General features: G+C 47.8%; 5 protein-coding genes across 8 annotated transcripts; 1 reads left to right on the top strand and 4 right to left on the bottom strand.

Moving 5' to 3' along the window:
* Positions 1–6,542: 6,542 nt before the first annotated feature.
* On the bottom strand, positions 6,543–43,246 carry ARHGAP21 (Rho GTPase activating protein 21). The gene is given in 26 exon segments (XM_061554766.1): positions 6,543–8,316; positions 8,318–9,742; positions 9,744–9,905; positions 11,034–11,068; positions 14,588–14,693; positions 15,279–15,320; positions 16,253–16,378; positions 16,764–16,853; positions 18,020–18,093; positions 18,725–18,803; positions 19,560–19,715; positions 21,187–21,335; positions 21,940–22,079; positions 23,701–23,762; positions 24,536–24,838; positions 25,553–25,702; positions 27,337–27,394; positions 29,329–29,443; positions 29,792–29,920; positions 30,715–32,542; positions 33,135–33,189; positions 34,206–34,284; positions 35,664–35,756; positions 36,702–36,747; positions 37,477–37,650; positions 42,732–43,246. Coding segments are annotated over 26 exon segments (5,907 nt in total). The 5' UTR covers positions 42,798–43,246; the 3' UTR covers positions 6,543–8,151.
* Positions 43,247–58,597: 15,351 nt separating this feature from the next.
* Positions 58,598–70,090, bottom strand: LOC133344698 (vimentin-like). Of its 2 annotated transcripts, XM_061554765.1 has the most exons (9): positions 69,505–70,090; positions 68,306–68,366; positions 67,589–67,684; positions 65,798–65,962; positions 64,859–64,984; positions 64,149–64,369; positions 63,466–63,509; positions 62,236–62,309; positions 58,598–60,618 (listed from the first exon to the last, which is right to left on the bottom strand). In XM_061554765.1, the coding sequence occupies exons 1-9, from the start codon at positions 70,020–70,022 to the stop codon at positions 60,583–60,585; spliced, it is 1,341 nt and encodes a 446-aa protein (XP_061410749.1). In that variant the 5' UTR covers positions 70,023–70,090; the 3' UTR covers positions 58,598–60,582. The 2 variants fall into 2 exon arrangements, 1 of the variants encoding a protein (XP_061410749.1); XR_009755366.1 differs by lacking the exon at positions 63,466–63,509.
* A 14,782-nt stretch (positions 70,091–84,872) lies between these two features.
* Positions 84,873–91,625, bottom strand: PTER (phosphotriesterase related). Its single transcript, XM_061554763.1, has 5 exons — positions 91,309–91,625; positions 89,810–89,995; positions 88,520–88,785; positions 87,054–87,194; positions 84,873–85,933 (listed from the first exon to the last, which is right to left on the bottom strand). The coding sequence occupies exons 1-5, from the start codon at positions 91,555–91,557 to the stop codon at positions 85,717–85,719; spliced, it is 1,059 nt and encodes a 352-aa protein (XP_061410747.1). The 5' UTR covers positions 91,558–91,625; the 3' UTR covers positions 84,873–85,716.
* A 2,642-nt stretch (positions 91,626–94,267) lies between these two features.
* On the top strand, positions 94,268–126,770 carry LOC133344697 (voltage-dependent L-type calcium channel subunit beta-2-like). Its single transcript, XM_061554764.1, is given in 15 exon segments — positions 94,268–95,548; positions 97,389–97,505; positions 98,212–98,334; positions 100,562–100,677; positions 102,811–102,878; positions 106,202–106,221; positions 107,334–107,414; positions 108,087–108,145; positions 113,673–113,782; positions 122,420–122,428; positions 123,255–123,406; positions 123,552–123,647; positions 124,307–124,483; positions 125,153–125,315; positions 125,318–126,770. Coding segments are annotated over 15 exon segments (1,512 nt in total). The 5' UTR covers positions 94,268–95,497; the 3' UTR covers positions 125,488–126,770.
* NSUN6 (NOP2/Sun RNA methyltransferase 6) lies at positions 126,768–138,043 on the bottom strand. 3 transcript variants are annotated; one of them, XM_061554759.1, is made up of 12 exons: positions 137,943–138,043; positions 137,182–137,283; positions 136,190–136,345; positions 134,900–134,985; positions 133,672–133,781; positions 131,821–131,977; positions 130,933–131,014; positions 130,320–130,439; positions 128,738–128,879; positions 128,044–128,192; positions 127,546–127,671; positions 126,768–127,391 (listed from the first exon to the last, which is right to left on the bottom strand). In XM_061554759.1, the coding sequence occupies exons 1-12, from the start codon at positions 137,961–137,963 to the stop codon at positions 127,167–127,169; spliced, it is 1,476 nt and encodes a 491-aa protein (XP_061410743.1). In that variant the 5' UTR covers positions 137,964–138,043; the 3' UTR covers positions 126,768–127,166. The 3 variants fall into 3 exon arrangements, with proteins under 3 accessions (XP_061410743.1, XP_061410744.1, XP_061410745.1); XM_061554760.1 differs by having other exon boundaries at positions 137,576–137,958; XM_061554761.1 differs by having other exon boundaries at positions 137,816–137,953.
* Between the last annotated feature and the right edge of the window lie 6,136 nt (positions 138,044–144,179).

The following is a 144,179-nucleotide window of genomic DNA, read 5'->3' as shown; positions in this document are numbered from 1 at the left end:
ACAGTGACACCCACACACAGTGACCCCCACACACAGTGACCCTCACACACAGTGACACCCACACACAGTGACACCCACATACAGTGACCCCCACACACAGTGACCCCCACACACAGCGACACACACACACAGTGACCCTCACACACAGTGACCCCCACACACAGTGACCCCCACACACAGCGACACACACACACAGTGACCCTCACACACAGTGACCCTCACACACAGTGACACCCACACACAGTGACACCCACACACAGTGACACCCACACACAGCGACACACACACACAGTGACCCCCACACACAGTGACCCCACACACAGTGACCCCCACACACAGTGACCCCCACACACAGTGACCCCCACACACAGTGACACACACACACAGTGACCCCCACACACAGTGACCCCCACACACAGTGACCCCACACACAGTGACCCCCACACACAGTGACCCCCACATACAGTGACACCCACACACAGTGACACCCACACACAGTGACCCTCACACACAGCGACACCCACACACAGTGACCCCCACACACAGTGACACCCACACACAGTGACACCCACACACAGTGACACCCACACACAGTGACACCCTCACACAGTGACACCCACACACAGTGACCCCACACACAGTGACCCCCACACACAGTGACCCTCACACACAGTGACACCCACACACAGTGACACCCACACACAGTGACACCCACACACAGTGACACCCACACACAGTGACACCCACACACAGTGACACCCACACACAGTGACCCCACACACAGTGACCCCCACACACAGTGACCCTCACACACAGTGACACCCACACACAGTGACACCCACACACAGTGACACCCACACACAGTGACACCCTCACACAGTGACCCCCACACACAGCGACACCCACACACAGTGACCCCACACACAGTGACCCCCACACACAGTGACCCTCACACACAGTGACACCCACACACAGTGACCCCCACACACAGTGACCCTCACACACAGTGACACCCACACACAGTGACACCCACACACAGTGACCCCACACACAGTGACCCCCACACACAGTGACCCCCACACACAGTGACCCCCACACACAGTGACCCTCACACACAGTGACTCCCACATACAGTGACACCCACACACAGTGACACCCACACACAGTGACACCCTCACACAGTGACCCTCACACACCGTGACCCCCATACACGGTGACCCCCACACACAGTGACACCCACACACAGTGACACCCACACACAGTGACCCCCACACACAGTGACACCCACACACAGTGACACCCACACACAGTGACCCTCACACACAGTGACACCCACACACAGTGACACCCACACACAGTGACACCCACACACAGTGACCCCCACACACAGTGACACCCACACACAGTGACACCCACACACAGTGACCCTCACACACAGTGACACCCACACACAGTGACCCCCACACACAGTGACACCCACACACAGTGACACCCACACACAGTGACCCCCACACACAGTGACACCCACACACAGTGACCCCCACACACAGTGACACCCACACACAGTGACACCCACACACAGTGACCCCCACACACAGTGACACCCACACACAGTGACACCCACACACAGTGACCCTCACACACCGTGACCCCCCCCACACAGTGACACCCACACAGTGACCCTCACACACCGTGACCCCCACACACAGTGACCCCCACACACGGTGACCCCCACAAACTGTGACCCCGCACAAAAATATCCCCCGTATAACCTTGTCAGACTGTCGGGACAAGTGCTGTTAGCGAACATCTACGAAGGGCGGCACGGCACACGAGTGGGTGGGTGGCCAACACCACGCCTGGCCGCCTTTGTTTCCCCAGTGACGATGTTTACACATCGCCCCAGGTACTGATTTGAGGCTGAGTCGACCTACGGGAGGCCCTCGGCTGGCTTGATAATCGTCGCTGGCGTTGGCCGTGAGCGGGAATCGAACTCGGGCCGACGGGTTCGTAGCGCAGCGTAGCGCGAACCACTGCGCCACCGCTCCCCACAACGCGGAGTCGAACTGGAGCCGGACGCTGGCGCGGAAGGCAACTCGCGGCGTCCGCTCATATTTTGTCCCCCTTTGTCGAGTGTTTTGATCGAGGGAGGGAGGAGGACATTGTCCTCCCGCCTCAAAGGCCCCACGCACGGCGCAGATAAAGTTGCCATCTGTTGGTGGCTCTTGCCGCGGTTGACATCAGCGCAGCTGAAGCAGCAAAGTCAATGGCAGCGCGGCGAGGCGGCGGCGGCGGCGGCGGCCCCACGTCCCGCGGGCCCGAGCCTGCGACCCCGCGCACAGACAAAGGGGCGAGTGGCCCGGTGGCCCGGTGGTGGCGACTCGGGCCCAACAGGCCGGCTGCCCCCCCCCCCCCCACCACCCCTCCCCCAACCCTCGCCTGGCCCCCCCATCCCCCCCGATGGGAGCGTCACCCCCAGGCCACCGCCAAACACTCCCAGCCGCGGGCGGCCCGAGCCCCCCTACCCGCGGCGCCAGCAGTCAGCGCGCACCCCCAACCCCGACCCCTTCGGCGGGGACACAGGGACCCACGCGGAGCGCATTCGCGCCGGGGCAGCTCTCTCTCTCTCTCTCTTCTTCTTCTCCTCCTCCTCTCGCTCCTTCTCTCTCTCGCTCTGTCTTCTCGGTGCGCGGTCGCAGCCGCGTGTCATACGCGGCGCGGAGCTCGCGAATAATGGATGCGAGTCGGAGCCCAGACCGCACTCCGCTGCGTGCTTGCAGTGTCGACGCGCATCATCCTCGCGCGAGTGAGGAAGATGGATCGCGCCTCTCTCCCCTCTCCCTCCGCAACATTAATAAAGCGCCGGGGCCGAGCGAGAGAGGGCGCGCGTTGTTTTGTCCCCAAGTGTCATCGTACTGCTGGCCATTGTGCGCCGCGCCTGTGTGGAGAATTTCTGAGGAATTCATATGCATATGCGTGCGCATGATGACAGCCCCCTCCCGCTCCCTGTCTGCCCAGGGCCTCTCTCGCCTGCTCTGCAGATGGTTTTGAGCGACCGCGACTACAAAACCTGTCACTCGCCAAAGCGAGAGTGGGGGGCCGCGGGTCTCCGAGCAGAGAGGGGGGGGGGCAGGGGGGTTGTCCGGCCGAATGGGACCTGCCTTTGTCTGGATGTTTAAAGTTGTGGTGGCTTTCATCTCCAGCGCCAGAGTCAAGGGACAGAGTGGATGGATCGCCCCCGGAGACGCCGCGACTCGGGGCTTTACCTCTGCCATTCAAACTGCGTTCTCGCCGAGCGCGGATATGAAAGATAGATTCTACAACGCGAAACAATGACCAGCGTCGCTGTGTAAGAACTTCGTCAACACAATAGACAGGCAGAAGATTCGCCCACACATCTCCTTCGCACGCTGAAGAGAAACACTCGCAGAGTGGCTGATGAGAGGAGTGAAACGATTTTATTTTACGTGGAGGGCCGGATATGTGGTGGCGCATAGTCTCTTATTTATCCTGTATATATATGTATGAAGAGTTATAACAAGTTCGAACAAGATTGCCAGACTGACTGCTCTGGTAGTTGTGCACAAGCGCAAATGAATTGTCCCTGGCTGCCACCGTCTGGGCTCCGTGTCCGTGGGTTTGTGCATCAGCCCCAAAAGCGGACAAGCAACAATGCGGAGCCGATGCTGCTCCAGTGACCGCACACAGCAGGGTTGTGGAGACCAGCGGGTTCATTCTGTTGCTCACATGGACAAAGGGAACGTTGTTTCGGACGGATGTCCTAAATCAACAAGCGAATATATGCACACGGATACGGAGCGTTTTGCATGGAACTCGGAACCACATCCTATACATCGGGCCCTTGCCGATAAACAACTGGCAGTTCACAAGCATTGGTTAAAGGCGAGACCAACTCTGCTGATGAGATACTAAATGTCAAAACCGGTCCGGTTTGCGCGTGTGGAACCAATGCTGCTGAGATGCACTCCCAGAAGGCCGTGTGGCTGATGCGGTGTGTAAAAAGTTATTTGTGTGGAGAGGTCGGCGACTTGTGTGCTTATTTATTTGACTGACAGTGGTCCAGATCAGACTCGGCACGTTCTGCTCTCGTCTGCTGCTGCAGTGGCCGGGAATTGCACGGATGAGCGCAGCTCGCGTGATGGCCGAGGAGCACTTGCAGCGTCCTCCCCGTATCCACTCGACCCACAACACAACCTCCTCCTCCTGCCACGTTGACTCTGTTCCATCTCATCCTCCACCGTGTAACAACCACCGTGAGCCCACTGCAGGCAACGACACTTCTCTCTGCTTCGTCCCTCTCCCATCGTCTTTTCTCAAGCTCTTAAAATCACATTGCTCAATGCAAGGTTATTTTAAGAGCTACGCTTCTGAACGTTTGTAGGACGTCCTGAGACGAAGACAATTAGGTGAATTACATTAAATTCAGTCATGTTCGCGAGTTTATTTGAAAGGGCCGGACAAGTTGAAAGCTACATTTTTATTTCACGTTTACATAAACATACCACACAAGTGTATGGAATTTTACACGACAGGGCCCAGCACGGTCGTCGTTGTCAAGGGATGCAGTTCGAGGTAGCAGACCACCCTGGTTAATACTTGGGTATTAATTTGGGTATTAACTTGAGTATTAACCATAAGAACGTGCCGTCTGCCGCGCAGTGGATGCGAGTGAAGCAAATGAATCGATTGCGAAACACAGCAATCATCGCCCCCTGCTGCGGAAACTCAATAGGACTCAAGTCAGAAGAGCCTCCTCAGCGAGGCTTTCCCGGGTAAACAAGCGGAATACAGCAAATAATAATAAAAAACATTCTGTATCCTTCATTCCCAGTCCCCTACTTCGTGTACAGGAATCTGCTTTAAAACTTAGCAACTTTAACGGCTCCCAATCCTGTAAGAAAATAAATGTCACCGTCTGTATAAAACGCGGCGCTCGTCACACGGTGCGACGTTAGAACCTTAGCAAGCTGAACGATACAGCTGTCTCTGGAGGGGGTGTTGCACGGATGATTTTCTGGAGTGAAACGACTGGAAAACCGCACCTATCGCAGAAGCGCTGCTCTTGTAAATCACGTCTGGAATGATTTACTTTTGTTAACAGCTCAACTATTGGTGGAAACGAGAAGGAAGCAGTTTTGGGTCGTTAACCGATAACTGGTGAACGTTTTCAGAATCGGTTACCGATTCCAGAAGTCAGGCACCAACGAGCTGGAAAGGTATTTGATATACTCTTCCAGGCTTACCAGATGTGTTTTGAAAGATGTGGGCATAACCACACTTTACCCCGCCACATGTGACCTGCCGATCGACAGTTAATTTTACAAGTAAAAATGTTACGTTTACTGCTCTGTAAGTTTCCTTGTGTGGCGTACCGGTGACCGAGTTTCCCACGAGGCGGCTGGTAACACAAGAAACTCCCTTCAAGTGTCCTGGTGTAACCCTACCCACCTCGATCAGCCCTGGCACATTTTCAAAAATAGCAAGCATCTCTGCAGGAAGCGTGGATGCATAATAAAGGAAAGCACGCGCATTACAACAAAGTGTTACTTTGCAAAACAACACAAAGTTACAATTAAAGTGCAAATAAAAATAAGACAAGAGGGTGAGGAGTAGGGGCACGTGGAATGGCAGTCAATTTATTTCCAGTGTAGATAGCGTCTCCCGTTTGAAAGTCGATCGTTGTGATACAGCATTACGTAGCATATATTAATTTTACATGCAGCTTGTTATTATAGTGTCAGGTTACAGCTCTTTTCCTTCTGACAATCATGAACTATATACATGCTTACATTTACAAACCCTATTGCAATTATATGACGGCGAAGTGTAACAATGTACAAAGTTAGTAGTTTTTGTTCGGTTTAAATACGGAATTTACTTTACATCTGCAGTTCTAGCGTTGCCATCTCATGGCCAAACTTAACACTGTTCAACAAATAAATACGCAACTATACATTAAAGCAAACAGGGCCAGCAGCCGAGGCCGTGGCGTGGGCTCGCTCCATCAACTTCAGCATCGGAAATGGCACTTTTAAAATCTTAATGCAAGGTGCTGGGGATTGCCACCCTCGCCGTGAAACCACGGCACAGGCGGGGGACCACTCCCCGACGGCACAGAAGGGCTCCCCACGGCACAGAAGGGCTCCCCACGGCACAGAGAAGGGACCCCCACGGCACAGAAGGGCCAGCCCCCCTCCCCAAAAGCCCCGCAAGCCCAGCGCCACTCAGCCACGCCTCGACCTCACGAATTTTGCATAGTAACCTCGTACAAAAATATATCCGGCCATTCTAGCAACAGCTGCTAAATAGTAACCTTTTAACCGCTGCGCAAAATGTCGTGGTGTTATTTACACGGCAGCCGGTGCTTGTAATTGGCGCTATACATGGCATGGTACGTGTATACATTTCCCCGCGACTTAACATCAAAATATAAGACAATAGAGCAGTGAAACTAGAGACAACGCCAGCAGCAGACTACTTTCCCTTATTGTGAGTCAAGATCACTTTGGCAATTTTGTACATATCCACACTCGCTGGCACTCATTTGGTTGGGCTTGCTCCAATTAAATTGCCAACTGGGGCCACCAATCCCATCAGGAGGGCATTTGTTAAAATGTTAAGTTGATGCCCGGAGCTTAAAACACCTGTAGCCCATTTCTCCCGTGCCCCACACTTTCAACAAAACCTTGCGCATCTCACGCTTCCTCTTGCCTGGGAATTGTGTATGTGGACACACGGGTTAAAACTTTTTGATTTGCTCGGCATGTAATATAAAAATCCCTTACCCACACGCTAAGTGAAGTTAAAAGCTAGCTATAAATATGAATGCACATAATGCTTTGATCCCTAATAATATATACTATTGGCAGAGCAGCACTGGTGGCCACATGCACGGTGCCAGCCAAAAGCCTGGCCCATACTCAGGGTCACACAGGCCATGCCATCCACGCCCCTGGCCCTGAAGCGATGTGTGCTCAAGGTTAGGGTTGTTAAACGCCAACTGGTTCAGAATCAGTTACCGGTTCCTGACAAGTAGAACCGGTAACCGATTCTTGTGGAATTTGGCAGGCGTGAACGGCGGCCTACGCCGCTGCGTGGTGTATTGCTGCTCGTTTCTCAGTTAAAAGATGAAGGCGGGGCTCTGGAATTGCTGGCTTACCCCCCCCCCCCCCCCGCTGGTGGAAGAGCCCCCAATGTAGGGGGCTCTAGGGGTTATTTGGTCGATTCTTACACGCTGTCCAGACGTGTTTGAAGAGGTTGGAGGATACCCACACTTTACCCCACCACACTACCTGCCCAATGACTAACTGCGGTGTAACTCATTTATACCACTGGGTGGACAGTGGCGGGGGATTTGAGAAACGTTGCACCATTGCTTCAATAGATGTGCCGGGAGATAGAATCGTACTGGCAACGACTGGATTGCAAGTCCAGCGTACTAACCGTAACACCACTGTGGTAGCTCTCATCGTTTCCTCAGTTTAGAAGCTAAATCTGTTATGTTTATTGCCAGACATTATGTTTATAGGGGAGGCAAACCGGTAATGTTTTGACTGTATAACAACCCGACCACAGCTTCATGTGCCCAATTCAGATGAGACAGAAGTCTACTTGATTAAGACTACTTGTGTCTGTCATCCAGCTGTGTGGACAGAGAACATGCGCGCGCATACAGAGCGTGGCCCAGGAGTGAGCGAGCTTGAGCGAGGCCTCCAAACACGAACACGCGCCACCATGCTCGCGGCAATTGGTCCACACGTCACTTGTAACTATGTGTTCAACTGCTAAAACAATTAAAACTTCGGTATGCTGTTAGGTTTGTTTTAAAAGTACAATGTAAAAATAAAACGCAGTTTTTTTCGTTAGAGTAAGAAAATAAGGTCTGAAGTGTTTTCACGCCACTTAGAAAAATGTTAGCCAACCAATTTGCTCAGTCGAATGTAGCGTACGAAATGCACCGCGCATAATTAGTGTAGGAAACCACCAAGCTAAAACATCGCAGCGTCCACTATATACTTGTGCTGTAGTTTCTAAAAATACCACAATGATAGAAAAAACTAATAATGTAAATTAAAAAAGTTGTTTTTAATGAATGATTGATGCAAATGTGCCCCAGGTAGGTAAATGCTTTCACAAGTACTGGTAGAAGCGCGAGGTTAACACCTGCTGCTGCTGCTGCGTGAGTTTATGAGGGCGGGGGTCCCCGGGCCGGGGTTCGGCCTTGTACACGTTAGCATTGTCATCGCCGTGTGAGCCAGGAGGCCCTGGGGCAAAGGGGGCCTCTTCAGAAAGAACTGCCAGCACGCCTGAGAGGCAGGGCCGAACTTGTGGCTGCCTCTTCGGGCCTCTCTACCAAGATGCCCACCGCCCCGCCGTCCAGATCGGTGCTGCTGCCCCGCAGCCGCTCCCTCTCAATCCAGCCCGAGATGCAGAAATCCTGCGAGCGACATTTTGGCTTCAGGCGGTCGACGGCAGAGAGATTCTTCTCTTTCCTGGGCTGCAGCAGCGGCGGCGGCGATTTTGGGCGCCCCCCCGCGTGGCTCTCCCCACCCTCCCGCCAGCCCTCCAGGTCCCTGTGGCCTCCGAGCGTGTGTCGCCGCTTGATGTCGGCCTTCTTCGATTCCGCCGGTTTTTTTCTGGTCCCAAACATGTCGTCGGCCGAGATTTTCAGGCGGCTCTTCAGACGGTCAGTGATCTGCGGCCTCCAGTGCAGGGCCGGCTCGCTGTGGCCCGCCACCGGCAGAGTCTCGCTGCTCGCGGATCGTACTGACGTCAAACTGGAGCTCGACTGCTCCGCAGCGGACTTGGCATCGCAATCTTGTTCCGAAATCTTAAAGGGATTCTGCGCAACGTCTTGCTTCTTCGCGGGACCTGCGCGTTTGCGGCCGCTGTGCTTTCGCGCCAGGGTGTCGCACTCGATCAGGCGGTAGGAGTTGAATGTTTTCTGCCGGGACGAGCCGCCGCCGATCCCTCTGTCAGTGCCGGCCATGCTCTCGCGCGAGCTCACAGGGGAGCCGTCCAGACGGGATCCGCGGCCGCTCCCACTCACGAGGCGTTCGTCGTCCGAGTCGTGCGTGCCGCCAACCTCACTCACCAGCTCACTCTGCTCGTCGTCCGCCTCCTCGTCGCGGGACTCGCTCAAGCTGCGCGCGTCCTCCGTCGCAGCAGCCGCCTCCCAGCATGGGAAGTTGCTCGAGGAAGTTGTGGAATAGTCGGACGTCACCGAGTTTGCATCGGTTATCGTCGTATTCTCGTACAGCTTCAAATCGGAGAACCTGGGCACCGCTGCAGCTGTTTTTGGGTACCGGTGTCGAGGATAGGAGAGCGGTCCACCGTCGCCTCCACCAGGCCGCTCGTCGGCCAAGCAGGGGCCAACAACAAAGTCCTTATGGGCCTTCGGCTGCCTTGGCTGGCTGGAGAGAAAGGCCTGGCTTGACATGCCATGATTTGGGCCAGCGTGGGAAGAAAAGCTGCCACCCAACGTGGGGCTGGAAGTCGATTTGCACGTCAGGCCAGACGCTCTGCTCAGGGGCTCCCTGTGTCCGAGCGCAAGTGCGGCATCGCTCAACCCGGCGGCCCGCGGAAGCTCTGCGCACCGGTTGGCATGGGGATTGTAAACTGCAGTGATCGCGACGGTGGCAACGTCGGAGCCGGAGTCTTTCTTGAGTTGCCTCTCGCTGGTCTCGGGCTCGTGTGTGGGCTTCACGGCACGGGCGGAAGGGCAGCTGGGCGTTGTTGTTTCTGGAGAAGCCAGACTCGAGCTCCTCGTCTGAACTGCCAGGAGCGGCCTTCCCTCTCAGCTTACGCCGTTTGCGATGTGCGGCAGCCAGGATGGAGGGGATCAGCTCTCTGCTGTAAAGGTCACGGCTAGACCCCAGGGAAACCTGCACACACACACACACATAATTGCATAATTTTTTATACTGGCAAAATGGTCCTATAGATACAACAGCTCGACCCGAGTTATAAGTGCTGATACTTGCATTGTCTTTGTACTGCTCGCCTGTGGTCTAACACTGGTGAAACAAGGCCAATCCATTTCAAAGACGATGCTTAAATTATAGAAACATGTTTCTTTGCATGTTTTGCTACAAGCATGCGTAGTTAATGCAGAATTGACGCCTTGCAAAAGGTCTCTATTTGGTGTTCGAAAATCTTAACGCCTCCTGTTTAATTGCCAAAAAGGGTAAAACCATTCTTATTTTTTTTTTTTGACACCGCTCGACACGAGCTATTCGTGCTCCAACACTTTTATCCATAGGCTGTGTCGGGTGGAGGAGGGGTTTGCGACACATATTTTTACACGACCTAACCCAAAATAAAGCAATGATGAATCTCATACACACACGTTCGCAGTTCAATAGGAAAAAACAAACGTCACATCATTCACACAGCCAGTGTAACCGGTCTCATCTCTCATAGGTATCAAAGGACCAAAACCATAAACATCTTAGATGTTCCACAGCACCGCACCTCCGATTAGCACGGTTGGCTACGTATGGTGTGAATGAAGTTCTAAAAATTGCATTGTAATTAGGAAAGAAACCTCACGGTTCTCACTCAAGTCTCTGTTAATGCTCAACACCTGGAATGCATCGCTGGGTCACTCTTCTATCTGAACCACAGTCTGATGCCCAGCTATCGATTCTGTGAGATAACGTCACTTGTACTTGCACCCGACACAACACTGTCTGTTTACACACTGCTGCAACAATCAATCCCATTGTGATGCTTTGGAAACTTCAATTCACAAATAATGCGTATTAAAAGTGATTTGGCCCAGTAAATATTTCTTATGGGAAATGTATATTGTTTAATATTGTCTATGTTTGTGCACTCTTTTTAATTTATTTTGAAATGGTTGCGTTTGCTCTGATTTCTATTTGATTGTTTTTGATCCGATTACTATTTTCTTCATTGTTATACTTAGTTTTTATGTTACTGCTTGTCAATCTGGTGAACTACACACTCATAAAGCGATGTGTTTAGCTGTAAACTTGCAGGTATCCTACCTTTGACTTGGCAGAGTCGCTTGTGGCAGAAGTGTCTGCAACAACAAACAGAATTCAGGATTAAGCATCCTACGGGCTCCAACACCGTCAGGTCTATAACTCAGGCAGTGTTTTGTGAATGAGATGACCGTGCACACAGAATGCACACGCAGTAGATGATTATAAGAACTGTAGACAATGACAGCAAATGAAGTAAATCACACATCCCATATGCAACACAAGCTGAAAAGTTAAAGGCCTCTATAGCTGCATACAATTATTACAGCTGCTGCCATACAAAGCACAAATTCTGCTGAAGCTGGAGTCCTGCTGCTATCACACCTGGAGTGCAGCACCCAGTTCCTGCCTCGCTGCACTTGGACAGAGTTTAGAATAAAGCAGCAGTCAGTGTGATTGATGACGCAGCACTCGCTGATCTTTCCAGTGACTCGCTCATCAGCGTCCGGTCACTTCCTTGTCATTCTTCTATCGCTACTACCATGGTTACTATTCCTGTGAACTTCACTCATTGATTCCTCCATCCATGTGAGGACTCAGTCTAGCAGACTGTTCTGTCGTATCTGCACTGTTCAACCTCCCCACTGCAGGTCACAAACACTCACCCACGCAGTCATCCACTCCTCTACTAACCCACTCAACCACCACACTGCAGGTCACAACACTTCTCTTCCTGCTGTTTCCCTTGCATTGCTCCACTTTGGAATTCCCTTTCACCATCTCTCTTCCCAAACTTTTAATATAACTTTGCTCAATTCAACAAATAAGTTAACTCTGTATATATCTATTACAACTTTGAAGGTGCTGTTTGGCAATTTGGGCCTATGGGCTCTATGCTCATCAACTGTATTTAAAGCAAGCCAGCGAGGCTTTGATGCAGTAACTCATCTACGCGAGAATATTACAAAGCTATCAGAGCACCTGTTACCAATCCAATTACATTTCTGAACACGAACGGGCATTCATAAATTTACAAAAAAAAATAGGGCAAAAAATAATTCCAGGAAGCCAAGATACTTAGCAAAGCTACAGCCAAATTAGCGATAAAAACATCCAGTTTATTCTAGATGTTACTGATGTCTAACTTAACAGTTTTTCACAGCCAATGTTAAGATTCATTCTTGATTTTTGCATTTGGTAAGGTGGCCACATACCTGTCAAAAGACCCTCCACTATCCAATAGCCAAACAAATGAAATTGTCACATGTACAAGCATTTCATGATCCAATTATTGTTTCATAATGATACTAACTGGCATGTTAAACGCTAGTACTCATGATAATTTGGCCAGATCATTATTACGTTGCCAAGTCCAATAAAATTATGACTCATTACTTATTTCCGTTTCAGAAACATAAAATTCAGGAACACGTCTGCGTGAGACAGAACCTTGAGGTTTATTTGATGCTGGAAATCTGAGAGCATGGGCGCAGTGCGGTGAAGTGACATGACAGTTACACGTCACAAGCGAATGGACCCCACTGGCAAGAGGCAGGGTAACAGTGGATAGAGCATGGCATATAAAGAAAAAAATCCATTCAACAATCACAGGATAGGACAATTAAGATTTGAGCAAGCCATTATCCAATTATCATTGCCCAATACAAGACAATAATTTGATGGGGTTATGGGTGAATATTTTTCAAGGCAGAGATATAATTTGAACATTTATTTTTAAAGCTTAACACTATATTTTTGAAACCAAATAAATACACAGACAAAAGTAAACCTCCACAAATCTGTCCCTCCGGACAATTTTTTAATAAAAATTCTCTTTACACACCCCATTGGTCACATGGCTTTCTGGGAGTGCATACTTTGAGAAGCAATGGTTAAATAGAAGGTCCAAACACTGGACCTGTTTTGAAATGCTTGTCTCATCAGCAGTTAGGCTTTTCTTGATCCAATGCCACAAATCTTATAGCGAAGGACACACTCTCTTAGATATGGGTCCTACCTTTGCACACAATATATACACAACTATATGGTACATGTAAAACGTACTTCTTTCTTTTTTTAGGTGGAGGGACAAATATATGGAGGATGTATTGTCTGCTTCTTCATTTTAGTACTTATCTGCTCCACAACAACGTTCATTATTCTTTAGTATCATAGTTTTAGATATGTTAGTCCACGACGTGCTGACTTAAGAGCGTCTCTTCCTCCAGACAGAACACGACACAACACGGAACATGTATCGTACCCGCTCACAAATCCTCAGTGTCTGCTTTGAGAATTACAAAACATATTCAAATTGAGCGTGTAAAAAAACAAGAATGCTGGCCGAACCTCAACTCGGTATTAAACACTCAAACACATGGCAAGAGTCCCCCACATCGCCACCAGCAGGAGCTGCAGCAGCTAATGCCGACACAGTTTCTGACACGTCAAACAGGTGCACGCGGGGCAGCACGTCTCCTTTTTGCCGCAGTTCCATCCGTCCATTAGGCCTAAAAGGGCATTGCCTAAGGAGGGTCCGGGGATTGGGAGGGGGGGCCCCGTGCCAGGGGGAGGGGGAGCCCCCACCGACGCCTCAATGGCAAAGTGAGGCCCCCCTTCGGAGCGGCAGCCAAGGGCACAGCCCTCTGCGGTCACAGTGCGCGCAAGGTAAAGCGTCACGACTCTTCACGCCGTGCGCGAGGTACAGCCATCACTTCTTCTCCAGTTAGGTCAGTTTCATACAAAGATGAGTTACAATTCCAAGATAAGCTTATTCACCGGAGCACACTACATGTAAATGTATGCTTTTGCAGCCAAAGAGGATTTCTAACTTACTTTTCATATGCCATGCAATGGATCCGGCCATTGTTTTTGTTTTACATGCCACACTCTGACTGGCTAGTTTGATGCCCCAAGCATAGTTGATGCAGTTTCAAGTGAAATGACCGATCTAATATGCCAAATTTGTTCTCGAGAAATGTTCTTCAACTTACCGGCGAGCTGGAATAATAATTATTGGTGTATTAAACGCTTGTACACGAGACAATTTGATTGTCAGTTGGTGCAGGGTTACACAACAAATAATTGGCCAGATCATTACATGGCCTAACCCAAAAATCTATTATAAACGAAGTATGTTTGCACTTGGTCAGTAGACAAGGGAGTTAAGCCCTGTAGACCTCTCCCCGCATGACATTTACAGTTGGAATATTGCGATGTGCGATACCCTGAGAGCTGAACCCTGTGGTATGCTACTGCTGCACCTTGTGTTACAAGCTGCACCCTCAGACCAACCACATATTATATGCAGCACAAAAAGGGACAGCAGTCTCCTAGGTGACAAGACCGCACACGATGGAATACCATTAGCACGCAACACACCTTCACACTGGGGAAGGCGAAGGCAAGTCGTGTGTGGCTAATTCTTTCGTAGAGTCGAATGCAAGGTTAATCATATGAGCAGAGTTAAGTAGGTCGGAAGTGACGGTTAGTAACCGGTAAAACCTGAAATACATCAACACGGAGCCCTGTAAACACACGCGTCACGTCAGGTGGCATGGTACCGGTTTTGGCAAGCATCGGACCGTCACTGACCGGTCCAACTGCAAACAGCTTACCGGACACATCGCCTGGGCTGGAGGCAGTGCGGCCGATGTTGGTGAGAAGGTGGTTGATATTGGGCATGGGTTGGGCCTCCACAGCAGTAGAGTCCTGCATGGGGGTCTGCAGGAGGCACACAGGTGCTGTACACTCACCGCGCCATGCCGCTGTATGCTGCCACCACACCCTCGTCAGCGTTCAGAACCGCAGCCATTCGAGAGCCAACATGCGGTCTCCACGCAGCGTGTGGGTACGTCTAACCCCCTGTTTCTAGCGCTCATCATCTCCAATTCGAGTTAGTTCTTGTCGCTAGTTGCAGAGCTACGCAATTCGATCTGGGAGGCCAGCCTGGTCAACACTATGGTGTGTATTCAAATACTACGCGCCCATCTGCTTTCATTCACAGCTGACGTTCTAAATCCAGTCACATAATTCGTAGAAAAATAGGCCATTATGTGTCGGCGTCATGGCCCAAATTACAAAAATTACACAACATTTTACTAAATTAGGATCGCTCCGACTTTGAAACCCTATCAGGACCCTCCTGAAAAGGTCTTGAGACTGGGGGAGGCTTTGCAGGGTAAACAAGAGTAAAATAAAACCTTTCAGGGCTGTGTATGTGCGCTTGGGTATTTTATGTTCAGTAAGTCTACGTGAACTTGATGTGTATCCCTCCCTCCCACCAGCAGCACAACAGTAATTACTCACAGTTGCGTCGTTTTCACTGTCATCCGTAAAAAACCAGTCGTACTGAAAGAGAAAACATACGTGACAGTGAGGACCACAGAAAGCAAACCAATCACTACAATGAGCAAAATTACATTTCCAGGTATTATTCTGTGATAGCACGGCAATCGATAAGCATTATTCTGGAAATATAACGGTAAAGCAATCCAGAGTACGCAGCTCTATCGATGACCCCGATTCCTGTACGATGACAAGCAGATACTCGATCTGTTTTGGACATTCTGGAGCCATTAAATTATGCTGGGAAGAAACGATGTTACACAACACAATCATTAGCGACATCATGGAGAATATAAGTAACAAAAAATAAGCGGACAGCATGCCACCTTTACATGTTGGGTATTTTATGCATAAAACATACGTTTTTACACATCCCATCAGCCACATGGCCATCTCGGAGTACATCATATCATCAGCATTGGTTCAAAATAAGCAATAAGTTCAAAATCATTTGTTCAAGCAAGCTCTGACTGCTGAGACAATGATTGATGAAATTGGTCCAGCATTTACTTATATTGAACCAATGCTTCTGATAACATGCACTCCCAGTAACCTGTGTGATTGAAAGCATGTGTTAAAGAAATGTTATTTTTGATGTGGAGACATAAGTATGTTAATGTGTGCTGTCTGATGTTTAATTGTTGTTCAGTAGGTACCACTGTGTCAGCCTTGTAAGGGTACACTGTCATATAAAGAAAGCAACGCATTTTATCATTTACAGGTACACTGATTGATGGTTTTAATTGGGCAAATACACAAATGAATTTGTTTGGCCATGTCAGGGGTGGTGGAGGGTTCCATGATCATTACGTGGCGCAACTCAAAAAAAAATTCGGAATCATATTGGCTCTGAAAACCTACGTATCTTGAGACATAAAATTAACACCAGAGCAGGGTACAGGCAGAAATTACATTCAGAAATATGTTAAACATACGTGTTGTATCAGTGTCTCCACAATCTTGTACTGGTCTGGCATGTGAGTAACCATGTCGGTCATGTTGTCCTCAGAAGTACGAACCAACGTGGGTCCGAACACAATGGCCAGGTTCCTGGGCTCCATCTGAAAAGGCACCATCCCACTACTCAGCATGCACACACAAACACACACCATAGCCTACACGCTGCCACATCACACACCCTACATAGACCAATGGGATTAAGACGTCACCATGGCCACAGTTGGAAGAGCTCACTGATGGGACTGTGTCCAGATCTTTTAAGGATCAGTGAGCTCCACCTCGATGCTAAGGACTAATCACACATGCAAAACCTGACCCATACATTTTCACAAACACACCCCATGGGGCATCCACACACACATACAATCCACCGTGAACAATGCATAGCAAACCAGTCGAAGCATTCATATCACACAGCTAATCACCGTCTTGTCCTGCTATACACTACACACAGCGTCCCACCCTCAGATAGCAGCCTGGCTCTACCTTGTTCTTGGGTGAGTTCTCTGCTATGGTCTTCAGATGCATTGAAAGGAACTTCAATGTGTGGAAGTGATGCTCTGGGAGCTCATGGATCTATAGAAATACAACAAATGTTATTATTATTTACTGTAAACACATATCTTGCATATTTTTCTACATAAATGAAAAGCATATCACCCAGTACAAGAGTGCATATCGGGTAAACGTGAATATATATATATATAACACACCGAAGTGTAGTGTAACTCTCTTAACTGCAACAGTTAGGGAAAAGTGTCAGTAAGCAGGTCTTTTTATTAAAAACTTTTAACACAGTTGCTGAACACAGGCCCAAATGGTCACCTCACACATGTCCTTGGTTATTCTTCCGTCTAACTCACACTGCAATGCCGAGCTGTCGGATCTGTATGATAGCTTCACTTGCAGTTGTATTTTGTCGCATGTTTTTCTCTGTTTATATTCGAATGTAATAATCACCCTACATCCAAACACATGGCAATCGTCACCCCCTACTGCAAAAACATGGTAGGGTCCTTTTGAAAAAGAGTTCCGATACTCTGTGAGCCTTTCTTGGGTAAACAAGTGTAATAATATTCTTTGGGTCTTACGGTAAAGTCACGCTAATAGGTTCAAATTAATAAATAAAAACTACGACGTTTCGATCACAACACAAGTGATCGTCATTAGGAGGAAAACAGAGGTGTAAAGCTGCTAAAAGCAGACTGTTATAGTCAAGTGGAAACCCTCCCTATAGAGGCGGTTCTCAATATTGACTTAAAGCTTTTGTGACTGCAGGAATTCATATTCTTTGGGTCTTTCGGTAAAGTCACGTAAATAGGGTTTCCGCTTAACTATAACAGTCTGCTTTAAGCAGCTTTCCCCCACTGTTTTCCTCCTGATGACGATCGTTTGTGTTGTGATCGAAACGTCGTAGTTTTTTGTTATTTTTATAATTTTTAACCTATCTACGCGACTTTACCGAAATACCCAAAGAATATGAATTCCTGCAGTCATGAAAGCTTTAAGTCAAGTTTGAAGTGCAATAATAATGACCATCAGTCGCAGATGCAGGCTGTTTAGAATCCACACTAACCCAGATGCCCAATTTTGTTTGACCTCTGAATTACTCCTGCATAATACATATTTCTATTTGTCCTATTGTAAGACAGTTTTAATGACAAATGCGGTGAATATTCCATGTGAATTTCATTTATGCTAGTGTCCAATACTTGCAGTACACCTTAGAGTAAATTGCTTACCAGTTTTTTAAGTGCTTTCAATCTTTCCACACCATTCTCCATCCGATTAGCATCAATAAATTCATAGTATTTTTCTGGAAAGGTAAACAGTTTATTTGAATTGCAGGATTCCGCAGTGCACAGCAGGAGTCACTTCCCTGAACGTTAAAAAACGCACGATAAAATATAAACATCCTGCTGCGTCACAAAAAATATAATCATAAGCCTCATTGTGAAAATAAGAACATAAATAAGCAGAAAATGTCCTCCTCCACATATCTGTGCATACATTTTTTTTTACAAATCTCATCAGCCACACAGCCTTCTTTATGGGAGTGCACAATTTCAGAAACATTCGTTCAACGCAAGCAAACTCTGGACCAGTTTCAACATTCAGTGTTCTCGTGATCAGTCAGGTTTACTTCAACCATTGTTGGATGTTTATAGGCAAGGACCCTCTCTGTTAAACATGGGTCGTAATTCAACACAAAACTATACAATACATAACACAAGATAATCATGAGTGTAATTGTGGAGAATACTGGATATGTGTGAAAAAGAGCTTCATAGATCATCGGATTCTGAATACAAGCAATGAAATAAATAATGACATTATACACCTCCATCCTAGAACTGTCCCGTGTAGCTATTGGCAAGCACTTGGTCCATCATGTACTCTACACACCAGGGAAGTCGCACAGGGACAGACGCTGGTTGCTGAGTTACCGTCAGTGAAGAGTGGCTCTGGAAGCTTTCTGAAGAACGACTTCAGTAGACTGCTAATGACATTCAGGTCACGCCATTTCTGAAAATTTAAATGACGAGCAGAGAAGAGTTGTAGGAAAACACATCCTAAAAATGTCGTCACATTTACTTTTTACCTGTGGTTACTGTGGGTGCTGTTGTCGCCCCATTATCCAAATAGAACAGTGACCAATTCTCCAAGGCCAGTGTGCTAACCATTGAGTGTAAATGTTGTGGCTTGGCTCTCCAACACACCGGTGTGCTGTACTCGTGACGAATTGGCATGTTCTGTTTATGTGACAACACTTACTAGTTGGCTGTTGTTGGATGGTGGCGGGTTTTAACGACACATTTATATATTTACGCGATCTAACCCAAAAAAAACCTCTATCATTATGCCCTTGTCTGCTTCCTTCTTTTCCCAAGTTAAAAAAGCTAAAATAATGAAGATAAGAATGGGATTTAAAACTTTCGTGACTGCAAGAATAAATATTCTTGGTTCTTTCGGTAAAGTCACGTAGATAGAAAACAAAAGTCTAAATTTAAAGCAAAAAACCCACGACGTTTCGATTGCAACACAAGCGGTCTTCTTCAGGTGGAGAGAAAAGAAACCTCCACGATCAGCGGCACCTGAAGAAAACCGCTTGTGTTGCGATCGAAACGTCGTGGGTTTTTTTGCTTTTAATTTACATTTTTGTTTTCTATCTACGTGACTTTACCGAAAGAACCACGAATATAATAAGAATGGGTTTTACCCTCTGGTAAACAAAGCGACATGGCAACATCTCGATGTGAATGCAGGCGACCCCTCACGTACATCATCGTTGGTGTCAATCTCCGTTACGCCGCGGTTGAGCTCCTCCTGCAGGCTGCACACGGCAGCATTGTTGCCGGGGACACGATAGATCCCCGTAGACTCCAGCCCACGCTCCTCTACCAGCCCACAGCACACCTCCACGATCAGCGGCAAAAACTGCATCCACACCAACACGCACACAGCAGCCACCAAAGCACGTTCCCATATACGTTATAATTCAAAATAAATCTTAAGCTTCATTGTGAAGCTTAACGCACAAAATATATAAAAAGACAATGTGCCCTTTTTCATATATCCTTCTCTCCATTAAAATTGTTATTTATACTCTCCATGATACCGAAAGACCCAAGAATATGAATTCCTGCAGTCACGAAAGCTTTAAGTCAAGATTTACTCTCCATGATGCTCATGATTATTTTAAGTTATGTATTACACAGCTTTCACAAAACTACGACCCATATTGTAAACAGAGAGGGTCTTGTCTGCAAGATCAGCGGTTCACCAGCATTAATTCAAGCAAGCCTGACTGCCGATGAGAAAATGAATGTCGAAACCAGTCCAGGCTTGCTTGGAGAAATGCCGAACTGCCAGTTGTTTATAGGCAAGGACCCTATCTGTTAGATATAAGTCCTAGTTTGACAAAGCCAATGTAGTACATGACTAAAACAATCACGTTTATATTCATATTGGGGAGATGTAAAGAGGGAATTTTGAACGTCGCTAGAATGTTTCTAATTATTACACACTACAATACAAGTGACAGTCATTCAAAGTCAGACAATTTGTGAAACTAGATATGCAAATTGGTCGAGATATATGACAGGAGCAAGCCAGGTGGATCAGCGGGAGCATGAGCGGCTTGCAATCGAAAGGTTGCAAGTTTAAATCCTGGTTGGGGGTTGACTCGCTATCGATCTAGGGTCGATAAAATGACTACCACTTTGTGGGGAAGTCAACAGTAGTTTTCTATGTATGAGACTTGCCCCCACCATAGGAATGAGGAATTTCCACCACTGGCTCAGGGCTGTAAACAGGAGATGAGAACCGCCTCAGTGCTCATTTGAGCAGCAACACACTTGGCCTTGAGCGTAGCAAAAGTGACAGTTGCTGTTTTTGTTTTATTAGAGGCACTACACTGTTCCAAATCCACACACCGACAAAGTTGAGAGAACCTCTTCCAAAAACAGAGAATGGTTAAAATCAGGGTGACGATTACCACATTGGACAAAAGTACAATTCATAATTGAGTTTTAGGCTGAACCACGTAATGATCCGGCCATATTTGTGCTGAACCTTTCCACCACCCAACACGGGCAATCAAATGTAATAGTTAAGTGGTGCACAATTATAAAAGCACCAATTGTAATCGCTTCGGCACCTTCAGGAAAATCCAGAAGTCAGAATAACTGTGTCAATTCAAGAGTTGTAATGCGGCATATTCAGCAAAAAGCAGAGACGGACATTAACCATCACAAATTAGTTATTCTATATTTGTTTCTAATTTATTTTGGCCAATGATTAACATTGTGTTTTTTTAATTATAATTGCTCGTGAATATACTATAATCGGGCGCAGCATGGTGTTGGATGGCAAGTTAGCCCATTCACATGGCAAACATTTCACGTGCCTTGTTGTGGAGGCCTGGAGGGCAGTCCTCAAGTCGCACTCCGAACATGGCCATTGCGTCTGTGTTTGATCTTCCACTAAACGGATTTTTCATGATGCTCTGGATGCCTTTACGCCACAGTGCCTTGTCCTTAGGGGGGCTCAGGTCCTCTGCGAAACGGCATTCACCACAAGAGGACACGCAAATGTGAGGCATTGAGGACATCATTGCAAACAAGGTCTTCCATCTCAAGGGATTTTCCAGGTGAAATATTTAAAAAAATAGATGCGCTGCAGGCCTCGAGTGTAAATACACAAACACAGCAGCACTGTGCAATTACAATTTGTTTTTAAAGCTATTAAAACACGAGCATATCTAAGCTCTGCAAAATGAAAGGCGTTAAGATATTTCTTGAATGGAGAAAGGTGATTATAGGAGCTTGATAAAAAAGAGACAATGTGGAAGAAATTCCCAAGTGGAACAGTGCGTGTAAAAGGAGAAAGAGAACTGCTGTGACCAGCAGTGTGTTGGTTGAATGAGTGGGTGTGATTGAGAGGGTAGGTTGGTGGGTGAGTGGGTGTGTGAATGGTTGAGTAAGCGAGCGAGTGGGTGAGTTGTTAGGGCCTGCAGTGTGGTGGTTGAACAAGGTATAGAGGAGATGAAGCAGTCTGTCTGGTCAATATAGGAGGAATGAAAGAGTCAAGTTCACAGGAACAGTAACCAAAGTAGCACCAGTTGTAGAGTGAATACAGATTGAAGGTAGGGCACACTCACCCTTGGAGCCAGCCTTGCGATCCGAGTCCTGTTTTGGAGATCGTGGGACCCTTTGCTCAGACTTGGGCCCCAGCAGTGTTGATTTTCCCAGTGTTTGTCGGAGCATGCGAGGAGATGGCTCCACCTTGTTACTTAGTGCACTGTACAAAATACAAACACACACCATCATCATCACCAGCAATAATCAATTCACTGCTGGAAGAATGCCTTCCAAAGTCATCGCCATCTCTCACAATCCTGCGATGCAACAATCCATCCAGTACCTAAAAATGGAACTGAACTTATCTCTCCATGTCTTTGGTGGACATCCTCTCAGATGCATTCCACTCCTTGGCTGCCACTCTTGACCATCATTCCTTCTCGTAGTGTACTCTGCCCAAGCCCACTTTCTTAACAGTTTGGAAGCTCTCATTAACCTTCCGACAGATTTATTGTTCAAAGAAATGTCAAAGTTGGGCTCAGGATAAATGAGTGAAACAAATATCAAGAACACACACGCACAAGGAAAACACACACGCATCTACGGAAATGCTCGACAACATAATATGCACAATTCAGTCACCGTCAGAAATAAGGAATAAACCACAAGGTAAAATGTATGCAAATGCCCAACGAGCATATCCAGAAAGATTAATTTAAATGTAACAGCACATAACGTACCAAGAATAAAATATACAAAAATCTGTAAAATAATGGAGTTTGCCAGACATTCTGGTATGGGACCAGAGCTTGGGCAATTGTTGGCAGCACCAGGTTCTAGCTGACTTCCAACTTGCCTGTGGTTTTCCGTACCTCTGTGGGAAATGTATGCATTACGAATCCTGCTACTGCGTTTTGAGATGCAATTTGCATGAACGGTGGTCTCGACAAGCATTTTTTAATATACAGTGGAACCTCTGGTCACGAACGCTTCTGACCACGACCAAATCGGGTTCCGACCAAAAAATTGACAACATTTTTGAATCTGGTCACGAACACAAACTCGGGTGGCGATCAAACACGGCCACGGCCGATTTCCCCTTCCGCGCCATTTTTTTGTAAGCGCCAAATTTCCTGTTGTTTGTTTACAAACAACATAAAGCGTAACTGTTATGTACATAACTTTTGTTATATAAAATTCCTAGTAAGATATTAATTTTGTGAGTGTAGACATACCCCTCCCCCCTCATTCAAGCCGTAATTTAGAGAGCGAAAGCGCTGAGTACGTAAATCGCTAACATAAGAACCCGTTAATCTCTTCTCGCATCATTCATACGATGATGCGGTGAAGTAAAAGTTCACATGATATTACGGTGAATGCTTCCAAAAACAATACTGTACCCAAATATTACTGTAAACTTACTTTCAATAGAAACATGAATTGCTCATACGAATATTCTCTCTCTCAGAATCGACCGACTGATGTAGCAGACGAAACAATCATCTTGTTGAACGATTCTAAACCTTGACGCGGCAATGTTAGTTTTCTTTGTTGTTCAAGGTCTTCTCAGTGTTATTCAATGTTTTAACATTTAGTTTACTATTACGCTATGAATTATATGGCATAATTAACTATTTTTGTGCTTAAAAATCTTTAAGAAACAATATTTATATACAGTTCGTAAGAGTCTGGAACAGATTAATCGTATTTACATACAATCCAATGGGGAAATTAGGTTCGAGTCACGACCAAATCGGGTTGCGACCAAAGTTATGGAACGAATTATGGTCGTGACCAGAGGTTCTACTGAATCTCAAAGCATCAATTCCAGGACAACTTACTTGACATTGCTGTATTCTTTTATCTTCCTGCTTATCAGATCCCGGCTCAGAGCCCCAGAGTCCTAAAAACAAAATAGTTATTTATAACAATCGAGAGTAAGGTGTGGACGAACAGGAAGACGTGTAAAATAACCCCTGGTCGGAGACCCGCTCCGAAGTGCAGCACTCCACCACATTCACATCCTGCGTCTGGCCACGAGGCTCGGTGATTTTTTTCACCTAGAAAAAAAAATCACTTAAACTTCAATCATTGATTCCTCCGCACATGTCGACGACTCGAATATTTCATGTCATCGACAGTGTTCAACCACCACACTTGCAGGTGGGCAGCACAATTCCTTTCCTGCTTCTTCAATCACCGCTCCACTTTGAAATTCCCTACAAATGTCTTTTGGATAAGCTCTTATAATCACCTGGCTGGCTCAATTCAACACACGTGTTAAAGCTTATCCATTTAAACTTTAAAAATGCTGTTTATTGCTAGAAACGTTACGTTTTAGGCTATTGCTAGAAACTTTACATTTTAGGCCGTTGGACTTGAGCTCAGCAACTGTGTACAAATGTTGTTTACAGCCCTGAGCCAGTGACAAGGTGAGTCTGTCCGCAGGACAACCACTGTTGACTTCCCTATGAAGTGGTGCTAATTTAATCGATTCAGGAGGGTTTATGGGCCAAGTCAATCCCTGCCCCCGAACCAGGATTTCAACTCGCATGCTCTACAATGGAGCCACCTGGTTGGTTGGTTTTCATCTCAGGAACCTTTGGGCCTGTGCTCCACAACTGTGCAATCAATGTTCATGACATTTAGAGCGTTTCGTTTTGCATCGCCACCCACCTCGCCATCTGGGTTGCTACCTTCCTGTATCGCGTGAATCCAGCCCAGCATTTCATCCCGGCTTTCCGCCTGGAACAGGTACTCGCTGCAGTCGGACGTGGTGAGACGGAACACGTTCTTGCGCCGCGTGTCACTGTAAGAGATGTCCACCAGGCTGTTTTTGATGCTCACGGGGTGGTCATCCTCGGGGACGCTAGGTTCGCCGGCTCCGCCGCCCTCGCGCTTGTCTTTATGCAGCAGCAGTGTGTGGCCTCGCAGGAGGCAGTACACCTGCTTCCACAATCGTGTGCTGCCGCTTAATCGCTACAGGGCGGCATATTGGGGTGAGAGGTCGGGGGCAGGACACGAGAGATATTCACAATCGATTTCTGGGTTAGGCAACGCAATGATCTGACCAAATCTCATCTACATCATGAGGAAATGTGTACATTTCATTGTGAGTATTGTTCTTCAACCTACCAGTGAGCCAAAGTGTAAATGATTGACGTGTTAAACGCCCGTATGTGTGACGATTTGTTTTGTTTGACTGTGTCGGTTGGTGGAGGGTTCCTCGGATTTGCTGACAAGTCATCATAATGCACAATGGGAAAGACTGCAGGAATGTGAGAAGAACTTAACCTGTAAAGTTGGGCTCAGGATAAATGTCCACCCAGCCGCTGACCAACCAGCAGTTGGGTACAACAGATATACGATTGGCAGGTCACATGTGGTGGGTTCAAGCGTGGGTATTTCCACCTCTTCCAACAAGTATGGTCAGCGTGGACAAGAAGACCAAGGACCCTTTAGATCTCCCTCTAGTGGAGACTCTTCTGCCAGCGGTGTTATGAGTGAGACATTGCAGGGCTACACTTTTACCTATTAACTGAGGAATGAGGGCAATGCACCACAGGGTGACTTAGGCCACCATGCCATTTGTACATTCGCGTGTACCAATCACTGCATTCGTTCCTGACTTTCAGAACCAATAATCGATTCTGCAAATGGTTACAGTTTACCGGTTATTGTCTAACAACTCACCTTGGCCTTCTCCCCATGAAAGCGGAAGTGCAGCCAGCCCTGCTTGGTGACGTCACCTCCCAGGCCCAAGTGAGTGATGTCTGATGTAGAGCGTCGCCTCCGGTACGGTCCTGCTCCTGCATCCTCCGTGAACTCAGGGTCTTCCACAATCTGAATATCGCAATCACATAGGCTCCTTCAATGCTCTTGATACATGATACTCAAGTAAAGCACAAGCTGAAAATAATAGGCATTTAGCTGTCCAACAGGCAAATACGTAACCGTCAATCACCACTGAGTCGAACACAATTCTCGATTAGGGTGACATAAACATGGTCAAGTTAAACTAAAAGAAAAATCCCATGACAATATAATGCAAGACTGACAATAGCAAAGTTTCTCCAAATATTTTGAACAATATTATTCTTATCCATAGAAAAAAAACATTCATCTGCTTAGCACAGCAATCTCCTCCAAGCTGTCATGGAACATTTATAATACTCATCTAGCTAAGGAGGCATCGCAAAAGCTTGCTTTCTTTTCCGTGACAAAGCATCTTCAACGCGCAACAATTATTACTCCTGCTACACAAAAAAAAATTTGGCTGAAACTGGAATCCTGCTGCTGTCATACTTGGGGTGAAGCACCCAGTTCCTACCTCGCTTCACTTGGACAGAATTCAGAGTGAAGCAGCAGTCAGGGTGATTGACAATCCAGCACTATCACTGGCGATCAGTCGCCTCCGTTTGAACCATTATATTGCTACTACCATAGTAACTATTCCTGTACTTCACCGATAAAGTTTCCTACACCCATGTTGAAGACTGTTCATCAGTGACTATTTCGTCTAATACACGTGTAGTAGGTTCCAGGAGACTTGGACGACGTAGTTGGAGGCACACTTATTTATTAACCACAATGTACATAACAGGCCGAGATGTACAACACTCGAAGGGGTATCGGCCCCTTCACCCGTCTAACAGGGAGATCACACAATCTATGTCACGGCTAGCCTACTCCTAGGTCCTCCACTACAGGGCTAGGGGAGGCAAGCTGACCCAGCTCTGGTTAATGCTGGGATTATGGCACCCCGAGTCCCCAGACCGGCTCTTACAAGAGCATCGGCTCTGAGCTCTTGGGGCCACGCCACTGGCTTGCCCTGGTCGGTCCTGAGAAGGACAGCGATCCAGGGGAGTCCCAGGGCCTATCTAGCCGGTCTTCTTGCTTCGCTGGTTAAGGCTGAACACTGAACCCCGAGCCCTCCGGCTCACCGCCTTATATAGCAACTCCCCCACTGAGGGGTGGGGCCGTGGGGAATCCCAGCGCCGTGTTAGCCCCCCAGGCTAAACTGTGCGGACGTGGATGTAAGCACCTCTTGGCGTACGGGCATAACCACGCCCAGTGTGGTTGTTTGCCCTCCGTAACACCTCTACACATGCTCTGTTAAATCACCGCACTGAAGGTCAGAACACGTGTCTTTCTGCTTCTTCCCTCGAAATGTTCCACTTAGGAATTCCCTCCCATCGTCTCTCGTCCCAAGCTCTTATACCATTGTCCAATTGGAGAAACTTGAAAACCTAATTTGGACCGTGGCACTGGCACACAGTGGCCTACTGTTTTCAAAAGATGTCACAGGATCTTCAACATCCAGTGCGAGTGAAAATAGATGGGGTGTAATATTTTACGGTTCACACACACTGCGTTATTAACCAGGGTGGCCTGCCTGGTCTGAACACGCAGTCACTGAGCCGTGTCACCAGCCAATCAGTAAATCCTTTATAATATTAAAATTGTACAACACATACCCCTTCAGAAAAGAAGTTCTTGAGTTTCTTGATGCTTGGCACTCGCTTTGGCTGTTTCCTGTGAGACAACGCTATTATCAGTAGTGAACACGGACTTCTTTACAGCCAATGTTATCATTCAGAATTTACTGTTGTGTTAGGTCACGTAATGATCCGGCCAAAGCTCTGTCACATGACCCTCCACCATTCGACACCGCCAAAGAAATAAAACGGTCATGTGTATAAGCATTTAACATGATAATTGGTTTTTTACCCTTCTATCTGGCAACAAAACTGACACCTTTTTTTACAAGGAGTCATGTTTACATAGACCACAATACCTGTTGCCAGATAGAAGGGTAAAAAACCAATTATAATATTTTTACTGGCAAATGAGGTTCCAATGGTGTAAATGCTTATCCCCGAGCTCTCATACTCTGATGGTGCATTGTCTTTGAGTTGTGCGCCTTTTGGCGTCATCTGGTCCAACCCATGTGAGACTAGGCTCTAAGGAAAGCTGTCTCGGGTGTGGACCAATCAACTTCAAGGACAGTGCACATTATCAGAGTTATGTTTTTTGTTTGCATTATGACTGCAGGTATTGTGGTCTATGTAAACATGACTCCTTGTAAAAAAAGGTGTCAGTTTTGTTGCCAGATAGAAGGGTAAAAAACCAATTATCATATTTTTACTGGCAAATGAGGTTCCAATGGAGCATTTAACATGTCAATTATTGTTTCAGCTCAATTCTCACAACCAAATTAGGTAATAAATATGCAGAACATCGCAGTAACACAGCTAATTATTATCGATCTGAAACACTACTAATTGGTGCGTCGTTAAAACACTTGTATGTGACAATTGTATTTGTTTGGCTGTGTCCGGTGTTGGAGGGTCTTATGACAGAAATTTGGCCAAACCACTACGTGGCCTAACACAAAAATGAACTACGAATTTCCAGGGGGAAACCATCATCATATTTACTATACTCCAGAAGATTTAATTCTGCACTTCACTGCACAATATGTTTTAAACAAATTATGCAAGCTGGCTATTCTTAATATGCAACAGTAACAGCTAACAGCAACAATCTTACGTTGTGTATTACAAAATAAATCATTAGCATCAGTGAGAGTATAAGTAACAAAATAAATAATCAGCCAATACACCTCATCTTTGTATTGTGTATTTAAAGTTTTGCATGGAACTAGGACCCACGTATAACAGAAACGGCCCTTGCCTATTCACATTTGACAGTTCATTATCATTGGTTCAAGCCAGCCGGGCTGTGCTATAAGACAATGAATGTCGAAATTAGTTCAGTTTGTTTCTGTTGAATCAACGCTGCTGATATTATGCACCCCGAAGACTGTGTTGTTAGTGGGATGTGTGAAATAATACTTTAGTAAAGTGCATTGTCTGCCTATTTATGAAGCTGCTTATCAATAAGCGAATGAGTACAAAGACTAGAGGCAGATCATGTCGCAGGGATGTGCTAGGCCATTTGTGTTATGGGTCACACGCATGCACTGTAAATACAAAGTCAAGGCATGTATCTTGCCTGCACATCAGATTACAAATGCTGTTAGGTCAAGGTAGTGTTGTTGGTCAGGTGCCTCAGTGGCAGAGAGGGAGACACGCAATCGGAAGGTTGCGAGTTATAATCCTGAGTACCACTTTTCGGGTAAGTCAATAGTGGTTTACTACCCGATGGAGACTCGTCCCTTTTCGTTGACTGGTGGTATTTCCTCAACTGGCTCTGCAGGGTCGTAAACAGGCGATGAGCACAGACATAATGCTCAGTTGAGGAGGATATAACTCCTCAACCGAGCATTTTTTTTACAAGATTAAATAATGCAGGGTTATCGGTGACTGGTAAACTGGTAACCCTTTTCAGAATCAATTAAAGTAAGGAACCGGTAATGGATTGCAATGGAATTTTTTGCAGGAAATTACTTTGACACGAATTACTATAGCGAGCACTGGTGTCATCTCGGTAGGTGCAACACTCACAGAAGAGTCTTTCCCTCCTCACGTATCTCATCCAAACCCTCATCGTACGACTTGGAGCGCTCCGTTCCCATCGCAAGCAGATAGGACGACCTGCGACTGCCCTTTACGGCGTCTTCTAAAAAGAGAACCAGAAATGCATCAATAATATCAAGAGAGATTTCAAGTTTGTTTTGTGCAACCCGGTGTTGAGAAGTCTATGGACAAGGATAATCTCATTCACAGGCGTGACCTGGGCCACCAAAGAGACATAAGAACATAAAAACAACAATTGAGCGGAAAAAAAATCAGAGCTACAGCACTCATATCGATATCACTCCTGCAAATTATCCTATCTTGGTCTCACTCAAGTTCTCGCGGTGATAAACAAAATAAATGTGAAACTTGACTGTAATTTGCCACTTGTGACAGATCTGTGTTAAGTGAGAAGTTGCGCCAACGCCGGGCACATGTTAAAATGTCTCACCGGGATCATTAGACCACTGGCGTCGTACAACGCCAGAAGTGCCCACAGTGGGCGGGCCCCTCTGTGAGGAGACGACGGCCGAGGCAGAAATGTCTTCACTATCCTGTTCCCCAGGGCTCCCAGGCTCATCTACAGAACACAGGCAAAGAAAGCAGAGAAATTAGCAGGTGTATAACATCGTGTGAATTGTAGAATATTTAAGTCTAATTAATAATCACAAGCGTCATTCTGGAGAAAATGAATAACAAAATAAACAACATTAAAAAAACTGTGTATTTCAGTAGCATCGGTTCAACACATGCAAACTCAGGACCAGTTTTGACATTCAGTCTCATCAGCAGCCGGGCTTGCTCGAGCCAATGTTGGTGAGCTGCCAGATGTTTATAGGCTGCCAGATGTTAGATATGAGTCCTAGTTTGACACAAAACTATTTAATACACAACACAAAATAATTATTCGCGTCATTGTGGAGAGTTTAAATAACATAAATAATTAGCCAATACGTCTCTTTTACGTCTGTATCACCACAAAACATTTTATATAGCCCATCAGCCACATGGCCTTCAGCGTTGCTTGTTTAAATACATCAACATGTTGTCGGTAAAAACACTCACAAACAAATGTACCAAATTATTCCCATGAAATTACGTCCTACATCTTCATAAAAATCTACAGTCAGAATACAATTCAGGAATTCAAAATAACCGTGTCACTTGACCCAACGTCTTAAATGCACTTCCTTATCTCTATCAGAAGTGAAACGTGAGAATTGTTCAACTTACCAGCAAACGGAAACAACAATTGGCGCATTAAACAACTTTTCTAAGTGACAATTAATATTTGTGTGGCTATGTTGGGTGGTGGAGGGTTTTAGGACACAAAAACATCAGTGATGAATAGAAGTTTCACTGCCTCGTACTCACCTATGAAGGGAATTGCAGCTAATGAGCTGCTTGCAGGAGTCTCGCTGACCTTGTTGACAGCCTCTTGCTCAACCTCCCTGTGGAAGCCCTTCCTGCGGTCAGTCGGCAGCCAGCCAGGGTGTAGGCCTGCTTCCTGCGCATCGACCGCAAGGATGTATGAAGGGTGGCGTAGCGGCGGTGCAGGCCGGCCTAAAGGAGGCTTTTCCCGCAGCACTACGCCAGATGTAGCGGCAAGCTCTATAACACCCGGTGATCTCTGCTGCTGCTGCTGCCTGCCAGCGGTCAAATTGCTGTGAAGTGCAGGGTACGAGCCGGTCCTATCCTTGGTCTCCTGGAGGACTGAGCAGCCCTGGCGCACACGAGTGGGCGCGCTCTGACTGTCCGATTCCGAAACGGTGCGTTCGGCCCTTACAAGCTGCGGCGGCGGGGCCACTTGTAGGCCGCTGTTGAGCAAATCTCGAGATTCCAGGGACTTTGACCTGCAGTGGTAGGCGTCGACGCTGTTTCGAGCATCGTCTGTTTTCCTCGAGTCTGGAGGCTGCGATTTTACTGATGTCGAGGAATAATCCGGCTTAAACTTCCCGGAGCGAGATTTTACGTCGTAGCGTTTGCCAAACACGGGCGGTTCGAAGCGTGCCGGTGCCATGCCCGAGCTGCCTGTGTTCTCACCACGGCACCTCTCAGAACCTCGCGGCCATGCCCTGTCCGATGAATCCCGGCATTCCTGGCTCGAGTACGTGCCCCTTTCTGTAGGAAACCTGACCGACTCTGTCGCTGTGCACACGTTGCTCTGGGAAGGTGCGTCCCCCATCGCATTCATTAAACCGCCTGAGAAATTACGTGCGGCTGAATCCTTCTGCTGCAAGAACTCATACTTGCCGGACCTGGCGATATTGTCGTTGGAGTGGGTCCGGCAATTCGGAAAGCTTGCCGGGGGGGATTCCATCGCGAGAGCGTCTTGAGACACGCTCCGCCCCCACTCCTTGGTCTGCACGTTCTCCCCAAGTCGGTCTTGAGACGCGCTGCGGCAGCGGTTGCTGCCGGCCCCCTGCTGGCCCCTGTCCTGCGACGAGCTCCTTGTGCGATAGTGCGTCGCGCTGTCGGGCGGTGCGGGCAGTGGATAGTGTGGCGCAGCGTGAGAAGTGCCGCGCAGAACGTCCAGCCGCTCCTGCAGAGTACGCGTCCCGAACGTCCGCCGGTAATCCTTGTACGTCGGGTACTGATCCCAACCTCCCTCTCTCACGTTTGCACCTGCGCGCGGCAGGTTACTGCCCTGGTCAGTGCCGCCACAGGGTAGGTAGTAGTTCCCACCGGGCGGTGCGTACGTGGCTCCCGCGGAATAGGGCTGGTTCGCGTCATGAGGTTGTGACATGTACTTCCGGACGAGGGCTTCGCCGATCCGGCTGCTCGCTTCCTGCAGCGCACTCCGAGACGTAACGCTAACCGGCATCGCCGCGGGCACCGCGGGAAGAGATGCCTTGCGCAAGACCTGCTGCGAGTCTGCTGTCTGTGGCTGGCAAGCGTGGCTCATGCTTGTGAGATCTACAACTTTTCCTGGTGGTACTATGAATGTCTTCATGCCACCCTTCTCCTGTGCGTAGAGAACTGGGCTGGACTTTGTGAGACTGTCTGAACGAGGGGGAATTGGCATGTCGAAAGAAGAGGATGCTGGTCCCATGCCGCATGTGGATGCGACATTGGAGCCTGGTTGAGAGATGCCAGAAGTGCTTGGGAAAGGATAGCTCGACATGGGTGGAGGTTCTGGGATGTTGTGGGCCTTCCCCTTGTAAGAGTCATTTCCTTTTAAATAAGCATCTTGGGAGTAAGCCTGAAAACATAAATATTTACACCGTTAATACATCAACGTTACCTACAGAATTCACAGTGCACAATATTTTTTATCTTAATGATGTAATTGATTAAATTAGTTCCAAAAATGCTTAAGTGTTATGGTTGAATAACCACTTAAACCTACAGGCATGTGGAGGCCTTCATCCAGCATTGGATTGACAAACAGTTGCACATGTACATATTTATAATGTGCGGCTGCTGTGAGAATTTGATCAAAAGCCAAAGTGATTTCCTGCTAAAATGAGGATTGAGGCCGTGTTCATCTCCTGTTTAAAGCTATGTGCCAGTGGTGGAATTTCTACATTCAAAAAGCAGGGGAAGGTCTATCCATAGGACCACCACTGTTGACTTCCCTACAAAGTGGTTGTCATTTTATTGGCCCTCGAGGGATGATGGACTGAGTCAAACATAAACACAGGATTTTAATTTGCAACCTTTAATAATAATTTACATGTATAAGGTGCATTTCATTCATAGATCCCAATATGATTACGAGCTGCTCGCTCTACCGCAGAGCCACCTGGTATTTAGAACTGTCATAAGTAAATAATGATTATACATTTTCTTACCAACTGTAAAATATCCTCATCCTTGGGCATCACAGAGAGCCGCAGTAGCAGATCACTGCAACACACACAAAGTGTATACACACACATCATACAATATGGCACCTTCACATATCTTCTTCCACAGAAAAAAATGGACACATCCCGTCAGCCACACAGCCATGTGGGAATGCATAATTTCAGTTGCATTGGTTTAATACAAGAGCTATGGACCGATTTCTACTTTCTGTGTCTCAAGAGTAGTCAGGCTTGCTCGAATCAATGCTGGTGAACTGCAAGATATCTATAAGCAAGGAGCATTTCTCTTAGACATGGGTTATAGGTCAACAAATATAATACAAACACCAAATAATAATTAGCATTGTTGTGGAGAACCACTATGCTATATATTGTTAATCATTCTCCACAATGAAGCTAAACATGATTTTACGTATTACACACAAACGTAGCTTAACGGCAAAGCAGTGTGCATGTGTTAGACACGGTTCCCCATACTATCATGTGCACTGCCAACATACTGCGACAGACCACAAAAATACATAACTCCATTTATATTACTACTACTATGGTTACTGTTCCCATGAACTTCACTCGTTGATTCCTCCACCCATGTTGAGGACTGTCTACCACATTGTTTCGTCTCACACCACTGTAGGTCACAAAAACACTCACTCACTTAACCATTCCATCACCCAATCACTCATCACAATGCAGATCATGACCATTCTCTTCCTCCTTCTTACCTCTCACTGCTCCACTTTGGAATTCCCTCCCATAGTCTCTTTTCCCAGAATAGTAACACATTTCTGAATTGATCGAGGTTATTATACAATTCTGGGAAATGGGACGATGGGTGGGAATTCCCAAGTTGAGCAGTGCGAGGGAAGAGGAGAAACTAGTGTTGTGATCTGCAGTGTGGTGTCAATGGGAGGGCACGTTTTCGAGTGAGTGCCGTTTGTTGCTGGACGCTTGACATTTTGTGCCTTTGCCTTTCAGCCTGTGCTCAGCAGCAACTGTGTTTAAGAATACATGTGTACATTCTGAAACAACACGAGAGAGAAACAACAAACTCACCAGTTTTGAATGAGAGAGATGACTTGAGAGTAGCTTTTACCAATGATGCTCTCACCATTAACTTGCACAATTCTGTCTCCTAGAAAAATCACAAAGGAACGTGTTTTACACTGTTTCTTAAATAATACTGCACTTATGCACATACACGATGACGCAAAGCATGTGCATATGCGATGTGGATGTTTAACACAATGCAAAAGTCCAAACGTCAAAGTAATTTCCTGTTCAAGTGAGCTATGAGGTGGTGTTCAAATCCTATTTACAGCTCTGGTATAGTGGTGGACGGACATTCCACAATCTTATGGTAGGGTTGAGTTAATTAATAGGACTACCGTTACCCAGAATGATCTCGGCTGGCCAGCCTGAAAATTTGTATATGGCCACCCCAATTGTTTGCATGTGTGCCATGTGTGTAGATGTGCAAGTGTATTTATCTGTGAATATAGCACACTGATAAGAGTGTGAGGCTGATAGATGCTCAGGTGCAGTCTTGGGGTGGCTCCCGACTGGTCAATTATGTTATGTATGCTGATATGGTAATTTCTGCTCACTGAGGACAGAGGAGCGACACTCACAATGAGTGTTGCCCTGGGCGGCTAAAACGCAGCAAGTTGGCAAAGTGGGGAGAACATGTGGTGCATCTGACAGTCATTTCAGTCAGTCATCCCATTATAGATCTGGGTCTGTCCTGTGACCTCCTGCCAGGGAGCCTTCCACATTCACCTTACCTCAAAGTGCACCAATCCTGGTGGTGCAAGAACTATGGTAACATCACTGCTACTGAATGGTGGCTGTTGTGTGTATACTTGTATATGTGTTGTTATTTGTACGTGCGATTATATATGTGTATGTATGCTTGCATACGTGTAAATTCATGCTAGTCATGTATGTTTAATATTTTTAGGTTTTTTCGGTAAAGTCACGTAGGTAAAAAAAAATTAATTTAAATTAATAAAAGTAAAACAAAAATAAAATAAAAAATCACGACGTTTCGGAGGCAACACAAGCTTCCGTCTTCAGGTGGAACCGTCACAGCTATCGTGCTTCCGTCTTCAGGTGGAACCGTCACAGCTATCGTGCTGTGACGGTTCCACCTGAAGACGGAAGCTTGTGTTGCCTCCGAAACGTAGTGATTTTTAATTTTTTTTTATTTTACTTTTAATAATTTTAATTTTTTACCTACGTGACTTTACCGAAAAAACCTAAGAATATGAATCCTTGCAGTCACGAAAGCTTCAAATCTAGAATGTATGTTTCAACTGACACACTGGACACTTGCATACAAGATGTTCAATCCAAAGTGACTCTTCTGGTGAAAAATGTCAACGAAAAATGTTGTAACCAATAAAAACAAACTTTAAATTGTAACCGTCTGAGTGCGTGCCGCTCACTCTGCCACTGAGCCACATGGCGGAACACTGTATGTGACATTGGTATAAAGGCAATGCAAGATGGCACCTGTTTGCAGGCCAGCCTCACTCGCTGGGCTTCCCTCCTTCACCTGCTTCACAAAGATGGTGTCCATGGGCTCCTGCCGAGTCCTGCCAGCTTCTGTGCAGCACAGCAGAGCAAGCAGAGCACAATGCGAATGACCTACATCTCTCTCTCTCCCTCTCTTACTGAACTGGTGATACAAACTAGGGTAGTGAAATGCACCAGCGGCAGCATGTTTGCTGCTTGTTGCAGTGGTTCATGGTTCAACACCGACAGGCTACCCTGGTTAATACGGTGTATTTATTGTAAGTACTTCATGCCGTCTGATTCACAGTGGATATTTAAGGTCCCGTGACCTTATTTAAAACGAGTAGGCCATTATGTGCCGGTGTCAGTCTAAATTTTCCAAACTAAAAATATTACACCACAAAATGATAAATTAGGAAACATAGCAATCATCGTCCCTAATGGCTGGTGCCGATTCACCTTGTTGCTGCACAGAGACAAACGTACTGGGGGTACTGCTAAAACGTGTGAGACAAGACGCAAGGCCCTTTAGCATTTAAGTACCATATACATACAAAATGTTATGAATTAATTATTACAAAGGGAACATTCATAATATTACTAACTTCTGCACACTGGACTTGCAATCCAGAATTAGCAAATCTGATTCCATCTCTTGGTGTGGCAGATGAATGGTGTAAGTTTATTAAATCCCGCCCACCCCCTCTGTCCACCCAGAAGTATGAATGGGTGCACTACCGCGAGAATTAGATTGGGGTAGAGTGTGACTATGCCCACCTCTTGCAGCAACGTGTCCGATCAACGTAGAGCAGCAGACAAAATGCCCTCTAGTGGTGGCCCTTTCACCATTAGTGGCTTGAGCTAACAACTGCAGGGCTGTACCTATATTTTTTTACTATCTGCTGATTAACACTTTATTATTGAGTTTCAGAGGTAAACATGCAACAAAAAATGAATGGAACGTTATACAGAGCGTGTAATCTCATATCCCTGTACTCATGCCAGAAAGGTGAGTGCGACCAGGTGACCACACACCTGCAGTGAGCTGACAGGGGTCCCCCCCCCTTTCTGCCTCCTCCTCCTGCAAAAAAAAAAGTAAAAAAATTTACTGAGCACTGGCCCAAAATATGTGGCCAGAGACAAACAGTATACAACCACAAATATCTGCTTTGACAGTATCCCACTATTTGGCCTTAGGTCTTCTCTTCCTATTGGTTGCCAGACTCTTGGAGACCATTCCAATGTCTGTCTTAGCAATCGTCTCTCCCCCATCCTGCCTAATCACATTTACAACACTTACCTGCCATGTTCTCTTCTGGACTTCTGCATTGATTATCCTGTATTGCCATGACATTGTGATATATTTTAGGATAATTATCATTGACACTCTGTGAAGGTTGTGTGGGAAAACAAGTGTTATAGCAGGATATGTGTATTCTATAGACAGCAGAGAGGTGCATGTCGGGAATTACAATGAGACATCAGGGTGGAAGATATGGATTACAGACCATACGCAGGTTGAAGATATCCAAAGCGTTAAAAAAAATAGTCGGCTTGGGCAGGATGCGTCACTAAGGGACAATGAAAAATAATAACGGAGTGGCAGCCAAGGAATGAAATGGATCCATGTGGCAGCCAAGGATTGGACGTCGAGCTCGGAGAAGGAGTGATGAGATCTATTCGTGTGCAGGTGCTGGATAGATTGTTGCATCTCAGGATCATGAGAGGTGGCAGCAGCTTGGGGAGTCATTCATCCAGCAGTGGATTAATCATGGCTGATGATGATAATAAGACTGTACAGGGCTTGTACCTTCTGGTAGGACGTGGACTCTGGTGGGTAGACAATGAAGTGGCGCAGAGTAAAGCCAAACCCTTGGAGCCCTTTGTGGAGTATGACCGTGCGGGGACCAGACCAGGAAAAGATGTCTTCATCCACTACCCGTTCCGTCTCTCCCACCACACTGCCATTGCCAGAGAACCGCGTCTGCAGCCAATCAACAAAACAATTAACACGTCATTAAATTCACACAAATAATCAAGCACTCAAGTCAGCAGTCCCAGTTGCTCACCACAGATCCAAGCCCCAAAGTGTAAAGTGGTAGCAACAATCAGCACTATAAACACACTGTACATCAGTCACAATAGACAAACGCTAACAGGTTTCTTGAATTAAGAACGTGTATTGTAAGAGCTTAGTGAAAATATACGACAGGAGAGCATTCCACAGTGCAGCAGTGCAAGGGAAGAAGCAGAAAGAGAAGTGTCGTGACCTGCAGTGTGGAGATTGAACACAGCATGGATGAGATAGAACAGTCGGTCTGGTGGGTGATTGGATGAATGAGCGACCGAGTGTGTTATTGTGACCTGCACTATGGTGTTCAACCACCCTCCTGCAGGTAGCAACAACACACTCACTTACCTACTCACCCGCCTACTCATTTGCACACCCACTCCCTCACCAGACTGACTTATGTCTTATCCATAGTGTGTTGAAGTACCATGCTGCAGGTGACGACGCTTCTCTTTCGACCTTTCCTCGCACTGCTCTACTTTGGAATTCTCTCTCAACGTCTCTATTCCCCAAGCTCTTATAATAAGTAGCTCAATTCAAGAAATGCGTTCAGTCTGAAGTATTGCAACTTTAATGGTGCTGTTTGTTGCTGGCTGCTTACCGTTTTGGGCCTGTGCTCAGCAACGGCGTACAAAGCTAAACACAACCACGCCTGATATACACTACCAACCAAACGCACTGTAGTAGTGTGCACTAGGCAAATAGCATCCATACAATCGCATGGTTATTAAAACAGGACATGCGTAGGTCACTGCTTGGCTCAATGTCTGCAGTGGCAATAATAATCATGCGAATAATAAGCCTATGTGAAGGTAATGGTGCTGAGCCATCAGAAGGCACAGCAGCGCTCCGATTGACTCCGTGATGCAGGCAAAGTCATGTGGATGTTTCCAAGAGAGGCATACCAGTTGTGTATATCTGTTGGATTAATTACAATAAATGCACAAAAAATGCATCCGACCATGCGGTAGCGCAAGCAGCTCACAATCGGGAAGGTTGCGAGTACAGATCCTGGTTGGTGGTTGACTCAGTCGATTATCCCTTCTTCCAAGGCTGATGAAGCGAGTACCACTTTGCGGAGAAGTCAATGCTGGCTGTCCTATAGATAGACTCCCCCCCCCTACCATAGGAATGTGCGATGTACATCATTGGTTGTGCAGGGCTGTAAACAGGAGATGAACACTGCCTCAATGTGCATTTGGGCAGGAAATCACTTGGACTGTTGTCCAAATTCTTACTGTCGCATCAGTACGTTATAAATATGTACACATGCAGCCGTTTATTAATCCACTGCTGGATGAAGACTTCCGCATGCCTCGAGTCTTAGGGGTTATTTGACTATACTTTACCACACTGACCAATGCGGGCTGAAGTTGGGTGGGGGGGCACAGATGTGGGAGCACAGAAGCAAAATAAATGCAATGTATTGTTTCTGCACTGTCATTGCTGCGCATCAACGTTTATCAACCTATACCACCTATTATGCATTTTTATCACGTATCCAAGCATTATTCAGGCTCATCCCTGTGTAACTTCTGAAATGTAGTGTAATGGTCCTTTAATATACAAAATGACACTTCAGCATGAACGCTACTTGTAACAGGGTGGTCAGAAAACAATCCATGACCACTTCCCCATCAGCCAAGCGCGAGTAGATTAAAACAATCATGTGTAAAACAAAATCAATTTCACCATCATCAACCATCTTCAATTCACTGGCGGATGAAGCCTCCTCAAGCCACCGCCACCTCTCATAACCCTGCGATGGAACAATCCACCCAGCCCCTGCACATAAACTTATTTAATCATTCCATCTCCTCGATGGATGTCTGCTCGGATGCGTTACAACCCTTGGCTGCCACTCCGTTATTATTCTCGACTGTCATTCATCGTCCCTTCTAGCCGTGATGTGGCCTGCCCACGCCCACTTCAAATGTCTTGAGAATATGGATGTTGTTCTATAGATAGACTCCCCCTACCATATGTTCCTTTGTATCTCAGTTTAATTCCAAGCATGTGTCTCTCCATGCTTCTTTGCGCACTTTTTCAGTTTTCCTAAAAAAAATTGTGAATGACCATGAACCGTATACATCATCATATCAGGTCATACAGTCATTGAAAATGTTCTTCTTTAGGCAAATTTAAATGTTGTTAATTTAACTCTTGATAAAAATATTTAAAGTTAACATTGCCGATATATGTCTAGGCCATACAAAATAATCATGAGCATCATCATTGGGAATATAAGTAGAAACAAAAAATTCAACTAGGACCCATGTTCCACAGAAAAGGGGCCTTGCTGATAAAAATCTGGCAGCCCATCAGTATTGGTTGAAGAAAATCTGACTGCTGATGAGACACCACATTCATGTTGAAATTGGTCCAGAGTTTGGTGTGTTGAACCAATCCTGCTGATATTGTGCACTCCCAAATAGGTGATGGGATGTGTAAAAAAGTAATTAATTAATTAATTCAAGTGGAGGGATACGTGTGAAGGTGTTGTCTTCTTGCTTATCATCATGTCTCTCAAGTTTACGTGTGTAATGACTTATACTTGCATTAATAATGTAAGCGCATTCGAATATGCAATCGATCGTTACAACTTATCTGTGTGCAATAAGGATGTCTATAAGTGCATTGCTTAGTGCTCGGGGACTGACATTTCACAAAAATATATACCACGTAGTGGACGCTAGGGAATTCAAATGGAGGTACATGGGTGGTAGAATGCAATCAGTGAAATAACTGACAACTCTGCGGTTTGTAAAAAGCCACTCACTCCCTCGACCAAGAAACTACTGATCAGGCACAGTGACGTACAGGCACATTCCGGCAGCGTTCAGCTGGGATCGTCATCAGTTAAGAGCCCCAATTAAACAGTCCCGAGTGTTGACGCAGGAACATTGGTGTGTAATATTAAAGAAAAAGGATATTCCGACACAAATGCTTGTTTTTAGATGTGTACCTCACAACTAATTAGTAAATGACATCAGCAGTTGGCATGTGATCTCAGAATTCGGTTTAAAAGGCACATTTTACAAATGTTTGGGGGTGTTTACGTTATTTGTGTGCATTATGAAATGAGCCCTACATTGCTCGAGCGTTGCGAATGCGCCAGGCTGAATGTGGCTCATTGGAAGCTATCACTGATGCCCATGATCAAGGGGGTCCTTGTTAAGGCCGGATGTCGACCCATAATCGCGTTGTGGATGGCTTGCTAGAGCAGCTTGCACTCAAACATTCCAACGCTACTGGCAGCATTCGAGCGCAGAACGCCGGAATCTCTATCAGAATATAACCCGTGATTGTTAACCGATATCCGGTAAACCAGTTATACCGTTTTGAGAATCGATTACCGGTTCTGAAAGTCAGGAACAGGCAACAGTTTCCTGTAAACAATGAATGCACTGATTTAATAAATGCATGTGCCCCATTGTTGAAAATACCACGCCAGGAGTTCAAATCGAACCAGTACCCTCTGGATTGTAATTCCAGTCCACCTACCACAACAGTCCCTTCGATCACACCCCGAGACGCTGTCCCTTTCCCCCCGCAGTCACTGTCCCTACTCCTCGTTCCACGGAATCCCTCTCAATCCGGTAACTCCCCTCTACACCCCCCTCACGAGGACCCCCCGATCCCTCTTACTGGGGGACCCCTCTGCTCCCCCAAGAACTCCCGGCTCCCCGCGCTTGCCTCCACGCCCCTCCCGTCTCTCTCACCCCGGGGCCCAGATCCCTCTCACCCAGGACCCACACCCCTCTCACCCAGGACCCACATCCCTCTCACTCAGGACCCACATCCCTCTCACCAGGACCCACACCCCTCTCACCCAGGACCCACATCCCTCTCGCCCAGGACCCACACCCCTCTCACCAGGACCCACACCCCTCTCACCAGGACCTACATCCCTCTCACCAGGACCTACATCCCTCTCACCAGGACCCACACCCCTCTCACCAGGACCCACATCCCTCTCACCCAGGACCCACATCCCTCTCACCCAGGACCCACATCCCTCTCACCCAGGACCCACATCCCTCTCGCCCAGGACCCACATCCCTCTCGCCCAGGACCCACACCCCTCTCACCAGGACCCACACCCCTCTCACCAGGACCCACATCCCTCTCGCCCAGGACCCACACCCCTCTCACCAGGACCCACACCCCTCTCACCAGGACCTACATCCCTCTCACCCAGGACCCACACCCCTCTCACCAGGACCCACACGCCTCTCACCCAGGACCCACACCCCTCTCACCAGGACCCACACCCCTCTCACCAGGACCCACACCCCTCTCACCAGGACCCACACCCCTCTCACCAGGACCCACACCCCTCTCACCAGGACCCACACCCCTCTCACCAGGACCTACATCCCTCTCACCCAGGACCCACACCCCTCTCACCAGGACCCACACGCCTCTCACCCAGGACCCACACCCCTCTCACCAGGACCCACACCCCTCTCACCAGGACCCACACGCCTCTCACCCAGGACCCACACCCCTCTCACCAGGACCCACACCCCTCTCACCAGGACCCACATCCCTCTCACCCAGGACCCACACCCCTCTCACCAGGACCCACACCCCTCTCACCAGGACCTACATCCCTCTCACCCAGGACCCACACCCCTCTCACCAGGACCCACACGCCTCTCACCCAGGACCCACACCCCTCTCACCAGGACCCACACCCCTCTCACCAGGACCCACACGCCTCTCACCCAGGACCCACACCCCTCTCACCAGGACCCACACCCCTCTCACCAGGACCCACATCCCTCTCACCCAGGACCCACACCCCTCTCACCAGGACCCACACCCCTCTCACCAGGACCCACATCCCCTCGCCCATCCCTCACCCCATGTCCGCCACGGCACACAGTGCCCCCCCTGCTGCTGCCCCGAGGTCCCCCCCCGCCCCACCGCCACGCGCTCCCGAGTCCCCTCGCACTCAGAGACCGCGCGGCGCCCCCCGCGCGTCTCACCCGCGGGGGCGCCGGGCCGCTCGCCTCCCCGTCCCGCCCGTCCGCCTCCCTGGGCCGCGTCGCCATCTTTGTTGGCTGGGGCCGCCGCTGCTGTCGCTGCTGCTTCCCCGCGCTCGTCGCCGTCCCCGCTCTCCTCGCCTCTCCTCTTCACTCCTCTTCCTCGCTCTCGCGCCTCCTCTCACTGCTCCTTCATTTCGCGGCCCTCTCTTCCACCTCGTCTCGCCACTCCTCCTGCGCTCGTCGTGCTGCTTGCTGGTGATGGTGGGGAGGCCGCACCCTTCTCCCCCCGGGGTGAGGAGGAGGGTGAGGGACCACTCCTCCTCCTCCTCGTCTGCCTCCTGCGCCTCTTCTTGTCCTCCTCCACCTCCCGCTCCTCCTCGTTCCTCTACGCGCCGCGCCGCGCGGCCATGCTCCGCCGCGGTGCGGTGAGAGGCGGAGAGGCGGTGGCGAGAGGGAGGAGAGGAGGAGGCGGCGGCGGCTCACGGCGCAGACGACGAGAGACGCGGCGATGGCGCGGGCCGCCCGCCAGGGGGCGCTCCACCCACCCCCCAAGTCAACCCCCCCCCAAATTCACCCCCCCCCCCCAAATTCACCCCCCCCCCCAATTAACCCCCCCCCCCCAAATTCACCCCCCCCCCAAATTAACCCCCCCCCCAAATTCACCCCCCCCCCCCCCAAAAAATTAACCCCCCCCAATTCAGCCACTCCCCCATCCCCCTCACCCCGCCCCGCCTCCTTCCCCCTGTGACTCCTCCTCTGGCTCCTGGAGCAGTCAGGCTGATGACAAAACCTCAACACTTTGCTAAATTACGCTGCGTGGCCTGAACATAAACACGCATAACAGGCGATGTTTCGGGCAGTGGCCCTTCATAATACATCATATTTTTTTTAAGTCACCGATGCGACCGACGAATTTGTTGAGTTTGTTGTATTGTTAACTAGCGGAAGTACCCGGCTTTGCCCGGGTGAAAAATATATTTCTTGAAAACCTTACATATATATATGTCGAGGTCGCTAGCCCCCGAGATCCCTCCCTCGATAATGTTAACGGCCGGGCTAGCATCATCAATCGCCCCCCCGCTGCTAAGCGAACCGCTGCTAAGTTCCTCACCCCTGGTGTGGGAGCCGTCGCCCGAGGATTCCCCTCCACCGCGGGTCCGCGTAATGGGCATGGTTAATTACCGATTAGTATTCTTCCCCTCTCTACTACGATACTTCCCTTTCCTAATCGCGCGCCTGCAACCCACACGGAGCGAACGCACGCACGCCCACACACACGCCGCTCCGCGCACTCCAACTCAACTCACGTTATACTCGCGCACCTGTATCACACACGGAGTGAACACACGCGACACCCACTCTCGCACCGCTCTGCGCAGCGCTCCCCCGAGGCGAGCCGCAGCACTACAGAATCACTGCGTACCCACGCGCAACCCGCGCGCTCAGCTCCGCGCAGCGCTCACTCACGTGGCGAACCACTGTGCACACAGCGCACCCACACGCTCACACTGCACGACAAGATCACGCGAGACCACGCTTCGCTATTAATGATTTATTATAGGCCACCTGCGAATTGATGTTGAATCAGTGAGTCGACGAGGCTGGCCTATTCCACTAAACCTGTACCTATTCCCTATTTATCGGCTTACGATACCCTACTTTACCTCCCCACTCACTGTTTGGTGCCCGCGGAGGTTCGCTGCTCTCTGCGCTAACAGCGTACCTCGATGCGTCGCACGGACGTCCGGGTCGCTGGCTGGAACTCCTGCTGGTCCGCTGGCCTGGAGAGAAGGGGCGATTTCCCCTCTCCGCTCCTCTATTTATCCTCCCTACCTCAAAGGGGATGCTGCGCTGAACAATGGGCTCGTGCACCCCAAGCCCGTGCACGGCGGTTCCCCGGGCGCTGTTGATATGCTAATCAGTGAGCGACGTTGGCGGCGTACCTCCTAATTACTCCCTTACCCTTCCTAACAATGGGGCCTGCGCGCTCCAGCGCAATTATCCCAACCCCCCATGACTATGCGCAACAGCCCCTGTGACCCCGCTATTCATGCTGTCCCGTGCCTCCCCTGCTTGCCCCGTCGACCCGTGGGGGTGTGTGTGGGGGGAAATGCGCCTCAACCGCGGTGGCCGAATGCCCCACGCCGCGACCACACCATATTAAGGCCGGCCGCGGCGCCGCGGTGCCACGTAGCACGGGGGGGGGGGTCATCCAATTCCCTGATCGCCGGAAACCGTGAGAATTAATCCCGATAAGGGTCTCTCGGATAAAAACCGGTCGATCAGGTGACCTTCCCTTCCAGCTCTATGGGGGGGGGGGGGGGGAATGCGTGCGGGTGTGTGCTTATGTGGGGCGGGTGATGGGGGGCAGTGCGGTGGGGGAAGCCGGGCGGCTCCCTGGTTCGGCAGAGCGGCCCCGTCGTTGTGGCACCACATATACACAGATACTAAGGTATTGTCAAAGCCCGGTGGGCTGTTTGTACATTTCTCCACCAACAAATATATAAGAGGCTTTCACAAGTCCAAAAAGTTTTAGAAAGTGTGGGGTAAATAGTTGATGTCAAAAGGTTTCCGAAAATTGTGGTCTCCCCCCCCCCCCTCAAAAAATATCTTTACCCCTCGTAGGTATATATACTAACAACACCTTACATACAACAGAGGAAGTGGTATCTATTGACTCTGTAGTAGTATCTACTGACTGTACCGTAGTATCTACTGAGCCAGTAGTAGCTACTGACTGTGTAGTAGTATTTAGTGACTGTAATAACTACTGACCATAGTAGTATTTACTGGGCCTACAGTAGTATCTACCGACTATATACTCGTAACGACTAACTGTATAGTATCTGCTGACTCTATAGTTGTATCCACTGACTATAGTAGTAACTACAAAATCTATAGCAGTATCTACTCACTCAATAATAGTATCTACTGACTCTAGTAGCTACTCACCGTGGTAGTATGTACTGACTGTATAGTAGTATATACTGACTGTAGCAGTATTGACTGACTGTAGCGGTATATACTGACTGTTTTAGTATTTACTATAGCGGTATCTACCAACTCGATAGCAGTATCTACTATTGCTACAGCAGTGTATACCGACTGAGGTCGTACCTGCTATCACTACAGCAGTGCATACTGCTGTGTTGGTACCTGTTATGATGAGAGGAGTACATATTGTGGTGGTGGTACCTGGTATGATAACAGCAGTACATACCGAGTGTGGTGGCACCTGCTATGACGACAGCAGTACATACTGTGGTGGTGGTACCTGCTATGATTACAGCAGTGCATATTGACTGTACTCATCATTCACCCTCACCATTCACCACTCACAACTCACCCTTACCACTCATCCTCACCACTCACCACTCCCACTCACTATTCACCATTCACCCTCACAACTCACCACTCACCAATCTCCCTCACCAATCTCCCTCACCAATCTCCCTCACCACTAACCCTCACCACTAACCCTCACCACTCTCCCTCACCACTCTCCCTCACCACTCACTCTCACCATTCACCCTCACCATTCAGCCTCACCACTCACGCTCACCACTCACCATCACAACCACCACTCACCCTCACCACACAACCTCACCCTCACTACTCACCTATGACGACAGCAGTACATACTGTGGTGGTGGTACCTGCTATGATTACAGCAGTGCATATTGACTGTACTCATCATTCACCCTGACCATTCACCACTCACCACTCACCCTCACCACTCACCACTCATCCTCACCAATCACACCCTCAACAATCACCACTCACCCTCACCACTCACGCTCACCACTCACCCTCACCACTCACTCTCACCACTCACCCTCACAACAACCACTCACCCTCACTGCTCACCACTCACCCTCACTACTCACCCTCACCACTCACCACTCATCCTCACCAATCACACCCTCACCAATCACCACTCACCCTCACCACTTGCCATTCACCCTCACCACTCACCACTCACCCTCACCATTCACCCTCACCACTCTCCCTCACCACTCTCCCTCACCACTCACCAGTCATGCTCACCACTCACCATCACTACTCACCACTCACCCTCAACACTCACCCTCACCGCTCACCACTCACCCTCACCACTCACCCTGACCACTCACCACTCATCCTCACCAATCACACCCTCACCAATCACCACTCACCCTCACTGCTCACCCTCACTGCTCACCCTCACCACTCACCCTCACCACTTATCCTCACCAATCACCACTCACCCTCACCACTCACCCTCACCAATCACCACTCACCCTCACCACTCACCCTCACCATTCACCCTCACCACTCTCCCTCACCACTCTCCCTCACCACTCTCTCTCACCACTCACCCTCACCACTAACCAGTCACGCTCACCCTCACTACTAACCACTCACCCTCAACACTCACCCTCACCACTCACCCTCACCACTCACCACTCACCACTCATTCTCACCAATCACACCCTCAACAATCACCACTCACCCTCACCACTCACCCTCACCACTCACGCTCATCCTCACCACTCACCCCTCACTAATCACCACTCACAACCGCCACTCACCCTCACCACTCACTCTTACCACCCACCCTCACCACTCACCCTCACAACAACCACTCACCCTCACTACTCACCCTCACCACTTATCCTCACCAATCACCACTCACCCTCACCACTCACCCTCACCACTCACCCTCACCATTCACCCTCACCACTCTCCCTCACCACTCTCCCTCACCACTCTCCCTCACCACTCTCCCTCACCACTCACCCTCACCACTAACCAGTCACGCTCACCACTCACCCTCACTACTCACCACTCACCCTCAACACTCACCCTCACAGCTCACCACTCACCCTCACCACTCACCCTCACCACTCACCACTCATTCTCACCAATCACACCCTCAACAATCACCACTCACCTTCACCCTCACCACTCACCACTCACGCTCATCCTCACCACTCACCCCTCACTAATCACCACTCACAACCGCCACTCACCCTCACCACTCACTCTTACCACTCACCCTCACCACTCACCCTCACAACAACCACTCACCCTCACTACTCACCCTCACCACTTATCCTCACCAATCACCACTCACCCTCACCACTCACCCTCACCAATCACCACTCACCCTCACCACTCACCCTCACCATTCACCCTCACCACTCTCCCTCACCACTCTCCCTCACCACTCTCCCTCACCACTCACCCTCACCACTCACCACTCATTCTCACCAATCACACCCTCAACAATCACCACTCACCCTCACCACTCACTAATCACCTCTCACAACCGTCACTCACCCTCACCACTCACTCTTACCACTCACCCTCACCACTCACCCTCACAACAACCACTCACCCTCACAACAACCACTCACCCTCACTACTCACCCTCACCACTCATCCTCACCAATCACACCCTCACCACTCACCCTCACCAATCACCACTCTCCCTCACCACTCTCCCTCACCACTCTCCCTCACCACTCTTCCTCACCACTCACCTTCACCAGTCACGCTCACCACTAACGCTCACCACTCATCCTCACTACTCACCCTAACCACTCACCACTCACCCTCAACACTCACCCTCACCACCACCACTCACCCTATTCCCGTTTTAAAAACTTACTTACGTGTCGCCAAGTATCCTTGAGGGTGATTGGTGATTGGTGAGGGAGAGTGGTGAGGGTAAGTAGTGAGGAATAGTGGTGAGGGTGAGTTGTGAGGGTAAGTGGTGAGGGTGAGTGGTGAGTGGTCAGTGATAGTGAGTGTTGAGGGTGAGTGGTGATGGTGAGTGAGGGAGAGTAGTGAGGGAGAGTGGTGAAGGTGTATATATAGATTGCCCACCCGGCTGACGCTGGGTACTGGGGCCGTTACCCCCCCCCCCCCCCGCGCTACAATAATACTGTCTAATCGCTATAATTTTATTATCTACCGACCCTATAATAGTAATTGCACACATTGGGGTGGGGGGGGGAGTGAAGAGGATGTGAAACTTTGATGAATTTACCTCAGCGTCGCGTGTTAATGCGTGTGCATATTTTTAACGGGAATTCAAAATGGCGTCCACCCCACAGCGAAGGCGTTGCTACCCGTTGCCAGGGGCAACCGCCGTGGTCCGCGACGATCGGCAATCTAACCTATATAATTCATTTTTTGTCTGTCTGTCTGTCTGTCCGTCCGTCTGCGTACGCTCCCTTGCGGGGGATGTAGCTCTCGGACCGTGGGGTTCGCCGAGATTAAATTTTGCAGGTGGGCACGCCCCCGGCCCCGCGGTAAACTTAGGCATTTCCGATTTTTCGTCTCTAAACTTTAAATCGGCCCGATTATCGATTTAGTGCGATTTCTCTTTATATATTTATTTAAATATTTATTTTTTTATTTAATATTGCCGGCCGGCGCGGACCACGGCGGTTGCCCCTGGCAACGGGTAGCAACAACTTCGCTGCGGGGTGGACGCCATTTTTAATTCCCGTTAAAAATATGTGCACGCATTAACACGCGACTCTGAGGTAAATTAATCAAAGTTTCACGTCCTCTTCACTCCCCCCCCACCCCAATGTGTGCAATTACTATTATAGGGTCGGTAGATAATAAAATTATAGCGATTAGACAGTATTATTGTAGCGCGGGGGGGGGGAGTGTTAACGGCCCCAGTACCCAGCCTCAGCCGGGTGGGCAATCTAGGCGAGGCCGGAGGCTCTGCACAGTACTAGGCCTCGACACGCAACTCTGTCAGGCGACGACTTTGTGGTATAAACTCGATATACCCAGCGTTGCCCTGAGGAAAAATACATTTCAAATCTTCTGAAAACTTTAAAACATAACATCCCAATGAAAATACAACTGTGTAATTAAAACTCTAAACCCGACCGCGCCAAGAATCGATTCTCTGAATCGCGAAAATGAATCGAAGGTTGTAGATTCATTTTGAATCGCCCTATTCCTGCGACGTTTGCTTAACATTTCCCACACACACATTCACACATTTAGCTTTTACATTTATCATACAAAACGTCAGCATGTACTGCTGTCATCATAGGTAAAAATATATACACCTTCACCACTCTCCCTCACCACTCTCCCTCACTCACCATCACCACTCACCCTCAACACTCACTATCACTCACTATCACTCACCACTCACTATCACTGACCACTCACCACTCACCCTCACCACTTACCCTCACAACTCACCCTCACCACTATTCCTCACTACTTACCCTCACCACTCTCCCTCACCAATCACCAATCACCCTCAAGGATACTTGGCAACACGTAAGTAAGTTTTTAAAACGGGAATAGGGTGAGTGGTGGTGGTGAGGGTGAGTGTTGAGGGTGAGTGGTGAGTGGTTAGGGTGAGTAGTGAGGATAAGTGGTGAGCGTGAGTGGTGAGCGTGACTGGTGAGGGTGAGTGGTGAGGGAGAGTGGTGAGGGTGAGTGGTTGTTGTGAGGGTGAGTGGTTGTTGTGAGGGTGAGTGGTGAGGGTGAGTGGTAAGAGTGAGTGGTGAGGGTGAGTGACGGTTGTGAGAGGTGATTAGTGAGTGGTGAGGGTGAGTGGTGATTGTTGAGGGTGTGATTGGTGAGAATGAGTGGTGAGTGGTGAGGGTGAGTGGTGAGGGTGAGTGGCGGTTGTGAGTGGTGATTAGTGAGGGGTGAGTGGTGAGGGTGAGCGTGAGTGGTGAGGGTGAGCAGTGAGGGTGAGCAGTGAGGGTGAGTGGTAATTGGTGAGGGTGTGATTGGTGAGGATGAGTGGTGAGTGGTCAGGGTGAGTGGTGAGGGTGAGTGGTGAGCGGTGAGGGTGAGTGTTGAGGGTGAGTGGTGAGTAGTGAGGGTGAGTGGTGAGCGTGACTGGTTAGTGGTGAGGGTGAGTGGTGAGGGAGAGTGGTGAGGGACACTGGTGAGGGAGAGTGGTGAGGGTGAATGGTCAGGGTGAGTGGTGAGGGTGAAGGGTGAGGGTGAGTGGTGAGGGTGAGTAGTGAGTGGTGAGGGTGAGTGGTGAGGGTGAGTGGTGAGGGTGAGTGGTGATTGGTGAGGGTGAGTGGTGAGGGTGAGTGGTGATTGGTGAGGATAAGTGGTGAGGGTGAGTAGTGAGGGTGAGTGGTTGTTGTGAGGGTGAGTGGTGAGGGTGAGTGGTAAGAGTGAGTGGTGAGGGTGAGTGGCGGTTGTGAGTGGTGATTACTGATTAGTGAGGGGTGAGTGGTGAGGGTGAGCGTGAGTGATGAGGGTGGGTGGTGAGGGTGAGCAGTGAGGGTGAGTGGTGATTGGTGAGGGTGTGATTGGTGAGGATGAGTGGTGAGTGGTCAGGGTGAGTGGTGAGGGTGAGTGGTGAGCGGTGAGGGTGAGTGTTGAGGGTGAGTGGTGAGTAGTGATGGTGAGTGGTGAGCATGACTGGTGAGTGGTGAGGGAGAGTGGTGAGGGAGAGTGGTGAGGGTGAATGGTGAGGGTGAGTGGTGAGTGGTGAGGGTGAGTGGCAAGTGGTGAGGGTGAGTGGTGATTGGTGAGGGTGTGATTGGTGAGGATGAGTGGTGAGTAGTGAGGGTGAGTGGGGAGGGTGAGTGGTGAGGGTGAGTGGTGAGGGTGAGTGGTGATTGGTGAGGGTGAGTGGTGAGGGTGAGTGGTGATTGGTGAGGATAAGTGGTGAGGGTGAGTAGTGAGGGTGAGTGGTTGTTGTGAGGGTGAGTGGTGAGGGTGAGTGGTAAGAGTGAGTGGTGAGGGTGAGTGGCGGTTGTGAGTGGTGATTAGTGAGGGGTGAGTGGTGAGGGTGAGCGTGAGTGGTGAGGTTGAGCAGTGAGGGTGAGTGGTGATTGGTGAGGGTGTGATTGGTGAGGATGAGTGGTGAGTGGTCAGGGTGAGTGGTGAGGGTGAGTGGTGAGCGGTGAGGGTGAGTGTTGAGGGTGAGTGGTGAGTAGTGATGGTGAGTGGTGAGCATGACTGGTGAGTGGTGAGGGAGAGTGGTGAGGGAGAGTGGTGAGGGTGAATGGTGAGGGTGAGTGGTGAGGGTGAGTGGCAAGTGGTGAGGGTGAGTGGTGATTGGTGAGGGTGTGATTGGTGAGGATGAGTGGTCAGTAGTGAGGGTGAGTGGGGAGGGTGAGTGGCGGTTGTGAGTGGTGATTAGTGAGGGGTGAGTGGTGAGGGTGAGGTTGAGTGGTGAGGGGAGGTTGATTGGTGAGGGTGAGTGGTGATTGTTGAGGGTGTGATTGGTGAGGATGAGTGGTGAGTAGTGAGGGTGAGTGGTGAGGGTGAGTGGTGAGGGTGAGCAGTGAGTGGTGAGGGTGAGCAGTGCGGGTGAGTGGTGATTGTTGAGGGTGTGATTGGTGAGGATGAGTGGTGAGTGGTCAGGGTGAGTGGTGAGCGGTGATGGTGAGTGGTTGTTGTGAGGGTGAGTGGTGAGGGTGAGTGGTGAGGGTGAGTGGCGGTTGTGAGTGGTGATGGGTGAGTGGTGAGGAGTGAGTGGTGAGCGTGAGTGGTGAGGGTCAGTGCTGAGGGTGAGTGCTGAGTGGTGAGGGTGAGTGGTGAGAGAGTGGTTAGTTTTAAGGGTGAGTGGTGAGGTTGAGTGGTGAGGGTTAGTGGAGAGTGGTGAGTGGGGATTGGTCAGTGGTGATTGGTGAGGATGAATGGTGAGTAGTGAGGGTGAGGTTGTGTGGTGAGGGTGAGTGGTGGTTGTGATGGTGAGTGGTGAGGGTGAGTGGTGAGGCTGAATGGTGAGGGTGAATGGTGAGAGTGAGTGGTGAGGGAGAGTGGTGAGGGAGAGTGGTGAGGGTTAGTGGTGAGGGTTAGTGGTGAGGGAGATTGGTGAGGGAGATTGGTGAGGGAGATTGGTGAGTGGTGAGTTGTGAGGGTGAATGGTGAATAGTGAGTGGTGAGTGGTGAGGATGAGTGGTAAGGGTGAGTTGTGAGTGGTGAATGGTGAGGGTGAATGATGAGTACAGTCAATATGCACTGCTGTAATCATAGCAGGTACCACCATCACAGAATGTACTGCTGTTATCATACCAGGTACCACCACCACAATATGTACTCCTCTCATCATAGCAGATACCACCACAGCAGTATGCACTGCTGTAATCAAAGCAGGTTCCACCACAATATGCACTGCTGTCATCATAACAGGTACCAACACAGCAGTATGCACTGCTGTAGTGATAGCAGGTACGACCTCAGTCGGTATACACTGCTGTAGTGATAGTAGATACTGCTATCGAGTTGGTAGATACCGCTATAGTAAATACTAAAACAGTCAGTATATACCGCTACAGTCAGTCAATACTGCTACAGTCAGTATATACTACTATACAGTCAGTACATACTACCACGGTGAGTAGCTACTAGAGTCAGTAGATACTATTATAGAGTGAGTAGATACTGCTATAGATTTTGTAGTTACTACTATAGTCAGTGGATACAACTATAGAGTCAGCAGATACTATACAGTTAGTCGTTACGAGTATATAGTCGGTAGATACTACTGTAGGCCCAGTAAATACTACTATGGTCAGTAGTTATTACAGTCACTAAATACTACTACACAGTCAGTAGCTACTACTGGCTCAGTAGATACTACGGTACAGTCAGTAGATACTACTACAGAGTCAATAGATACCACTTCATCTGTTGTATGTAAGGTGTTGTTAGTATATATACCTACGAGGGGTAAAGATATTTTTGAGGGGGGGGGGAGATCACAATTTTCGGAAACCTTTTGACATCAACTATTTACCCCACACTTTCTAAAACTTTTTGGACTTGTGAAAGCCTCTTATATATTTGTTGGTGGAGAAATGTACAAACAGCCCACCGGGCTTTGACAATACCTTAGTATCTGTGTATATATATGTAAGGTTTTTAAGAAATATATTTTTCACCCGGGCAAAGCCGGGTACTTCCGCTAGTATTAAATAAATAAATAAAGAATTTTTTAATAAATAACTAAAGAGAAATCGCACTAAATCGATAATCGGTCCGATTTAAAGTTTAGAGACGAAAAATCGGAAATGCCTAAGTTTACCGCGGGCCGGGGGCGTGCCCACCTGCAAAATTTTATCTCGCCGAACCCCACGGTCCGAGAGCTAAATCCCCCGGTAGGGAGCGTACGCAGACGGACGGACAGACAGACAAAAATGAATTATATAGGTTAGGTTGTTCTTGTGCCAACGCCGCACAATCACCAATATACGTTGGTGAAGGTTCATTCACAGACATTAACAATATCCCCCATGAGCTATGAACCTCTTTCTACTATGTCCAGCTCAAGGTGGGGTCGTCATGTCGTAAACTCAATCGTACGTAAAATCGATCAAAACAACAATAGGGGCCGTCCATGAATGACGTCATGCGATTTCGAACGATTTTTGACCCCCCCCTCATCACACGGCGTCACAAAAAGTTATACTCCCCCCCCCCCCAAAATAAAACATGCTTCAAATCGCTTTAAACTATTGTCATTGTAGTGCTTATTTAATGTGGCGCTGCACTCTGATGTTGTAGGAGAAAACATTTATTAAAAAGTCTATTTAATTAAGTAGAACGTGTTGTCAATATTTATTTAAAGTTGCGCATTTTTATCTGACGTCACATTTCTCAACCCCCCCCCCCGCCCTCGTCACACATCGTCACAAATGTCTGACCCCCCCCCCACCTAGGTGCGTGACGTCATTGGACGGCTCCATACAGAAGCACAGCGATTAACATATATTATACTCATGATAAATGACACATTCACAGTTCGCAAATCACAGTTGCAAATGTGACCGCAGTTGACATCGACTGTGAGTTGCATGTCTCGAGGTAGAGTTCACCAAGCGGGAGGGAGGCACCGGCGCGAGCCTCGAGACAGACTCTGGTTGGCGGGACACTCAACAGACAAGCTGACGGCCGTCTGAGACACCTCCTCGAGTTTGCCAGCAGTGTTCAAGTGTGATTCCTGATTCAGCACTCGCTAATTCACTCCGAATTCAACTATTTATCTTGTGATGCTGCGTTGGCAGTAGTGCACAAGCACTATTAATCCACACTATTTTTTATTTTACCAGGTTAGGCCCACTGAACAATATATCTTGTTTTTCAGAAGCGACCTGGCCACAAATGATAGCTCAACGAAGTGGCTTATCATGTGGAGATTTTATAGCAGCCAAAGCGTGTTTCTAAACGTGGAGGGGAAAACCCCCGCAGATAACTCCACCACGGGGAGAAAATGCAGACTTCAAATATATACAGGCGTCAGGGTAGAGATCGAACCCACGACCTGCATATCAGGTGAGGTAGTTAACATCTCGCCATCGTGGCGCCCCGCATAATAGTACAAAAACAGAGATGGTAAAGAGGTGGAGTCAATAAGATTTGGACATTTTACGCCATGGAGATTGATTAGAATGACATGTTTTAAATGTTTTCTGATGCCCAGTTTAAAATGGAATGTGAATCGTCACTTAATAGCTATTGAGTAATAGACAACCCCTTCGATAATCACAAAGTAATACTCCTAAAGAGACTCAGGATACAGGACTGGGTTCCAGTTGTCCTGAAAATATCACCCTTCAAAGCATGGCTATAAAAAGATAGTCCTTAATGGCCATGTCTTAAGGAGCAACACAAGCAATGGCAAATGTTTTGTAAAAAAATGTGCCTTCGGTGTGCGTTCCAATAAAACACAAAACGTCAGGGAGCTAGAGTACACCTGTGAGTTCACAACTCGGTCGACCAGACACGGACTGTATCGTCTCACCCATACTGTGTTCAACCACCACACTGCAGGCCCCCACAACACACTCATCCACCACACTACAGGCCCCCACAACACACTCATCCACCCACCCACTCATTCCCCCACCCACTCATCAACTCTCCCACCACACTCCAGGCCCCCACAACACACTCATCCACCCACCCACTCATTCCCCCACCCACTCATCAACTCTCCCACCACACTCCAGGCCCCCACAACACACTCATCCACTCACCCACTCATCCACCTACCCACTCATCAACTCACCCACCACACAGCAGCCCCCAACAACACACTCACCCACTCATCCACTCAACCACCACTCAACCACCACACTCCAGGCCCCAACAACGCCCTCATCCACTCACCTACCCACCACTCAACAGTTATATTTCTGCTTTATTCCTCCCATCATTTATTTTTCTAAATCGCTAATAATGATTTTGCTTCATTAAAAAAACGAGTTAACTAGGTTTATTACAACTGTGATGGTGTTTGGCGGTTGGACCCTGTGCTCGGCAGCTACGTTTAAATCAAACTACCTTTCTCTAAACACGTTCCTTCGGAGTGGGCAGGTAGGAACTTGGTTGGACAGCGCATTTGTGCACGACAGACAGACAAATAATCCCTGGTGGGCAGTGTGGAACCTGTTGTTCCTACCTGTATAAATGTAGTGTATCGTGTCGTGTATAGTGTAGTGTGTAGGTTAAACGTTGAGTTTTATAAGGGTGTAGAGGTGTTACGGGAGGGCGAACAAACACACCAGGGGTGGTTATGCCCGCACGCGGAAGGATGCTTACATCCACGTCTGCACCGTTTAGCCTGGGGGGCTAAAACGGCGCTGTGATCCCCCACGGCCCCACCCCTCGGTGGGGGAGTTGCTATATAAGGCGGTGAGCCGGTGGGCTCGGGGTTCAGTGTTTAGCTTAAACCAGCGAAGAAGGAAGACCGGCTAGATAGGCCCTGGGACTCCCCTGGATCGCCGTTCTTCTAAGGACCGACCAGGGCAAGCCAGTGGCGTGGCCCCGAGTGCCCAGAACCGATGCTCTTGTAAGAGCCGGTCTGGGGACTCAGGGTGCCGTAATCCCAGCTTGGCCAGAGCTGGGTCAGCTAGCCTCCCCTAGCTCTGTAGTGGAGGACCTGGGAGTAGGCTAGCCGGGATAGAGATTGTGGGGTTCCCTGTTAGACGGGTGAAGGGGCCGGATACCCCTTCGAGTGTTGTATATCTTGGCCTGTATATAGTGGAACGTTCAATAAATAAGTGTGCCTCCGACTACGTCGTCCAAGTCTCCTTGAACCTACTACAAGGGCATCACGGAGTGACCAGCGCCTCCCCACCCAGCCCCATCCCTCTCACCCCCCATCAGCCCCACCCCCCCACCCAGCCCTTCCCCACCCTCCCCTCCCTATCCAGCCCCACCCTCCCCACCCAGCCCCTCCCCACCCTCCCCTGCCCACCGAGCCCCTCCCCACCCTCCCCTCTCCACCCAGCCCCACCCCTCCCACCCCCACCCTCTCCATATGCACGACAGACAACTAATCCCTGGTGGGCAGTGTGGTACCTGTTGTTCCTACCTGTAATAATTAATTACTTAATCAATGCCTCGAGTTTCCTGGCTGATTGCTGGCTGGGCTCCTCTCGACGTGAACAGTAACTATTGTTAGAGGCTGCGGGCCATTGCTGGATAACTGACACGGGACTATCCGTGTAACAAATAAACGTTGATTTGCATTAAAACAACGAAAAAAGTTCGGAAGACATAATAGATAGCGACACCGAAGAGGAGGGATTCACAAATAATTTAAAATTGCTCTCCGCTTTCAGATTGTGTTCCTATTCATTTCATTCTTTCTCCAGATAATATTTTCAATTTATTTCAGAGAACTTTAAACAAACTTTGCAATAAATGTTATCTTAGTATATTATTATTTCATTAAAAGGCAGATTATTTTTAGTGCTCCGAGTACAGGGGGGAGTAGTGTTTCCGCTGCAGAGTCACGGGGTCGCCCCTTGGCCCCGAGGCGCTCGCTCGCTCTCGTTGCTCGGGTTGCTCACCTGCACGTGGAAGCCGCCAGAGGGCGCCTGGACACCGGCTCTGGGGGATCGAGCAGGCGACAGCCAAGACGGTCCACGGCACGTACACACCCAGGAAAGCTTTACCGAGTCTCAATACTCTTTTTTTAGGAGGGTCATGCTGCATTCGGATCTTGGGCCAATTCTAATAATAGGTGATGGCTTTCGTGTGAGTTTATGGGTCTGTGTGAGTCTAGGGGTCTCAACGTGAATCTGTGTGAGCCAATGTGAGTCTATGGGTCTCTGTGTGAGTATGGGTCTCTGAGTTTAGAGTCTTTGGGCTTTTATGCGAGTCTATGGGTATCTATGTGAGTCTGTGGGTAACTATGTGAGTCTGTGAGTCTCTATATTATGAGTCTGTGTTTCTCTGTGTGAGTATATATGTATATGTGAGTCTCGGGTCTTTATGTAAGTCTGTAGGTTTCTATGTAAGTCGTTGGGGTCAATACATGACTGTATGTTGCTATGTGTGAGTCTATATATCTCTCTGTGAGCCTATGGGTTTCTGTGTGAGTCTAGGGTCTCTGAGATTACTGTATATGGGTCTCGATGTGAGTCAATGGGTCTCTATGTGAGTCTGTGAGTCTCTATATGAGTCCATGGATTTCTATGTGAGTCCATGGGTCTCTATTTGAGTCCATGAGTCTCTATGCGAGTCAATGGGTCTCTGTGAGTATGTGGATATTTATGTGTTATCAATCATCTGGTTTGAACCCCTTCAATGACTGAAGCGCAACGTTCAAAATGTTTGCTCAAAATATTTTGGAGGCCAAAACATAGAATTAGTTTAAATAGGTGAAGAGTTAAAATAATGGACTTCACTTTATGTATCAAATGTCAGCTCTCTACCCTTTCTAGAACATAATAATAATTACTTCAGATGATAAGTTGCATCGTTGTGGAGAATGTAACAAGACGCAGAGGATTCGCCTCCTTCTCAAATCTGCATCTCTACAATGACAGCTCCACACTCGCACTGCACCAACTGGTTACAATCAACCAGCGGCTGTCATTAATGTAAATGAATATCTCGTGCATCCTGGGTAAAGTTATCACTTTATTAATAGTAACGACACCTATAATATTATAAAGTATGTTATCACAAAATGGCTCTCAGAGTTTAATCACGCGTCGCGTCACCACTGCGCCCCATCTACCTCTGTTCCACTGACCCTGAGCAGCCCCATGACCACTCCTCTACACCATACAGGCACCAGGCATTAGCCAACGTGTGAAGCAGCTGGCACCGAGCCCAGATGCCAGTCTACTTTGCAATCAGAATAGCCAGCCCAGTGTACGCCCTGTATGAAGTCACACTGGCTCTGTTGGTCACACTTGGATACAAATATTCAAAGTATTTATTCTAAGTGGTCGACTTCCTCTACTCGTCTAAGCTCTTCCCGTGGAGCCAGTTTAATGCTGTCGTCATACAATTATCATGACCTATACCACCGATCATTAGCGTCCTTGTGGAGAATATAACTAAACATAACATTCGCCTTCACATACATGTCTCTCCAGTCACATGGTCTTCAAGCAAGCCTCACTGCCGATGAGACAGGCTTGCCTACACGTATACTTCTGTGTCCAACGCAGTCGGGTGACCTCTATAAATATTTGGCAGTTCGCCCATATTGATTCAAGCAAGTCTGAATGCTTATGAGACACAATCTCAAAACTCGTCCGGAGTGTTGCTTGTGTTGAATCAAATCTGCAGGAATTATGCATTACCGAAATCTTGAATAGATGTGTAAAACATACCTTTAGCTCTCTGGCCCTTCTCATGTGGAGGGACAGATGTATGGAGGCATATTGTTTGATTTTTTTTTATATAAATCTAATTAAGATAACATAAGATCGTTCGGTTTCTTTACACATCATATCTCTACATATCATATCACGTGTGCATGGTGTGCATCACCATGTACACAATTCACGAGGTCACGGAAATTGCAGACAGCAGTCAAGCAAATAAGCATCGTAACAACGGTTCTGCGGAAATGGCAACACGTGATTTGTTTCCTCTCATCAACGTTATGTTCTACCACCACACTGCAAGTTACAATCCTTCTCTTCATGCATCTTCCCTCGCACCACTCCACTTTGGAATTCCCTCCCATTGTCTGTTGTCCCACGCTACTATGATAACCTTGCCCGAATCAAGACACGTGTTAACTCTTATCTATTACAATTCTGACGGGTGATGTTTGTTGCATGGCCGCTTGGTGTATTGGGCCTTTGGCGCCTTGTGCTCGGCAACTGGTCTCAAGAGTGGCTGGGTACTGGAGCAGCCACCAGGTATGTATTGACTAGAGCCCTCATATCGGATAGTGTCACCTATCTGGCTTCATCATCATCAGCCATGATCAATCCACTGCTAGGTCAAGGCCTCCCCAAGCCACTGCCAGTCTGGCCTAACAGGTTGAACTAACATATGAGCATGCTTTAAGGAAATATTACAACACCAGAACCAAAAAGCACAACATTTGCACAACCTCCACCACCAAATATAGCCAAAGAAATCCAATTGCCACGTGTATAAGCGCTTAACACACACCAAATATTCTGTGAGCTCGCCGGTCAGTTAAAGAAGAAGCCTTGCAACCACGTTCATTGAGATGCGTCGCTTTGCTTGAAATTACGCCAATCATCTATAGAAAACTGCATAAAGTCAGAATTGTTGCCTTGATTTTATTCCTGGATTTTCTTGATTATGTTGGTTGTGAGAATTCTTAAACTCACCAGTGAGCTGAAACAATTCTAATTGGTGCGTTGTTAAACGCTTGTACACGCAACAGTTTCATTTGTTTGGCCGTGTCGAATGATGGAGGATCTTAACTACACAAAAATCATTTACGAATCATAATATTGTCTGTGAAAACCTGGTACGTGTTAAATTTGCACAGGCATTACTAAAATAACGTGTGATAACTGTGGTGCATGTCAATGGTGCGGATGGAGGTTTAATAGTGGCTACGAGGTGTGGGTGTAGGGATAGGAGAATACTCGTTGGCTGGAATTTCACTTCTTTAGATGTGCTCCTTCTTGGTGGATTCGGTGATCACCTGCACAGTCGATCACACACACGCACATTTTTGTAAAAAAAATACATAGCAACACGAGTAATCTGCTTGGCACAGCATTCTGCTCTGTGCTGTCATGGAACAGCTGTGTTAATCATCTGGCTAAGGAGGCACCGCAGGAGCTTGGTTTTCTTTTTCGTGACAAAGCCTCTTTAACTCCAATTATTACTGCTGCTGCTAAACAAAGCAAATATTCGGCCGAATCTGGAGCTCAGCTGCTGTCACACCTGGGGTGGAGCACCCAGTTCATGCCTCGCTACACTCGGACAGAGTTCAGAGTGAAGCAGCAGTCAGGGTGATTGACGATCCAGCACTCGCCGATTCACTCCAGTCACTCGGTCACCAGCGATCAGCCACCTCCTTATCACTCTTCTATTACTACTGCCATGGTTACTGTTCCCGTGAACTTCACCAGTGTGGTATGTTCAACCACCACACTGGAGGTCTGTCCACTTCTCTCTGCTTCTTCCCCGCACTGCTGCACTAAGGAATTCCCTCCCATCATCGTCTCTTTTCCCAAAGCATTTCTAATAACCGTGCTCAATTCAAGATGCGTGTTAACTCTGTATCTAGTATGCTGTGTGTTGCTAGTCACTTGACGTTTAGGGCATTTGGGCCTGTGCATCGGCAAAACGTCCATAATTCAGTCCAGGGGTGCAACTATGGCGGTGTCACGTGGCAGCGTTATGCGACGCATAGGGGCCCAGTCGGCCACAACGGGGCCCCGAATCGACAGATAAGCAAGTAAAACATGTTAAGACAAATAATTTTTTTTAAATCATGAAAAATTACCAGCGGTCTACCATGGGCCAAGCCAGATTAACGCATCTGGGCTATCGTATCAATAGAGCAGCAAAAAGTTGCACGATTCACCCCCTTTGACGAAATCCTAGACCGATGGGTCCAGCATGAAATCAAGACGCACAATAACTTAATTGTCAGTATTGTACCTTGACATATTTTTATTTATTAATACTGTCATTGTGAGACTGTCTTCCTCCACACCCAATACACGGTGAAACTTAAATGATATATCGTTATAGCCTGACATATAACTATATAAGTATACGGGTTAAAAACATCCGTAGCTATTTCAGTAAAAGTGAGTCGGGAGAAAGGAGGGGGGCCCACAGTCGTAGCTTGCATAGCCCCCCTAATGAAATTGGTAGCTGCACACCTAAGTCCCACACCACGGCCTGCACAGGACAGCGCTTTGTTATCAGCGTCTGTGGCCAACATTAAGCTATTAAAAAAAAAAACTCAAACACGTTCGGTAATAACGCTGCAGGCTTCAAAGGAAACAAAACATAGACATATTTTGGGCAATGGCCCGAACATGTAAACCTCTGTAATCCTAATCAAAGAATGCAACAAATAAACATCTGACAGTTCATCAGCATTGGTTCAAATCAGCCCAACTCTAATGATGAGACACTGAATGTCAAAATCGGTCCAGAGTTTGCTTGTATTGAACCAATGTTGCTTCTATTATGCACTCTCATAAGGCCATTTGGTTGATCGGATGTATAGAAATATCCTATTTTTTATGCTGAGGGACAAATATTTGTGCTTTGTCTGCTTAAGTACAGAGCTACTCACCTCCCCATCGCGCGTCTCAATCGTCTTGATGAGCACAGTCTTCTTGCTGTACACGTCATGGGATGGGCTGCACTCTGAGAAAGGAGATCGCGAGTCAGTCTCGTCAACAACACCAAAGGCAGCCGATTCCACCCTCCAGAAGCTCGCAATCGGAAGGTTGCGAGTTCAAATCCTGGATAGGGGTCGACTCAGTCCATCGTTATCCCCCCTCTGGGGTCCATACCACGAGTACCAAGTGGCGAGGAAGACAACAGTCATTGCCCGATGGGTAGGCTCACTACTGTCACAGGAATGTGGAATTTCCACAACTGGCCCATTAGTGCTGTAAACGGGACATGTGCAGGAGATCACTCTGGTAAGTAGCCTGGTGTGACTCTTCACCAGTGCAGAAGCCTGGCTCACCAGGCCTCCCCTATCCACATATCGTCAACGTGCCATCCTGCTCGGATGAGTACATATTGAGGTGGTGCTTATCTCCTGTTTATAGACATGATGAGCTGTTGGTGGAAATTCCACATTCCTATAAAAGGGATTATTCTTTATAGGTCAACCACTGTTGACTTTCCTACAGAGTGGAAATAATTTGATCACCCACAGAGGGAAGAAGGGCCGAGCCAACCCACAATAAATGTAAACATTTACCCCCCCCCCTCCTCCTCAACTCAACATCTCTCGTTTCACTCCAACAATAACCCTGTTCCATGGTCCGACAGGCACAACATTTTAACCGTCCCTAGAGATCAACCCCGCACAGGCACACTCAGACACAGAGCTGCTTCAGCATGGAACCATCTTCCAGACCCACCAACTCGTGCCGACAGTCCCAGCTGATTTAAATCGGTGATTAAAACTCTCTCACCACTCAACGTCTGAATTGGGAGTAAATTCTACATGAACTGGCCGTGTGCGCCATTTACTTATTTCTGTAATTAACGTGTGTGTTTGACTAGGTGAAATATACGTTGCATGAAGGCACACTGCGTAAGTTATAGATGTAGAATGTTCGCTTACGTATCATTACGTAGTTGCTATGCGCGTGTGCGTTGACACCCTGGACACCCTTCCTTACACGTGAGATGTTCCATCTCGAGGGATTTTCCACGTGCACTAGTTACCAGAAGTAGTCGAATCAAGACAACCCCTGTAAACTATTTAAAGAAATTTATTTTATACACAAACTCTATTTTTGTTGTAGTCAGAACATAAAAACTAAAATTAAGGAGACCCCACCTCTTATGTTGAAAGATCCGAGCTGCTGAATTGGTAGAGCAATCCTATGAACAGAAGAAAATACTTATAAAATTAAAATACTTATGGAAAATATACTTTTATTCTTCATGTCAAGGGGCAGATACGCGAGTGAGGCGCATTGCTTATTTATTTTGTTACTTATATTCTCCACGACGACCCTCATGGTTATTTTGTATTGTGTATTAAATAGTTTTGCATCAAGGATGCATATCTGATTGAGAGAAGCCTTGCCTATAAACAATTGTCAGCTCACCAGCATTGGTTCAAGCGAGCCTGACCGTGCTCATGAGACACTTGAGTGTTGAAACCGGTCGAGAGTTTGCTTGCGTTGAACCAATGTTGCTGAAATTATGCACTCCTATATAAAAGGCCGTGTGGCTGATGGTATTCGTATTTTATTGTATGTAGAGGGACAGATCTGGAAAAGAGGTGAATTATCTCCTTATCTAGTTACTAATTCTCCTTAATGACGTGAATAGTTATATTTTGCGATACCTCCCCCGTTAGCTCCGTGTCCCTCAAGAACCCGTTGGGCCTCTCACGCGATTTCTCATTTCCATTAATGACTCGTCATGGATGAGTGAAAAAAGTCTCTCAAACGGAAAATCGGCACGGACACCACTCCCGTGCCGCATGACATAACTCAAAACGTGGCCACTCACCGGGTCTCCTCTCCTTCCAACAGCTTGCGGTAGGTGGCGATCTCGATGTCCAGAGCCATCTTGACATGCAGCAGCTCCTGATAGTCGCGCAGGTGGCGTGCCATCTCGTCCTTGAGGTTCCCAATGTCGTCCTCTAGGCGCGTGATCGTGTCCTGGTAATTGGCCGACTCCACGCTGAAACGCTCCTCCATCTCTCGCATCTGGCGCTCCAGCGACTCATTCTGCATTGACGTGAGATCGAAATCATGAGGTCATCCTGGTCAAAGCCACTGAAGCCACCACACTTCCTCCAACGCTCTCTCTCCTCTGCCAGATTCCACATACGACATCCAATATCCGCCCTGCCAGTGTCCTACCATTTGGCCTGAGGTCTTCTCTTCCCTTTGGTCACCTGTCTCGGCAATCGGCCCTCCCCCCGTCTTGCCTGATCATATTCCACCATGTTCTCTTCCCAACTTCCAAGTTGCTTGGCTATCCTCCCTCATACTGCACACATTCCCCAACCAGCGTAGCCGTTCATGCTGAATCACATCTACAACACTCCCCTGCCACCTTCTCCTCCGGACTTCTCCCTGGGCACCTGTGCTCAAATGCCAGTTACCATTCACTCAACCAACCAGTCACCTGCTCACTCAGTCACTCACCCACACATGTTGGGGCCTTGGGCCTGTGCTCAGTGATTGTGTTAAAAAAAAACAAGGTATGCGTACGGCGCCCTTGAGGGAGTCGATGTCGCACTGCTGCGCCTGGACTTGGCGGCGGTAGTCCATCAGCTCCTGCTTGGCGGCGCGCAGAGCCTCATTGTTGCGCACGGCTGCCTCGCTCAGATCCAGAAACTGTCGCAGAAATGGGTTCAGATCATCACGTCGTCCAACCTGAAGCTGGATGAAGAATCCTCATGTTTACGCGATTTCAAGGTGAATACACGGGGACTGATCGGCCAAAGCAGTGTGCAACACCGAAGCCAATGCCATAGAGAGACTACAGCTGCGTCTTACATCGTGAGACACACTCATGGTTGAGGGTTTTGCACTGAAACGTCAGCAGTGAAATTATCCCTCCAACACTCCAACAACACAACGTAATCATTGGCGTCATTGTAGAGAATATAAGCAACAAAATACACAAGCAAATATGCCTGTATGTATCTGTTCCTCCACATACAACACACAAGTATCTTTTACACATCCCATCAGCCACACGGCCTTCGGGGAGTGCATAAGTCAACTTTAAAACAACATATTTTAGTTACATGGCTTTCCACACGAATGTTAATCAGCAACATTATTGGTCTCATCAGCAGTCAGATGTGTCAAACATTTAGAACGACTGCTTCTGATTTAACAGCCAGGTGGCTCAGAAGTAGAGTAAGTGGATCACAATCAGAAAGTTGCGAGTTAAAATCCCAGTTGGAGGAGGGTTGACTAAACTCATCATCCATCCCTTCGGGGTCGATACAATAAAGTACCGTTTTGTGGGGAGGCAAACAGTGGTTGCCTTATCGTTAGACTCGCCCCTGCCATAGGAATGCAACATTTCCACCACTGGCTCCGCAGGGTTGCAAAAAGGAGCCGAGCACTGGCTGACTCAATGCTCATAGGAGCAGCGGGACGCCATTTGGGCTCAGTGGGTGAAGACAGCGAGGGCACCTTGGACTTGTACCACTCCTCCGCCTCCGCCACGTTCTTGGCCGCGATGCCCTCGTACTCGGCGCGGATGTCGCGCAGGGCGGCGGTGAGGTCGGGTTTGGTTCCCACGTCGTACTCCACGTGCACCGTCTGCTCCTGCACCAGCACCTGCACCTCCCGCAGCTCCTGGATGCGGGACGCAGCGCGCAAATCGGGGGTTTTGTAAAAAGAAACGGTAACAAATATATAGTTAATAACAATTTGTACTTATTAGGCACCCGTCACGATATCTCAAGGGGCCATGCATGAAAATAGCAAAGGTGGTCAAGAAAGATCCGGGTGGCAAAAAGGGCCAGAGAGGAACAAAGTCGATAAGAAGAAAGCAGTTCTTAAAATATGTGTTTTTAGCCTGATCTCCAGGGAGTTACGCACCGAGGGGAACACCACAGTGAATGCCCGATCACCCCAAGAATGCTGCCAAGATCGAGGCTTATACATAAAAGGGCACCACTGGCAGATGTACTTTTAAGAACTTGAGTGGCGTGAGATTGAATCAGCTCTTGAATATAACGTGGAACTAGCCCTTGTGAGGCCTTACATATGAACAACAATGCGATCATTATTTCCCCTCTTTAACATGCACGCATCACCACCGCCTTGCAGAGACACGAAGGGAGCTGCCGCGGGTCATGGTCAGCGCACTGGATAGTCCAGAAGTCGCTGGTTCGATTCGATCTCCTGGCACAGCAGTTGAAAAAACGCCGCAAGTTTCTCAAATCTCCCTTCGTCCACCGCCTCTGTCCACCCAGTAGCATGAGCGGCGGCAGCGTAAATAGGCACAGCAGAGCAAGTCGATGGGCTGGTCGCGGGTGGTCAGCATGGAAGAGTAAACCAAATACCACGAGAGCTCCCTCTCGTGGAGACCCTTCTGCCAGCAGTGGCGTGAGCGAGCAATTGCAGGGCTGCACCTTTACCTTTGAACTGAGAAACAAGGGCGAATGTATCACGTGGAGGCAATTTTGATGTTGAGCTGCCAAGTGTGTGTACACTCTGGTGCAATGACCACCCGCAATCTATCTTGATGTTCATGTAACTTACGTTTACTATCAGTGATTTTCTAACATTTGTGACTTGAAATGTATTAATATTGTTCCATGTTTATGTATCATTTTGGATTTCTCCTGCAGTGCAGTTGTTTTTGCTATGATTTCTATTTTGTTCGTTATTGTATAGTACTTGTATTTACGGTATTCACTGGCGGAGCCAGTTGGGGGGGGTACGTACCTCCCCAATGATCTGATCGAAATCCCAAATTTCGATCGGATCATTGGGGTTTATTAGTAATAAATCGGCATTTTGCGACCCCTACTGCCACTGTGTAGCATATTATTATGTGCCAGGGACTCTATGAGATGATAGGACATAATTGGCAATAAGTAACGGCAAAGCAGTTATAAGTGACTCAGAATTGTGCGCAGTTGCGTATACAGTACACGACTTCCCTGAAGGCAAACTCCTTCAGCCAGCGCGATGCCGATCACACACGGTTCGAATTCGACCTCGATCGATGGCTGCGCGATCGCCGCACACGCGTCGAATAAAAAGCAAGGGACAAGCCCTTACTTATTAACAACTCCTATCATTTTTCATCCTGGCTCCGCCATTGACGGTATTGTTTTTGCCCTTTTATTGACCGAGGTCGGTCTCTACCGCGGTGTCTTGAGCTCACACATGGACAAACAAGACCAACGTGACAACTCAAATGAGGCGCATTGTGCTCCGAGAGTGAGCCGCCAGGTGAATGCACGTCACCTCATCGTGAATTTTTTTCAGGAACGCGATCTCCTCCTGCAGAGACTCGACCTTCCGCTCCAGGTCCACGCGTGCCAGCGTGGCATCGTCCACGTCCTGCGGTACGCGGGGACGTGGACATCATCGGCGGCAAATGCACAAGGGTACGCACGAGCGAATAACGACCTTCCCTCCTGTGAGTGCATTTTCTCAGCAGCGCTGGCTCAACGACGGCAACACTCGGGACCAGTCTCACATGCAGTGTCTCATTAGCAGATTCAGGCTTGCTTGAACCAATGCTGGTGAACTTCCAGATGTCTATTGGCAAGAACTCTCTTGTGTTAGATACGGGACCGTGACTGCGTTGAACCAATGTTGCTGAAGTTATGCAGCTGATTGGATGTGAAAAATACACTGTGCTGGAATTTATCACGTGGAGGAACAGATATGTGCAGGAGGCAGATAGTCTGCTCAGCTATTGTGTTGTAGATACTTCAGTTTTTTACACAAGACACCATATGTCTTTACTGTCCATTGCATAGCGACATATTCGTCGATATAGATCAAGTTAATACTTTTATGGATTTTGATGAATACTTCATAGCACTTTTACAGCACATGAAAATATATTATCTGGTGCACGGCGGTCCACGGAATATTGCGAACGTGGATGGTGCCGTTATTCTGCAGGTTCAGAAATTCTGGGACCTACTGATGTAAGCCGTGCACGTTACTCACTTGGCGGAAGGCCTGCAGGTTCTTCTCAGCTTCTTCGCGAGCAGCGGTCTCCTCCTGAAGCCTGACAGATGATGCAATATGAGGTTGGTGATGCATTCAATAACCAACAATTATGATATTTCGAATCCCCGACATTCAACGTCAGGCAACACAGCAATGCTATCTTGCTGCAGTCTACCACCGCGTTCATACATGTAGTAGTTATATTGGATGATGCGTGTTTGTTAATCATTGGTTGAGATACATTATGCATTCGTATTGATTTGCAAGGTTAATGTATATCTTAATTGTGATTGGTAGTTACTGTGAGGTTATGACCCGATTTAACAAGTCTGCTCAGCTGACACAGTTATTCTGGATTTCTGGCTTTTCCTGAAGTTGCTTGACGGAGTACGAAGCGGAACGTCGTGCATCCAATTACTGGATTTAGGTTGTGAGATTTACTCTGCAACTTCCCGGTGAGCTCGGCGCATTGTTCAACTTTGGCGCACGTGACCCTTTCATTACTGTGGCTGTGTCAGGTGGGGGAGGCTCCTGAGACAGAAATATGGCCCCATCATTTCGCGGCCCAACCAGAAACTCAATGAAGATTCCTCGTTTTTACGCGATTTCGAGGTGAATACACGGGGACTGCTCGGCCAGAGCAGCGTACACACCGAAGTCAATGCCAGAGAGAGAGAGAGAGACTACAGCTGCGTCTAGCATATTGAGACACGCTCATGGCTGAGGGTTCTGTACTGAAACGTCGGCACTGAAATGATCCCCCAACATTCCAACATTGTGGAGAAAATAAGCAACAAAATAGACAAACAGACAATATGCCCGTATAGCTGTTCTTCCACATCCAACACACACGTATTTCTTACACATCCATTCAGCCACACAGCCTTCCTCGTGTCAATGCGTACATTTTAGCAGCATTGGTTCAACACAAACACACTCTGGGCCGGTTTTGAGAGTCTCATCAGCAGAGTCAGGCTTGCTTGCACACACTGGGAAAATGCCAGATGTGTATGAGCTAGGGCCCTCTCTGTGGGTTCTACGTTGAACCAATGCTGTTGAAATAATGCACTCCCCCAAGGTCGTATGGTCGAGGAGATGTGTCCATAAATCCTTGTGTTTGTTACATGGACGGACGGATGGTCTGCTTGGTCATCGTGTGACTCGTAGTATTCCTCAGCAGCTCTGGTCTCGCTCACCTCTGCTGCAGTCGCTGCAGCTCGTCCAGAAGGTTGGCCCTCTCCACGTCTCCGCGGGCCTTCTCGCCCGTGAGCCGCTCCACCTGCGCTCGCAGCTCCCGCAGCTCTTGCTCGTAGAGGGGCCCGACCCGGGTTGGCTCTCGGCCCTTGAGCAGCGCCAGCTCGGCCAGCAGCGCCTTGTTCTGCTGCTCCAGGTAGCGCACCTTGTCGATGTAGTTGGCAAAGCGGTCGTTGAGCTCCTGCAGCTCCACCTTCTCGTTGGTGCGCGTCGTGCGGTAGTCGGCGTTGAGCGCCTCGGCCAGCGAGAAGTCCACGCTCTGGTTGGGCATGGCCTTAATGTAGGAACGGCCGTACAGGGAGGAGGCCACGCTGCCACTGCTGCCCAGGGCCATGGATCGCGAGGAGCGCACGACGCTGCTGCTGCTGCCCGCGTAGGAGCGCGACGACAGCGAGCGGGGGCTGTAGGCGCTGCCTGTGCCGAACGTGCGGCGGTATGACGATACGCGCTGCGAGCCCATGGCTGCGGAGGAGATGGACGAGGTGGACGAGGCGGATGAGACAAGCGAGGTGGAGCCGAGCGTCCAGAGAGCCCCCTCAGTTTGTCTGAGCTCCTCTTATAGGCACCCACAGCCCCTCCCACACCACCTCTTCGATCCGTGCCGCTCCGCCTCCTCCTCCCACCACCTCCTCCACCTCTCACCACCAGCAGCAGCTTCATGCGCCTCACAAACAGCATCGGCATCTGAGCTCCCCTCCTTGGGATGGACGCATTCCAATCCTTGGCTGCCACTACCTTATTATCATTGACTATCGTTCATCATCCTTCCTGGCCGAGGCGGGTTCCTGGCCAAGGCTCACTCCCTTCTCTTCATACCAACTCATCCCATCATCATCAGTGACGTCGTGGACAATATAAGCGATGCACGTGTGTCCCTCCACATACGTTTTTTTTTTTCCCACATCATTTTCCAGTGTTGAACAGGGGTAGCTGAAATGATTTACTCCCGGGCCGTGTGGCTAATGGGATGTGGAAAATATATATATTAACGTGGAAGGTTGGATCTGTGAAGCAGGCATTGTCTGCTTATTTATTGTGTTTGTTACTCACGTGGAAGGCTACTTGGTTGCTGCTAAACACCTGAAGAGGCGTCTGCTACAGCAGTATCTGGACAACTTGTAACTGAGTTTGGGCCACACAATGCAAGCTTTGAATTCAGGAGCCAACGCACAAATCAATGCATTGACGCCCTTTCCATCTCTTATGTAAACGCTTGGTGCCTCTGACAAGCGTGCACTTCCAACACTTAAGCAACGTATTAAACGTTGTGTATAGCATGGATTTAAGAGGAAAATCGCATCCCTGCCATCTCTTGCTCACACTACTGCTGGTGGAATGGCCTCCAGTAGACGGAGCTCCAGAGAGCCTCTCAGGGGGATATTTGGTCTGCTCGTCCATGCTCGCCAGACATCTTGGAAGAGGCGTGCGGGCATACCCACACTTGACCCCACCGCACGTGACCTGCCGATCATCGACTCAGCTGTACCCATTTACACTGCTAGGTGGACAATTGTGGGAGGTGAGAAATTGAAGAAACGTTGCACCGTTGTTTCAACTGCCGTGCTGGAAGATGGAATTAAACCTGCGACCTTTGGATTGCAAGTTCAGTGTGTTCATCGTGACACCAATGTGGCAGCTCCCGCCGTGTCTCTTCTAAGAGCTAAACGCGTTGTGTTTGCTGCCAGACATTTCTATATGTGCGGCAAACCGGTTTTTACCGGGTTTTATGTTTATGCTGATAGCAGTGACGCAAACAATCTGGATGTTAACTGCCCAACTGAAACAAATCCTGAAAGGTCCGACTCGCGGTGGCGAGATGTTAACTGCAGGAAGTCGTGGGTTTGATCCCAACCCTGATACCTACCATATATGGAGTTTGCATGTTCTCCCCGTGGGGATTTTCTCCGGGTCCTCCGGTTTTTCCCTCCATATTTAGAACAAACATCACGCGTTGAGAGTATTTGGCTGCTATACATTTCCACGTGATAAGCCACTTCGTTGAGCTATCATTTGCGGCCAAGTCACTTCTGAAAAAGAGCTACGTAGCTCAGTGGGCCTTACCTGGTAAAAGAAAAAAAATTGTTTAGTTTTGTTGTTTTGATAAACTCAGCTAGGGTTTCAGTAACGTGGACAGTGGTGGTCACCACGGTGCAAAATAAAATGCCAACCTCAGATTATACAACGTGAAAATAGACACATGCGGTTCGGTGTGACAGGAATGCGCGCAACGCTGAAAGAGCAAAACAAAATACAAGCGTGGCTTTCATCCAGCGTGGAGGCATCTGAGGAAGAGGGAGGATGGGATTGTGAATGGCTGGTGATTGTAGGCAGGTCGTGGGAACCTTCCCAGATCGTGATGAAACGTTTTCTCCATTGATATGAAAGCCACAATGAAGCGAGGTGGAGATTTATTTTACTGTGTCCAGTAAAACAAATCTCCACCTTTCTCCTCCCGTCTCACCCTGTCCCGGCATCACACGAGTTAGCGCCGGGATGCTGGCGCTCTTCTGTAACGATGCACCAGTAACTCGCAATAAACACCTCACCCGGTATCCCAGGCCCAATAGCGGAGCTGACGCGATGCAGTCATGCAGCAAGGCATGAAGACAATCAGGCCTTGTTTAGCGATAGAATGGAAGTGGAGGGCATCATGGGGCCAGTGTGGGGGTGAGGAACCGATTAATTTATTAGAGGTGCCTTCAAGCACCATACAAGAAAAGCTGCCCAGAGATGTGAGCCTCACCTACAATAAATAAGTAGAAAATTCACCTCCTATCCCTCCACGTAATTTTTTTTACACATCCTATCAGCCACACGGCCTTTAATTTCAGTAACAATAGTAAGAACACAATCTTTATTTGAAGCTTTCGTGACTGCAGGAATCCAACTCTTTGGTTCTTTCAGTAAAGTCACGTCGGTATAAAATAAAATAAATCTACCTACGTGAATTTACCGAAAGAACCAAAGAGTAAGAACACAGTCTGGATGAGGCGAAGCAGGCAGTGTGGTAGACCAGGTCCTCAAAATGGGTGGAGGCATCAACGAGTGAAGTCACAGGAACCGTAACCATGGTAGTAGCGATAGAAGAGTGATAAGGAGGCAAATTATGCCCAGTGAGTGAGTGAGTAGAGTGAATAAGTGAGTCCTGGTTCATAAGTTACTCCAACTGCTCGATGTTGAATTATATCGAATGCAGTGAAGTTGGAACTGGGTGCTCCACCCCGGAAACGGCAACGTTATAGCTACTACCGATGTTGCTGATGACATGCATACGATGTGTCTGCTGCCAGAGTTCCTTCTGCAGCGGTCACAATAACACGCTTATTAAGTGAGGCTATTTGAGGGAAACGTGAGTTCGCTTCACTGACCCCAACAGCACAGTGGTAGTCATGGCAATGAGCATTCCACCAAACCCCGCTGCCCAGGCATGAGGGCAAGAGTGCCCATGCAGATGGTCAATTTAGATTATCTCACACGGTGCGTTGGCATGGAGCACGATTGGTAACACAATAAACGTGGTGTACAAACTGAAAATAATTGCTAAACTGGCCAGATAGCCCAGCGGTAGAGTGAGCGGCTCGCAGTTGGATGGTTGAAAGTTCAAATCGTATTGCCTAAGCAATTGGAATACCACTAGCTTATGGCTGTAAACAGGAGATGAGTACCACGTCAATACTTATTTTAGCAACAAATTGCCTTTTAATTTAACAAGTAAAATAAGAAAATATCGGTCGAGAAATCCAATCGGCTGATAAGATCAGAAATTGAAAAAAAATCTTATTTGGGAAGACAAACAGAGGTCTGTTAATTTTATAACTCAAAACTACATTCTAAACACGCAATACTTTTTATATACTATTTTTATTTTACCAGGTAAGCCCCAAGTGAGCTATATAGCTCTTTAGCAGAAGCCAACCTGGCCACAAATAATAGCTCAACGAAGTGGCTTATCACGTGGAAATGTATTAAAGCAAAACACTCAAAATGCATCTTTATAAATGTGGAGGGCAAAACTGTAGGACCCAGAGAAAAATCCATGCGACCACGGGGAGAACATGTAAACTTCAAATATACAAGCCTCAGGGTCGGGATCGAACCCACAACCTTCTGTATATTAAGTGAGGTATTTAACATCTCGCAATCGTGGCAAGATGACATTCCACACATGATTGTAGCGTCCGCAAACCAGCGGCTCCCTCTCCACACGTGGCTCTCACACGAGTCACTCCACCTCCCCTCTCTGCCCTTGTCTTTCACGTTTCAAGGTTGTTTTGTTTAAACAGATGAGAATTTGCATTTGTGTTTGGTAAAGTGTGGGTACACCCACCTCTTCCAATACGTATTGTCAATGTGGAAAAGTAGACCAAATACTTTCTTAGAGTTTTCTATAGTGGAGCCCTTCCCTGAGCAGTGGCGGCGCTGCACCTTTACCTTTTGTCACAGAAAAAAATTAGCTCAAATATGGCGGATGACACATTACACCTGCACCTGATGGGAAGTTGACCACTGATGAAACTCAGTCTGATGCAGGGAGTGATCCCAGTGTAAAGTCAAAGTGATGTCATGCTAATCAAATTTTAATTTAAGCAGTCGGTGCTCATCTCCCGTTTACAGTCTTGAGCCTTGAGTGGCAATTCCACATTACTATAGTGGGGGCATGTCTATCCATCGGGTAACTACTGTTAACTCCCCGCCGCACAAAGTGGTGATTATTTCATTAACCCCGGAGGGATCATGGACCGAGTCAACACCCCAACTAGGATGTGAACTCACAACCGTCCAATTGCGAGCCACTCGCTCTACCAGTGAGCCACCTGGCTGGTTACAAAATAACACCAATACTTTTATCAACTGCAATTTACAAATGAGAACAGACATCAAAGCCGATAGACTAGCCGCAAACTCATCTGGCTCATGATGTTATCGACATGAGTTTTATACAGATGACCTGCCCTAACCATGCGCATCACCACCCACAATATCCCATACCATCAGCATGCATGCAGTCGCACAAAATCTCACCGGCTCTCTGCTGCCTGCCTCCAATCCATCTAGGCCACCCATGCGCCATCGCGATCGCCCCCGCAGGTATATTCGCCAGACTAACTAGGTCAGACATAAAATATGGATTGAAATCAACCAACATTTGATCCGTGACATTGCAAGTCGTGCCCAGCCAGTGGCTTACAAGGTCCTTTGCAACTACACTCGTGCACGCCACATTTTTAAATATCTGTTTACGTGTTAGTACATATTTGCAATGTATGTTTGTCTGGGTGAGTGCACACATGTGCAATGGGTTCACTTGAGAGACACACTAATTCAGGAGGCAACACGTTTATTCTACGGCCACAATGGGGTAACTACATAGCCAATAACCACCACGGGGTAACCATATAAACGGGTCAGGTCAGTCGGCACACTGCCTGACCCACGAGATGCCGAGCACGAAGACCGGAGACTGAGGAGAAGATGTAGGACGGCAGGTTCCATTCCAGGAGACAGCCCCGATGCGGCCCTGGGACCTCCCTTTTATGCCCCCAGCATGGCCTGGCTCCGCCCTCGGCCACACCCCCTTCTGGAACTCACCAGAAGGTTCTGGACCCTACACCCAGGGCCAGATTAAGATTTTGTAGGCCTCTGGGCTACAGGTGTAGTGTCATTGAATGAGTCACTGGAGCGCGTGGCGCTGGGAGATTGGTAGACAATGGAATTAGAGGTAGCAGCCCATTCTACCAGTTGGACCCGTGGGCCAAACACGGACCCTTCCGAGAGCGGAGCCTGGCCACACTGGGGAGAATAAAAGGCGAGATCCGACTCCCAGTCGAGGCCGCCATTGGGAATGGAACTCGTCATGCTGCTGTCGTTGTGGTCTTCATCTCTTCAAGCTGTGGGTCTGGAAGGCTGTCCCGACCCGGTATGGAGTTATCCCCTATGGCTGTGAGAGCCGGAATAAACAAGAGGGATAATGCCTCCTACTCGTGTCTCTGAATTAATACACTACATTTGGTGTCAGAAGTGTTAACGAAAATTTTTATTTTTTCTTTTCGAAATTCTTGTGGAGGGAATAGGCTATGTCAAAATCCGCGAAGAGGAGGGCCCACATCAGCATATCCTCGAGCAATGAGGGTTCCCGGGCAGCCCCGGCAACCGGGACCCCGGTGGAGTGTTGCGGAGAAGCAGTCCCAGTGGGGCAGTTGGTTAAGGACAACGATCTCGCGCCGCCGCCGGCTGGAGAAGCGCTGCGGGCACTCAGCGCACGCATCGTGGAGCTGCTCTCCATGGTGACAGTGCTGGTGGGGCAGCTGGGTAAGGAAGAGCCAGTGGAGGGGGCTGTGACTTAGGGGCAGCGAACGGGCGACTTCGCCGTCACTGCCAACCAAGGGCGGGAATCGAGTCCCACCAAATTTAACCTGCCACCGACAGCTCATTCGGGCAGTGGCTGCCGTTTATTAAGGAATTTTCGGCTGTGGGATATTATTGGGTGGCCTTCCGGTGGCATTTTGCCACCACTTGTGAGCTCACAGGATGGTCTGACCCGGAGGCGCTACGTGTTCATCCCATTGCGCTAGACAATGATGCCTTGGCGTCGTTTTTTGCTATTCCCCAGGTTGACAAGGTGACGCTGCGGCAAGCATACGCACAGTTGGTAACGATTTTTGACCCGCCGTCCAGCGCGCGGCGGAAATTCGTGATGCGGAGTCGGTGGGAGACGAAGACACCCCTCGCCTTCCGCAGTGCACTATTATCACTGGCCCAGGCTGCTTACCCAAAGATGAAACAGGCGGGACTAGATTCTCTGGTGCTGGAGAAATTGTTGGTGCTGGCTCAAGAAATTTTGATTTTTTTGCCTGCCACGGAGGAAGACAACCTGTCCTTGATTTAGGTAGCCCAATGCATCCAGGCCCATTGTAACCTGCGACAGCATGCCGGGGTGGTGGCCTGGGCTGGATTCCTACGAGAAGAGGGCAACCAGGAGCACCGAGAGTCTTCTCGGGTCTGCGCATCAGGGAATTGGAGCCTGCGTGGGAGAGTCGGCGCGGGACGACGACGGGACCAGCGGGGGGTGACCTTCCTTCCGCCATGGCGGGGCCCCGTTACCTTTCAGATGTGGTCTACCGGGGCACATCTCCAGGGGCTGCCGTGCTGCTTTGAGGCAGTTTTTCTCGGCTTTGCCGTCCTCCACCCTGCCGGCCTCCGCTCCTCTGAACCCAAAGGCAGGTCGCGATACATCACTCACTCGGCCGACACAGCCACCTCATGCATCTCTATTGCAGTCGGTGTCGGGCAGAGGTCGCAAACGGGTTTTGATTCCTTACCCGTACCCGGCCGCACCAGGGTCGCAAACAGGTACCCTACCCGTACCCTACCCGATACCCGGCCGGGTACGTGTAGCCGGATATCGGGTAGGGTACGGGTATCGGGTACCCGATTGCGACCTCTGAGATGAAGCCATGTTGCAGACGCGGGTGGGTTGATTCTAGGAACTTGAATTGTGAGAAGAGACAAGACGTTGGGAAATGAGTGACAAACGGTTACTCACCAGTGACTCACGGCCTACCCGTACCTGTACCCGGCCACACCAGGGTCGCAAACGGGTACCCGTACCCGTACCCGGCCGGGTACGGGTAGCCGGGTATCGGGTAGCGTACGGGTATCGGGTATCCGATTGCGACCTCTGGTGTCGGGTGTACACGCCATCGCCCTCATAGGGATACGGTGTGCGAAGATGGTGCTTCGGTGCGTGATTGTTGGCCACGGGGGTCCGAGCAATGGACCGCATTGGCACACCATGTTATGGCCGCGGGAGCAGGATCTTCCACAGTCAGTGGATTTGTGCAGGGTGCTGAGGTGCGGGTGTTCATAGATACGGGAGCATCCGCCACCTATTGTTTTGGGGTTTGTTTACAGGACGTTGCCATCGACGGTGGGTTGCCTTGGTCCTGTGGGTAGTCCCTGTGTTGCCGCTAATGGCGGGAGCTTAGGTATTGTGGGCCAAATTGTGGCGTCGATACGGATTGGAGATATTGAATCCACAGGCCCGGTGTTAGTTCAAGTTCATTGGCGGTGCCATGTTAATTGGGGACCGATTTTTTTAAAGAGAATGCCCCTCCGGATTTTTATTGACCAGGGTTGTGTTGAGTTACCATCGGGGCTTCGGTTGAGATATTTGGAGTCCCCTACTGGGTTGTGTATGGCTAACGCTGTGGTTCGGGCCCTGGTGCGTGAAACTGTTAGGGTTCCCCCAGGTGCACAGATGCTCGTACCCTTGAGGCTGCGGAAGTGGCTCAGCTAGGAAATCACTGGGGGTGGGGTTCTTTTAACCCCTTCGAATAAAGCAGTTCATGGTCTCACTTTGATAGGGGGAAGTCCGGGACCCCATGGACCGCTGGGGACAAGGCATGGTTGCATTGTCCCCAGGTGCACCTGGGTATGTCCCCTAAATTGCACCGGTCATGGCAGGGCCCTGTCGAAGTGGTTGAAGTCAAGTGGCTGCAGTGCGTGCGTATACAGGTCGGTCACTGGTTTGTGCACCCGTCACGGTTTAAACCCTATATTCCACCCTATGTTGACTGTTTATCTCCACCTCCTGAGTGCCGGGTGTCTGACCTGTCCGACGAGCCGGGGCGGGCGAGCCCGGAGGTTACGCCTCAGAAGGATTCCATTGTATCGCCCACAGGATCTGTGGCGTACGGCAGCCATGACATCAGCAGACCAGGATATACACCAGAGGGGGATCTAGGGGAAAGGTCACAGAAGGGGCACACCAAGAACCTACTAGTAGGTTCCAGAAAGGGGGCGTGGCCGGGGGCAGAGTGAGGCCATGCTGACAGTATAAGGGGCCCCTGTAGGGGACCTCGGGGCTGTTGTTGGAGTGGGATCCCCGTAGTGCTGCTGAAGTCTTCATCACCATTCTTCTCGTTGTCTTCACCATTCTTCTCGTCGTCTTCACCGTTCTTCTCGCCGTTTTCACCATCCTTCTTGTCGTCGTCGTCGTCTTCACCATCTCGGGGCGCCACCAGTCAGGCAGCCTACCAACTGTCCTGACTGAGTAGCGTCGCCGGCAATAGACGGACTCATTATTCAGAGTGTTAACCCCGATGGTGCTTGCTCATAGTTAGTCACTACAGTTGTGCTAGGGACATTACAGATTCTTCGAAATTGGAGTGGTAAGTACGATACAGTAAATATAATAACTTTTTGGAGTAGAATATTTATTTTTGTCTATTTGTATGCTTATATATTCCAATTTCATTTAGTAAACAAATTAAAAACGCAAAAAAGCATGTTATATAAGAATGTGCAAAAATAAGCTATTTAAAATAATTACTTAGTGATTATCTGTCGTTTTTGTAAATCCGGCCCACCTTTCACCCCCAAGCCGCTGGATAATTATCGATGATCGACTGTATGTCTATGTGAGTGTAATGTGTATCTGAGTGTACACTGGATGTGCGTATGTTAGCATAGAGGTTAGCGCGTTGCGCTACGAACTCGGCGACCCGAGTTCGATTCCCGCTCACGGCCAACACCGGTGACGATGATCTGAACCGTTATTGGGTCTCCCCTAGGTCGACTCAGCCTCAAATGAGTACCTGGTGTGGTGTGTAAACACCACCACTATGGAGACAAAGGCGGCCGGGCGTGGTGCTGGCAACCCACCCTCTCGTTTGCCGCGCCGGACTTCATTGGTGCTTGCTAATAGCAGTTGCCGCAACAGTCTGTAAAGGCTATAGGGGGATTTTTGTGTATATAAGGCTGATGCTAATCAGCTGTTTATCCTCATGGTGTGCTCACATCCATCACGGTGGCTAACCGGGTTGGGCGCACTGGACAGATACGAGGAACTCGTAATCTCTCCAACCTGTAGACCAATTTCCGAACACCAAGTTAAACTTGTGCCAGAAGCCCTTGGGGGACAGGTGTTTATGCCATCTTCCAGAAAACCACTGCTGTTGGCCATGTGGAATGTCTGATCATTCGCTGGGAAGAGGTTTGCCATTCCTCTTTTCAGGAGCTGGAACAATATCACCTGAATTTTTGTGGAATTCAGGGGGTGCGGTGGACTGGTTATGGCTCCAGTTACCACAATGGGTGGATAGTCCTCTAATCAGGACGACAACCTGTCTAACAACAAAGTGTCTCTTTTGATGAATAAAATTAAGGGTGCGTGGGAGTATGGCAATGTGTGGCAAAACGCGAGTCCCAGACTATTGTGGGATCGCTTCCCCATCAACAACTGTTCCTTCCAGTATCCGGCGTATCTACATATCATGAATGCACGACGACAGGTCAAGCAAGAATGTCTGCTGGACTATAGAGTGATGGAACAGCAAAAGCAGGTTCATGTCCTTGAAACCTATACTTACCGTGTAGATGATCTGCTAACTGATCATCGGCTTGTCATTGGTCATATGTGCCTGACATTCTTCCACCTAGGACCCCATTCAAACCCAAAGTAATCTGGTCTCATCCAGCTGATGAAAGTTGCAAGCGTGAAATTAAAATCGAATGTGTAAATAACTAGAAAAACCGTCACAACATATTCTTAGGTTTTTTTCGGTAAAGTCACGTAGGTAAAAACATTAAAAAGTAAAATAAAATAAAAATCACTACGTTTCGGAGGCACCACAAGTTTCCGTCTTCAGGTGGTACCGTCACAGCCACGACAGCTGTATTAAGTAAATGAGAGATTGCAGGAGCTACCACTCCGTTTATATAATGGTTGGAGAAGGTGGTGGGGCAAGGGCTGCATACTTTTTTTATATGGTGCGGTTTGTGACTCAACCCGTGACAGGGAGACCACCACTAAACATGGTAAAACAGAAATGGTTATCTGTCAAATAAGATTGGCAAATAAGTGTAGTTAAATCTTTTTTGCATGGTTAATCACATCTTTCCAATGATTACTCAGTTTGTAACCGTCATCACGGTTGAAATTATGTCTGTGTTTGTATATTTGTATAGCTTCGTGTACAAACCTTTGATGGTAGCCAGGTTTGCAGAGAACCTTGGTCTCGGAAAATACAATTTCATGAGAGCCCACCGAGTTGTAGCAATGATCGGCAACGGCCGAAGAATTAGTTCTGCCGTGTTTCAGATCTGACTTGTGCTCGCGGACATGATCAGAAACATGACGTTTCATTTCTCCAATGTAGCAATCACCACAAATGCAACTCAATTTGTAGACTCCAGGATACTGTAAGTCAGGAACGACATCCTTCACAGATGGAATCAAATTACGGATTTTATGCACTGTACTGAATCGGACTTTGATCTTATGTTTGTTTAGAATTTTGGAGATATTTTTGGTCACGCCTGCTATGTATGGCAACATGATAGTTTTGGTCGGAGTTTCATGTGGCTGTTTCTGTATGGTGGGAGAAACAGCTTGGCGGATAGTGCGGTCAGAGTATCCGTTCATCCTGAGGGCCCGATGTACATGTCTTAATTCACCGGCCAGGTGGTGTTGGTCAGAAATGCCATGGGCTCTGAGGTATAGCGTTTTGATGAGAGAATTCTTTTGAGATGGGTGGTGGTGGGAATCCGGTTTCAAGTAGGAATCTGTGTGGGTGGCTTTCCTGTAGACAGAATGTCCCAAGGATCCGTCAGGCCTCCTCTCAAACAGAATATCCAAGAATGGTAGTTTACTGTCTTTCTCCACTTCCATGGTGAATCTGATGGATGGGTGTCTAGAATTGATGTGGTCCAAGAAGTGGTTCAATGCTGGGAGGCCATGTGGCCAGATGACGAAAGTGTCGTCCACATACCTCTTCCACAAGGACGCAGGGTGGATGTCTGGATGGCGTCTGATTCAAACTTTTCCATGAACATGTTGGCTATAACTGGTGACAAGGGGGAGCCCATAGGGGTACCCTCATTCTGTTTGTAGAAGGTGCCATTCCAGGTAAAATAAGTGTTGGTGAGGCAATACCTAACCAGCGCAGGTACATCAGAATTCAATCCATGTTGGACTAAGTCCTGAATTATTGTTAGGGTGTCCGGTACTGGGACTTTGGTGAACAAAGATATTACATCAAAGCTGACGAGGATGTCATCAGGAGATAGTACCATGTCCTTAACCATAGAGACTAATTGGGTTGAGTTGAGTACTGCCGAAGAGGTCTTGCCTGTGAAGGGGAGCAGAGTATCTGATAGAAAACGGGCTAGTTTGTACGTAGGAGAGTTTATCGTCGACACGATGGGTCGTAGCGGGGTGCCTTCTTTATGGATTTTGGGAAGACCATAGAGTCTGGGAGGTCTCGCCGCCGATGGTTTTAGAGAGGGACGTTTGCTTGGTTCGATTAGGGAAGTCGAACTCGTGATGATACTGTTGGTTTTTGTCGTTAGGTTTTTAGTGGGATCGTTTTTAATTTTGGAGTAACTCCCATCATTACGAAGGTCCAGGATTTTGTTGTTGTATGAATCTTTATCCATGATGACCGTGGCATTGCCTTTGTCTGCCGAGAGGATGACTATATCATCTCTCTTTTTTTTTAGGTCCGCGAGTTCAGAGCGTTCGTTTTTGCTGATGTTACTAGTGCGGTGATGCCTTACCATCAGTCCCACTACATACTTTTGGTGGGGATGAGTCCGTCCATAGGATAACCACAGTTGGCTGCCCCACAAAGTGGTACTATTTTAATGATCCCGGATGAATGAAAGGGCTGTCAATTCACCAACAAGGATTTGAATTTGCAACCTACCGAATGCGAGCCGTTGACTCTATCACTAAGCCACCTGTCCAGACTGTTTATCCATATATGCATGAACATAAACATAACGCAAAACAATTGTAAGACAGCTGTAGTTGCTCAATGACGCTTAGCACCAATACTGAACAAAAATATACAAAAGCGTTTGGTAGCAGTAGCGAAGAAAAGTTATATATCATAATTAACCAAACCGTAATGACTTTATACAGCAGTTGATAGAGCATGTACAAGATCTGCTTTCTAACGTGCGTAAGTTGGGCACGGCGTGGATGAATAGGGCGATGCTTCTGTGTGCGCTTTTTGTGGCACCAAACGGCACAATCTCTTTGTAAATCAAAGCGGTTGTCTTTACAGCGCACACACTTGGCTCAGTCCTGCACACTACACAGACGCATGCCCCCTTTGCCCGGGCCTCCTAATGCTTGCTGCCTGATTACACGATGCTATGGAAACAGAAATGTTAATGTGCTGACTTCAGTGGCACATTCGTAAAATGGGCAACGAGATTGCTGAAACACTCTCACTCACCCACTAATTCACTCGTCCACTCACTCACACTCTTTTATAGTGACTACTATGGTCACTGTTCCCTTGAACTTCACTCATTGATTCCTCTACCCATGTTGAGGACTCACCGTCCACGCTGTGTTCAACCACCACACTGCAGGTCACAACACTTCTCTTTCTCCGCTTTCGAATTCCCTCCCATCGTCTCTTTTCCCAAGCACTTATATACTAACCTTGCTCAATTAAAGAAAGGCTTTAACTCTGTATCGATTCTAGCTTTCAGTGCTGTTTTTTGCTGACCGCTTGGCATTTTGGGCCTGTGCTCAGTAACCGTATTTGAAAAAAAATCATATAATTTCATTTCATATTTAGGTTTCCAAAAGCAATATTTGGGCTGTAGCGCTCATGCAGTAAGCGTAGGGAACACTGAATTGCGATCATGTAAGTGAATCACATGAGACCACAATGCTGTTTAAAATTGATCAGACGTAATTATACTTTGTGATGTATACATGCTTGTATTTTTTTACACGGAGGGACAGATATGTAATGGAGGCATATTGTCTGTTATTCTATGCAATGGTTTTGCCTTGTCCAAGTTCTCAGCCACACTCAAATGTGGTACCGCACCAGTGTGCACACCATCAGACTATCAAAGTGTTAATGCTGCGCGAGATTCCGAGCGACACGAACAAATTCACACCTGCTCACTCGTGGATTTGGTGGGGATGTGGCATATGGATAGGTAGCCTGTGTCCACCATGGAAAACACGTCACTGTGCTACCTTTGTTGTACATGCCAGGAACATAATGACATCATGGTCTTGTTTTGTATGGAGCTAGCACTAGGTAGCAGGGAACACTCGTGGAAAATTCCTGGCAGAGAGAGTTGGGTGTCGCCGTGTACACGCACGGCAGAGTAACGGTCTTGCAGCAAGAAGGGAAAAGTAACAATGCGGGCCTTGTGATGGTGAGTGAATGGGGGAGGTCTGTGACATCATTCACGAGTTTTTAATGTCTGGGTTTGGGGGGGGGTCCCACTAAGTCATTTACTCATACTGTTTTAACTTTTATGTAGGGAGATAGATATGGGAAGGAGGCGTATTGTCAGCTGATAAATTTCGATTTAAAGCTTTCGTGACTGCAAGGATTCATCTTCTTGGTTCTTTCGGTAAAGTCACGTAGAAGGGAAAAAAAACATAATAAAATAAAATAATTCTCACGACGTTTCGGCCACAACGCAAGCAGCCGTCCTCAGGTGAAGAACAGGTCTGTCGGGAAGACAGCGTCTGAATGAAACACCCCAGGCTTGGAGCGTATATTTAAGCTGGGTTGGAGGGGGAAGAGCGCCTTGACAAAATAATTTGCATATCAAGAGGAATTTAGCATATTTATGGGAAATGCAGATATGGGATTAGTCACTACAGTACTTGTGAAATGCGTAGGTGGGCGGGGGGTTTCAAAGTCATATTATGCCCGTGCATTATGCAGGATTAGCAGCATCAAAGGGAGGGGATAGGGGTAGCATTAATAAAGGGAAGGAATGTTAATAGTATGTAGCTGCAGTAACTAAACCCCCACGTAAAAAACAAAAGTATAAACTACATAGTATCATCAGTATACTAAATATACTCTCCAATAAGCTGAGCTACTAACAGTAAGTAATACATTACAATTCTATGTCGCAAAAAATATAATATGCTTCCAGCTAAACTTTTTTCTCTTACATCACACGGGTCTACCCCGTACTATTATTTCCCCTCTACGTGACTTTACCGAAAGAACCAAGATGTCAGCTGATAGTTATGGAAATCACTTTAAAAAATATACAAGTTTGAGTGTAAAGGTGAGGGAATCTGAGGCAAGGCATGTTTTGGAGTGGTCTCCACGAACCTGGCACACCATGGGAAGCCCTAATAGCAGATGGTGGTGGGATGCTGTGAGGGCAGACCTTCGAGGTCGTGTGTCTACCCTGCAGTAGCTGTGGGATCTGGCGGAGGGGAGAAAGTGCTTGTCGTGAGGTGTGGAGGCATCAACGGCATTGTCCACGCTGAGTTCTTGATGTTACTTATCAACTAAATCGGATCTTAAGAGATTATTTTTTATTTCATAAAATATTGTATAATTATTTAGCATTTTGTTAAATCCTTCATAATCACTTTGATGAAAATACATTAAATCGTCACAGTCATATATGTAACTCAACATTTTTAAATATAATCACAGTAAAGATTGCTACATAGACAACTAGTGCTCTTTCTAGAGAATATCGAAGGCTGACACAAGGGCACTGGGTACAGAAAATGCTTATAAAATATGGCAGACTGTAATTTCCGTCAGTTCCAAAAGAGTAAGAGATAACGTATGAAATTTCACTAACAGGCACGCACAACCGCACGGCAGCCCGAGTACATTTGCCCACGTTTCTTATTTGAAAGGTAATGATGCAATCCTGCAATTGCTGGCTCACGTTACTGCTGGTGGAAGAGCCTCCACTAGAGGGAGCTTCAAGATGTATTGTCTTCTCTTCCACACTGAACAGGCATCTTGGAAGAGGTGGCAGTACCCACACTTGATCCCACTGCACGTGACCTGCTGAGTGACTGTAGCATACCCATTTATGCTGCTGGGTGGACAGAACTGGGGGGCATTGAAAAAAGTTCGCCGTTGTTTAAACTGCCACACTGGGAGAGGGGATAGACCTGTGACCTCTGGAACGCGAGTCTAGTGTGCGCTGACCATTACCCCACAACAGCTCCCTCCATTTCTCAATGAAAAAACATGAATAAATGTTATTCCTATTGATAAACATTTCTAAGTGTGTGGAAAACTGGCAACACGTCTTAATATATTTTTTCATTCGGTTTCCGGGAATGCAAAAAAAAGGTTTTAGCAGCCTTTGTCTGTACCCAGGCCTCCAATCAAACGGAGTCACTGCTCAGGCCAGGCGAGCCATGTTTGCGGGTTTGTACGCAGGATGCAGTCGAGTGCGTGCTGAGACATCCCACGCCGCAGCATCTTTGGTGCGATTTTCGTGAGGATGTGCTCAAACCCATGTCCACCAAACGTGGTGAGGCGGTGTTTGGTGTGAATGTCGTGTGACACAAGTAGGCGTTTCTCCAGCCCCTCCGCCAACAGGAACTCAATCCTACAGACACGACGCACATCACAGAGTAGGGACGTCATTATTATCTTGCGTGATGTATTACTGTATTCTATAGTTTTGGGTAGAGCTAGGACCAATAGTAACACGATTTTTGTTCCTGGGTAGTAAGTGTTATTTTCGAATTGTTTATGCCTCAAAAGTATAGAAAATGGCTATTATTCCCCACAAACTTTGCTTACTGGGAGTGCATACTTTCAGCAGCATTCTTTAACACAAGCAAACCGTTGGACTCATATCTCACACAGAAGGTCATATCCTATAAACTTCTGGCAGTTCACTAGTATTGATTAAAGAAAGCCTGACTGCTGATAAGACAATGAATGCCAAAACCAGTCCAGAGTTTGCTTGTGCTGATCTAGTGTGTCTTCATGTATGCGCTATCACAGAGGGCAGGTTGATTGGCCAATGAGATGTGTAACAAAAATACAGTAGACTCTCGATTTTCCATGCTAATAACGTGGAGGACGGCCACAGATAGTAAAAAATCGCGGATAATCCAAAAATATATATTTTCCGTAGATCTCTATGTATAAATACATTAATCACTCAAAATGAAGCACAACTGACGATTTCAATGGTTACTCTTTCTATTTAGAACAAATACTAACTTTTCTGCTCCCGCGCAGAAGACTCGGCCCAAGAAGTGGATAGCAGAGCCACGCCAATCAACATCAAACTCCGCCCACTGTTCAGTGTTGTAAATATATGCAACTACTGTACTACAGAGGCGATCATGTGCATTTATAATTAACCGGAGCACATATTTGTTCGGTTTAAGCATGTGACTTGTAATAAACACCTCCAAGAATAACAATGTATAACTGTTTTTAGATTATTAATTTGGGCTTAAGGAGAAATCCATGAGTTATTAATTTATGTCAAAATGCAAGTGTGGGATTAATACGTAAATCGGATAAACCACATGCAGATACTCGAGAGCCTACTGTACATAAATGTTTTCACGTTGAGGGAAACAAGAGGTGTATAGTCTGCTTACTTTGTTATTTATAAAGACATTAAATGCAAGCATCCAAGTGCAATATTATTTCATACAGTGGTGTTGTGTGCGTGCATATGCATTACTGGTTGTGTATTCTCTAACCAGTGTATTCGTTCATTGTCGCTGGGCATGTCGATATCGAGGTTGAGCTGGTAATCGAGAACCTCTGTGCCAAACAGGTCAAACTCCAGGTAGGTTCCGAGTGTTGCAAACTCGAGCAGAGCCTCTCGCTCCAACAAGGTCCTGTGTATTTGTGCATAAACATAATAACAATACAAGATTGATCAGAATCTTTATTTATCCAGGAGAAATACGATGAGCTATGAAGCTCGTTTACACAGATGTCCAGTAGGGGCGCATCAGAAAGTTACAACAACAAACAATTCAAAAAACGATAGGAGTGCAAACTATAGGAAAGGTAAGCAAATACAAAAATATGCAAAATAGAACAAGTATATCCAGTTTTCCCTCGTCATTTGCGAAGAATACGTTCCAGAGATGCTCGTGAAAACCAAATTTCGTGGATAATGATATTGGCCTTAAATACATAAATAAGCTATTAAATACATTAAAATGATCAGAACACAAGAACATACACATCGGTTATAATGTAAATAAAAACTAATATTAAAGTATTAAATAATAGTTTATAAATTAACTTACCTTAAATTATGATGGTGCACAGTAGTAGAACCATAATTTTATTTCATCAATTAATCTCATCGCTTAACCTCATCACTTTCTCACATCACATTCTTTCTCGTCACTTTATCTCATTACTTTCTTTCTCCCTCGATGCAGTCATGTAGAGTTCCAGATGCAATTCGTGAATCGCCGAAATCACAGATAGCAAGTGGGAATACTGTAAGTTTAATGTGCATATGATGATTCAACATCGACTCACTCCAGTCACTCACTCGTAAGAGGCCAGTCACCACCTTATCACTCATCTATCACTACAACCATGGTTACTGTCTCCGTAAACTTTACTTCTTGAATTCTCCACCCGTGTTGAGGACTCGGACTACCAGGCTGACTGCTTAGTGTCATTGGACGGTTTCATCTCATCGTAATCGGAAGGTTGTGAGTTCATCCAGCCCATCGCTCCTCCAGGGCTGTTAAAACGAGTACCGTTTTGTGGGGAAGTCATCAGTGGTTGTCCTATGAATAGACTCGCCCCTGGTACAGGAATGGGGAATTAACAAGGTGTGGCATTGTAATTGCTTTCTCATGCCACTGCTGGCAGAAAGGGGTCTCCACTAGAACTCGTGGGTATATTTTATCTCCTCTTCCACATTGACCAGGCGTGTTGGAAGAGATGGTCGTACCCACACTTTACTCCACCACATATGACTGGCCGTTTGACTGCGGTGTACCCATTTATACCGCTGGGTGGTGGAAAGAGAGAGTGGGGAGGATTTAAAAAAACTTGCACCATTGATTTTACTGTGCCGAATGATGGAATAGACTGGATTTAATGTCGGGCGTGCTGCTAGCTATTTCACCATGGCAGCGTCCCTATATTGAACTAGGACGTGAATATCCGTGAATTATATTTGCCATCGTACCTGTCGAGATGAGACATAACGATCTTCGGAGCTTTCCCGCCGGCTTCAAGTAAGACGCGGGTGATGTCTGCCGGGGAGGAGATGTGACGCCCAGGGTGCACAATGACTGGGCACCCGACATCGGCCTGCAGGGTGCCAGCTGCTTGCAATACGCGTCGCTCCGTCTCATCCAGAGGCCACGAGCAGCCCAGCTCTCCAATAACACCACAGCGCACCGCGGTGCCATCTACTCCGTCCAGCAGGTCGCCACGCATCACACCAGCCAACTGTAGCCACAGGGGATTCACAAGAGTTAGTTGGCTAGACATTCACTGTTACTTTGCATCACACAATATGGTTGAGTATAGAGTCATAATAATTGATTACTGGGTTAGGACATGTAATGATTTTTCACAATTTCTGTCAAAAGATCCTCCACTACCCCAGACAGCCAAACATATAAAATTGTAATGTGTACAAGTATTTAACATGCCAATTGTTTCAGCTCGCTAGTGAGATGAAGAACAAACTCACATACAAATGTATCGTTTAGATACAACCTGCTTGAGTATTGACTGAATTTAAGTCAAGCATGTATGACTCTGCTGATAAGGCACTAAATGTTTGAACTGGTCCAGAGTTAGCTTGTAATGAACTAATGCTGCTGAAGAAATGCACTCCCAGAAGGCCGTGTGACCAATGGGCACAGAATGGCCTACTCTTCTTTGAATTACATCATGAGATCTTTAACGTCCACTATGAGTGAAGCAGATGGTGCCTAGAATTGTACGAACACCATGGCAACATCAGGTCAGGTGGCTCAGTGGTCAAGTAAGCAACCTGCAATCAGAAGGTTTTCGGTGAAAATACCAGTTGTGGTTTTACTTAATCAATCATCCCTCCTTTGGGTCAATTCCTTTAAACTAAAACTAAACTACGTTTTATTTTACCATGTAAGGCCCACTGAGCTATATAGCTGTTTTTCAGAAGCAACTTGGCCACAACTGATATCTCAACGAAGTGGCTTATCACTTGGAAATGTATAGCAGCCATTTAGTCTAAACGCATCTTGATTCCAAATGTGGAGGGAAAAACCGAAGAAACTGGAGAAAAATCCACGCGACCATGGGAAGAACATGCAAACTCCAAATATCCAGGCGTCAAGGTCAGGATCAAACCCACGCCCTCCTGTATACCAGGCGAGGTAGTTAAAATCTCGTCACCGTAATTAGGGTGGCCTGCCAGATTCGAACCGTGATCGTCTGAAACAAGAGGTGTACGCGATGCCACTCGCCCACGTCTGGTGCCTACCTGCTCAATGGTCATGGCTTGGGTTTCTGGGGTGTGGGTGCTGGCCACGTAGAACCCTGTCCCGACCACAACGTGCACGCCTGTCTGGCGCGACAGGCGCTGCAGTGCCCCCATGTCCCGGCACAACCCCGTGGTGCTGTTCTCCACCAGCGCGCCTCCTCCAGCCTCGCGGAACGCAAGCAGGTCCTGAAACATGTGAAACACAGCGAATAGGGTTGTCAAAATCGATTTTAATTTTACATTACCATTAAGGATAGATCAAAACCCTACCATCCTTGGTTTAAATCACTTTTGTACCTCATATTTCCTTTCACGTGTATGTGCAATTGATCGCTCTGCTTTGCAGACTTTTGAGTGATTTTTTTTACAATCTTACCGATCTCGGGGCTGTTTTGCACCAAATACTTTGTGTATGAGATGAGTCGAACTCGCCACGTCGTATTCTGTGTGCTGCTTGTACCGTGATGCCGATGCACGTGTTTTTGTGCTGTAGTAACGAGGATGCCATGGTATAACGAGATCCCCATCGAAAATGAGCGTTTATAGCCCAAGGGGTTTTAGCTCTGCCAACATAAAACCAAAGCAAATGAATGACAACCGGTGACCATTTTCCGACTCGATAACCGGTCCCACAAGACAAGTCTGAAGATGGGAACCGAATGTTAGGTCTGACCCTACAACATGCACGCAAATCCAAGTGCATCTGGCCTGCAATCGCTCGCTCAAGCCACTGCTGGCGCAAGCGCATCCTCTTTCGAGAGCGCTAAAGGGTGTTTGATCTGCTCTTCCACGATGACCAGGCGTCTTGGAGGAAGAGATGGACGTACTCACACTTTACCCCACCACGCCACACCAGCCCATCGACTAACGCTGCTGCTGCAGAGATTTGAGAAACTTTGCGCCGTTGTTTCAACTGGAATTGAACCGGGGCCCTCTGGGCTGTCCGGTGTTGCTGACCACGACCCCCCGACTGTGACGACATTCATTTCTCAGCCAAAACGGTGCATACGTTTTTTTAAAATTGCTATTGATGTCTTACTACACGTGCGGAAAACAGGTCAACGTTTTTGTTTTATTTGGTTATCGGTAAAGCAAAACAGCACACGGCGTTAGCCCGACCAGTGACGTGATGTATTATGTATCTAAACTGTTAACCGATGTTCCGCATACACGGACATGTAATACACAAACCGCGTGTACTCATCTGCACGACGGAGTTGGGAGTGCAGCAAGTAAGTTGCGGGCCTATCACTACAGAGACGTTCCGTGTCGGCCTCCCGTGGAGTTGTGGCCCCCCTCTCTCTCTCTGAGTGCTTTGCTTTTCACCCAAATCTAAATGTTCTACGCTCTGCGGAGAACTCCACGCCCCGCTGTACATTCTGACGACAAACGAGTCATTGGCTCGTTATTGAGACTCGGCGGAGCTGGTGGTGCTCGACTGTGCCGATAGTGGTGGTCTCGGTGCTGCTGGAGGCGGTGTGAAGGACGCATGCCTCTACCCGTCGCACGGCCTCCTCCTCCTCCTCGCCGAGGCGCAGGTTCCCCCTGTGGCTGTACGGGTGCTGCTGGATCCAGTGCAGGCCGCTCAGGTTGAACTCCATGGTGGCCCGGTGGCCATGGCCAGCGGGAGGCTCCACGAAGCAGCAGTCGAAGGTCATGCTCAGGTGCTCGTGGGGCAGTGTGACGCCCAGGGCCTTCACGGCCACGGGCCCCAGCACGGTCTGAACAAGCCCCGTGGGGTCGGCCATGACCTCAGACGAATCGGCGGAACTTCTTGCCTGGGCCTCGGGGCGAAGTCCACACGCGGTAAGGGGGGGGGGTACTCCTCTCGTGATTTATTTGTCAGGGACCACAGCGCCCTCTCATGGAGGGCAATCCCCATGCAGACATCCACGCGACGAGATAACTGCAGACAATGCTCGTCCCTCATGAACATATTTGTCCTTCCACATGCGAAATAAAAGTATTCTGTACGCGTCCCATGGGCCATAAGGCCAACTGCGAATGCATTCAAGCGACTCTGGACCTTCTTCTTGGTTCTTTCGGTAAAGTCACGTAGAATGGAAATAATAAAATAATTAAAATTAAACAGAAAATAATTCTAACGACATTCGCTGCTTGCAGTCAGACTTCCCGGAATCAATGCTGGCTGAATTGCCACTGTCTCAGTGAGGAATTGTTCTATTGTGACGCAGAATTATATAAGACAGCACAAATTAGCGTTGCTGTGGAGAATATGATTAACAATACAAATAAGACAACGAAAATATTCAATTATAGAGGTTCGGGTCGAACTAGGACCCATGTCTAACAGAGAGGTGCCCTTGCCCATAGTATCTAGCAGTTCACCAGAATGTGTGCCAGCAAGCTTGACTCCGCTCATAAGACGCTGAATGTCGAAACCAGTCCAGAGTTTGTATTGAACCAATTATCGCATCTGTGTGTTCGGAGCTTTGAGTTTGATCACCTCCAATGCGACGTGGATTTTCTCCAAACACTCACGATTGGAAGAGTCTTGAAAATCAGCGAGGATTCGCAAGGTAAAATAAAAAATTTCGAAATGTATACCACACATTATGGGAATCATGCCTATTATGTGTCCAATTATTATTTTAATTCATCTGTCAATTCAATACTCATGCAAGTGCCAGTCGTGGGGACTATTTGACCATACTTCACCACGCTGGTCAGTGCGGGTTGGTGAACACTTTTCTATGTTTTCTCCCCACTTGTAACTTGACAAATTAGTCCCTGGTAAGCAATCACCTATGCATTATAGCGCACGTCTGCATTACGCATACACATACACACATGTTTTAGTGCATGCACACATTATATAGGAGCGCTGCGGTGGTAAGATGTTAACTACCTCGCCTGGTATGCAGGAGGACGTGTGTTTGATCCCTATCCCTGACGCATATTCTTCCAGTGGTCGCATGGATTTTTTTCCGGGTCCTCCGGGTTACCCCTCCACATTTAAAATGTACACGCACTTAGAGTATGTGGCTGCTCTAAATCTCCACATGATAAGCCACTTCATTGAGATATCGTTTGCGGCCAGGTCGCTTCTGAAAAAGACCTACATAACTCGGTGGGTCTAATCTGGTAAATTTAAATAAGGAATCTTAATTTTGGAGCGTTCGTGACTGCTTTCGTGACTGCCGATACGTGTTCTCTCTCTGTGTATCTTTATGATGTATGTCTGCTTATATGTCTGTCTATAGTTTTCTGGTTAGATTTGTGTTGCTATTTCTTTTATACGTAGTATGCTATTATTTAATTTATTATTTTATCTTTATACGTGACTTTACCGAAAGAACCAAAGAATAAAATAAGGAATATATGTACATCATTACACTTAAAATACATATCACTTGGTGCTAGGGTTGCAACCTGTCTGGGAATTGGCATATGTGTTTAGCTGGCAGGAATTTATTTACACCAAGATCTGGTACCGAAATATTATATTGAACTGTATCGCAGTCGGCTGCTCAGTTTTGATAGACCGGGGCTGGCTGAGAAAATGGCTGGGTTTGTCTGTGGAAAAGACCAACTTCACAAAGTGATTGGCAGTTCGGAAGTGAGTAGCACTAATGATAGGAAAATAAAGTGCTTGTGCACTAGTTGAAACAACTGTGTGCTATGTGGCTTACACATTAGTGGATTGGAATACCTTGAGATTCAAGCGTGCAGCGTTGGCTGCACTCGTGTGCAGGTGGAACAGAAGTGCTCGTGTGACTACGCTGAAATTGAACCGAGCGTCTGTCCTTTTGCACATGTATAATTGAGAAGCCTGCCTCAGATACATGTCGGGTATCAGATTTAAATTTGCATATCTGGTTTAGTACAGTTTGTATGAGGCCTCACAAAACCACAACCTTGTCAAGTAAAACAATAATTCAGAATAATTTTGTTGAGCTAGGCCACGTAATGATCTGGTTTAAGACCCTCCACCACCCGACATTGCCAAACAAATGAAATAATCACGTGTGCAAAAAGCAATTAAAAGTCATGTTGACTGCAAACACTTACATGCTAAGTTATACAATAAAAATGTTTACATGTAGAACAGAGTGCTTTTAACATGTTTATGTAATTACAGGAATATAGCGTAATGTGTTAACAACCTACATCCATTAATAACACTGTTGCCTTCAAAGGAGAATATCTATATAATAAAACAGGTAACGTTTTGGGCAATGGCTCTTCCTCATAGCATATAGATCAGCTCCAGATACATTTATACATCAATACTATATGTTTTCCTTTTAAGGCTACGGTGTTGTTGACAAATGTGATAAATTGTTATTGTTTGTGCTTGAGCACCACTGCCAACGCAGTATCACCAAACAATGGGTGTAATCGTGAAATCAGCAACACAGTATGCTCTGAAAGTTTAAAGTGCGTTAATAATTAGTGAATGTAATTGTCTTCGTGGTGAGCTGGTGTCAGATGTCCTCAAGCAACGTGGCTTCCAAATGCTCGGTGAGGGCCGTGTAGGTTGTTCTTATATATTTCCTCAGCACAGGCTCAAAGATCAAAAACGTCCAGCGGCCAGCAGAAAACAGCACGATTAAAGTCGTAATAGATAAGAGTTAACAGGTTTTTAATTGCGCAAGGTTAGATTGGGAAAACAGACGATGAGAGGGAATTTCAAAGTGGAGCAGTCCGAAGGAAGAAGGAGAAGTCTAGAGACCTGCAGTGTCGTGGTTGAATTCAGGGTGGATGAGAAGAAGCAGTCAGTGTGGTAGACCGAGTCCTCAGCATGAATCAGTTAGTGAAGTTCACGAGAACAGTCACCGTGGTAGGAGCGGTAGAAGGAGGCAATGACCACCGGTGAGTGAGTATTTGGAGTGAACTAGTGAGTTTCTGGGTCATCACTCATCCTGACTTATTTATTCTGAATTCTATCCGGTGCAGTGCGGTCGGAACTCGGCGCTCCACCCAATATAATAACAGCGGCAGGATTCCTGCTTAGGCCGAATTCGTGTTTTGTATGTGAAGCGCCTCCAATTAGCACGGTTAGTTACGTATGGTGCGACAGAAATTTAACATACATACATACGAAGCGCTCTTTGATTCGCGCTGGTGTGGATGAAACACAAATGATTGTTATTTTATCGTTATTTATTTTTTTAAGGCAATTCTGAGAGTAAGTAGAATATACTCTGTCAGCATAATCCAGGACTGGGAGTAAATGCTGGACAAGCGCTACATGGTAGCAGCGTGAAAAAACGGTAAAAAAAATACCGGTTACCGGTTTGCTGTACCTGAAGAGGTGTCAAGCAATAAACATATTCTAATTGAGAAGCAAGGGAGTTGCTACAGCGGTGTAATCCAGAACCGGCGACAGCCGGTTCGATTCCATTTCGCAAACACTCCACCGTTCATGCAACGAGGAAAATATCGTGACAGACTGGGAATGGGTCATCTAACTCATGATGGTGGGGGTGATCGTGATTGGTGGTGATGTCAGACTTGTATTTAGGCACTCACACTCGCACACTCCACCCAGACACGGGTTGTGTTTAGCGCACGCAAGCAAGCAAACACATACACACACATGTGTCATTCAAGCCTGGAAGAATTATACGCGGAACCAGACGCAGAAGCAACGGACACAGAAGGGCACCAACGTGAGAGCGTTGGAATTGCAATTGAACCCTCTAGGCATTGCCGGAGTTTTGCATGTCCTCACCCAGGAATATGCCTCCCAACGTGACAGCACCACAGCCACAGGTGAGTCTGCAAGACACACGATGTGTTGCAGTACAGTATAATACATATTCTTTTCACATGAACATTTCCTGGAGATGGATTAACATCTGGTTTGCAATGATTTTCAGGGTTCCAATTGAAACATACATAGTAAACACGTAATGACACCACATATATACGCACACACATATTTAATCTATAACCTATTTATGAAGTTCGTGGTACGGCTTTATATTTTTTTTGGAAAAAGCGTGTTAAGACATTGGGAGTCAAGAAACGGTTCTCATTGGTGGAATCGAACCAGCGACCTCTAGAATGGAAAGTCAAGTCTGCTAACCATGACACCAGGGCAGGTCAAAATTCCCGTGACAAGAAATTTCTGTATGTGTGGCAAACCAGTAACCGGTTTATTCCTGGGGTTTGTCTCATTCAGTTAACGGTAATGTTTTTTTTCTGTGGATGTCAGACGAATGCCTTGCGATATGTTTAACCAATGCTGCTGAAATTATGCAGTCCCAGAAGGCCGCATGACCGATCTGGTGTGTATTTGTTATGTGGAGGATCACAGATTTGTGAATGGGGTGAATTTTTTGCTTATTTTATCGCTGGATTGAACTTTATTGTCAGAGAAAGTGATTTTAGTGAGCACCTATGCAGGTGGATATTGCATATGAGGGCTGGTGAAGTCATGACCTCTTCAATGGAGATGTTGACAGCACTGCGTAACCAGACTTTCATATTTGCATTAACGTATTATCTTCCAAGCGGACCACACGTTTTCAAGGAGTGGGGGTTACCCACACTTTACCCCACCACATGCAACCTGCCGATCATGGACTGTGGTGAACCCATTTATCCCGCTGTGTGGGGAGAGCTGTGAGGGGGTAGGTGGAGATTTGGGAAACTCGCCCCATTGTTTACAACGGCCGTGGCGGGAGATGGAACCTAACTGCCAACCTTTGCATTGCTAGTCGAGTGCGCTGTCCATTACCCTTCTGTTAAACACCTGAACGTGTTACATTGTTTTGTCTATACGTGCGGAAAACCGGTAACTGGATTTTACTGTTTACTTTTTCATGTGGATACCGATCATGCAAAAAGAACCTGCTTTTTAACAAAACACACTGTAGCAGTAGTGGCAGTCGGCACACAGTCTCTCCATTTCACTGGACACACACGGCCTACGTCCGGCGTTTGGCAGATGGCACAGGAAGAGTGGCATGGGTTTAAGCCGATTAGACTGCTTTTCCGGCTTTGGCAGAGCAAACATGCTTTCTCTAAACCATCACAACCCCCATCGCTCCTCATTCCCGAGCAAGCACGTTATGTTCTCACGTCCAATAAATTCGTTGTTGATTTATACATTGAATGCATTAATTTCTACGGTGCTGATGTTGTAAAGTAGCATACCAACGTGAGAGGAACGTTCACCGTCGATGGGTATTGGCTGCAGTGACACGGTTCAGAGAGGTGGATGGAAAATATTGAACAAAAAAGGAAAAATTCCACAAAGGATCATGGTGAGAGAACCGAGCTTGGCTGGAGATAAAAATCCGGGTTTGCTTTTCCAGGATGGAAAACCGCGTCCTTTGTCGCGTCAGTGTGAGCAATTATTTTCTTAAAGTTAGAGATAGCAGTGATTGTGCTCATATATGTTCCCCTTTCATAAAGCTGCGTCACCTATTGTACTATAAATAATAATTCCTAAGGCATGACAAAACGAGTTTGGTAGTTTTTTTTCATGGAGAGTTATGCATACCGACAGAGAGAACACTACACAGGGCCTTCTTACTGTGAGGCGAAAGTGTCACCAAACCACTGAGCCACGCACACCAATGCTAATGATTATTTTGTGTGTCAGAGGAGCGTGAATTCCCGTGCCAGGCCGTGCCGGGATGGCTCACAGTCCGGCAAGGAAGCCAGGCGACCAGGGGCTCGGGGAGAGAAGCAGGCACGCCTGCAGCTGCACGGCGCCAGGGTCAGCGCGATGCCACCTGCACGTGGCATCCCTCTCATTTGTGGCACATCATATCCATGACTGTATTCAACATATATCCGTGTCTGTTTAGATACTAGTACAAACATCACAATAACCCTATTTTTATAATACTGTAGCTTTTACTCAATTTTTTTGTTTTGTTTTAGTAACCCTAAAAAAGTAACGAGTAAAATGTGGTACTGGTATTGTTCATTACCATGTTCAGGTTTGCAAAAGTTTTCCAACCTGCTCTAATGTGCCTATGTATTATAAATATACACACCAGTGTCTGCCCCGAGCAGCTGTTGATTGCAGACAGACATTTATTTTTTTATAGAAACATGTTCATTATTTAATTTGTATCTCTTCTTGGTTCTTTCGGTAAAGTCACGTAGAAGGGAAGTAATAAAATAATAAAAATAAAACATAATAAAACCAGGTCTGTCGCCTCGACAGACCTGGTTTTCACCTGAGGACGGCTGCTTGCGTTGTGGCCGAAACGTCGTGAGAATTGTTTTATTTTTATTATTTTATTACTTCCCTTCTACGTGACTTTACCGAAAGAACCAAGAAGATGAATCCCTGCAGTCACGAAAGCTTTAAATTGAAATTTAATTTGTATCTGTCAATAACAGGGACATGAGCTCAACGTTGAAGTGAATGATTGCTTTTCTTGCGTGCCTGTGTCTGCGTGTGTGATGTGCAGGCCAAGCCAGTGGCATTTGCCGTGCGTACTAACGTGGCCTTCCATTGTGCCAACCAGAAGGATGTCCCCGTGCCAGGAGCAGCCCTGTCCTTTGAGGCCCACGACTTCTTGCACATCACAGAGGCCAGTGCATTCTCCATAGCACCACCAACATCAACAATTGCCATTTGCCACTAAGTGGCGGTGACGTCACCACGACGTTTGTGCCAGGCTAGGTGCACTTTGACCCCATGTGAAGTGTTGAAGGCTCGCTGTCCAAGGGTCATGGAACAAATCCAGTGCCATGGGTTGACTGAGATGACTGGTTCGATGCACCACCTGTGCTCCCCACTGTGCCGACTTGCTGTGTTTTAGCCACCTGACGCTGCACTCATCGTTGTGAGCGTCACTCCTCTGCCCTCCCCTGTTGTTGGAGGGCGACTGCCTCCAACTGCCCTGTAGCATCCTTCAGGAGGTTCCTCCATAGAGGCTGGTCTTCACATTGCTGGTAACAGTCATCGGCAATTTCAATCAGCTCCACATCATCCTAAATCACATCCGTCTATCTCTTCTCTGGCCCATGCTGCACCCGTTTAGCCCCCTCTATCCGGTCAAATAGAACTGCTTGGGCATGTGGTAGCTGAGCATGCGGGCTACATGATCCAGCAAAACGCAGCCTCGCCTGCTGAAAGAGCTCACTGATCAGAATGTGTCCAGATCTTTCATGGATTTGTGAGTTCCTCACACAACCAGCCTGGTTAAATCCAAAATGGATCGTAGGCTGGCCAGCCTGAATGTTTTAAACCGGTTCCATCGGATGGCTCCACATTTCGTAAGCATAGATATGAGAGGGCATAACTGTGGCCGAGAAGACCCAAAGATGTGTGTTTAGCGACAGACCAGGTAGCTTCCACAAAGTGTTACACAGCTGATGAAAATAATGGCACTCGACTAATTCAGTGAGACCTCTGCTGCCAAACCGGAGCTGGTCATAAGCACACTACCCAGGTATGGAAACATCTTCACTCTCTCCACAACTGTCCCATCACTCATGAGGATTCGAGGGGGTGGAGTGTTTGATGACATAAAATACATAGGCAGGTGCTTAGTTTTGGTGGGGCTGTTGGTAAGGCCCCACCTCATATAGGCACGCTTCAGGTTCAGCAGCAGAGCCTTCAATTCCATTTTAAAGTGAGCAGCAGTTACCAGACCATCAGCATACATAACATGGTTGACCAATAGGGAGCCATCCCTTGACTGCACCGGACATCGATCAGCCTCCCATTGTATCTGTACCAGATATAAATTCCTCTGGTAAGACCATGGAGAGTTTCTCGAACAACGTGGATTAAAAAGATGTTGAATAATAGAGAACCAGATGACATCCCTGTCGCACCCCAAGGTGAAGAGGAAATAGCTCTGACTCTCTCCCACGTCCATTTACCTGGGCCTGCCCACCATCATAAAGATACATAATGATTGTGAGCAGAGTCAGGGACCATGAAAGAAAAAATAACCCAGAGCCCTGGCCTATTGATGATATCATAGGCCTTGACCAGGTCAATAAAGCAGTGGTGTTGCTCCCGTTGAAATTCCCTACACCTCCGCTCTTGGTGATTTCAGAGCAAGAATTCCTTCTTCGTCCTGTCTCCAATTTAGTGAGCGGTAGAATGAACGGACTCTTTAAACGGTTGTGATCTCTCTGCCAGTGGTTCCCAACTAGTGCTCCGCAGGGCCGTGGGCAGTGCTCGGTGGAAAGGCTGTAGACGCCATGATGTCGAGTCTCTTCTTTTAACTTGTAAAATGTTTTCCTGGTGTACAGTTGTCCGAAAAAACATCTGTGAAGGTTGACAGTGGCATGAGGGGCCAGAAAAACACTTCCCTTCCTGCTTCTTCCCGCACACCACTCCACTGTGGAATTCCCACCATCTTTTCACCAAGCTCCTCTAATAACCTTGCTCAAGTCCATTAAAGTGATAACTTATAGCTTTTACAGATACAAAAGTGATGTTTGTTGTTGCCTGCTTGACGATTTAGGCCTTGGGCTCGACAACTGTGATTAAAAAACAAATGTGGGAACCGCTGCTGCTGTATCGGATGCCAATCCAATCCCGCCAGCGTCCTTCACATCAATGACAATGAGAGAGAGCGTTGCCACCAGACCGAGAATTGGCATCTATGTTAGCGTGGCAGGAATTCATTAGTACTGAGATCCGGTGGCATTGCATTGAACCGTATCAGAGTAATATACTGCACACTGTGCACAGTGTTGATAGACCGAGGCCAACTAAGTCTCTCAACACGGTCTGGTATGGTCTGTGTAGAAACTGGCCATTCTCCGGTGATACCGGTTGTGCGGGTGTCATTGTAGAAGTACAGCAGTGAATGGTGGATTGGCCGGGCTGTGATGGAAGGAGCACCACTGGGGTTCATCCCGAGCCCTGGCCGTCTGGAGCAACACGCCCGCCGTGCACTCCTCCACCCAAGGTGCCACAAGAGCAACAAGAGCCGCCATTCGCCACTTAGCGGTGGTGATGCCATCACAGTGATCGTGCCAGGCTAGGTACACTTTGAGACGATCGCGTGAAGCGTGGAAGGCTCGATGGTAGACGGTCATGAGATACACCCAGGTGGTATGCGTTAACTGACGGAGATGACTCAGGTACAGAGACAAACACAAAGATCCCCCGTATCGCCTTAACAGACTATTGGGGCAAGTGCTGTTAGCGAGCACCTATGAAGTACGGCACAGCGCACGAGTGGGATGGGTGGCCAGCACCACGCCCAGCTGCCTTTGTCTCTCTGGTGGCAATGTTTACACATCACACCAGATACTCATTTGAGGCCGAGTTGACCTAGGGGAGGCCCAGGACCGTTTCAGATATGTCACCGATATTGGCTGTGAGCGGGAATCAAACACAGGTCGCCAGGTTCATAGTGCAGCGTGATAACCGTTGCACTACCGCACCCCAAACTGGCACACGCATGCGTTAACTCCGTATCTATTACAACTTTGATGGTGCTGTTTGTTGCTGGCCGCTTGATATTTTCGGCCTTTAGGCTCTGTGCTCAACAACTTTGTTGAAATATGTAAAATATGGCCAAATTATACTTTTAAAATGACGCAAGGCATTCGCTTGCGTAGTTATGTAAGAAAATAAGTCGTCACATAACCATCCCTTGAAATTACTAATATAATGAGCCAAGAATGTCTGTGTGTAACGCGCGTGACGTCACTCCACGTCGACATGCCCCCCTCATTAATAATCATGAACAGGTGGGGTCCTCCACATGGACCCCCCCCCCGTCATTAATAATCATGAACGGGTGACGTCACTCCGCATGAAGGTGGAGCGGAAACGAAAATTTGTTTACGCAAATTAGCTTTCATTTTGACCTTTTTTTTAATGGAAAGTAAAGCTAATAAAGAAATCAACGCAGCAACTAATAATGTACCAAAAAAGGCCGTGTGTGTGTCCCGCGCGTCACGTCACTCCACTTGCACCCCCACTCATTATTATTGTGTGCCTGTATTTTTTGACTAACGTAGAAGGTCGAGCGGCTATGATATTTTTTTACGCAAATTCGCTTTAAATTTTACGTATCTTTATAGAAAGTGAAGGCAATAAATAATTCTACGCCGCATCACAGTGAATTTGGTGCCTTTATTTATTTCTTCGGCACGTCCAACAAAAGGTAAGTCTACTTTACGCTTCCATATTATGCTACAATAAACATTTCTCTGCTACTTTGCAGACATTGTATCGAATTTCAATTGTTTTCAACCCCAGCGAACGAACGCGGAAGATAAGTATCAGAGCAGTGAATTGCAAGTAATTGAAGGTCCGTTAAATACAGTGCGACTGTGACATTACGTCGGAATGCAACCGAGGCGAAATCGTTTTCATCCCGAGACTCGACCGAGCCCCAAGTGACGTCACTCTTCCTTTCGTACTGAAACGACGACAAATTCCGATAATTCCTGCGTATGCGATGACGATCAACAAGTAGCAGGGTCAGACTTTTGAAAATTTGGGTATTTATCTCAATGAACCCGTATTTTCCCATGGCCAGTTAGTTGTACGTGGCTCTGTCTTGATCTAATATCCTCAGCAGATCAAAGTGTTCATCAAGGATAGCCAACTGCAGGGAAACCTCTTGAACAGTGATAAGAGATTCACAAAATATCGTATATCGAGAAATCTTCCAAAGTCCTTAATTCCATTTAATAAGTTAAGACATTTTTATTTATATGCTACATTTCCGAATAAAATTAACAATCACACAATAAAAGATAATTTACATCTTTAATATTAAAGCTTCCGTCCTAGGACGAGCTAACAAGCTAGTAACAAATAATTGTTTACAGGCATGATTTACACGATTATATTTTGTGTATAATATAATTAGATTACCCATTAAATAACAATCAGATATTCACATCCCAGGATAAAACAACCTTACACCTTAACATCCCATTGCCAAATCTTGTGATGAAAAAAAATGGCAATTTCCTATTCACTTTTAACGAGCTTCATAACAATTCCTCCCGAATGCTGGAGATGAAAGTTGTACACCATTGCTGTGTGTCGTCCCTCTGCCTCCACACGGACCGCGCAGCAAGGCTGCAGGCGGCGCGGAGGAGAGCGGCGGCGGAGCCAAGCACACGGCGGCAGCCCCGGCCCATGGTCGGTGACAGCAGCTGTAGCCCTCTCCTTTCTCTCTGTCTGTGTGTGTGTCTGTCTAATTAATAAGATTGTGCCGGAGGCTACGGGGGGACAGGCGTCTATGACGTCTCCTGGCCAAACCCCATCTGGCGGAGCTAGGATATTGCATTTTTACCCTCGGGGCTGCTCCAGAAACAACAAAAAGCCACTACGTGTGACCACGTGGAATGTTCAAACGCTCACTGCGGAGGAAAGGCTGCCACTCCTCTGTCGCGAGCTGGACTGGTACCGCCTGGATCTCTGTGGCATACAGGAGGTCCAGTGGACCGGCTCTGGCTCCTGCCACCATGAGGGGTGGACAGTCCTCTACTCGGGGCAGGAGACTGCCAAAAAACAGGGTGTGGCTCTTCTTCTGAACAAAAGAATGAAGGGGACGTGGGAGGGTGGCGGTGAGGTGTGGGAAGCTGTAAGCCCCAGGCTACTTTGGGCTCGCCTTCCCATCGACCGGAGGCGACGAGTGGTGGTCGTGGTTACTTATGCTCCCACTGAAGACGAACATCTGTGGAGGGATGATGAGTCAGATGCCTTATATGACCTCCTGTCACAGGTGCTGGCTAAAGTGACCCCTCGGGATAGAGTCATCTTGTTGGGTTACTTCAATGCCTGAGTTGGTCATGATGCTGGCACCTGGTCTGAAGTGATTGGAAGGCATGGGCCAGATCAGCTCAATAACAACGGTAGGAGGCTGCTAGATTTTTGTGCAGCCCATGGGCTTGTAATTACCAACACGCTGTTCCGGCATCGGCGCATCCACACAACATCATGGATGCATGCCGGGTCCAAGCAAGAACATCTGCTGGACTACATAGTGACAGACCAGCGGATGCGAGCCCATATCCTTGACACCAGGACCTACCGTGGAGCTGATCTGCCCTCTGACCATCGACTTGTCATCTGTAAGATGCGCCTGCCATTCTTCCACTCCGGTGGTGGGTGTATACCCAGGACCCCATTCCAACCTAAGGTAGCTTGGTCTCAGCTGGCTGATGGAAGTTGCAAGTGAGAATTTCATCATCGCTTGCGGCTGGGGTTGGCATCGTCCCCCACTCCTGATGTGAAGGGTAAATGGGTGAGGTTTAGGACTGACTCATGCAGCTGCAATGGCTGCTTTGGGTATGCGGTCCAGACCTCCCCAGAGACCCTGGCTGACAGAGGAGATGTTCAGGATGGTTGAGAAAAAGCGACAGGCCCACTCTAATCGTCTACAGCATCCCACGTCAGAGAATGAGGAGGCTTTCCGCAGCCTTCGCTCGGAGGTTGGGAGAACCGTGAGGCGCTGTAAGGATGGGTGGTGGTCGCGAGTTGCTGAGGAGATGGAGTCTGCCTCAATGGCCCGCGATCACAAATCCATATTTAACTCCATCAAAAAAGTAACCTGCAGCACCACACCTATTACCATCATTAGGGGAAAGAACGCTGATCCAATCTCCGACCCCCAGGAACAGGTTTGCAGATTTGCTGAGCATTCCTGTGAGTTCCTGGAGGAGAGGGAATCCCTCAGCCTGGAAAACATCATGGGACAAAGTGGGAATGACCCTGTTGAGGCTGCGGTGCCTCAAATATTGGAGGAGGAAGTCACCCCCTGTGAGTGGCTGGCTGAGGTGCCATCCGTTGAGGAAGTACTAAAGACGATCCAGAGTCTGAGACCAGGAAAGGCACCGGACAGAGATGATTTCCCAAGCGAAATGCTGAGGGAGGGTGGCGTTTGTGCGCAGACTGCCCTACATGACGGGTTCCGCAGGTTCCGCAGGAATGGAAGGATGCCCTGGTGGTCCCCCTCTTTAAGAAGGGGGACCACCAGGGCATCATCGGGCACTCCACCCCACAACTCCCAATTGGTGATGGGGCAGTTGTGGAGAGAGTGGAGAGTTTCCCATACCTGGGCAGTGTGCTCATGACCGGCTCTGGTTTAACAGCAGAGGTATCACTCCGAATCAGTCAAGCGGCATTATTTTTTCATCGGTTGTGTAACGCTGTGTGGAAGCTACCTGGTCTGTCGCTCCGCACGAAGCTTCTGGTCTTCTCGGCCAGTCATTCCCTCCCTTCTCTACGCTTGCGAAACGTGGACCCCCATAATGGAACATCTCCGTCGGTTAGAAACATTTAGGCTGGCCTGCCTACGATCAATCCTGGGTTTAACCAGGCTGGATTGTGTGAGGAGCTCACAAATCCTCGAAAGATCTGGACAAAGTCCCATCGGTGAACTCCTCCGGCAGGCAAGGCTGCGTTGGCTGGGCCATGTAGCCCGCATGCCCAATCACCGCATGCCCAAACAGATTTTGTTTGGCTGGATTGAGGGGGCTAAACGGGCGCGGCACGGGCTAGAGAAGAGATGGAGTGATGTGGTACAGGAGGATGTGGAGCTGAGTGGACTTGCCAATGACTGGTGCCAGCGGTGTCAAGATCGGCCTCTGTGGAGGAGGCTCGTGAAGGACGCTATTGGGCAGTTGGAGGCAGTCGCCCTCCAACAACAACAGAGGGCAGAGGAGCGACGCTCACAACAACGAGCGGAGCGCCGGGTGCCTAAAAGCACAGCAAGTTGGCACAGTAGGGGGCACAGCCAGTCATCTCAGTCAGTCGACCCGTGGCACCTAGGTCTGCCCCGTGATCTCCTGCCGGCGGGCGTTCGACACTTCACGTAGTCTCAACGTGCACATAGCCTGGCACAAGCGTCGTGGTGACGTCCCCGCCACTTAGTGGCCAATGGCGGTTGTTGTTGTGTCTGTCTGTGTGTATTTGTGTGTGACGCGTGTCCCCCCGTCTGTTCCACGCCGCGACACAATCACCCGAATCCCACCTTGGTGATTCTTTAACTCAATTGCACGACGGTTTTTTATTACAGCAATTTGTCCTAGCCAACGTTCGTCACAGGTAATGTATTTGGTTTGATACTCTTTATGTTTTAATACTTCTGTCATGCGGTTTAAAAAATATTGCTCTATTTATTTGTTTGTGCTTTGATTTTTGTTTGCTTCATGGATGCACTTCGTCTTTATGTTATGTTTTTGTCCTTTTGGTGACCCAGATCCCTCTTGCAAATGCGAATCTACTTGTGTCTTGTGTTCTTACGCGGTTAATTAAAACAAAATTGAATCACACCACCAGCTACCACAATACCAACTACCACCATCACTACTCCTACCAGCAACCACATTTCCTACATCCACCGTAACCACGCCGCGTATCGCCATTCCGCGAAAGCTGTGCGTAAGCTCCAGTTATTTTTCATTAATCACGGTCGGTGCACGCTCTCGTTGTGTCCCTCTCACTGCTCACGCAAGCAGCCAAGCATAAACAAAAGCTGGTGAGTTCCGGGCTTGACATGCGCAAAGTAAATAATTGTTTGCTTAACATATCTATCCTTACACGTAAAAAAAATGTATTGTACGTATCTTTTACACATACCATCAGCGGTACATCCTTCTATATAAGTGCATACTTGCAGCATACTTGCAGCAGCATTGGTTCAACACGAGCAAACTCTGGACCATTTGGACTCTCTGTGTCTCATCATCAGCAGAGCCAGGCTTAGGGCCATCCATTTAGTCCGTACGCAAAAATCTGTCAAAACCTGACCCCTCCCCCCCTCCCTGTACGCATGCGGACTTATTACACCCCCCCCCCCCCACCTGCGTACGTTCGCCTGGCGCACCCCCCTGCCCAATCCTATAAAACGACCGATATTTAATCCACGCAGTAACGATCAAGGATTAAAATAATATTAAACGTGTTTAAGCAAACAGATAGTCCACCGCCGGACTATCTAACTCATTTGAAGGCCAATGTAGCCAAATTATTATCGAGGCTTCACCCCCCCCCCCGTTTCCTATGCGTACATTGTCAGTAGACCCCCCCCCCCATACTCAAGCGTACGCATTTGTGTTACCCCCCCCCCCCCTCCATGCGCACGTGCTGAGTGGATGCCCCCTGACTTGAGCCAGAGCTGGTGAACTGCCAGATGTTTTTCGGCAAAAACGCGCTCTGTTAGATATTGATTCCTGCTCGGTGGAAAACGACGAAATGCATAAAACAGTAATTTGCGTCGTGGAGAATGAAAGTTACAAAAGAAATAACATTTTATGTTATTACTCATATTCTCCATAATGACGCGAATGATTATTTTGTGTTGTGTATTTTGCAGTTCTTACACTCGTTCACATTTGCCCACACACGTCATGGCACGTACACATTTTAAATATGTAACGAACACAGTTTGCGTTTACACAGTGTATATCTCACCCAGTCAAACACACACGTAAATACACAATTAAGTGATTCACGTAGAATAAACTCGCGCGGTGGCGTTTTCAGGCGTTGAGTGAGCGAGTTTTAATCACGTATTTAAATCAGCTGGGACTGGCGACACGTTTGTTTCTCTGCTGTCGATGTTTCTGCTGCGGACCCAAAACCTCACAGGCGGAGGGGATTCCTCCATACGACGTAGTGCCATCGATGCGTCCCGTGGTGCTGGTCGGGCCTTCACTCAAGGGCTACGAGGTTCGGGTTGGGGCTCTGCGGTTCCGCAAGACAGGATCATTCACCCCGCACGGCAGTGATGCTGCTTGGGCGTCTTGTGTAGAACCACACAACCACTTGAAATACTCATGCCAATTGAATAAAATAATCTGCCATCCACTCAGAAAACCACAACCGAGACATTAGTGGCGTCTCATTCACACGTATCATGAGTGGTTATGCATCGTTAATACGATGCGTGCATGTGTAGCGCACACACAGTGCAGCATTGTCATGCAGCTGTTCAATATATGAAACCTAATATTACAAAATATTTAAAATACCGTACAGGTCCAAAGGCCCAAAATGTAAAGCAGCCAGCAACAAACAGCACCATCAGAGAAATAATTGACAAGAGCACATTTCTTGAATTGAGCAAGAGCTTGGGGGAAAGGAGGGAAGTCAAATGTGCCAGGGCGGATGCAGAACGAGTAGCGTTGTGACCCGCAGTGCGGTGGTTAAACACAGCGTGGATGACATGTGGATGAATCAATGAGCAAAGTTCAAAGGAACAGTGGCCATGGTAGTAGCGATAGAGGTTTGAAGGTTTCTGTATTGTTGATTAAATGCTTCCGAAGACAAACATTGGGACACGTTATGCATGATTTTGCTGATTTGTCCTGGATTGCCTTGCCACTTGTGTGTTGTGAACAGATCACAGATATGATGCAGAAGGCACTGTTTGATTTTCTCAAGCACAGATTCGAGGGAAGGTGAGTTGCCTTTCTTGGAAATATTTTACAACAGAGAAGCCCAACCCAGCAACAGTGGAAGTAATTGTACTATGGATAAATTTGTCCTCACCATAGGAATGAGTAACTTTCACCACTGGCTGAGGGCCGTCAACAGTGGTGGTGAGATGTTAACTTCATCGCCTGGTATGCAGCAGATTGTGAGTTTGATCACGACCCTGATGCCTGTATATTTGCAGTTTGCATATTCTCCCTATGGTCGCGTGGATTTTTCTCCAGGATCCTCCTGTTTTTCATTTCACATTTAAAAACACAGAGTATATGGCTGCTATAAATGTTCACGTGATAAGCCACTTCGTTGAGCTATCATTTGTGGCCAGGTCACTTCTGAAAAACAGCTGTATAGCTCAGTGGCCCTTACCTGGTATAAAAAAAAAGATTTCAAGTACAGGGTGTTTAAAAAGGATGGACCCAATTTTAAAACAGGATATTTCACGATGGCAACATGTTACAATTACACAAAAAGTTACAAACGGTTTAATGAGTTGTCAACTTTTACTAACCATTTTATAAATGCTCTATGTGCCCTCCACCTGCTGTACGGACAACATCGAGACGATAGTTGAATTCGTCCCCAACACCTCTCAAAGTGTCTTCTTCCACTGAAGTCACCGCTGCCGTGATTCTATTTTTGAGGTCATCCAGATTAGTTGCTAATGGTGGCACAAAAACACGGTCTTTGACGTATCCCCACAAGAAAAAGTCGCAGGGTGTGATGTCTGGGGATCTTGGGGGTAAAGAGTGTAGCGCCAAATCTTGGGGTCCCGTGTGACCTATCCAACGTTGAGGCAGTGTGTCTTGCGAATGACTGAGGCTACGGGCTGTTTGTGCGCTGGGAGAGGCATCTAGCGGTAATCATTTGAAACTCTATGCCCTGCTCTTTCAAGTGGTAAGAGTTTCATTCATGGGCGGTTCGTGGTTACACAGATATAGCGATTTCAAATCGGGTCGATCTTTTTAAACACCCTGTATTACAGGAGATGAGCTCCACCTCAATGCTCATTTGAGCAGGAACTCACTTGTGGCATGACAAGAGGAAAGTGTAATGCAGGGGTCCTCAAACTACGGCCCGCGGGCCACATGCGCTGGTGAGCACTGATTGAGCTGCGGCGGTGGGCAATGATTGAGCTGCGGCGGTGGGCACTCATTAGGCTGCGCTGGTGAATGGTTCAATGGGCCAATTGACTGGACTTGCCCCCCAGGCCTACGGCTGCCAGCCCTCCCCTGGCTGCGCTTGACTGGCTCTCCCTCCCTCAGCTCCCACACTTGCCCCTCGGCTCCACTCCCAGTGATATTTCCGTGTGCTGAGTAAATGATAGAGGGGTAATAACAGAGTGATCTCTGATCTCTGGAGGGGCTGCCTGCTGTTTTCCCGTGCTGGTCAGTGACAGACAGCCGAGGAGTAGGAAACCCAATTTAAATGACAGTAAGTGCATTTATATTCTGATTGCTATTCAATTATATGAGGTTATATGTTGTATGTTGTGTAAGCCCCGGTTCATACTGTTGCGATCTCTGAGCAGTGCGAGTTCAGCCATATGCTTGTATGGCTGAACTTGCATTAGATTCAGAAGAAAAAGGCACATGTGCCTTCTTTTTTCCTGCAGTGGAATCGGATCGCATGGGTCTTCTCCCCCATGCGATCAGATTCCTATGCGAGTTCGCAGATCGCACTGCGATCTGTGAACAAAACTGCAGGTGTAATTAACTTTTTAATGGCACCCGCACCAGTGTGAGCCTGGGGTAAAAGCGGAGTTCCCCCAATCAGACTGCATTGATGGGCAGTGCAGTCTGTATGTCTCTGTGTGGGCAAAGTTATTGCTGGTATATTGTTTTTTTAGCGCTGTACATATATTGGTATTTTACTAATAGCAATTTTGACTCCCTAGGAAACAATGATGTAAAGAAAGAGAAAAATTGACTCGGAGTGTAGGATATTCAAAAAGCAGTGGACTTATGATTACTTTTTCATGCAGTACAAGGAAAGAGCTGTGTGTCTGATATGCCAGAATATAGTGTCTGTGTTCAAAGAATACAATTTACGTCGACACTATAAAACTCAACATAAAGATAAATATGATTGTTTGGTCGGAGAAAGTGAGAAAAGATAAAATATTAAAACTGAAAAATACATTAACAACTCAGCAAAATACTTTTGTGAAGCAGAAGCAGCTAAATATTTCATCACTGCGAGCAAGTTTTCAAGTTGCCAAGCTAATAGTGTGCACTGGCAGACCATTCGTGGAGGGAGAATTTGTTAAAGAATGCCTTCTTTCTGTTGCCAAAGAGATGTGTCCAGAGAAGGCCGATTTATTTAGTACAGTGAGTCTTTCAGGACCTACAATTACACGGAGGATTGAAGAAATGGGAGACAATTTCCATCAGCATTTGCAAAACTCCACAAAAAAACTTTCCTATTTGTCCTTGGCACTCGACGAAAGCAATGATGTTCGTGATTCTGCACAACTTCTAATTTTTATTCGAGGGACGAATGACTATTTCGATGTCACAGAAGAGCTTGCTGGACTGCAAAGCATCAAAGGAACAACAACAGGAGAGGATATCTATGAAAAGGTTTGCCAAACTGTGAATGGTTTGGAGCTGAACTGAGCTAAACTAGCCAGTGTGACAACTGATGGTGCTCCTAGCATGGTGGGGTCTAAGAAAGGAGTAATTGCTCGCATTAACCAAGAGATGGACAAACATAACCATTCTCATCCAATAGCCATACACTGCCTCATCCACCAACAAGCGCTGTGTAGTAAATCACTGAAGTGGGACTCTGTTAACTTCACTAGAGCTCATGCACTAAACCACAGACAATTTCAGGAATTTCTGTCTGAGCTAAATGTTGACTATGAAGATGTTCTGTACCACACAGAAGTCCGTTGGCTGAGTCTAGGGAGAGTTTTGAAACGTTTCTATGACTTACTTCCACAGATTACAGCTTTTCTGTTTTCAAAAAACAAAGAAGTACCAGAGCTCAATGATGCAGAATGGAAATGGCACCTTGCCTTTCTGACAGATGTAACAGAGCTACTCAACAGTTTCAATGTGCAACTTCAAGGAAAGGGGAAGCTCATCTGTGATATGCAATCACATGTCAAAGCATTTGAAGTAAAATTAGGCCTCCTCATCAAACAAGTGAAGGAGGAAAACTTCTGCCATCTCCCCACAACTCAAAATCTGTTAGCGGAAAAACCATTGGTTGCATTCCCAAACAAAACATGTGTGGATTCACTGGAAAAATTGCAAAAGGAGTTCCAATTTAGATTTAAAGAGCTTCGTCTCCATGAACAGGACATACAGCTTTTCCGTAACCCATTTTCTATTGACATTGAAAATGTGGATACAATTTACCAAATGGAACTGGCTGAACTGCAGAATTGTGACTCTCTGAAAGACGCATTCAAGTCAAGCAGCCTTCATAATTTCTATGCATTTCTCCCCTCTGAAACATCCTCATCTCAGGAACCATGCACTCAAAATGGCAACCATCTTTGGCAGCGCTTATGTCTGTGAACAAACTTTTTCCAGAATGAAACATTTGAAATCTCCAACCAGATCTAGACTAGCAGATGCACACTTGCATCACTTGTTACGACTAGCAGTGACAAATATGGAACCGGACATTGACCATCTCATTAGCCAAAAGCAGGCCCATAGTTCCCATTGAAATACTGGCAAGTTTGTTGATTTAACTTTACTGTTCTTCATTTTAAATATTGTATTTGTTCCCGTTTTGTTTCTTTACTTCAAAATAAGATATATGCAGTGTGCATAGGAATTTGTTCATAGTTTTTTTAACTATAGTCCGGCCCTCCAACGGTCTGAGGGACAGTGAACTGGCCCCCTCTTTAAAAAGTTTGAGGACCCCTGGTGTAATGGGTTGAGAGCACAGTGGAAATTGGTGAATCACTGGTGTGCTATAAAAAATAAGGCACAAAAATTAGTTTAAAAAAGTACACAGCCTGTGTATTAGGCAAAAATCCACCAGCATTTCCTGAAGAAGTGCATTGTGGTCCTAGCGTGCATGCGGTTTTCACTCTGGCAGCTGCCTAATAATTTTGAATGGAATTTTTAATGAAATTACCCAAGTAACGTTAACATTACATATGATTTGAGATCATATGAAGGGTATACCTTTGTGTGCTCGCATCATGGCCCAAATTCGAAGTGTGAAAATTGCTGTAAATTATTTTAAAAAAAGCCATTGCCCGCTGTGTAACTAAAATGACCCAGATCTCATTTGGAAAAGATAAATATTTGCTTAAAATAGAAGAATTTGAGAACATCAGTAAGCCGTATAATCCGCTATCGTAGTGTAGCTCGGTGACTCTACTCACGTGACATCCTCAGTTGTAAAACCCTTCTGTGATCGTACAACGTTCACTCGTTTCCTGTCCTGGAGGCGATGTGTTACATTAATTAAGGAAGTCACACGTATTTTGAGTGAACTACAGTTCAAGAACTATGAAGTAATCTTGATTTGTACGGACAGAAAACGATTAAGTCGCATAGTGGAGAATATAAGTAACAACATATGTACCTCGACATCTTTTTTTTACACATTCCATAGCTACACGACCTTTTGGGGGTACGCAATTTTGCCAGCATTAGTTCAATAAAAGAAAACAATGGACCAATTTCCAGATTCAGTGTCTCATCAGCAGTCAGGCTTGCTTGAACCAATGCTGGCGAAATTTCAGTTGTTTATAAGCAAGGGACCTCTCTAAGATATGGGTCCTCATTGGACACAGAACCATATAACACATAAGACTAATCATATAATTTGGTATAATGTACACATATAATTACGTACTCCTTATATATGTATGTTAAACTTATCTAGCATTGTACGTCGCCAACCTTGCAAATCGGAGGTACTTTGGCCGTTAAACGACAACCGGTAGTCAACCGGTAGCAAACCTATAATAGTATTTCACCATGATGTTCCATGCAGTTACCGATAATGCAAAAAAAGAGTTACCAACCCCTGTTTGTGCACCAGTAGCATGTGCTGTCACGATGTATACGGTGAATATAATCATCCTGTCTGGAATAAGAAAGCACTACACGTTGGTGAATAACCATGTGGCCTTAAAAAGAAATATAAAATAGGTGAAAATGTAGGCATTGGCGCTTCTTCACAACACATAAAGAAGCCAGAGAGAATATCTACCATTGCCCAAACCGTCACCTATAAAACACTTGTTCACATTAAGAGAGTGTCATCGACAAATGTGGTGACTTTATTCATATTATTGGCACCACTACAAATACAGTGTCACCAATTTGTCTGAACTGTGGTGCGCTCATTCATACTGCTTGGTGGACAGAGGTAAGTGGGGTGGATTTGAGAAACTATCGTTTCAGCTGCCATGCTGGAAGGTGGAATCGAACAGGTGAATTCTGGATTACAAGTCCAGCGTGGTGACCAATGCAGCACCAAAGTGGCGTTGACAGATTGAGCTGTTCTCCTGTGCAGGATCTCTATCACTCGTGTCACTGCTGATATCTCGCTGGCTCGCCGCTCTCTGGTGATCAATCCCAGCAGGCATGCACCCCTGGAGCGCACCACAGCCCGTGCCACCTCTGGTAAGTCTCCTGTAGAAAAATACGCACACAGACAAAGATTCCCCGTAGAGCCTGTAACAGACTGTTGGAGCAAGTGCTATTAGTGAGCACCTATGAAGGCCGGCACGGCATACGAGGGGGTGGGTGGCCATCACCATGCCTTTGCTTCTCCAGTGGTGATGTTTACATACCGCACCAGGTACTCATTTGAGGCTGTCGACCTAGGGGAGGCCCAGGACCGGTTCAGATTATCGTGACTGGTGTTGGCCATAAGTGGGAATTGAATTTGGTTCACCAGGTTTGTAGTGCAGCGTGCTAACCACGTGTCTGTGCACCAAATCGCCGAGCACAGGCTAGGGCCTCCATCTTTTCCAAAGAACAAACCTAAACATATTTCTCATTTAGCTCAGGTCTATAAAAATTGTACGGTCTACTGTGATATAAGTTCAACACAGTACCTCCAAATATCGGTACAATTCAATTCCTGCCACCCAAATACAGATGTAATTTGTAGGACAGGTGGCAATCCTAGCATAGGTCCAAAGGCCCAAAACATCAAGTGGCCAGCAACAAAGATCACTTTCAAAGTTGTTAAAGGGAAGATTAAACAAGTTTATTGAATTCAGCAAGGTTATTATTAAGACTTGGGAAAATCGACGATGGGAGGGAATTCCAAAGTGGAGCAATACAAGGAAAGAAGCAGAAAGAGAAGCTTTGTGACCTGCAGTGTGTGTGGCTGTTGAGTGGGGAGTGCGTGGGTTTGTGGGTGAGCGTTGTTTGGAACTGCAGTGTGGTGGTTGAACACAGTAAGAGACAATACAGTATGGCAGTCCTCTAATTGGGCGGAATGAAGTTCACAGGAACAGTAACCATGGAAATAGTGATAGAAGAATGATAAGGCGGCGACTCACCCCTGATTATTGAGTGACTGGAGTGAAGCAGCAAGTGCTGGTTCATCAATCCCCCGACTGCTTCACTCTGAACTCTATCCGATGCAGTAAGGTAGGAACTGTGTGCTCCACCGCAGGTTGTAATGATAGAAAATAGGGCTGCGTATATACGAATCACACACGTGCACGTATACTCGTGTAATAAAGCTCGTTGAGGCGACTTCTGGAATCCGGTCTTTTATTAAACTTTGCATTACAGCTTTCCTTCACGCTGCTGACAGGCAGCGTGAGAGGGACAGATAGAGAGACACACTGCCACGTGGCAACCCAGAGCCCCGCTCCCGCGTGGCCCCCTTCCTCTGTTCGTTCCCGTTCTGACCACGTGTCGTACGTCTCCACCCCTATTTAATACCCGGGTCACGTGGTACGTTTCCACCAATCCTGGTTAGCCTTTATGGAATATTCCAGAGGCTCCCGGGACCACGCCCCTGACTTGTCTCCCCATTGGCTGTGGCTAAAGCCAGCAGAACCAATCCTCTACAACCAGCTGTCACCTTTCCATTACGTCAGGGCCACGCCTCTAGGCTTCCCCCCATTGGCTATAGACCAGGACCGGCAGAGCCAATCGTCGTGACGAGTTGTAATCCGTCAACGACCCGGATATAACCTCACATTACATCACCCCCACCCCCCCCCCACCCCCCCCCGGTGTAAAAAGTCAGCCATCTCGGCTGGGAAAAGGGGTGACAGGCCGAATCCCTGTGAATAATCTTAGGGCGTCTGAGACGCATTAACAAGGTAAGGGGGAGTAGGCATCAACGCGCCGAGGAATGTAAAACATTAAACAACAGACATACATTAGGGCGCCCCTGGAGCGCAGTAACACCAGGGTGACAGACCGCAAGGCAAGCAGTATTAGCGAAATGGGAGAGACTTCGACCGCGTACGCGACGCCGGACCCTCTCCTCCTTTCGTTCGTGGTTGCCTCGCCAACTGTTCAGCAGGAGGTGGTTGCCGTGGAGAAGAAGAAGTTTCGGTTTCCATTGTATCTGGGACAGGCCCCTTTGGAGGTGGAACGTCCAAGGTCTCGTCGTCCTTCAAAACCTGTGCGTCTGCGGGGGGTAGAACACAGCCCTGCTGGGGATCAATCGGCTCAATCGGCGAGGCAAGTGGCACATTCGGCACGCCAGACCCCGGCAGGTCAACAAGTGGAGATGAAGGGCCAGCACGCGGGTCAGCATAAGGCTTGAGTCGCGACGAATGGACATACCAACGACATTGGCCGTACTGGATGCGAACACTCTGGGGATTCCGAATGTTCACCAGCCTCACAGGCCCCCGCCAAGGCTTGTGCAGTTTAGGGGACATGCCCACTGGCACCTGAGGGCAATGGAGCCATGCCCGATCGCCCACCGACCAGGGCATGTCAGTTCGCGATCGACGCGCATACCTCTCGTTCCTTGCCTGCGTACGGGCCGTCGCACATCTGGCTGCCTCTCGCGCCTCCGTAACCCGTTTAAGCGAGTCCCGTACGTGATCAGGCAAGGAAGGGGACGGTTGTTTACCCACCGCACCCAGTTGCACATCAATCGGGGGTACATTCTCACGACCATACATCAGGAAAAATGGCGAATATCCTGTGGACGCGTGCGGAACCATGCGGTATGCCGCCAGGACGCCCGGTATGTGCAAGTCCCAATCGGTTTGTTTTTCACTCACCGTGTGACAGAGCATGGCCGAAAGGGTGCGGTTAAAGCGTTCCACCATGCCATCCATTTGCGGATGGTAAGGGGAAGTACGGATTTTCTTTGTGCCCAGCGCAGCGCATACATCCTTGAGCAATTTGGAGGAGAAGTTACGTCCTTGATCCGTGAGCAGCCCTTCGGGTGCTCCTTTATCCATGACGTAACCATTCAAGAAAGCCTCGGTCAGGCAGAGGCCAGGCCATAGGCCAGCGAGAAAAATATTCGACCCCGACCAAAAGGTATTTGTTTCCCCTAGCCGTTGGAGGGAACGGGCCCAGGATGTCCAGAGCAACTAGCTCATAAATACGGGACACCTCAATTGAACGTAGTGGTGGAACATAATTTTGACGAGGCGATTTCCTCTTTGCACAATCATGGCATGACCGGATAAAGTCAGTGACATCTGCCGTCATGCCGGACCAAAAGAAATCCTGCTACATCGCGGCCAACGTTTTCTGCACGCCGAGATGCATCAGTTCGTCGGCGTGCAGAGCGTGGAGTAGGTCGTGGCGAAGGGATGTCGGCACAACCAGGCGTGAACGGTCAGACAATCCATCCGTACACATCAATAGTCCTGCCTGGCCCCGGAACATCTGCCATTTCCATCTCGCCAAATGAGATCTCGGTTTCCCGATCAGTTTCCGCAGCGGAGCCAGAGAGGCATCGGCCTCCTGCTCGCGTAGCCACACCGAGTGCGGCAAATGCAGCGTATCGTCGGCGCCAACGGGTACATCCTGGCCTTCATCGTTCGACATCGCCCCCATAACCGGACAGGGCGAGGTAGGCAGCGCTGCACAACGGTGCGTACCCATCAGACAGGCGCAGGGAGGAGTTGGGGGCAACCTGGAGAGAGCGTCCGCGTTGCCATGGCGAGTACCCTTGCGGTACTTGATCTCGAAGGAAAATTCCTGTAATGATTCCAACCACCGAGCCAATTGACCCGATGGTTGTTCCAATTTCAACGAATATTGCAAGGCCGCATGATCAGTGTGCACGAGGAATTTCCTTCCATACAGGTACGGCCGGTACTGGCGAACAAAATGTATGATTGCTAATAGTTCCCGTCGCGTCACGCAATATCGCATTTCGGCGGGAGACAGAACCCTGCTACCGTATGCCACCACTCGCACGACCCCGTCTTTCCGTTGCGACAAAACGGCTCCTATGCCGATATCACTAGCATCCGTGTCAAGGATGAACGGGTGGGAAAAGTCCGGGTAGTCGAGCGTCGGCGCGGTGGCGAGGTGATCCCGAAGGGATTGAAAAGAGCGCTCCTCTTCCGGGCCCCATTTAAATCTCAGATTTTTCCCCGTCAGAACATGCAGTGGCTTAGCCAGCGTCGCGAAGTTCTTAACAAAACGGCGATAGTAGGATGCGAACCCAATAAACCGCCCTACGTCGCCCACTGAAGTGGGCGTGGGCCACTCTCGGACACACGCCGTTTTCTGAGGGTCCGTGGACACACCGTCCGAGCTGATGATGTGACCCAAGTATCGGACGGACCGTTGCAAAAGGTGGCACTTTTTCGGTTTAAATTTTAGGTCAGCCGAGCTCATCCTCTGAAAGACAGTCTCCAGGCGTTGGAGATGTTCTTCAAACGTGCGGCTGAATACGATGATATCGTCCAAATATATGAGGCATGTTTCCCACTGCAGCCCCGCTAGCACCAGTTCCATCAAACGTTGGAACGTCGCCGGTGCCGCATTCAAGCCCATAGGTAAGCGGTTAAACTCAAAGAGGCCTTGTGGCGTGCGGAACGCCGTTTTTGGTTTGGACGCGTCATCGAGGGGAAGCTGCCAAAACCCAGACGACAGGTTGAGGGTGGAGAAAAAATTTGCCCCTGACAAAGCGTCCAATGAGTCGTCCATCCGTGGCAAGGGGTATGCGTCTGCCACGGATATCTTATTCAATCGGCGGAAATCTACACAAAACCTTGTCCCACCATCCTTTTTCTTAGCCAGCACCACCGGCGCGCCCCAAGGACTGTTGGACGGTGAAATTATATCGGCCGCCAACATGTCTTCCACCGCGCCGCGCACGTGTTCCCTTTCAGCAGGGCTCATGCGATGCGGGTGCATACAAATCGGTCCCGCCCCACCGGTGTCAATATGGTGCGACAATAGCGAGGTATGGTCCAGATCCAAATCGTTTTTACTGAAAACGTCAGCGTACTCCAACAATAATGAATGCAAAGCACCCCTTTGCATGGCCGACAAAGATGTACTTTCCCCGCACAAATCTGCGATCCATCGATCGTGTGAATGATCGTATCGAGGCCCGCCAGCGGCCCATTTAGTGGGTGGTTTACCCTCAAAGCTGGTGAAATCGGTAGTGGCGTGAGCCAATACCGATCCAGCCGGGACGACGACCCGGTTTGGGCCCCCATTTAATACTTGTGTAGTAAGTTCGAAGAGACGATGTCGAAGTTGAGGCACACTCTGTTTATTAACTCCGGGACAGGTACAATAGTTGAAGGGGTATCGGCCCCTTCACCCGTACTATGGGAAACCCACCCTAGTCCTAAGCCCTCTGTCCTGTCCCCCAGTCCTCCTCTACTGGGCTACGGGAGGCTGACTGATCTGGCCCTGGCAAGCACAGATCTCGGCACCAGCTAACCAGCCTTGCCCTGATAAGGGCAGCGGTCTGGAAGCTCTTGGGCCGCGCCACTGGCTTACCCGGCTCGGCCCTTATAAGGACGGCGAGACCGGGGAGTCCCAGGGCCTAATCTCCGAGTCTTGGATCTTCACTTGGTCAGCTTCGTGTCGAACTGAACCCGAGCTCTTTGGGTCTCCACCTTTTATAGGGATCGCCTCCGAGGGCTGGGGGCGTGGGCAATAACTGATGCGGACGTCGGTGTGACCACCCGTGTATGTGAGTGCCTACAGCCCTGTGTTTGTTTTCCGCCAGTTTCTCCCGTAATAACCCCTACACTTGTATAAACGGGGCCTGACCAGGCCGAACGATAGTTTGAGCCGCTACTAGGGAAAAGGATCTTGCCACCGAATTCGACGGGGACAACAGCACACCCGTCGCACCGTCTGCAGCATCCAACCGCTTTCGGTAACGCAGCGGAACAAGCATTTGCGAGCCTGATGGCACCTCCACCATGGCAGCAACAATCGCATTAACCGTGTTACCCGGGGGCGAACGGCCCAGCAGGGAAGGCAGGAACGACATCCTACGGCCCCCTGGCATTTCTAAGCAACCTTGGTCGACGAGTATCTTAATTGGCATGCGGCGCAAGAAATCGGTGCCCAATAGGCATGGGACGGCCAGTGAACGAGAAATCAACACTGGTCCCTCCGCGGTGATATTCCCAATAGCAATGCGCACATCAACTTTCCCCAAAATACCCATGCTACCCCCATTAGCAGCAACCCACGCGTCATTAACCGGTCGGATCCGTGACATAGGAATGGACAGGAGATGAAAAATTACATCGGAAATGATGGTGGCAGACGCGCCAGTGTCTACCAAAATACGAACATCGACGCCATCGACGGTACGGGGTACCGACGCGGCTGCCACCACCCTACGGGCAATTTTTTCCATTGTGTCGCAGAGTGCGGCATCGACACAGGTACACGACAATTACCGTCCGGAGTGCAAACATGTGTGCAAGTGGATGGGTGATGTGACAAGACCTGCCGGGTATCTGATGTGTGCTGACTTGCCCGAGGGTGCCGTGGATCCGCGTCCGGTGGAGGAGATGGAAGCCGGCCCGACGGGAGCTGAGAAGGCAGAGGTCGGCAGCGGCAATCCCGGGCGAAATGGCCTCGTCGACCACACCTAAAACACGTGGCCGCCGGCGGTCGCTCGTCCCGGTCTCTGCACGTGGTTGTCCGGCCCCATCACATCACGCTGCTCGCGCGACCGGCATTTTGGGACCCAGCGAGGAACAGCAGCCATCACCTAGTCCTCGCTGGAGTAATTGGAGCCGTGGACGACCCGACGTGGAGACCACCCCAACGGTGGAGCGTCTATTTCGGGATTCCCCGTCCATGCCGCCATCTGATCCCAGCATTTTAGGTTTAACTTGGCGTCCAAGCAGCGCGCCACCCATCGCGACGTAAGTGGTTCGTGGCTGCACACCGGCAACGAGATGTTAAGTTCCTGGGGCAGCTCAATCATTCTGGAAAGGATGAGAGGATCCAGGAGATCAGCTGACGAGTCGGGGTAGGCGGCCATGGCAAGCGCTAACAGCGCCCCTTGGTACGCCAAGGGCGATTCCTCTGGTCCTCGACGACGTGACATAAATTTCCTGGTAGCCGCCGTCGGCGGTTCGTAAAACTCTGCCATTTCCGTGAAAGCGTCACGAAGCGTCTTCTTCTTGGTCGCAGGGATGGATCGAAAGACCGCCAGGGAGACAGCATCTAGCAGTGTGGGCAGCGCCTCCAGTGCCTCCGCCTCCGTCCATCGTACGGATTGAAAGGCTGACTCCATCCGCCACGTGAACACACTCCAATCGCCCCCGGCGACAAATTCCTTGATTTGAGGAAGGCGATGTCCGCGGTGAATGTTCGACGCCTCGAGCGTCTCCATTCTCGCTTCCCGCGTATTTCGCGGCTCCGTCAAGATGGCGTCCGGCGGCCGTGTGGTAGCAACCCCGCCCAAGATGGCGTCCGGCGGCTTCATCGCAGCAGCCCCGCCCAAGATGGCGTCTGGCGGCCGATTGGTAGCAGGCCCTCCCAAGATGGCGTCCGGCGGCTTCATCGCAGCAACCCGCCCAAGATGGAGGCCTCTCCCTGCGCGGCAGGAACAATGGCAGACGTCGATTCCCGCTGAAAATCCTGGTCATCGGCACTTGGTTGAAATCCACGCGGCCGCACGAGGGCCGCTGAGGATGCGACCGCCGTCACCAGATTCAGCAAAATTGCACGGAGCGAATCAATTTGCTCCGCCAGTCGCCGCCATCCCTCGTCCGCAGTCGAGGACGTCGCTTCTCCAGCCTGTCGGCGATGAGCGGCGGCGGGGAGAGCAGCAGCCGGAGGCAGAGGACCCGCAGCTCCCAGCAGCTCATCCTCAACTTCTTCCTCCGCCGGAGGGTCCGGTGGGTTCTTCTTCTTGAGGTGCTTGGGCATCTTAAAGGATCGTCCAAACGGTCTCAAGAGATACTTCTGACACCAATGTAATAAAGCTCGTTGAGGCGACTTCTGGAATCCGGTCTTTTATTCAACTTTGCATTACAGCTTTCCTTCACGCTGCCTGTCAGCAGCGTGAGAGGGACAGATAGAGAGACACACTGCCACGTGGCAACCCAGAGCCCCGCTCCCGTGTGGCCCCCTTCCTCTGTTCGTTCCCGTTCTGACCACGTGTCGTACGTCTCCACCCCTATTTAATACCCGGGTCACGTGGTACGTTTCCACCAATCCTGGTTAGCCTCCATGGAATATTCCAGAGGCTCCCGGGACCACGCCCCTGACTCGTCTCCCCATTGGCTGTGGCTAAAGCCAGCAGAACCAATCCACTACAACCAGCTGTCACCTTTCCATTACGTCAGGGCCATGCCCCTAGGCTTCCCCCCATTGGCTATGAACCAGGACCGGCAGAGCCAATCGTCGTGACGAGTTGTAATCCGTCAACGACCCGGATATAACCTCACATTACACTCGTACACACACAAAACAGCGACCTAAGGAATTGCAGTCAAGGAAAGAATACAATTTTGCAATCCAAAGCAATAATTACATTTCTTGGCTTATATTCTTGTTTATATTGTTTAACCAGGTGAGAACTCAAGATACCACAGTTAAATTTAAAAAGACTCGTACCGCAGGGAATTAAATATAAATCAAAGCTAAATCAACCACGTTACAGAAGAAAATGCCACACAAACGTAAACAATATAAAAATAAAAAATTGACTACCGAATTATGGCTCTAACAAATTCATATTAAAAATAAATAACAGAAACATGACAGCAGATTTAGGGTGATTATTGCACTGAGTCTGTAACTAAACTAATGCCAGATTTTGTTTCTCTTTCCCACCGTATGTATGTGGTCTGCTAACCCTCAACACAGATGTGCAAGGTATGTAAAGGTGGCAGACTCTTTACATTGAAAAACATTCTGCACATTTTTTCATATGAAATCTGCAATCTAGCTGCTCAATTGTTGGTAGGCTATTTTAATACACACAGTGGACAGGAAGGACAAGATCAAAGCGCTCGCATAATACACATGCATAATGTACGTTGACTCATTAATTTCCCCTCCCCCCCACTTTGCGCAAGAGCGCAGAAGTGTGGTCACCACATCTACGCCTCTGTATAAGGAACGAAACAGTTAGACTTCTCCACAAATCTGGCTGTCGCCTGATGAAGCTAGTTGTAATTACTGGCAAAACGTCATAATCAGATTGTAAATGTTGTGGCTTGGCTCTCCAACATACTGGTGTGCTGTACGAATGACGAATTGGCACGTTCTGTTTACGTGGCAACCCTCACGAGTTGGCTGTGTCGGGTGGTGGCGGCTTTTAACGACACATTTATATATTTACACGATCTAACCCAAAAAACCTCTATTATGGATATTGGTCGCGAAAGCCTACGTGTTAAACTGCTTAATTGTGTGTGTATATTAAAGATACTGCTGGCAGTTCACCAATATTGGTTCAAGCAAGCCTGACAATTCTAATGAGAAACTCAATATAAAATCCGGTCCAGAATTTGCATGTATTCAACCAATGCTGTAGAAAACACGCATTCCCAGAGGGCCGTGTGGCTGATGAGATGTGTAAACATATACTTTTACAACAACGCTCAAGATAATTTTAAGTAATAAATTACTGTAGTGTAAAAACAAGGTGTGTAGTTTTGCCACGTGTCAGTGACCGTCCGCTCTCTGCTTTCATCAGCTGAAGTTCAGGGGGAGGTTGAACGAATCTTTGAGCTAGCTCGCACCCTGCAGCTCGTGGTGCTGGATGCTGACACTATCAATCATCCGGCTCAGCTCGCACACTCCAGCCTCACACCCATGCTGGCCTACGTCAAAATATCCTCTCCCAAGGTAATGTGCTGTCTCCAATACCTCTCTCCCTATGCTGCAAAGTACCACAATAGTACCACCAGATATCGGTAGAAATAAATTCCTGCCACCCGAACGTGGTCGCCCATTGCTCGCTGGAGTCGCTTCGTTGTGTTCATGATGTCAGGTGCTGCACAGGCTCATCAAGTCACGGGGAAAGACCCAGAGCAAGTACCTCAACATGCAGATGGTTGCTGCAGAGAAACTCGCACAGTGTCCTTCGGTGTGTACGACACGTCACGTCACACACACACACACAACACTGCACACATGACCAACTCAGCACAGCTGTTTTCTATCACATCTACAACACTCACCTGTCACGTTCTATTCTGGACAACTGTTCTGCTTATCCTGACTTTCCACGAAATTCCCAGCATCCACTTCTGGCACCTGTCCTCAAATGGCAGCAATTTTGAACATCAATACAATTCAACAGAAAATAATTCATAAATGTGTTGATGCACAGTGACAGTTTAAACAAATTCTTTGGGTCTTTCGGTAAAGTCACGTAGATAGGTTCAAAGAAAATAACAAAAAACTACATTTCGATCGCAACACAAGCGGTCGTCATCGCAACACAAACGGTCATCATCGTCCTGATGACGACTGCTTGTGTTGCGATCGAAACGTCGTAGTTTTTTGTTATTTTCTTTTAACCTATCTACGTAACTTTACCGAAAGACCCATAGATTATTAATTCCTGCAGTCACGAAAGCTTTAAGTCAAAAGTTTAAACAACTTTATTTTTAACCTTCAGTAAGGATATAATTTTAAAATCAGATAAGTTAGTGGAACAAAATCTTAAAATAGAGCGATGATGAAATAGGTTTGGGGACATATTGATGTGACAAGATACTCCTTTCTCCGTTTGATGGCTAGGACCTCTTTGACTTAATTCTGGATGAGAACCAGTTGGATGAGGCTTGCGAGCACTTGGCTGATTTTTTGGAGATGTACTGGCGGGCTGCACACCCCGCTTGCGGTAGCGGCACCCCTGCTGCCGTTGTGGCTACACCAGTCTCAATGCCACCTCCGTCTCACCCCGAGCTCTCTGTGGTAAGCATGTATGCAAGTTACTGTCTGCATTAACATAATTATAATCTCGTGGCTTTCCATGCATATTCAAAGTGATTTCCAGCTCAATGAGCATTGCTTTCAGCCCTGAGCCAGTGGTGGAAATTCTCCATGGAGGGGTGACGAGTTGCCGTGGGGTAATGGCTAGAGGCACACTGGACGGTTCGACGCCTACTCCCGGCGCAGTAGTTGACTGTGGTGCAGGTTTTTTAATCCCCCCTCCGCCGCCCCTGTTCACCCAGCAGTACAAATTGGTACTCCGCAGTTAGCCCATTATCGGCAATCCGCGTGTGGCGAGGTTAAGTGTGGGTACACCCACCTATTCCAAAGATGTCTGGCCAGCATGGACGAGTAGACCAAATACCCTCTAGAACTCACGCCAGTGGAGACCTTTCTGCCAGCAATGGCGTGAGCCGGCGATTGCAGGGCTGCACCTTTAACTGGAAAACAAGGACAAATGCACCATGTGGTGACTTCGACGCCATGCGGTTTGTACGCTCCCACGTGCCACTCAGTGAATCTATGATTCACTTTTAACTGAAATCAATTAGTGGCTCCTAACATTTAAAACTGGTAATGGACTCTGATAACAGTGACTGATTAACAACCCTACGTTTCCAGCGTCACTGAAACAAATGTTAAATGTCACAGGCTCCATATCCTCCGAACCAGCATGAACAGCAAACAAGCAGGGAGCACACATCGACACCGCCGAGCCCCCGGCGACACGCCAACCACTACCACAAGATGACGGAGCGAGGGGGTCACGGCGAGGAGACCTGCGAGCCAGTGCATGCCTCGAAAATTGTAAAGGGCATGCGGTACATAAGAAGAGTTCACAGAACTCGTGTGAAGAACGGCCAAAGCACGGCCACGCTAAGGTGGGCAGCGGCAGAGAAGAGAGAACGGGAGACCAGGGGAGTCAACAAAGGGACGATCACCGCCGACAAAGAAAACACCAATCGCACGAGCACCGTGACCATTGAAACGTACACAGCCACGCACAACAGCCAGGCCACTTACTGACTGCCTCTCACCTCTCATAGGGACCAAAACCCTCAAAAGCTGAGTCACTCCACAACATTAAAGTGCACTGTAGCCAGGACAAAACATTGACACGGTTGTCGCTAGGCCTCTGTTCGTGTCAAAAACAATTGGAATCCATCACTTAAAAAGTATCCTGGAATATTCTGTCGTCTGAGTCACAATTTGATGCTGAGCTGTCGATTCTGTGCGATAACTTCACTTGCACTTGTATTTGACAAAGGTCCCTCTTTGTTTACACACTGGTGCAAGTTACTATAATCACATTTAAATGTTTCTGTAACTTAACTTTGCTATGGTTTTTTAAATCAAATTGTCCGAGCCGAGTTTCGTTACAGGAAATATAGTATTTAATATTTGTGTGCACTATTTTCAACTTAATCAGTAATGTGGTTGTCTTTGATCTGATTTCTAATTGCTTCATTGCAGTATTGTACTTTGTTTTTATGTTATTGGTTGTCATTTTGGTGACCCAGGTATTTCTTACAAATACGACTCTAATTGTATCTTGAGCTCTTACCTGGTTAATCAAAATAAAACTTGAAACCGGACAGTTATGAGCAAGAACATGTATCTCAAGCAAATGAACAAGGGGAGTCTCTCATGAACTGTCCTTGCCGCAGGTTTACAGATCTGCAGACGTTTCTCAATGGATGCAGATTTGTAAGACTGGTAAGTGTTATGCTACTTATCTAACAGTTTCCCTTGCGGTTCAAGCAAGCCTCACTCTGCTGATGAGACTGGCCCAGTTTGCTTGTGTTAAATCAATGCTGCTGAATTATGCACTCCCAGAGGGAAGGTCGTGTCACCAATTGGATGTGTAAAAAGTACGTTTTGTGTGGAGGGATAGATATGTTACTTGTGCTACAACTGCTGGTCCTACATGGATCATACTCCCTTTGTGTGATGTGGGTATAACATGTCCCAACTTCCAACATCAGTGTCTGTAGGGAAATGCATAATGAAAGTGGTGGACCAACACCAACCTGTTTAGATAGAGATACGTTTGAGTCATGTCAGCAGAAAGAGCCCAATGAGCTGCCAGGCTTATTTCATGGGCGTCCTGCTCATGAAACATGAGAAAAAAGTTTTGCTGACTGGCTGGCTGGCAGGACATCATGTCCAATGTGACGGACAGTCAGGTCCATAGAATCTGCAGGTTGCAAGTGTACGTATGAAAATAAAGATGTTCAGTATTAATCTCACACCACTTATTATGGAATTGCATTTAAATGTTCTTTATTGAAAAAAAGAAATGTACAGACCAGTGTTTCTGCAAGTTAAAAAGTGAAAGTGATTTTTCATTCAAAGCGACAGTGCTCATCTCTTGTTTACAGCCCTGAGCCAGTGGTGGAAATTACACATTCCTAAAGCAAAGGTGAGTCTATCAATAGGATTACCACTGTTGACTTTCCTAAAAAGTGGTAACCATTTTACCGACCTCAGTTGGATGATGGGCTGAATAAACCCCCAACCAGGAATTGAATTCGCAACGTTCTGATTGCGAGCCACCCGCTATATACTGCTGATTTACCGGGTCAGTCAGTATCCTGCGTTTGGCAAAATAACAGTTACATATTTTTGTGAATGTCAGGGAAGAAGACTAAAAAAGCCTCCTAAATTATATTAACGACTGTGGGGAAACAGGCAGTTTGGTAAACTTTGCCATGAAGAAGCCAATTGTGTCGGTGATGGCACGGTCAAGATTAGGGGGGGCCCGGAGAGTGGTTGAGACCCCACAGACTCCATCCTCCATTTCACTGCCAGGGTCAAAACGTTGCAGCAGGCGCAGATGCTGAGGGTCCAGACCAGCTCCTGGCAGACCCTGACCACCCAGGTGAGGCTCCTGGAAGGAACCAAATGTAAACAGAGCTCAGAAGACTCCTATACACTTCAATATGGCCATCGTACACTTCACAGCCCCTTGACATCCAAGTTTAGCTGTTCACGCAGAATCCAGCTGTATGTCAGAAGAAGACAAAGGATTCCATGCAAACTACCTGAGCGACGAGGTGCAGCTGAGGAAAGGTCCTCAATGCCCAGGCAACCTGACGTTCATTTTCAGCAGACGCCACGGAGCATGTGGTGTAGAGAAGGACCCCTCCTGGCCGCAGTAACGCCACTGCCTGAGAGACCGACGCAATAACAGTCGACAATGTGCTGACATTTTTTAAAATACAATTTCTCTGCACAGAAAGGGCCAAAATGTGAAACGGTCAGCAACAAACAGTATTATCAAAATGTAATAAATAAAGGTTAACGGGTTTTTTGGGAAAATAGACAATAGGAGGAAATTCTGAAGTGGACCAGTGCGTAGTGTCATGACCTGCAGTGTCGTAATTCAGTGGGTGAGTGAATTGGTGAGTGATTAATTGAATGGGCGTGTTGATGTGTAGTGTGGTAGCTGAACAGAGTGTGGATGAGACGAAACATTCAGTCTCGAAGACAGAGTTCTCAACATGGGTGGTTTGCACATCTCGAGCAGCTGCAACAATTACCGTGGCCAGGAGTTTGCGCTGGAGGGGAGCATACGACTGCAGCTGACGCAGGGAGGCAGAGATGCCTAGGCAGGGCCGCTTCCCCAGCGCACTGCATGGAGCATCTAGCAGCACCCTGTCGAAATACTCCTCGGGGAACGGTGGGTGACCTACCCACCACAGCAAGCACATTATGTTTTTATGTAGCGTCACTCATGCAAATCACATCTCAAAATGCTGCTGCAGGATTTGTAACATGCAGATTTCGCACAGAAGTGTGGGAAACCAGATGAGAGGAAGGTTACCAGGACCGGCTGTCGGCAATTGCCCAAGCTCTGTGTTTTATACAAGTGGGAGGAAGCAGGAACAACCGGAGAAAACCCATGCATGCAATGGGCGGTGAAAATCCCCGTACGGATGGAAATTATCCACTTGCTATGCTTGCATAGCAAAACAGACGGCAACTTAGAAGCCCACAGGGCAGGACACGTTGTCGGAAGGGACGGTGGTCAATAATAATAATAACGGATTGGCAGCCAAGGAATGGAACGTATCCGAATGGATATCCGCTGAGGAGCTAGAGCATTGGGCTCGGTTCACGTGCAGGTGCTTGGAAGGATTGTTGCATGACAAGACCATGAGGTGCTGGTGGATTTATCATGGTAAGATGTCAGTCAGATGACAGTTCATTTGCACGTTTTGCCAAGCTGTGTACCTTTGCAGGTGTGTGGTCCAGAGGCGATGGCCTGTGTGCTATCACAACAAAATGTCTGGATAGATTTAAGATTCAGCCGCGATGCATTGTTCTGAATTTTCTGTACTTTGGCAGCTGTCTTGTCCAATGCAATTATCTCTCCCTGCGTTACACACGCACACACACACGTTTACATTATAATTTTCCTTCCTTGTTCCTTACACAGTTGTGGAGCAAAGCCCCAAAATGCCAAGTGGCCAGCAACAAACAACATTATTGTGTGTCTGTCTTTGTGTCTCCGTGTCTTGTCTCTCTCTCAAATTTCACACTTAACTTCTAATTTAGCAATCTTTGGAAGAACGTAATCAACAGGCTATGCGTTAATTGTGTGTTGACCGACTCTCTGTGTTGCATTGCATTGCATTTCCAAATTTGACTAAGTTTGTTTGATTAAGTGTGTTTTCTCTCTCTCTCTCTGTGTCCTCGTGTTGTCGCTCTAGTATTTCCTGCAGTCATGAAAGCTCCAAATCTCTCATTGACATGCTAATTTCTCCACCCCCCTCCCCTCTCTCTCTGCCACCCTCTCTCTCTATTTAAGGCCTCGACACAGAGGCGTTGTTTCTCTGTGTGCCTATGTGTGTGTCTCTCTCTGTGTGTCTCTGTTTTATCTCTCTCTGCTTATGTGTCTGTCTATGTGTCTCCGTGTCTGTGTGTTGTCTCTCTCTCAAATTTAGCAATCTTTGGAAGAACGTAATCAACCAGGTAGGGTGTTGACTGTTATATTAGCCAACTCTGTGTGTTGTATTGCATTATATTTCGAAGTTTACTAGGTTTGTTCTCTCATACATTCGTACCTGATGATGATGATTGCTTGTGTTGGAATCGAAACGTCATATGCCATTTAATTTATTTTTCTTTCTACGTGACTTTACCAAAAAAACCAAAGAACATTATTTATTTATACACTTCCAATTATATTATTCAACTCCCGTACCTCCGATAAGCACAGTTGGCTACGTACGGTGTAAAAGAAGTTGTATAGTGCTTTAAGATCCTCGATGAAAGGCGCGATATAAATGTAATTGATGTAAAGAGAACTCCAAAGCTGAGCTGTGTGAGGGAAGAATCACAAAGAGAAGTGTTGTTCAATAGTGGATGAATTTTGATTTAAAGCTTTCGTGACTGCAAGAATTCATATTCTTGGTTCTTTCGGTAAAGTCACGTAGAAGGGAAACAATAATAATATTTTTTATTATTTTATTGTTTCCCTTCTACGTGACTTTACCGAACGAACCAAGAATATAGTAGTGGATGAGACAAAAGTCAGGCTGGTTGACCTAATCAAGATGAGTGAAAGAATTCATGAAGTTCCCAGGAATGGTAACCATGGTAGAAGCAATAGATGAGCGATAAGGTGGCAATTGGTCACCAGTGGGCGAGCAACTTGAATGAATCAGGGAGTGCTGGATTATCAACCAGCCTGTGACTGCTTTATGTTGAATTCTATCAAGTGTATAGGGATAGAAACACAAGCTCAGTGAGGGAGGAACCAAATGAAAAGGATAATAATGATCCCCATAATAAATAGGAGACAAGACATTACCGTGTCTCCCATGAGTGTGGCGATATGCGTGGTTTTCCCTCCTGGTGCGGCACACATGTCTAGAACCCTGAGCCCAGGGCGAACGTCCAACACGTGACCAGCCAGCACGCATGGCAGATTCTAGCAGAGGGAAAACATTCACAGCACATACCGATCAGTAGGATTGTTAACAACTAAACCGGTCAACATTTCATAATCGAATTACCAGCTCCGCGAGTCAGGAAACCGGCAATTGATTCCAGTGTCATTATAGTAATCACTGTACCAATTGGCAAACACGGCCGTATAAACGGGCCGCGTGGTACATTTGCCTGATGAAGACCGCTTGTGTTGTGATCGAAACGTCGTGGGTTTTTTACTTTTATTATTTTCATTTTATTTTATTTTTATTGTGGGTTTTTTGTATTTATTATTTAAAAAGAACCAAGAATATGAATTGCTGCAGTCACGAAAGTTTTAAGTAAAAATGTTTATATTATGGTTGTTACTAGACATTTTTGCGGTTACCAGAAAAGTAAAAAAAATAATGATTTAAACGATTCTAATACTATTCCACAGAATGGCAATACCCTCATGAAGTAACGAGTGTATGTGTGTGTGTGAACATATTTACCTGTGGGAAGAAGATGCTGGGTGGGAGGTTTTCGAAGGATGGGCTAAAGTACAGCGGTTCCGTCATGCTCACCCCAATCCCACTGCACACACAGATTCACACTCATTGCTGCATCCATGGGGTGGTGACAGCGGTAGCGCGTTCCAAGCTTGATGCAGAGAGGTCCACAATTTGAGTGTGGAAGGCAGCCCTAGTTAACACAGCGGTGTGTACTAACCACAAATACCACGTGCTGACTGCTTAACAGTGGACATTAAAAATCCTGTGACGTCACAAGTGGGCCATTGTGTGCCGGCGTCATGGTTGAAATTTGCCAAATTTAATTAATTATTCACAAATTACTCAATTGGCATTACACAACAATCATGGCCCCCTACAGGTAGACTAATGCCTACTTACAGACCGGTGGTGCACAGGGAGAGCTGGTCTGGCCAAAATGAATGACTTATTAATAACATCAAGTTGCACCAACTAGATTGGAGATATCCATTAAAAAGAACGATGCAGACAGAATCAACACTAGAGGTGTACAAAGCAATTCCCAGTATAGGTTTGAAACCGATGTCTCAATAGCCAGAAACAAACAGCACTATCATGGCAGTGGTTAGCCCAAAGAACCTGACTTCTCCCGTAAATTTCACAGCCACAACTACCAGACTATCTCGTCTCATCCACTATGTTCAACAACTGCAATACAGGTCACAACACTTCCCTGCTTCTTCCCTCGCACGGCTCCACTTTACAATTCCCTCCCATCGTCTCTTCTTCATAATAACGCTGTTCAACTCATAACACGTGTTAACTCTTTATCTACAGGCAATGGCAATCGTGACGTTTGTTGCTGGTCGCTTGATATTTTGGGGCGCGTGCTCAGCAACCATCTCTCACCTGGTGACTCCATCTTTGAGGAATATCTGAGCCCGGCTTAACCGAGCTACGCCATTCCCCACGAACAGCACGGGTCCGCACAACGGCTTCACGGTTCCACGTCGGCACTGTCCACTGATGTCAACAAACACGGCGACGCGGTCACCTGCTCGCATGGCTATAGCAGCCAGGAATGACAAACGTATGCATACGAGACTGCGCACAATTGAATGGGACTACATGTTATTTTTGGGTTAAACCACGTAAAGGACTGGCCAAATGTGTGTCCAAAGACCCTACATCACCCAACATAGCCAAACAAATTCAATTTAAACGTTTACAAGTGTTTAATAAAAGCAAAAAATGCATGACTTCTCGATTTTTTCTGACTTGCTGGGTTTTCCTGATGATGCAAGATGCAGTCTCAAGCAAAACGAATCTAATTAGCTAATTTTCTTCGTGAGAATTGTTCTATAACTGACTGGTGAGCTGAGATGATTATGGCGCATTCGTTTTTTACTGTGTCGGGTGGTGGGGAGTTTCCAAACAAAAATTTGGCCAGATCAGTATGTGGCCTAACTCAAATATCAATTTAGAATCATAACATAAGCTGCAAATACCTACGCATTATGTAAACGTAATTGTTACTGGCCAACATTAAGTGTGGCTCTCAAGGGTAAATAGGTAATTGTTGTTGTAATTGTTAGGTGGTTACAGTGTCCATTGCAACTATTCTGGTGTAATTTTAACATTTTACAAAATTTACTTAAAACTGTAAACAAGACCAATGCAAGTGTTGTACCAGTAAGACACCACTAGTAAGATATAGTACACAGACCAAAACATTTTAACAAACCATTTACTTAAAACTTTTTTCTCAAAATTTTACATAAAACTATGGTTGTCAAGTGATAACCAGTAACCGTTTTCACAATGGATTACCGGTTTTGAAAGTTAGGAACTGTAAAATCGATTCCAGTGTGGACTTTTTAATGCAGTGCACTGACTGGCCCACATATGAACCATATGGCGGTACCCTGGGGTTCCATAGTACCCCAAGTTATCGCATTATGTCCGTGATGCAGTAATTTTTACTCTGTTGATGGTCGGCGATGCGGCAATCGACTCATCTCGACGAGCTGTACACGATGCACCACTATGGTGCATGCGAGCGTCCAGGGTTTCAGCGCAATCGTCTTCGCTGTTTTCGACATCGCGGAGTAGCACCGATTGCGGATTGATTGGTACCTCGGTCGCGGAGTTAAGTACACCCCTGGAAAAAATAATGTCCCAGAAATAAAATATTGAATTGCCTCGGCCATTTTGTATTATTTGGTACCCCGGGGTACCGCCATAAGGATCATATGAGCGTTCGAATTGCTCGGCGACACAGGCCTAAGGGTAAATATGATATGGGTAAATAAAATGTAAAGGTGCAACCATGAGGTACACTCACACTCGATCGGCAGGTCGCATGTGGTTTGGTCCAACCACATGCGACCTGCCCGATCGACTGTTGTTTTTGAGCCTTCCCTAGGTCAACTCAGCCTTAAATGGGTACTTGGTGCGGTGTGTAAACATCACCATGGGCAAGACAAGTGGCCGTTTGTGGTGCCAGCCACCCATTGTGTGCTGTTAGCCTTCAAATGTGCTAATAGCACTTGCCTCAAGACTATATGGGGGATCTTTGTTTTATACGTGTTTAGTGTATATGCATGTGTGTGTGTACGTAGCATTACGTGTGTTGTGTGTGTCGACTGAGAGCCTGGACAACTTTGCAAACGAGATGTTCAATCTTAAGGGGTTTTCCAGGTGTAATAGTTTCATAATAATAAAACAAACACATGTGATATCATTCATATCATTCAGTACTTTTAGGAGCTGCCAAAATTCCAGGGACATAGACATGGGCCCCTCGTAGCACCGCGTTCCCACACTCCACCGCAACCACCACCTGAGGCAGTCCATGCTCTTGCTGCACTCTAAACAACCACACATGAGAGTATGAGTGACTTGCTGTATTATTCATTACAACTTTTATGGTGCTGTTTGTTCCTGGTTGCTTGACATTCTGGGCCTTTGTACCTGTGCTCAGCAACATCATTAAAAAAGATACCCTAGTGAATACAAGTCATGGTACACTTTCCACAGTGACTGTACGATGTTTGCTTGTGTTTGTTTTGCAAATCCAGTTTCTGAGCACAGACCATAAGGTGCAAAAATGTCCAGCGGCCAGCAAAAAAAGCAGCACCATAAAAGCTGTCCGAGATACAGAGTTTACACGTGTTTTACATTGAGCAAGGTTAGTATAGGAGCTTGGGAAAAGAGATGGTGCGTGGGCAATACAAAGTGACAAGAGTTACAACATCAGCAAAATGTGTGCATTGTATCATAGTAATAATTGATAAAATAATGTATGAGACAAGTAACCATCGCCCTTCACACCATGATTCTGATTGATTCTGACATAATGCAGCTAAACATCAAGGGAGGTAACAGCTATGAAAAAACAAACTATAGATCCCACCGTAACGATAGAGATAGGTATTAGAGTAGAAGTCGCAGGAAGTGATTTGTACAAAGCATAATGTGAACAGACAGGTGAAAGACAATAGCAAAATATAAAAGTTGGGCGACAACATGGCCAAGCAGCAGTGCGTTCGCTGCTTGTTGTAGAGGTATGCGGTTTTAATGTGGCAGGCCGCTCTGGTTAATACTGCAGGTGTATTGGCCATACCATATGCACCGTCTGCTTAACAGTGAGCATTAAAGATCTTGTGTAGCCATTTGAAACATGTATGCCAGGATAACGGTCATAATTTGTCAAAATGAAAAAAAATGCCCACAAATCACTTCATGGGATTACACACAGCCATCATCGCCTTCTACGAGCAGACTCATGACCATTTGCAGGCCAGTGCTGAGTCACCTGTACCACACAGGGACAGCTGCCACTGGGAGTACCCTTTGAATGTTTGAGAGATGTGATGGAAGAACTTTAAGTTGCTGACGCACTTAAGTAAGCACCATAATATGCAAGATGTATTGTTTATATTTAAATTATAAAATGACTGCAGTGCAATGTTTCACAATACCCCACCTTGTTTCTAAGACAGGCACAAGCAGAATGTCTGGCACTTGCGGATGATGCAGCACTGGGATTTCACCTCCACATACCTGTCCATGCTTAAATAGACAACCCAGAAAACAAATATTTATTATTATATAGACACGTAAAAAAGATGTGGTCCACACTCTCACATTGACCGATGCTCCAGCACTTCATAATTTACTCATCACTCGCCCGGCAACAGTTGGTCGCCTCCTTACCACTCTTTTATCACTGCGACTTACGGTTCTTGCTCCCGTGAACACCACTCATTATTCATGCCTCCTCCCACGTTCAGGACTCAGTCTACCACACTGTTACATCTCATCCACTGTGTTCAACCACCGCACTGCAGGCCACAGTATGTGCCTTGCTGCTTCTTCCCTCGCTCTACTTTGGAATTCCCTCCCATGGTGTATTTTCCCAAGCTCCTATGATAACCTTGCTCAATTGAAGAAATGTGTTAAGTTTATTACAATTTTAATGGTGCTGTTTATTGCTGAACACTTTCCTTTTGGGGCCTTTGGGCCCTGTGCTCAGCAACTGTAAAAAAAACTATATTATGGATGTAAACGAGAAGTTAATTTCAAAGGGGTTTTCATTGCATGGTCGTCAGAGGTGATGGCAGCTTAGGGGGCGTTTATCCAGCAGTGGGTAGAAATAACTGATGACGTACACTTTAGCATGCAAGTCCCTTAATTTTGCATATGAAAGTATCTCTCCATACTACATGACATTATAATTATTGTCATTGTGGAGAATTTAAGAAACATAATAAATAAGCGGACAATAGCCCTCCCCCCAGACGTCTCTCCAATTAAAACAATTATAAATATTTTCTAGACACCCCATCAGCCCCACATCCTTCTGGGAGTGTATTTTTTCAGCGGCAATGATTAAAAACTAGCAAACTCTAGACCGGTTTCAACATTCAGTGTCTCATCAGCAGAGTCAGGCTTGCTTGAACCACAGCTGATGAAATGCCAGATGTGTATTGTCATGGACCTTCTCTGTTATATATAATACCGTACACAGCACGAAATAATGATCAGGGTTGTTGTGGATAATACATAATACAATCAATACGGAGACGTTACGCCTCATATCTGTCCCCCAATTAAACATTGTAAGTATTCTTTACACATGTCATCAGCCATACGGCCTTCTGGGAGTCTACATTTTTCGGCAGCATTGGTTCAACGCAAGCAAACTCTAGACCGGTTTTTGACATGCGGTGGCCCCTTGTTCTGCGGCAGTCTGGAGACTTGTTGCCGTAGTCACCTGCTGGATGTGGCTGCCGAGGAGCGAGGCTGCCTCTGCGGGCGACACGTGCAGCGAGTTGTAGCGCACGCACGTGAACGACGGAGGCAGCTGCAGGCGCCTCAGCACGGCGCGGAAACGCCGCTCGGCAACATCGGCGCCCAAAGCCTCCACAGCCTGTCAAGGGGCGAGCTTCGAAACCTCACCCGGACAGACAACCCTACCACCACGCCTGATAGTCTCAAGCGCAGTTCAAAGTTGGAGCACTTCGCATTTCTGGGGTGGAGCACCCAGTCCCCGTGCCTCACGGCGCTTGACAGAATTCAATGTCAACACAACCAGGGTGACGACTCATCCAGCACACGAATTAACTCCAGTCACTCGCTCACTCAGGCGGCGATCAGTCACCTCCTTGTCACTCTTCTATCGCTACGACCATGGCTACTGTTTCTGTGAACATCACTCGTTGATTGCTCCACACATGTTGAGAACTCGGTCTACCAGACTGCTTAATTCGATCCATAGTGTTCAACTACCATATTGCAGGTTACAACACTCACTCATCCCATCACTCACGCCACCCATTCAGACGGTTTCGTCTCATCACTTCGCTGCTGCTTCTTCCCTCGCACTGCTCCACTTTCGAATTCCCTCCAATCGTCTCTAATAAATGTTCAAGAAACATGTTAACTCTTACAACTTTAACGCTGAAGTTTGTTGCTGGAAGCTTAACGTTTCGTGCCTTTGCTCAGCAACTTTGTAAAAACTAAAACTATCCCCGCACCGGAAATTAGACGAATCGCGCCCTGATAGTTTGTGGGCAAAACACGAGCGAACTCTGTTCTCCAGGTTTCCCACAGACCTAACCCGGACATGTATCAGTGAGTCTGGGCCTCGTCTAAAATCTGTGATGGTTACTGTGATAGGAATGTAGATTTTTTTTTAAACAATCAGATCTCGCTACAAATAAATTGCTGCCACCCGCAATAAGTTGCCTAAGCCAGGCAAGGTACCTCTGGGTGCAGGTAGTCTGCACGCAGGTAATCCTCGACATGTCGGGGCAGGTGTTGCTGAAGGTCCGTGATGTCCTCCATCGTCGGCAAGGTGTGCAGCTCCTGTACCACACACACACGATGCACACCAACACCGTTGTGGTGGGACACGGGGCAGACTTGTTGTTGTCGCCAGCCGGGGCCAGGCCCGCAGCCAAGTAAGAACCCGCGGGCGTCCCTCGCGCTGCACGCAACGCGGAGAGACCCGGGACACGCGCGCGTCTTGTGCAACGCAGACCCATCGGGCCTCCGTGCAGACCCGAGCGCCAGCGTGGCGGCTGTGTGTGGAGCACGCAGCGAGGGTGGCCGCGTGTGCAGGAGGGACGAGTGGCAGGAGGCCGGCGGACAGTCTCACGTGGACGACGGTGTTCAACGCGGGAGGGCTGAGCGACGACCCTGACACTGCCCGGGGATGACTGTCGCCGTGGGGCTGTCGGGAATCTACGGCTGAAGTTGGTTGTTACTCGAGGGACGTGTGACTGTGGGTAGCGGTCCGAGTTTCAATTCCCGCTCGCGGCCAACAACATCGGTGACGACTGTTTGAACCGGCCCTGGGCCTCCGCTAGTTTGACTCAGCCTCAAATGAGTACTGCACCTGGTGCGGTGTGTAAACATCGCCACTGGGGAGACAAAGGCGGCCACGCCCCCGTGTAGCCTTTTAACACGGGGATGTTTTTGTTGTTGTATCTCTGTGACTGTAGGGAAGCAAGACCAAACGACACCTTCACAGACGTCCCGTCCATGACGATCCGAGCCACGCGATTCGCGATCACGATCCACGCGGATCGGATCGATGCGACCCCCGTGGTGGCAACGTCGTTCGCGTAAAATTTGCGCGCCCACGTTTGGAGTTTGTGAGCGCTTGTGCCTGGCTAGGTGAACTTTGAGGTCACATCACGTATGGAAGGCTTGCTGTTGGCAGGTCATGGTTCAGATTCAGGTGTTATGGGCTGAGATGACTGACAGATGCACCAACTCTGCACCTCACTGTTGCCACCTTGCGTTTTCACCGTTCCGTGCTCTGCCCCTTGTGAGTGTCGCTCCTCTGCTCTCCACTGTTGTTGAGGGGCGATTGCCTCCAATTTCCCAGGAGCGTCCTTCACGAGCCTCCTCCATAGAGGCCGATCTTGACACCACCGGTACCAGTCATCGGCAAGTATACTCAGCTCTCGTACCACGGTATGATGTGTTCGATAGTTGATATTTGCAACCACATCGACTGCACTTGTCAAACCAACTGTTACGTGAAGCTGGCCATTGGGAATTCTTGCACCTTAGAAAATCCCATAAATGCTTGTGTAGTGTATGATTCACGAGACACACACTCAGGTCTGGAGGCACCATGATTTATTAACAACTAAACAGGGCTACAGGTTAACGATACTGGGGGGTTATTCTAGACCCCAAAGGGTCTCTATCCCTTAATTTCCCCGACGACCAACGTCCCGAACCCCCAAGCCAACCCGCTCCGTGAGTTCCCTGTCCCAGACAACCATGATCGCTCCGCCCCCGTCTCTCTCATCCTCCCGAGCGTGACCTCTCTCCGCCTCTGGCCACGCTCTCTCCCTGGTCTCTCTCGATGGAACCGGGGCTTCTCCGTCATGTCTTCGCCGGCACCAGATAGAGGTACATATGTGTAGTGAGTCCAACTGAGTCGCAGACGTTCTTTAGAGGCAACACTTTTATTGTAGCATCAACACGTAACACAAATGGGTAACTGCCCCTTCACCAGATACAGCCTAGGGTGGTGACCACACAGCTAACTACTCTATACGTAGGAGTTACAGCTACGAAGGGTCAGACCCTCACTCGGGTCCTGACCACGTATTGATGCCTCGTAGGACGTAGAGCTTCCAGCTTGTAGACGTGGAGCTTCAGCTTGTAGAATGCAGCGACTCTGGTCCCTCTCAGGGACCCGCCTTATATCCTCCTGGGTCGGGGCCGCTCCGCCCTTGGCCCCGCCCGCCTTCTCGAGCCTTCTAGCTCCCTCTTGATCCCTCTCGAGAGCTCTCCCCACACATGATCGCCCCCTAGCCCCCCCACCTGCGGCCCCCTCTGTGGAAACTCCGGATCACATGTCTACGGGGTCAACCAGAGTGCCATGGCCCGGGGCAACCCTAGCCCCTGGGCTGACACTCTCCGACTCCCCCTTGTGGGAGCCCGCATTACACGCTATGCGTGGTGCCCGCGCTATCCCAGCGCACACCAAGCCCCACTAGGGCTGGTACTACACCCGCCTATGGGGTGTACGCGATGACAGTGCATCGCGCGCCACGGACCCCTCGGGCCGGCACCATACAGTGACATTGCCGATGTCACTACATATGTACTCCTTTACAGGTTCTGGGTGTAGCCGGCTTATACGCCATAGAGACGCTATTTACGTCTCAACACTTGGATCAAACTGATGGGAATGAGCAAGCTTGCTCATTTGCAACCACAACACCTTGACATTTATGAATGACACAGTGAAGGTGAACCTCCTACAACTCTCTTCCCAGCTCAATGAAGCTCTGTGGCCAAACCCCTCCACCAATAAGGCATCTCCCACGAGAAAGGATCCTGGTCTGGGAGGATTCCCACACTAATTTCACAGTCATATGGTCCCCTCTTACTCCCCGAGTAGAAGATACCCGGACAGAGAGCTTCAAAAGAGGAAGCCTGCCGCAATCAATGAAAGAGGCCAGAATATCCACCATACACAAATCTGGCACACCTCCAAACCTCCTGCAGATCTAGAGGCCAATCTCCAGCACTCAAAATTGTAAGATTTATGAAAAAAAACCCTGGAGAATGGATTAGAAAAATCCCTCCCAGAGGTGATTGGCAAGGGATATAGACAGACAGGTTGTATGAAAGAAGAGATTTAGCATACAATTTAACCCGATATACGTGACGGACCTTACCAATCGCAGAACAAAAGGAAGCTTACACCACGACCTTAAATGGAGAGAAAGCTTTTGATGGGGTAGAGTGGGAATTCATATCCACAACCATGGACATGTTCAACTTCCTCCACAGGTCATAGACGTGTGTAAGCTACTTTATGATAAGCCCAGTGTTGCGGTCACAACCAATGGTGTGGTGTCAGAAAGATTCTCCCTTAAAAGAGGCACCCAGCAAGGATGTCTCCTCTCTTCCCTACGTTTTGCAATTGTGATGGAACCCCTGGCAGAAATTATTAGAACCACAAAAGGGCGGCGCATTCACCAAGGATGCTCGAAGCGCAACAAATGCCGCTTCCTCCTCTTTGCCCCAGTGAAACTTCTGTCCCTTTGCAGACAGTGAGTGCAGCAGCTTCGCGACCGTCGCAAAATCGCACACAAAGTGGCGATAATACGAGGCGAAGCCAACGAAGCTGTGTACCTCAGCGACAGATGTGGGAGTCGGCCATGCCCGAACGCAAGCTGTCTTTTCGGGATCCGTGGCGACACCTGATGCACTAATAATATGGCCCAAATACTTCACCGATGGCTACAACAAATGGCACTCAATACGACGCAAGTGTTCGTCAAATGTATGTCTGAAAACAATGACATCGTCCAAGGAAATTAAACATGATTCCCATTGCAAACCCGCCAAAACCATCTCCATGAGACGTTGGAAGATGGCCGGGGCCGAATGGAGGCCCATAGGAAGCCGATTAAATTGGAACAGCCCCTGGGGTGTGTGGAACGCTGTCTTGGGTCTAGAGGCCTCATCCAACAGCAATTGCCAGAAGCCTGAGAGCAAGTCTAGGGTCATAAAAGAACCGCCCACCCGAGAGGGCGTCGAGGGAATCATCCGTGCGGGGCAGGGGATAGACATCAGCCACAGAAACCTTGTTTAATTTATGGAAATCGACGCAGAAACGGAGACTTCCATCCCGTTTCTTGACTAGCACAATGGGGGCGTCCCAAGGGCTAGTAGAAGGGGAGATAATGTCCGCTGCAAACATCTCGTCAACGGCCAAGCAGACATGATCCTTTTCTTCTTTAGTGGGCGAATTCCCCATGTCTATGTAATGTTCCAATAAAGTCGTACGTCCAATATCGAATTTACTCTGACTGAACACATCGGTGAACGGTTCAATGATCGCACGCAGCCGCTGGCGCTCCTTGGGGGACAAGAGGGTGTTCTCCCGACACAGCACGTCAATCCAGGACGCGTCGGTCTTCCCATCCTGCATCATGCCCGCCACAACTCCCCCAGCCAGCATGGCATCATCGGGTGGAGGAGCTGGGGTCGTGTGCGCCAAAACGGTGCCAGCCGGAATTGTCACCTGCGAAGGACCCAAATTGCGGATCTTTAAAAAGGGGTCCTGGTCTTTTGACATGGCCCTCAGGGCACCCACCAAATTGTGTCCTCGAAAAGTAGTTAGAGGGAGACAGTAGAATGCCTGTCTCTGGCGTTTGCGCAACCTTAGGGGTACCAACATTTGTGACTATGGTGGAATGGTCATGGAATCCCTGGACAAAGCCCGTACACTGGCAACAAGGGGGGACAACATGGTAGGAGAATGCAAAAAGTGCAACCGACGGCCCGATGGCATCTCCACACAACCTTGGTCAATGAGTATACGAATAGGCAACTTGGCCAAGAAATCCGTCCCCAAAAGGCATGGCACCGCCAACGCCTTTGAGACTAGAATTGGCCCCTCCAATTTGATATCACCAATTCTGATCGAGGCAACAATGTGGTCCAAAATGCCCAAACTGCCGCCATTTGCGGCAACACAAGCCCCTTGTTCCAGCCGTAATGGACCAACGCTGTGTGGCAACAACCCAAAAATACATTCAGATATAATAGTGGCCGACGCACCCGTCTCCACCAAGACCCCTACTTCCACTCCCTGAACATAACCGGCGACCGCAGAGGAACCCGCTGCGGCTGCCACTACCCGATGAGTGAGCGCATTCCATTGATGGACTCGCCTAGGCCACCCGATGAATGACGACGAGTGCGCATTGAGTGAACTAGAACACTTAGTGATGGCCGTGTGATCATGAATCCTATCCCCGCTAGGTGAGTGAGGTGAGGGGAGCGGCTGAGTGATCAATGCGTCGCAACTCGCCTGAGGCCCGGATGAAGACGCCGATGACGGAGCCGGAGGAAAGTGATAGCCTGCTGAATAGGCCGTAAGGTGAACTAGGGAAAAGTGGCTAGAAAATGATTTTCGTTCCCACACCTGGGAACTACTTTTTAAATGAATTTTTTCATAGACAAAACCATTTTCGACTTTATGTTAAAAGTTCTCCGCAAAATACCCTGCAGTTTTTTTTCAAAATCCATAAATGTATATAATTGTGAATTGGAAAAAACGAAAATCTTATGCTGCTGGTTTTGTTTGTAACTTTATTTATATACATTTTGGCAACACAAAATATCTCTCAAACTGACACTTATACATGTACCTAAACACTTGAGACAGGTTTTGGTGCATTATATACTCAAGTGTGAATGTAGACCATGAAATATGGCAAATTTGTAGAAAATATGCTTCAACTTCACGGATTGGCACTAAGCAAAATTAAACATAAACATTTTAAATTTAGCAAAACTGTGATGTTTTGTACATCAAAATTTTCAGTAGGTACTGTGTAATCACAGAAAGATACAAATATAAGCACACTTTGGTCCAAGTTGGCTGAAATGACTCGAAATGCTACACTGTCCCCTTGTTTTGGAATGCTGCCAAAAAAATTACAATTCTACCACAGATTCTTTACAGGTCAAAATCACCTTAAATTATAACACAGCGCATATTTACTCATCGGTATAATCCCTATCACTAATCAGAGCCACCATCCCATGTAGGTCTTTCTTCTGTTTCCTGTGAAACATTTGCACAATTTTGGCACCGACATAAATCAGTACAAGACAGTTTTGCAGACATACAGGAACATCTTCCAGTCTCACATTTGCTATGCTTGCAACTGCAGTGGACTGCCTGCAACACACTTTCAGGGGCAGGATTTCTAGTCATCCAGGTCACTGTTAACTCACCATCCTCGAGGTGCCATCCATTGCCAACGGGTGAAGGGGCACACATTATACCTTTTCAGAGAATGTCTCATTATGGCTGCTTGGTAGTTTGCCCTTCTGCAGTGTTGGTACAGGGCGTCACTTGTAAGGGGCATGGATAGTTCTGGAAAAGCTGACGATGCCAGCACTGCCTAAAGGATATGACACAGTTCCCAAGGAGTAAGACAGAATTTTCCGCAGGTAAATTTTTCTACTTTGACCTATGACGAGTAATCTGGAGAATAGTTTCTTGTCGGCACGTAGAATCACTTCCTTGCCTGCTGCAGATTTCTTCTTTGTCTTTGCTTGGTCACTAAAGGTCTTCAGTTTTTGTGTTTTGATGGGAGCAACTATGTCACCTGATGGTGATAACAGTCTTTGGTCCATAAACTCTTTGACAGCATTTTCCCCCTTTTTCCGGAGCTGCGAGCAAATCCCACATGATTTCTTCAGCTGTTACTGTCCCAGAGCTAAGACACACAATGCCATCTTGGTGTGTGTCGAAAGGATTCAGCATGGAATCTAGGGTGGAAATTATTCTGGTCACAGCCCTTTCATCAGCATGAATTCGTGTGCTGTCAAGGTCTTTTCGTTTCCTTATATCGGGAGATTTACCTGCCATTGCCTCACATTGGCTTGCTATGGCAGCCCTTTCATGTTGCGACAATATCCAGCGATATACTGCAGCCCGATTCTGTGTTAACCCTGTCCAACCACCCTTTGTCTTGGAATCTCTGTTGCATGTTTGCTCAATGGCCTGGTCACAAGCAATCGAGGCAAATCCATGGACACTTTGACGTTGGACAGTCCACTGGCCTTTAACACTGAGCTCACTGTGGCAAGAAGGATGTGTGAGGGGCAATTTGATCATTTCCAGCCAGTAAGAAGATAAATACCTAGCATAATTTACACGATCGTACGCAAAAAACAATGCCATCATCAAGCGCACTGTTGAT

This window comes from Lethenteron reissneri, chromosome 20 (assembly GCF_015708825.2).
Source record: "Lethenteron reissneri isolate LAM-NWPU_2019-01 chromosome 20, ASM1570882v1, whole genome shotgun sequence".
NCBI lineage: Eukaryota > Metazoa > Chordata > Hyperoartia > Petromyzontiformes > Petromyzontidae > Lethenteron > Lethenteron reissneri.
This window is presented reverse-complemented; position numbering and strand designations above follow the sequence as displayed.

Excerpts from the sequence above, each read along its gene's own strand:
- LOC133344698 (XM_061554765.1), bottom strand. The coding sequence starts at position 70,022 with ATGGGCTCGCAGCGCGTATCGTCATACCGCCGCACGTTCGGCACAGGC. Across the intron at positions 65,963-67,588 it reads TGAAAAAAATTCACGATGAG|GAGCTGCGGGAGGTGCAGGT; the intron begins GTGACGTGCATT and ends TCCCGCATCCAG. Across the intron at positions 64,985-65,797 it reads AGGAGTGGTACAAGTCCAAG|TTTCTGGATCTGAGCGAGGC; the intron begins GTGCCCTCGCTG and ends TTTCTGCGACAG.
- PTER (XM_061554763.1), bottom strand. The coding sequence starts at position 91,557 with ATGGCCGACCCCACGGGGCTTGTTCAGACCGTGCTGGGGCCCGTGGCC. Across the intron at positions 89,996-91,308 it reads AGGAGGAGGCCGTGCGACGG|GACCTGCTTGCGTTCCGCGA; the intron begins GTAGAGGCATGC and ends CACATGTTTCAG. Across the intron at positions 88,786-89,809 it reads AAGCCATGACCATTGAGCAG|TTGGCTGGTGTGATGCGTGG; the intron begins GTAGGCACCAGA and ends CTGTGGCTACAG.
- NSUN6 (XM_061554759.1), bottom strand. The coding sequence starts at position 137,963 with ATGGACGGGACGTCTGTGAAG. Across the intron at positions 128,880-130,319 it reads CCACACTCATGGGAGACACG|GGAGAGATAATTGCATTGGA; the intron begins GTAATGTCTTGT and ends TGTGTAACGCAG. Across the intron at positions 127,392-127,545 it reads AGCTGCACCTCGTCGCTCAG|GAGCCTCACCTGGGTGGTCA; the intron begins GTAGTTTGCATG and ends GGTTCCTTCCAG.